The 127,652-nt window shown below is 41.4% G+C and overlaps 3 protein-coding genes and 1 long non-coding RNA gene across 10 annotated transcripts; 2 read left to right on the forward strand and 2 right to left on the reverse strand.

Moving 5' to 3' along the window:
* Window positions 1-34,121: 34,121 nt before the first annotated feature.
* Window positions 34,122-50,624, reverse strand: LOC134416779 (uncharacterized). The gene is made up of 3 exons (XR_010027388.1): window positions 50,343-50,624; window positions 35,078-35,218; window positions 34,122-34,806 (listed from the first exon to the last, which is right to left on the reverse strand). It is a non-coding gene; the product is annotated as an uncharacterized LOC134416779 (long non-coding RNA).
* Window positions 50,625-59,609: 8,985 nt separating this feature from the next.
* Window positions 59,610-103,109, reverse strand: BICRAL (BICRA like chromatin remodeling complex associated protein). 7 transcript variants are annotated; one of them, XM_063152107.1, is made up of 13 exons: window positions 93,380-93,568; window positions 85,831-85,926; window positions 78,254-78,302; window positions 75,396-75,444; window positions 75,246-75,314; window positions 69,525-71,228; window positions 67,665-67,764; window positions 66,316-66,413; window positions 64,440-64,501; window positions 64,185-64,330; window positions 63,938-64,032; window positions 62,639-62,741; window positions 59,610-61,843 (listed from the first exon to the last, which is right to left on the reverse strand). In XM_063152107.1, the coding sequence occupies exons 3-13, from the start codon at window positions 78,295-78,297 to the stop codon at window positions 61,041-61,043; spliced, it is 3,273 nt and encodes a 1,090-aa protein (XP_063008177.1). In that variant the 5' UTR covers window positions 78,298-78,302; window positions 85,831-85,926; window positions 93,380-93,568; the 3' UTR covers window positions 59,610-61,040. The 7 variants fall into 7 exon arrangements, with proteins under 7 accessions (XP_063008177.1, XP_063008178.1, XP_063008180.1 ...); XM_063152108.1 differs by lacking the exon at window positions 93,380-93,568 and adding an exon at window positions 92,163-92,783; XM_063152110.1 differs by lacking the exons at window positions 85,831-85,926; window positions 93,380-93,568 and adding an exon at window positions 103,063-103,109.
* A 131-nt stretch (window positions 103,110-103,240) lies between these two features.
* TBCC (tubulin folding cofactor C) lies at window positions 103,241-105,815 on the forward strand. The gene has a single exon (XM_063152113.1). It carries the CDS (start codon window positions 103,241-103,243, stop codon window positions 104,273-104,275), a length of 1,035 nt encoding a protein of 344 aa, XP_063008183.1. The 3' UTR covers window positions 104,276-105,815.
* Window positions 105,816-112,227: 6,412 nt separating this feature from the next.
* Window positions 112,228-121,673, forward strand: PRPH2 (peripherin 2). The gene is made up of 3 exons (XM_063153485.1): window positions 112,228-112,808; window positions 115,545-115,791; window positions 120,993-121,673. The coding sequence occupies exons 1-3, from the start codon at window positions 112,228-112,230 to the stop codon at window positions 121,227-121,229; spliced, it is 1,065 nt and encodes a 354-aa protein (XP_063009555.1). The 3' UTR covers window positions 121,230-121,673.
* Window positions 121,674-127,652: the final 5,979 nt, after the last annotated feature.

The following is a 127,652-nucleotide window of genomic DNA, read 5'->3' on the forward strand; positions in this document are numbered from 1 at the left end:
TCCCTCCCTTTTTGCTAGGCAGAATCTGGAAAAAAGAAATCAAGGCCAAACTCAACAAAACTACTGCTGCGTAAGAGCAGTCCTTTTTCACACACAGATGGTCGCTCCGAAGAATGAGCGCTTTATGAGACAGACATCGTGCTGCTCTTTGCAATCCTGTTCCCCTGGACCTCAGCAGTTTTTCATCACCAAAGTGGATAATAACTCTGTCAGACACCTCATACACACAGGTATTAATAAAAAAAAGAGAAAAAAAAGAAAATACTGCAGTGACTGATTTTACAAGAAACTGGGAATCTTAACGCGATGGCCAAAAATCGCGCACCATGATTACGCACAACCAATAGCTGTGTCAACAGGGGTTTATTGCAGGTTGCTAATCAGCATCCTGATTAATCAGCAGGGAATGCCCTTATGCATACAGCCATGGTTTTGCACTTTATGGACGGCATTTCTGTGGCCAAAGTCCATGTACCGTTGCACGGCCATAAACATGCAGACGTTGTGTGCTTGTAAACACCCAACATCCATAAGTTTCTCTGTGTTTGCATGTGGAAACCCCATTTTCATGGGTAACAGCAGCTTACAGCATCGCTGCTGGGTGCCCTACAAGGTGCCAGAAGGTAGTCATGCCTTAATTTCTCAAATTTGGCTTAATCTAAAAATGAGTTTAAACATATTATTTTAAAGGAAAATTTATTTTTCCCCAGACTAAGATTTGATGACAAACAAGGTAGATTCCCATCATTGTTACTCAGATTCCAGACCCTCAGCTTTTCTTGTGATAGATCCAGAGTGTCAAGACCACATCTGAAAGAAACAGACAGCATCAGCATTGGCTAGCTCAGAAAAACAGCTCCCTTTGTTTAAAACAGAAAAATATTTTCAGAATCTCTATATTTCATTACAACAAAAGAAGCAACACTAGAGAAAATCCCTGCAAGAAGCTTGAAGTAGGAACTCTGTTCTAACAGTTATCTTTCTTCCACAAATGGAAATTCATAACACTTTTGTAACCCAGCATTTTCAAATTCAAATAGAATGAAATTATGCATGAACTCTTGCCCTCTTGCTTCATTAGTCATCTCTTTCATTAGTCAAATGAGAAGGGGCAGCAGTTCATGCTTCTGCTCATGACAGAAGTTCTCACAACAACATATTTGAGAGCTATTCTGACATTAAAGTTAAAAAATGTGCTCTGCATTTTGTCTGATTCAATGAAGGCAGAGAAGAGAAATGCTTTAAGGTGGTTGCGTTCCCAAACAGGAGTTAATGTGTGACATCCTTGTGTCACCAGCAGACCACTGCTCAGGAAGCACTGAACAGTTATAGTGCACATGGAAGCACAAATCCCTGCTAAGGATCTGTGCTTTCCACAGGTTAACCAGCACCCAGTCTTCAAGCTCCCATCTCCATTTTTCCTTGAACACAGTGGTGGGAAATACCCTCTTTTCCTACTCTGACTACCCTATTTTTCCCATTCCTCCCTTCACCAGTCTCTGTTTCAGAACCATTTCTTTGCACTACTGAAGTTTCTGAGAAATAAACACCACGAACAACAACATGCTGATGATTTGTACTCTCCCCTGGGTGCAAAATTAATTCAGGATTTTGTTCAGGAGCTGCCAAAGATCAGCACATTACTTACCATTAGAGAGATGCACAGACAAAGCTACGAGTGAAGATTGCCAAGAAATGGGCTTTGCTCTGCCCACCTCAGTTTGCTGCTGTCAAGCCTTCAGATTTTTTTCCCAAACATAATGAAACAAATTAAGTCAGCCTTTTCAGTATCAATCTCATCCATCATAAATTAATTTTTAGGGGCATTTTCCCATGGATTCAATCCAAGTGACCTGGATTCCATGCTTCTCTTCTACACCAATCATAAAAATTAACAATAAGTGTTCAAAATGAGATCTCATACCTATGGAGCATAGAATAAGATTTAGAAAAGTAAGGTTAAAAGTGTTTAGAGACTTGGGGAAAAAGTTTAAACAGCAAGTCTTTCAAAGTAACAAAATTATTTGAAACAATTTTATATTAACACAGCACAAATAGATTAGCTATTAACTCTGAATGCACACAAATCACATATAGTCCTGTTTTCAATCAGTCTTTTCAAACATGTAGACACTATTTTTTAATTATTATTAATGACAAGTGCTCAGACTGCACCGCAACAGCAAAACTTTTATTAAAGAGGGTGAGAGGAAAGGAGAAACCATAAAGACAGGTTTTTCAGTGACACATATCTCATTCACTCCCAATACCTTCTCTGGCATGGATGGTGCTGACCTCTGTGAAATAGAAGATAGGATTGGTCTGGGGAGGAGGTTAACAGGCCAGTTCCTACAGTAAACAAACTTTTTAATTGAGGATCTTAAACAGGGCAAGAAAAAAATAAAAATCAAACAAACAAAAACCCAATAACAATTTTTCCTCTACAGGAAAACACATGGTGCAAAGGAAAATGTGCATTTCACTGTATTTTCTCACTTTCTTTCTCCACATGCCTCAGTCTGACAATCTGAGTTTCCCTTCCTAAGAGCATCAGCTGCAGTGATTATCACGACCGCAATTTGTTGATGGCTAAAGGGGAGGAAAGCCTAAAAACAGATAGGGTGATCCATCCTCAATCTACCACATTTATCAAGCCAACTTTAGAGAATTTTGTAATGCAAGATGAGCTCCAGAGTATTCAACAGGGACTTCTGTGTTTTCTTTGAGAATTTCACTTTTGCCGGGTTGGGTTTCAAAATGTTTCCATCTTAGCATGAAAACAGGGGAGGGATAAACCAGCCCTGCAGTGCCCTGGCAACCTTGTGCAAGTCAGAAATGTTCGTCTGTGAATGATCTGACAGGGGCTGAAACCCCAGGCTTGTAAAACCAACCAACAGACTTCAGTGCTCTCAGTGGAGGCAGGATTGATCCCTGGCAATCCAGGATTATCAGGGCTGTGTTTTTTCAAGCAGAACAGGGAATGTATTTCAGCTGGATTTTAACTCAAGAAAACTCTCTGATTGTAATGGCATTACTACCTTTCTAGCTTCCCCCTTGCTCCCTCCCTGCTTAGTTTCCCTGCCAGCAGCTCCCCACCTTGTCCTCCAACACACAAAGCTGTTTCTCCATCTCAGCCTCAGTCACATAAATTGCTCTGAAAGGCAGAATCCCCAGGCTCTCACGAAGCTCCTGCTGAAATTAATGAGACTTGGCACCAGATCATCTTATAGAGAATTATTTGCAAGAGCAACACCTTACTTACTATTGGAGACAACACAAAAATCACTTCTCCACTGACAGTTTTCATCCTCAGCTTTAACTTCTACCCAAGTCAGGAATATTTTTTGCTTTATATCTGACTTGACAGTTACTAATACTACTGTGAGAACACACCACCTGACTTTATATGATTTAGGAAGAGGAGAGAGAGCAAAGATAATAGTTTCATTATAAGTTTTAAGTCTCTGTAAATCTCTCTACATTGAACCATTCCTGATCTCCCAAGAGGGACTTTCCAAACACTGAAGCCATGCCTATTTGGCAAGAACTACAGACAGGGATTTCTTTTTTAGTCTCCTTCGTCTCTACAGAGGGCAAAAATCTTGGACAGAAAACTTTGGCCCAGAAGCCTTTTTCTTTACTTGCAGCAGTTAGAGGCACAGTGATGGTTTTAATAGAGTTCTGTAATGACTCTATTGCTACTTTTTATGACTATTTCTTGGAGCAATAAAGTGGCAGAGGCAATGATATTGAATGACTAACTTTTCTACAGTGAAGAAGAGAGCATAATTAGTTCATGAAGTCATTTTCATTCAAAGAGCAAATGCATTTCTAACTCCCTCAAAACACAGTAAAAATTCTTTTTCACCTGTGTGCTCCCCTAGCCAATATCAGAAGGTGAACTTATGTTGCCCAGGTACTTTAGGAGTAACTTGAAATGTCCCCTTGACTTCTATTTTGTGATATTCCTGCAACTGTTCCTCAGAGGGCCTGGGACAGAGCCTAGCAATGCTCCCTGGACTACCCCAGGATCTCATACCCTCCAGAGAACCACAGCATTAATGGGCAGCTCCACAGCTCTGCTTCTCCCACCTGGGCAAGTACAAGGCAGCTCCGTCCTGAACCACGTCCAGAGATAAATCAGGTCCCAGGTGGGATAAATTGCCCCCTCTCTCTTCACTGGCCTCGGAAAGGGTTAAGGCTCCTGACATAGGTGCTTTGCTTTGGTGACAAAAGCAGGAGAGGATGTTCTGCTCATGCAGTAGTTTTTCTAATGACATGGACTTTGCAACATAAAGGGAATACTTTTTCACCATGAATCCTTACAAAGATGCAGTCTGAGACTGAGAGACCCTCACAAGGGCTGCAGGGTGAAACTCAAGTTCCACTGAAGGAAACTGATAGTTTTTCCCAAAGATTTCAATGGCACTGGAATTTCTCCTACTTGTGTCCAGACAGCTAGGTTTATAAGCATGAGATCCCCCTATCTATTAAATAGAATATTTATTAACTTTACTTTTAGTGTATCTAAAATCACTATCTAAACCAATCACAGCTGAATGTGATGATTCTCATTAACCAAAACCAAATGAGTTTCCCCTACAGTTGAGCTCTTGCTGCAGCTGTAGCTGTGACGTGGTTCTGTGTTATGCTGTTCTTTAGTAAGGCATGTCAAAAACACAAACCAAAGGGGAAAATTATTTCATTTCCAAAATAAATAAATGCCTTTGACCAGTACTAATACATGAAAGGCAGGTATTAAAAGTTAAGGGACATGTGGGAAATTGGTTCCTCACAAAGCTTCAATTAGCTTTCAAATTATCTCTCACACAGTGTGTACAAATACTCCTAACCAAACTTCACTGAAAAATGGATTCTCAATACGTTTATTTACCTAATAGTTAACACAAGGATAACAACACACATGCAAATGTAAAATAAAAACATATGTGGGGATCTTTTGCCCCAAATAAGAATTTGAAACAGATGTGCTCTTTTAACTGTATTTCTTCACCCAAAGCTTTTCTCTTCACTGTTTGTATTTTAATGTATTTTTTTTTCAAAGGTACATAATAATTTATTCCCCCTTTTATCTGACAAGCATGGTTTTCAAATAACATATTCTATCTTTATTTCTTGCTGGCATAAGTCATCCATATCAATTGGTGTTTTGCACAAAGGGAGCTGACTGCAGTTCAACTGTAAGCTGGGATACTATTTTCATTAGAACTGCATTTAAAAATCAACATAACAATGTTGTAGGATGAAAACATTATGATATTCAACATTGTTTCTGCAAGTTTTTTATTCTTAAATCTTCCATTAAACTCATGTTTTTATTGGACACTTCCATTCCACTTCTCTCCGCCTGTTTTCAATAGCAGTGTGTAATGTTTAAAGGGATAAATTAGCTGCAGCAGCTTTTCAGTCCCAGAAACAGAAAATATTGGAAAATATATCTGATGTCTCTTTTCTCCTCAAAACTTTAATTGTAGCTTTTGCAGAAAAGCATTAAAAATTTAGTAAAGCAAAATTCCCTGGAGCAGGGAAACACAAGTCAGCTCTCTACCCAGTGGACCAAATCTGAATGAGCTCTGCAGGACTCAGATTTCAGGCTATGCTCACCTACACTGAAAGGTAGGAAATGCTGCTAAATTTCTGCTGGACCTAAATGGCAGGGTATGGGTAGCAAGGAAATGCAGGGACTGTGTTTGCAGGAGGTCCAGGGCCGGTGTCCACAAAGTCCTGCTTATTCCAGCATCACTGTTGAGCCCCTCAAAACTGAAGCTTATTAGAAGAGCACCACAATTGAACCAGTAATTAAAATTTTGTGTTAATTTGCACTAAATCAATACAACCAAAATTCCCCATGTCGAGGTGGTTTACCCATGAAAAACTCATTAACAAAATCTTTATCTGTCCTTTCCCAGTGTTTTCATTCAGTCCTTCCAGTGTGCTTGTTACATGACAGGACCATCAACTGCATGGCTGCTGGCATCTTTCACCACTGGACGCTGCCACATCCACCATGAGTCATCTAACCATGAGTGAACGGAAAGTGTCTTCATGTTCATGTGATACAGGGCTTCTTTTCTTTTCCTTTCTTTTTTACCATCCTTACTTAAAATTTTCCAGATATCAGAACTGGGAGTTGACTTCTTAGTATTCAACAGTACTGGTAGCTTCAAAAGATGATATCCAAAAGCATTTTAAAATATAGTATCAAAGAAGACATCACTGTGGTAACAGCTGAGCACAGCAGACATTTTCAGCACCCAGAAAATGTCAATGCTTCATATAATACAGACTTTATAAGCTAAAATATATTTTTAAATAATTCAATTCAGATTTCTCAAAAAAGTGATAATTTCATCAAATAAGGTAAGATTCTTCAAGGCAGTTGTCAAAAGACATATTTCTGGCCCAATTGCTCAAACCTCTGGCTTTTTCACGTATCTGATTCAAAATGTGCGGCTATAAATACTTTTATATCTTTTTAATGGTAAAGAATTAAAATATAAATGAAACAGGGTACTTTTTCTCCTTTTCATTACTGTGAAAAATGTTAGAACGTGGTGCTGTATTTTTTTGACCAAGCAAACACATTCTGCTTGATGCAGACACCTGACAAAATTTAAAGCTACCATTTAAAGTCTGGCAAAGCCAAAGTGCCTAAAACGGGGGTCTTATTTAACAGTGTCTTATAAAAATAGTTTTATGGAAGAGGAGAGAAGAGACAGGCAAATTCAGTAACTGAGGAACTTACAAGAACCATGATTACCAAAGAGTAAATTAGCATATTTTGGGAGCTTTGGCACACTTGCTCCCAAAATGCAGTTACACAACAATCAGACTGAAAGGGAAAAAAAGTATTGCCATCCTGCAGACCTGGCACATCTCACTGAAAGCTCACAAGAGAAAACCAAGCTGCAATAGCCCTACAGCAATCAAGAAAACCTACGAAGACTGAGACAGGGAGATGGCACTATAAAAATCATAATCAGACTCAGGAACCAGACTGAGTGAATTACATGTTGGCCTTTGAGAAGCAAATGAAAACAATCAGCAGAGAAATCCAAGCAGCATTTGTACGTTGACCATTGGAAATTAAGAGCAGCGTCAATTCTCCGAGTTTTCCTTTTTTTTCAAAGTGAACTCAAGCAAAGCTAGTAAAACTTAGCAATTGTTAACATACCACCATAACTACAGGTTAATAATGTCCCATAAACTTTAAGAATTTCAAATTCATTGCTACAGAGCCACTTATACATTCATTTTTGCAACAAACCCATTTTCACACTCAAAGACATCAGAAAAACAGATTAAAGTTTATTTTTCTTTTGATAAAGAAGTTAAGCAGATTTTGGCAGCTTGCCATCAATTTGACCCGATCTCCCAACTTCCCCCCTGCCCAAATACTATAAATTATTCTTACAGTGGTTGAGTGGGAAAAAACCTGAAAAACTTCAAACATTCAAGTCCTTTGGCTGAACCTCTCAGGGGCATATCCCATGGTGACAATCGTTGATAGTGCCAAGTGGCTCCTACAATCTACCAGCAGGAACCTGGCCTGGTGAGTTTTGTTTACCGGGATGTTGTGTTGTGTCTGTACAAGTCGGACTGTTCTGTTCCCTCCTATCTTGTAATGGTTTTGCCCTGGTTCTTCCTTCCCTCCTTTATGCTGCCAGTTATCCCAACTCCTCCCTGGTTGCCTTGGAGATAATTGTACCCTTTCTCAAATCCCTCCCCAGCGCCCTGTCCGTCACTCGGAGTTCCCACCCTTCTCTCTGGAACTCTCTAGAAACTTCTAACTAGAGCATCAAGTGATTGGCTCAGGGGCTGGGGCTCCACCGTCAAGTTGTCCCCATTGGTGTTCTCCCTAAGTCAATCATTTGTATCCCACTCCACTCTGAAACCCTATTCGTCCAAGGACTGACTCCTCCCTTGTTTCCCTTCTTATAAGCTGTTGTAACTTCCCCTTCTATTTCCTTGGCTGTGGGTTTCCTGTGGGTGTCAATGAACTGGCGTTCACTACAGCTGGAGAGCGCTCTCTTATTTCTGCTGACTGTAGCCGTAAGCCCAGCCACGTCCTACCACAAGGTAAAGCTGCTGTCATAGCACAGAGCGTTTGCCTTAGGTGCTGTCCTGAGCCATGGAGATTGGGATAGCACCCCCTGGACTGCTAGCAGTGCTGGAACACTGGCCAGAACGTCTGAGAAGGACCGTTCTTCCCCAGCTGGACCGCTTCACCAGGGAAAAGGGGTGGCGTTTGTGTTTGGGGGCCTGTGGCCCCAAGTGGCCAGCTGGCTGCTGAAATTCTGCATTGTACATGATGCCTCCCAGATCCAAGCCGGCGCCAGTACCAACTCAGGCTGGTTTGGCAGTGCCAAATGGCTCCTGTAATCTGCCATCAGGAACCTGGGTTGCTGACTTTTGTTTCCCAGGGTAAAGGGCCAGCATTTGTGTTTCTGTGTTTAGAGGGCTGTGGCCTGGAGTGGGCAGCACACTCCTGAAATTCCACATTGCGCAGGATGCCTCCCAGACCCAAGCTGGCACCAGCGCAAACTCAGGCTGCTTTCACAGTGCCAAGTGGGTCCTGCAGTCTGCCATGTCCTGTTGATATAATTGGGGAATGAGCTCATGAGACAAAACCAGTAAATGTGGCATCTGAGGGTGAGTATATCTGTGATTTCCTAAACATTTCTATCCCACTGGGAAACTTTCAGACAAGAAATCCCTAAAAAGCTTCCTATTGCCAAAGGTTCAAATACTATATTTAAAAGGGGCTTTCTCCAGGTTCCTAAAGGCAGCTGATCAAAGCCTGGCATTGTGCAGAGAGCACAATGCACTTCACTTGTGCCCAAAGGCAGTTGCTCCCCTGTGGCAGCAGTGTGGCTGAGTGCAGGCTGGTGCTTCCCGCTCCTCTTCCCTGAACAAGCAGCTCTCAGCTGCTCTCTGGCCAGGCTGCTTTTAGGGAAGCTTAGTGTTAAGAATGGGATTGCATTATAGCTATGTGGAATGAAGTGCCAAGGCTTTTTTGAGTGCTTGTCATGCTAAGTTGTAAATTAATTTCTAGCAGGCTCCAAAGGCAGAAGTTCTGACCCGTCAGTCCAGGGGCTGGGACTCCTGTTAGACATCCTCTGCCAAGCTCTGACATTGCATGCAAATATCTTGCTTGGAGAAAGAGGGGCTGTGCTCTAATGGCAGCTTTTGGCTGGGATCTGAAACCCAAATTTTCACAGATTTGAAGCAGCCACAGCTCCTGCTAGGATCAACAGGAGATGCAGGTGCCAGTATTGTGAATAGCAAGACTTAATCCAAGTTGGATACTCTTGGTTTCTACTTGCAGTTGAAAATGGTGCTTCTGTTGTCTCTCAGTGTCTCTTGATGGTGTGGGATGCTGTCAGGCTTGGCTGGCTGATATTTTCCAGCATTTTCAAGACCCTTCAGAAGTTTAAACAACTGTACATTACTATTGTTATTAACAATCATAAGGTATTTATTTTATTATGACTTGGGCAGTATTTCATTCAGAGAAGCTCAACTCATCTTCTAATATTTATGAGTTATGGTTTGGTTCCTTGCCAGTCAAGTTTCCAAAAACTAGTTGCTCTCAATCTTATTTTGTTCAGTGAGACAGTCTGAGCTTTTCTGGCTCTGGAAGCAGTGGATGTAAACATGTGACATTTCATCTCACAAATGGCATCATTTTTACAGTGCCAGGGTCTGGTTCATTTCTGTTTTTCAGGTTATGCTGCCATAACCCCATTTATTTGAACACAGCTGATCTGCACTAATGCAGCTGAAAGTCAAAGAAGCTGGCCAAAATGCCTGTAGGCCACTACAAATGATAAAAAGTAATACAGAAATGTGACTCAGCCTCTCAGATGGCAAAAACTCCTTTGCTGCATTAAAGCTATGTGACTGGGATACTGCGATCTGTCTTCATTTCTTGCATATTTTATTGTGTTTAAAATGATGATTAAGGGAGAGTTGGAGAGTAAGGTAGAAAATACAGAATGCTTGACTCGTTAAGAGACAGAAGATATTCCTTAAAATGTGCTGTGTAGCCCCAAACCCATTTCTTAACCATTTTACAGAAACACAAGCTGCAGTTTCTTTAAAATCCACTGTCAAGAGGACAAAGTGTTGCTTTCTTTTGCTTCCCCCCCACCCCATACTTTCACTCTCTGATTAGTCCTGTTATTTCTTTATGAACAAACCTGACTACATATCCATCCTCAACACTTTCAGGCCTCATCCACCAAACAAATGCTGTTTAGTTTATTCTGATTTCTTTTCCTGGTGAACTTCTTTGTTGTCTGTGTTGTTACAGACAGAATTCAATTCAAGTTTATTTCCTGATTTCTTTTCAAAATAGAATCAGGAAAATGAGTTATTACTTGTATCATTTCAGGCCCTAACAGCCCTTTCCTGGGCTCTTACTCAGTTGTTCCAGGAGCTGTATAAAACCAGAACAAAGGCAATGTGTGTGCTATTGCATGCTTTTAAACATATTCTTATAGAAAGGCAGAATTGCTCCTTAACTATGAGACAAATTCTGTTTTGCTGAACTCCATTAGCTGTATACCAGGATTGAAAAATCTGACCATTATAATTTAATCATAGATGCTCTTCATGCTGGCCTTGATAACTGCAGTGGGAAGGAATGAGAGCTTGCAAGAGGTTGTACTTCAGAGGATAACTTGATATTCAATTTTTCATGAAAAGGACACTTTTCATGTCTTAGTTATTTCCCTTGTAGCAAATCTGGGTTCATCAAAGCCTCATGTCCCACTTATGTAAGTTCATCATTCTCAGGAGACTGAAAGTCTGGGCATTGGGGTGTCCCAAGAAGATTTTGAAGGGGCTTAAACAGGATCCAGTTTAGTAAATATTATTTGTACTTTTGACACCTAACTTTCTAAGGCATAATTACTTTTTAAACTAGCCGCTCTTGCTTGTGTAGAACTTCCCAGTTATTTGGAAGCCTTTACTGCTAATAATTTTTTATGCCAATATATAAAAACAAATACTGGAAGACAGCAGAGCTCCTAGAGAGCCATCTTGCTTATATAGCTGTAGCTTCCCTGGGTATCTGCCACTGCCTCCCGGGAGCAGGATGCAATGAAACTGTAGACGCTCCTTTGAGGGATTCTCACTGAGCTGTTGACAAGTTCTTCATGGGCTGTGGACAATATACCACTATGCACTTGTGTCACACCACAGGGCCTCCCATTGACGCTTATCCTTCTCGTTTGGCCTCTGACCTCCACTGCTTGCCACTTAGGGAAGCAGCAGTTCAGAAAAGAAAGCAAAAGTCAGACCAAAGTAGCTTTCATCTACCTTGGACAGCCTCGCTTGTACTTCTCGCTGTTTTTCAAATTGCTCGGAATTAATGCAGGTCCTGTATTTTCCCCCCATTTTGAAATGAAGTCCATTTTTGAGTATAAATGAACAAAAAAGCATTTTCACTGCTTCCCACATGTGTGAATTTTCACCTTGACGTAATTTTTTTTTTAATTTTTTTTCATATCAGCAGTAATCCAGAACTACCCCCAGAGAGTTAAAAAATGTGCAAATGCAAATTCACAGGTTTAATCTCTCTGCAGTGTCTGACTTTCACATGTTAGTGATCTGTGCTTGGGCTTGCTGTACTGAAGGCCAAATGTAATATAAAAGTACAGTTTAGACAGTCCATGCAACAATGATTTTGAATGTGCTGTTCTCATTCATCTGGGCAGCTAAAACATTCCCTTACAATAGGTCACTATATGAATGCCAGTATTTAAGTTTGGACTGGAAGTAATTATATTACTCTGCATCCTGACTGTAGAGCTACGGCCCCCCAGCTCTTCACTTGGTGATGCCAAATAATGACTTCAGTAGCCTCCAAGTCCATTAATAGAATTACAGGAGTGCTGAAAAGCCTGTCTTTATCTGGGGTTCTGTGGTGTTGAGGTGTTGTACAAAATCAGAATGAAAAACCACCTTTTATGATGTGTGGGTTGGAAGACAACCCACGAAGCCTCGTCCATTCCTCTGCTCAATCCCCAGTAGCTGCTTTCCCCCTCCCACTGGTTCTGGAAGTGGTCATCAAATGAAAGGGTAGAGCTAGAGGGAGGGAAGAGGGTGATTTAATTAGAGATCTAAGGGGTCATTTTTTTCCCCAGCATGTAGTATTGTTGTAACTCAGCACTCATTGATGTGTGATGGTTACAGACAGCCAAGAAACTGGCCTACACACACTCTCCTAGACTTATGATGGCAGGCACAGAACTCTTTGATTTCAAGAATGAATAGTTTACCCTCTTTTTTTTACAGTTAAACTGATCTAGAGGAAAAATTCAATTAAAATAAAATTAGATGACACATACATGAAGGATAGCCTGGAAAACAAAGCAAATGTTAAAAATTGGCAGTGGTCACTTACAAAAAGGACAGAGCTTTGTTGAAAATATATCCAAGAGATTCAGGAGCATAGATTTTATCAAAAGTCAGCAGGATTTAAATTCTAAGCCACATACAGCATTTGTAGTATTTTCTCTGGTATTTATGCTTCAGTTTAACAAAGATAAAAATAATTTAAAATGTTTAGTTTTGAATTTTAAGATGCAGAACTTTAGGAAATGACTGATTTAAAGATGTTTACTTACCAAACCTTTGGTTTTGATTAGAGGTTTCACAGTTTTAGCTGGTGGTCTTCAGATGTTACTTGCAAAACTATGCTTTCATTCCTTCAAGAAAGAAAATAGTTTCTGACCCTTAATAGGCTGAAAGAGCTCATGTTTAGAAACTATCTTGTAAATGAAAGTGGAGGGATTAATCAATGATTAATGGATAATCAACAGTTATATGAATATATTTTAATACTTGCTTTTGGCAGGAGCAATACATTAAGTGAGAATCAAACCCAGAGTTTCTCAGTGATGATTAAGCATTGAGACACTAGTGGTGAAAGGAAGCTACTGGATATCCTAATGATGTAAGTCACTGCTGTAATCGAGTTACCTTCTTTTGCTGCTTCATTTCATGAGGCTAGGAACAGTGGAGTGCAGCTGAACGTTTTAATCCTTTTCCCCTGCCCCACAATGAATTAAGAAGATGGTCCCTGCTTAAAATAGATGGACAATTATCAGACCACTAAGGCAGCCAGTTGTAGCTTTATTCACACTGGTTCTCCCTGGATGCCAAGTGTTTGCAGGATCGAGGCCAGTATTTATAACTCCAATCTACTGCATAGCTCTTTTTCAGTTCTTGATTCTTAACAGGTGCTCTCCCCCTGCCCAGTCTCTGCTGACTGTGAAAGCAATTGAAGGTATTATGGTTAGACACTAAATATATCACAAAGATTAACTTGATAAATGATCAATTCTGGCCTCATGCTTGAAATTTAAGTCAATTGTCTGGATGAAATGTGTAAATCCCTGTATAACAGACATTTATCTCTCTCCAGACTTTTCAGTGCTCTGCACAAGATGAAAGCCAGTGAGTGGATAATTTTTTCTGGAGGTGATGCTGTATTTTTTCTTCCACTAGGAATAATTTCCTGGGATGTGGTGTCCAACTGTGTGTATGCATGATATAGTGAAGGGACACGGCTACTTTGGAGAGAGCTTCCAGTGGTGAAGCTCTGAATGGCCTGAGATCTGATAGAAATCCCAGATGAAATACAAAATGGGATCTTGCCTTCCAGGCATTGTCCCCAGTGTCCTTCTGGTCACACCCCTGTTCTTAGGGCTTGCCCCTAACAAGAGAAATGGGAGTATTTATTCTCCATAATAGCCTGCAGGCATTGTGCTGCAGTTGCTTTAGTGGGAATATTTTCTTTTTCTCTTACATCTTTCCCTTCCTTTCTCTCTTGATCCTGGCTTCTCCCCTTCTTTCACCTTTTCTGGATGGGCTGTACATTTTCAAAGTTTAACACTTTATTTTTTTCCTGTTATTCCCTAAGTGGCACGGCTGAAGTGTTACAGGCCAGTCATCAAAGTGCCTTTAAAAAGGGAATTGTCAGGGACTCACATATGTTTGAACTATATGTGTTTGCATAGTGATTTTCAGGGGTTATCAGAGGAAAATATGAGTTGCTTTGACAGTGGTCCCATCACAAGCTCTTATCTTCAGGAATTCAACCTCCTACTTTTACAGCCTATTCATAGTCCCTTTGGAAGTTTTAAGCACAGCATGTTAGGATGTTGGTTAACAGCAAATAAACCTGTGTGCTGACCTGCCCATGTGCTAATAATAAGTCATGAGTCTGTTTTTTAAGAAACTCTGTCACAAATGGTGGTTGAAAAAATAAATGAAAGGCCAGATTCCTACAGATAAGACCATCCAGATGGAACTGCTGGGGGATAGGTTAATGAGTTGGCTCTGTAGCCTTGACAGTCTTCTTTCAAAAAAAAAGGGGGCACGTGTTGTTCAGACAAGCCCATACCTCTGTTTTCCAAAAGTGAAATTTACCATGGAGTGAAGGGCCAGTGAAAGGTCTCTGCTTTGAGCTCACATGGGATTGGAAGAACAGATAAGGTTTGTGCTGGTGAACCTCAATTCTAGGGAGAAAACCGGCTCTTTTGGGCAGTTCCTGAAGAATAATTGAGCCTAGGCATGAACATTTTGTGAGGGCTTTTGATACACTCCTGGTCCTTCAGGGTTTACAGAGAGACCTGCATTTATGGGTCAGGGAGATTCGTGGTTATCTTGCTTATACCTTTAACTGAGTTCCACAGAGCCTGCATATGTGGGAAATATGCCATTATTTTTTGCAAGAATTGAATGGTTTTAATTTTTAACTTCATCTTTTCTTTTTGTTATATCACTAGAATAATTAGTTCCACTTTTCCATAATACTAATCAGTTCAGCATTTTCTGAAAGGACTTTTTGTATTGCAGAAATTAATTCCATTTACATGGAATGTTGGATTTGCCTAAAGTAAGAAATTACGGTTTTTGCCAATAGACATCCCAGACATTTGGTACATTTTTTGCGGTGTTGGAAGGTGGTTAGAGGATAACACTAAAAAACCCCAGTTATATGCAGCTATTATATCTTTTGCAACAACATTTCAGTTTTTGGTATGTGGTGGCTGTTGCTTTATTTTTGGACAAAACCAGCTTGGATAGCAACAGCTAAACTCCTTGGTCTGGGAGTTGCTTCCTCTTTTGGCTGATGGACAATTTACAGAGCTAGTTCCATGATTTCTAGTGTCTCAAGAGTGCTTTAGAGTTTCACAGCAGGAGATTTGTAAAAGGGAAAGGAATGGTGTACAGGGAATTAAAAGGTCTGTAAAACTAGAGGCTCACTCTCCTGTGAGGAGTGATCTTGTCTAAATCAATAAATGTCCATGGTCTGTGTTTTTCAGCTCTGATTGTTAGGATTGTGTGTTCAGTCAATGCATGCAGAACAGAGCCAATATTGACTTAATCATACCAAAAAATGTATTTACAGCTATTTGTCCAAATTCTGAATAACTGTTCCTTTTGTTCTCTGTCCTTTGCTATTCCCAAACCATAATGCAAACAGATTTTGGCTCTGAGTCCAGTGAAATATTTCTAAGCATGCTTAACTCCAGGCACATGACTACTCCAGCAAATATTTGGAAGACTTTCTGCAGGCTTAAAGGTAAGCACACACTTAAAGAGTTTGCTAACTGCAAGTTTTGTTTTCCCTGAGTATTTAGGAGAACAATATTTTTAATAAATATTGTGTCATGCACAATAAAAGAAGCTCCTGAATAAAGATCAGTATTACCTGTCATTCATTTTCCATTATTCTATAGTCAGCATTATCTGTGTTTCTGCTGAATTGTTAATCTGGAATAAAATACTGCAGTTAAGGGGCATCTGAAGAGTTGCACTCTGATACACAAGTGGTCAGAAACAATGGCTGAGCAAAAAATCTTAGGCATCCAAGATTTCTTTTGCAGAAATGCTATGTAAATATATGGGAAAAAGAAAGAAGGAAATATTGCTAATGAATGAGAAAGGAGGAATGAAGTGGCTCTCTGTATATATTTTTACTGCTAAAGGGTATCTTTTTACTGCAGCTGAACTGGTGCCTGCTAAGTCTTGCCCTGCAGACACCCCATGGTAGCTGAGCAGGCTCATCTCTCTCACACACAGCCCTGGCTGCCTTTGCCCACTCTGATCTCCTAGAAAAACTGCAGTTCTGCTAAGGGGGATAGCTAACATTTAATACTATAAAGTTATGCAACTACCAGAGTAGCAGTGTCAGTGAACGAAAAAACCTATTTGCGTTTATAATGATTATGGTTCTAATTCCAGGGTAGCCATTAGGGAAATGGAATTCAGAGGCATTAGGCAAAGATTCAGTCCCAGTTGAATTTTTAATTTTTAAAAGTTGGAACATGAAACTGAAAACCAACTGTCTGGTTATGAGGAGGACATGTTCTTTATGAGCTGTTCGCTTACATTTTCTGATGATTCATCTCCTGTGGAAATCCTTTGCCATGCCTTATAGACTAAAATATCATTCTGAAGATAGAGGCAGGATTCAAGCAGTACCATTCTCCCCAGATATCTTCTGATGAGGTGTCAGCTTCCTTTTGGCAGAGTCTGCAGGATAGATAAGGGACTGTGGCTGCAGGCACAAAGGGCTTTTATGACAGGGTGCGAAAGAGAAAGTTTCAGATTAGCAGGAATTTGTATCTTTATTGTGCTTTTAACTTCAGTTTCAAATCTTAAAACAGATTTTTGCTGCTACATGAACTCCGTGAACTGATGTCCTATTGCATTTTAATTTCATCACTCTGAGTCTCTGACTTCAAAGCCTGCTCCAAGTCTAGAGAAAAGTTTGCAATCTGCTTGATTTGGCCATACAAATGTGGATTTCTTGTATGTGGTTACAAAACAGGGGGAGCTCTTGAAATTCACCAGCCATGACGAAAAAAATTCTACTATGTGTTTGAGAAGATCCATTGTATTTGCACCTGGATGAAGAATAATCTTACCCAGATCTTTCCTGTTGAAGTGAGGATTAGTAATTTTTAAGGAAACAAATAGAAGAAGCCTCAGAGATAGACTAATTGAAAATAAAGTTAAGTATAACAGTAAAATAAATATAAAAACCCATGCAGGATGTGTTTCTTTTTTCTCTCTGCCTTTCTCTCATATTTTGTCTTATTTAGTGCTTTTACTCATACAAAAACTTTTTAGATTTGCAAATCTCACCCACATATTCATGTTTTGGAGCTTTAAAATTATGACCTGTCAGAGTTCACTCTAAGCCTGAGGGATAGATCACATTCCATAAAATTGTTAAGACTGTCCGTCAGATCAGATGGAAATCTAGTATCTCACCACTTAGGAGTCTCACTCAGCATTTTGTGTGGCTATCCTTTGAGATAAAAGTCAGTGGTGTGTGAATTCAATTATTTCACATACATAAAACTTTCCAAATCTCTCCTGAGTTCACATGTTTTAGATATACCCATATCTGTTATGTTACTTCAGGGAGTGTCAACTATACTTGGACTTTGTGGGAAATTAGATCAAAAAGAAATAATATTTGGTTCATTGGAAAAGGACAGTTAGAGGGAGTAGCTGGTGAAAATTGAGGAGGGTGGGTTTTAAATTCTCTAGGCTGTTGAAATAATCCACGTAGACCAAGAAAATGGTGTTATTTCTAGCATTGCACTGTACAGAAACTGCAGAGCAGAAATCGGCAAAGGATATTCAGACCTCAGGTTTTGGCCTGAACATTTCTCAGAAGGTGATAAGAAACTCAGGTCACATTCATCTTCACGAGAAACTGGATGTGTCCAAATGTAGCTCCTGATGCGTCAGATGTAGCACTTGATTCAGGTAATAAGCTAAGTGCAATTATTGTTCTTGTGGTGGCCCATCAGATCTATCAGTCCATTCTCATTTCCAGGGGTTCTCTGGCTAGTAACCATAATTTGACCTCTGGTGCTCTGGGAGAACTTTCACAACAAGGCAGGTAGTGGGCAATACTGAACGTTCCTGAACTCTGGTTCTGGATATTCATACCAGTCCGCAGACCCATCTCCATCAGAATCCACAAAGGTACATCAGTGATGTCATGCTAAAAGTTGCCACTTCTCTTTGTGGTCCAGGAGGACTGCTGGGTACTCAAGTGTTTTTGAAAGGAAGACATTTAAAAACATAAAAATAGATGCGGTACCTAACTTTAGGAGCTTATCTCAAAAGTCCTGGTGGTCCATATTTGGGCGAAGCAAGTATCAAGGTCTTTGCAGTTTTGGTGATGTGAAGGCTGCTGGATAGGCATGTGGCTCCTTTTCCCTTACTCAACAGCAATTTGTTTGTGTCTGCTCTATCTCACTACAGTCATCCAATGGCAGGTGAGTATATAAACAATCCTGGGTTGGTCTAAACCAACAACATCTATCAAGAGTCTGGCCCTGTCTGCTCACTGGCACTCTGAATTTCTCTAACTTTTCCTTTTCTGTGTACTACATGAAGTCTCTTCTCATATCTGTGGAAGCAGATTTATTTGGCAGTAAAAATGTCCATTTAAATTGAAAGTGCAGTTATTTACTTTCAAGAAGTGAATAGTCTTCAATAAATCAGTCTTTCTTTCTCTTTCCTATAATTATTTATTGTTTACATCCCTGTAACAGACATATCTCCTGTAAAGCTTTTCAGCTTTAATCCACCAAAGCAGGGAAAATGCGATGTTGAAATCCAACTGAGGCAAAGGAGCAGCCAGACCTCTGAATTTTATTTCCTACTGTTGGGTAAGGGGCTGCCCTATATGATGTCATCTATCAGAAAAAGCAGTTTTCACTTGCTTTTTTGAGGCAAGAATTATTGTCTGTTTTTCAAGGGGTTCTGAGGGCCTAGGAGAGAAGGACAAGGGTCCCTGAGAGGGATGCGTGGCTGCTGCCACTGAGACAGTGGCACATAGTAGGCAGTGTGCTGCAGTAAAAATGCTCTATAAACCTCCTAGATGGTAAGGAATATCTTGTGTAAAAACCCAAATGCCCAACTGTAACCCAGGTACCTTTGTGTTTTTAAAACATGAAGTGTTTTAAATCTTCTGGGAGGAAGATTTAGGTCCTTGGCCACTGCTGAATACCCTGTCCCTTGGAGTGCATCTGTGGGGATGATGAATCCCATGAACTCAGGGAGGATTTGTGGCCCTCAGGTAGAATGTAGATTACATTTATCTTGTGTGATTTCTTATTTGTACATTGGAGGTGGTAACTCTGTGCCAATATAGGCATTTATGATGTGATTAAGGTGCCTTCTCATTTAACCCTATTGGGTGACTTCATCCCTTCTGTAGATGTTTCACCTCTTTGTCTACACTTATTTACTGCTTCCTCTGCTGAAAGTCATTCAAGTACGCCACTGACTGAAAGCGCCTGACTAAACGTTTTCTAAAGAAAAGCAGGATAAATCTGTAACACTGGCTCGAAATGTACTTATCAGCGTGTGCTGTGGTACGGTAGGTACTCTGTGTCACATGTGGCAAGAATCCCTGCTCTGTCCCTGCAGCTCTTCCTTATGTTGAAATTGCTTTCAAATCCAATACTATTTCTGTCTTTGCTTTTGGCAGCAGGGTTGGCAAGTTTAAATTTTGAGAGTTGGGGAATGAGAGAGTCATGGAACTGATTCGTGAGGGGGTCAGAGAGGACAGGCTAGCTGGAAGCAGTCAGGACTGCTGGTGGGGCAGAGGAAGGTGAAATCCTACATGGAGCCCAGATGTCCCTGCCCACACTTTCATCTCCCCCACCCTATAAGCTTCGTGTCAAAGCCGACCTCTTCCTGCTGGAGGACGGCTGAGGCGATTCCTTTCAGGGGCTGTCAGCGCTCCTCCCGTGACTGCCCTGTGGAGATGCTGTTGAGTGACACGAAACACTTTTTCTCCTGACAGGATTAGCGAGCCATCTCTCCACACTGCCCAGCTCCCCCTCCGCCTCCACCAGCTCTCTCCATGTGGCCAAAGAGGTATGCTTGTGTCATGGATAACCAAATAGCATTGGGTCACTTCTCCCACATATGCTCCTGACAGAGGAACTTAGCGAAAACTTTCACCCTTCACACACAGCTCCATTTTTGGAACAAGAACAGGAACTGTTAGTCTATGTCTGTTTCTTTTATGCCTCTCGCTTTCTATCTTGTGGAAGCATAGGGATTGTCTAATGTTATGGCCCTTCCAGATGCACTCCTGCTCTGTCCAGTCGTCTTCTCAGGTGTTCTGTAGGAGTGAAAAGATGATCCTGGTGGTTAGCCCATCCCAGCGGAAATACCATGACTAATCTCTGCTAATTGAAAACTTTCCTCTTTCTGGGAAGATGTATGATGAAACTTTCCCAATGGAATTTGCAGAATGAGGATTTTTATTCTGGCTGTTCCTTTTGACACCCCAGGTAACAGTGCAAGACAGCCAGAGAGCTGTTTTTCAGGCACTCCAGTGCATGATGAGTCTCACCATTTGCTGGGGGGCAGGGGGAATCAAGACAGCAGTAGTAACTTGCCTCTCTCAAGCTGATGTTTGGTGGTTATCCCATCCTTTTGTTCATTGTCCCCTGACTGGTTTGTCTTTGTTGGGTGACTCAAGGAGATCTTTTTGATTCACTGCTTTCCCCTCATCAAAAAGCTCACTGTAGCTCTTTTGGAATGGCTGTGCTTTTGTTAACCCACATTAACTAAAGCATGCCAGCCAGGTCTTAATCTTGCCCTGAATTTATAAGTATACTTTACTAATTGCAAAAATATTGATACAAATATGTATGAAAAAATACTTTTTCTCCTCCAATTTCATAAATTAAAGAAAAAAAAGGAGCACAATTTTTCTTCATTCCATATGTAGTGTTGTTAGTATGTACTCAATTCATTCAGATTGCAGTAAGTGTGTGTATTGAAATCAGTGTTGGGTCTCCTTATGGGTTGAATCTGGTTCTGCACATTTACTGCATTATATTACTACGTTATAATATGCTGTCATGTTCAAATCTCTAAATTTATTAAGCAGAATGTAATGTGCCAGATCTTTACAAATTTCTCAGTGTTTTGATACTTGTTGTTGGCAGTATTATCATTAGCATAGCAAGCCAAATGACCCTTGCACTAGATTTTCCAAACAGATGTCGATGCAGGGAACTAATTTCAGTTTATCTCAAATTATTCTCCTTTCAGATGGTTATTCAATCCTTGAAGTATGGGACGATCTATATTCACATTATCCCAAGGGAAGCTCTTTGAAAGAACTGTGACCTCTTTGCACTTGAAGGTTAGAGGAAAGCATTTTCTTCCAGCTCTTTACAACTCTGCTTCTATATGTTGCCAACTCTACTAATCTTTTTGCCAAGGAAATCTTTTTGCCCTGTTGCTTTCTTTCTTATTCTACCCCTATTTTGCCTTGTTTAGGGTTATTTCTGGGGAAGAGGACTTTTTTTTCACTAAAGGAATCTTTCCTTGCAGCAGCCACTCAAGTATTATGGTCTTACCATGACTTGATCCTTTTGGAAACACTGAAATGTGAAAAGGGGCACTTGGATCCCATGGTGATGAGCAGGCATAAAAACACTTAGGTAGATCAAAAAGACTGAGTGGCTGAGTTTTGTGGCTTCTATTTGGATTTTTTATTTCGTTTAACCTGCAGTGTCAACAGAGCCAAAACTCTGAAAGGCATTCCAGACTGGAAGCGCCAGCAGGGAAATTATGTGAATCTGTTTTTGCACCATTCTTTAAAAGTGAGTCTTTTTATTGTCTCCAAGGCATTGGCTACAGGCAAATATAGCTGTGCTGTTATTAGCTGGTGCTGAGGATTCCTACTGAATAGTGTCGTTTCATGTAAAACTAGAAAATCCCAGAAAACTCTCATTTCAGACTCGAAGTTTTGGTTTTCCTATGGCAGGAATTTGTTGTGTCACAGGGACTTTTCATCAGACACTTGAAATCAATTTTGAAGCATGCTGAAAGGCCTTTGTGTTCTTCAGAGAATCGTGATTATTTTCCTGACACAAGCTTCCTATACTGTCTAACCAGCATCACTAAGAAAGATGGAACAAATGTCTGCTATGCAACAATAATGCCATAAAAAGGAATGAGAAAGGCAAAAGCATTATAAGCCTACAAAGAAAACCACATGTAGAATGACCTCTCTTGATCTTTTCTATCAAGGCACCAAGTATGGGTCTTAATGTCCAAATCTAGCTAAATTTAATCTATATGCTGTCTACAATAATCCCTCTAGGGAATGCAATGCCAAGCGAGCACACAGCGTTCTCACACTAAAATCTTCCATCGGCATTGCTGTGGGTTGTCAGGCAGTCTCTTTGCTGCTCTAGCCTAAAAAAAGAGGCCAAAGTTCAAGAGTTTTGTTAATTCCTTCAGGAAGAGAGGAAAGCAAAAACATGTATTTTCATTGATTGTCCATGTTTCATAGTTTGTCCAGACATCCAGCTCACTTGGTTGTCTCTTCCTTTTGCTCCTTCCCCTCTTTTCCCCTTCTAGAAATAAAGGGTTATAGAATTTTAATATCAGAAATGAAGATACTTAAATCATTTCATACTCAAGATTTTGCTTTAAACTTCTTGTCCTTCATTCATTTATCAGATAGTAATTTTTAGGCATAAGCCCTTTATTTGATTGTCGTTCTTTATCCACTGAAATTTTACTAATTTTCTTTTCCTAGTAGTCACTGAACAATGACTGTTTCAGGAATACTGACTGCTTTGCAGAGCCCTAGCTGTATGAGATAGCTCCTTCCCTCTCAGAAAATGCAACCTTACATAGCATGGAGCAATTAAACTGTTGGGAAATCTGAGAAACCCTGTGGTCACAGGAGATGCAATCCTACATTGACTGCAAAACTCCCTGCCAGATGAAATAAAAACAGCTATTAATTTCACTGTGTTATGAGCTAGGAGCGCATACAGGAGCCAAGCTCCAAAGCCATCCCTTTGTATGGGCTTTCTCTGAAATGTAAATGCAGTCATGCTGTCAAATAAAAACAGAGGCAATGATATTAATACTAGACAGTGCTGTCACACTTGCAAAATCTGGAAAAAATGCTTTGTCTGAGGCTAATATGTACCAGTTTGAGAACCCCACTGGAAACTCAGAGATCACATTCCCTGTGCTAATTCATAGCTCACCCTTACAAATGCACACAAGTTATGGCATCGAGGCCAAAGAGATGAAAGAAAGGCTGGACTGGAATATGGAGGAGAGCAATAGATTACCTTCGTTAACTTGGTAGTTCAGGAGTTCATGAGAAGTTTGTGACTGCTGTTCTTTGTTTTTCTTCTGCAGAGTAATTTCCCCTGTCCTCTTCCGCCTCTTTCATGTTATTTATTTGCTAGTAACATCGACCTTCTGCACTGAAGGACTCTCCTACGTGAAATGATTTTTCTTCAGCTTACATTTTGCAAATATATTTTCTCATTGTTTTTTATGGCTTGTGCATGAAACTGTATTTTACATTTTAAGTAAATTCTTTAAAAGTGCCTTACTTGAAAATGCACATTCCCTCATTTTCATTAAGATCTGAATTAGACTCTTAAGTCAGATTCAAAAATAAAGCTGAGCCTTATAAGTCACTTAGGTGCTCTTCAGACTTACTTTTAGGGTAAATCTTGCTAGTATTTTTTTCCCTGTGCATTGTTTACAATGATAATCTAATGTTTACCCAATGCTTGGCTGTGGAACAACAGAGAGTTGTGAGATGACCAAGCTCATTTCCTGAGCTGCATCTTTTTGTTTTCATAAGAGCTCTTGATTTAACATTTCATTTAAGAAGCCTTGTGAACTATCTCTTGATTAGATTCTGTGTATTTCCTGCCACTTGCATGAACTGAGAAATGTAGCCTTAAAGCCAGAGCCAAAATAAATATTTTTTTATAGAGTTATGTAACAACCAGCTTTCTGTTTCATGAAATTCAGATTTTCCTCCATTTTTGGGAGGGAAGTTCTGAAAAATCATTTCAGTAGGTTGCTTATCTAAGTGAAGAAGCCAGGGATTTAGCATTGTAGAAAAATACTGCAGAGACACTATCAGAAAATAAGTGGTTAACTTTTCTGGAGGAAGATTGGGATATCAATGTTCTTAGCAATATGTTAAAAAATGGCCTAGAAAAACCTGTGTACACTTCACTGAACTGTCTGTAGAGTGAGAGTCCCCTTTGTTCACTCTTACATATTCACAGATAGGTAAACAAGTGATAAAAACCTTCCTCTAATCTGCATTAAATTTTCCCTCCCTGAAAAATTTTGGGATTTATTGCTGATTTGTGGGTCTCAGTTTGTAGGCCCATAAACTGCTCTTAGGATTCATAGTGGAAATCTGGACAGACTTCAAATGAGTGAGGTTATTCTGCAAATGTCCTTGTATGAGACCAGCACTTAGTCCAGAGGAAGAGTGTCATGGTAGGCATTTCGAGAGAAGATGAAAAAGAAATTGTGCATCATGGTAACATCTAGACCAAGAGAAGAAAATGGAAATTTGTGCTATAGGCACAAATAGCATTGGGGAAGAGGCCAGGTGAGATAGTCAAAACTAAATTTGGTAGCCCCCAAACACCAATGCCAGCGCTTTTCCTTGGGAAACAAAACTCACCAGCATAGGTTCCTGATGGCAGATTGCAGGAGCCACTTGGCACTGTCAAACAAGCCTGACTTGGGACTGGTACCAGCTTGGGTCTGGGAGGCATCCTGCACAATGCGGAACTTCAGAAGGCAGAGGGCCGCTCCAACCCTCAGCCCCCTGAACGCCAACGCCAGCCCTTTTCCTTGGCAAACAAAGCTCACCAGCTCAGATTCCTGAGGGCAGATTGCAGGAGCCACTTGGAACTGCCAAACCAGCTCAAGGTTCGAGGTGTCCCAGCTTGGGTTTGGGAGGCATCCTGCGCAATGTGAAATTTCAGGAGCCAGCCGGCCACTCCAGGCCACAGGCCCCCGAACACCAACACCGGCCATTTTCCCTAGGAAACAGCACTCAGCACTGCAGGTTCCTGATGGCAGATTGCAGGAGCCATTTGGCACTGTCAAACCAGCCCAAGTTGGCACTGGTGCCAGCTAGGTCTGGGAGGCATCCTGCACAATGAGGAATTTCAGGAGCCAGCCTACCACTCCAGGCCACAGGTCCCCAAACACAAACACAGGCAATTTTCCCTGGCAAACAAAATTCACCAGCCCAGATTCCTGATGGCAGACTGCAGGAGCCACTTGGAACTGCCAAACCAACTCGAGTTTCAAGATGTCCCAGCTTGGGTCTGGAAGGCATCCTGCGCAATGCAGAATTTCAGCAGCCAGCCAGCCACTCTGGGCCAAAGTCCCTGAACACCAACACAGCCATTTTCCCTGGCAAACAACACTCACCAGCCCAGGAGTGGGGAAGCTGAAGACCTTAAGCAATCACTCTACTTCTCATCTCTTAAGGCTACGTGCTGTAAAACAGAAGGGTGTCCAAATTATCTAGACAGAGCTTTCAAATCCACTTTCAAAACTCACCGGTTCTGTTCCCTCCACCCCCTTTGAAGTCAAAATTGGCTTCCACTTGTGCAAGGAGAATCAGGCTGTTTGTCCTTCTTTACAAGGAGAGGATCAGCCCTAAATATGAGTAGTGTCCCCTGACGGCCACAACTCACCAGCAAGTGATCATTTCTTACAGGTTGTGGTTCTGAACAGAGCTGTACTCACTCCCTGGGATATTCAGTGTTAACGGAAGGAAGGAGAAGGAAATTGGAATCTTGCTTCTGCAAATCCCACAAAGTATTCTATAGGATTTTCAGAAATGGTAGAAAAAGTCACTCACAAACCTCATCAACTGTTAAAGAATCACAACACAAAAACAATAAACTCTTCAGAGTTCTTTGTGGAACATGGATGAGAAGAGTCTTTTGAACAAAAGCATAATAATTTGGCCTCTGAACATGGGATGTTGGCTGACTTCAGAGAAAAACCAGGCAACTTAAAGAGGCTGCTAAACTTCTTCTCCTCTGTCCAGCCAAGACTGTCCTGCAAAAAGCCAATCCTGCAATAACAACAGGCAACTTGACTTCATTGGATGATGAGCACTGTAAGGAGATGCAGAACAGAGAAAAAATAAGCAGAAAGAAACCAAAATTTACATGACTTCTATTCACAAACCCACCAATCCTTGGAAAAACAATAGTGTAGAATATGCACTGACCTTTAAGAATGAGAACTATGTTGAAAGGACTAAATATCACTGTAGAGTTAAAAGATAAACAGAATCCTTCCCTTCAACGGTACCAGTACTATGTGACTTTTAATAAATTACGTGAAAACAGATTTACAGGCTCATGCCCTAAGCTTATGCCTCCTTTGATTAGAAAACATGCAAACATAATGATCTAGAGAAGCAAATTAAATTCCCAGGACTGGATCATATTCAGAATAAAAACAAAGAGGTTCTTCAAAAGCTAATCTCTCAGAAGTCTCAGCACAACATGATACTCTCTCAAGGTGCAGATTTCTCTACCTTGCTGCTTAAGTATGCTTTACTATGCAGAGCACAACAATAAAGAGCTTTTTTTAAATTCAGTTAAAAGGTAACAAATTATCTTAAATGACAAAAGAAGAGAAACAAGACCCTAAACCTGAAATAAGAAGCTGTAGGAATCAGATTCTCACACAGAGATGTCACTTTGCTTATTGGCAATTAGACTTATTTATTTTACTAAAATCTATCATAGTGTTTTCTTTATCAGCTATGTCAGGCATTTCTGAACAAACATATTCAGATATCCAAAGCAACACCTGCAATGAAAGGAAGTGAACTTTCTCATTACACTGACCTGTAAACAAAGCCAAATGCCAAGGGTGTTCACCCTGGTGAAACTGGAGCTGGCAGTTGCCTTCCTACTAATTTCTCAAAATCCAAAATATGAACCTACAGGATGTATAGACCTCTCCCTCTTCAAAGCCTTCCCACTCACACTCTTTCCCAAAGACTTTGCCTGTAGAAAGGACCAGCACCACAAAATGGGAAGCACACCCTGTTGCAAGAGGGTGCCTGTGGAGGCTGATGTCTGGTCCAGTTAAAGTTGCCATCATGGAAACGCTGAACAGGAGCCCCACTGGCAACAAATTTGCTGACTGGTCTTCATTCAGGTTGGGACTTCAGGGCTTGTGTTGAAGACAGAGCTGTGGATGTCTTAGGTTCAAATAAACCAAAGGAGCTCCAGTTTCATATCCCTCTGTAGGGTAATTTGCGTGGCACAGCAAGTGAGCACAAGAACTGCTATGGAGCAGAGGAGATCTCTAGGATTATATGGTGCTGAGCTCCCCTCCTGAGTGTTGCCAGAAATCCAGACCCAACACCTCAGGGCAGCAAGGAGACCCCATTTTTCTGTAACTTTGGTTCATAATTTGTACTTCTGTATTGGCAGGATCAAGGACAGAGCCAAAAGCCCTGACTCCAAATCTTCAGCTTCACAATGATGCCTTTTCTTTCTACATTTATCTTCCTGATCATCAATCTGACAATGTAACACCACCCCAACCACTGTTCCCTAAGCACAGCTGGGGAAAAGATGGGGCACAGTATCCTTCAAACCTCTTCCATGGGGTCTAGCTTGACAAATGATGAGGACACAGACAGAGCACTGCCTGTGCACGGACCAGTCCTGCCCTGCTGGTCCATGCCGATGGGATGTCCTGCACACAGCTGATGTCAGAGCAGGCAGGCAGCTCCCTCAGCCAGAGCCTGCACACACAAGGCAGATACAGCAGTGAGGTACAGACTTCAATTGATAGCTCCTTCCCTCCTGCAGCGACCACCCCTTCAAAATCCCTGCAGAACTACAACTCCAGAGGGATGGGAGGAGTAAGATATTGCATATTTACTGTACCACTTCTGTGATCTTTGGTGCAAATTTTACCCACCTTTTGCCTCTCAGTTACCACCTGTCACAGTTAAGGACCAACCTTATGAATGCTGAGATTATTAAATGCCTTTCAGCCAAGTTCATCAAGCATTCATTGAGAAGAGGGACTGTCCTGGAAGCCTCTTTACTCAAGATCTAAACACACAGTTTATTGCCTTTCCCACGGTGTTTATTTGAATCATCTAATGTTGTCTCCAAAAGGCCACAACAGAAGATTTATAAAAGAAAATACTAAATACCTGGTTCCCAGACTAGCTTTTTCCTACAAGCTTTTCTGCAGAGCAAACCCAATTTTTGAATCAGCAAGGAAGATTTATACAAGCATATCTTGCCTTCTAGAGGCATCAGGTCAAGCACATGACTAATCTTACTCCAGCTGGTCACTTCAGACCAGTTACAAAAGCACCGACAAAGTTTACTTTAACAAGTAAGATCTTCTACAGATTAGAAGCACACATCTTTATCACAATCACATTCTCTTCTGTTGAACCTGAGGAAAACTTAAGGATATGTAAAATACCTGCAGGCTGATATCCCAATAGGTCACACAGCTCCTGGTTTTTCCATATTCAGATTGGTCTTCAGGCTGTAATCACTAATAATTAAGTGTTCATATTACAAAACCTGGATAATTGGTTAAAAGCATGAATCTAAAAATTGTTAAATTCTTTACTGTGTTCTGCTATTTGTATAGATATGGGGCTACATAGTGGACTCTTAGGTTTACTTTAATTTTTTTAAAGAAAGATAATTTTCTCACATCAAGTCCCTTATATGTGCCTGTCCCAAAACTTTCTCTGTCTGGGAAGACACTGAGGACTGTTCTTCAACTCACCTGCAAAAATTAAAACTGGGTTTTGGCATTTTTGTATTTAACTAGGGCATTCAGTGGTAATAGTCCTGCATTGTTCTGAGGAAAATCTCAAATAATCAAACATGACTGAAAAAAAGACTAACATTGCTTTTATTGCTTTAAAATCAAACATGCATACGCATGATGCAAAAACTATATTAAGTAATCCAGAGTAATCTGGATAATTATTTTAAATGCATACTCTAAACCCCCTAATGTGTCAGCCTACAAGTCCACTTCCTATGTTTTTCTATCTGCAAGATCTGCAAGTAATTTACTCTTGTTTTCACAAAGCACAAAGACATTCCATTTGTTTACACTGGAGACAAATTTTACTCAATTGACGCAATTCCATTGATTAAATAATGGCTTTCTTCCTCATTTCAGACAATTTTAGCCTTATATCACGACATAAAAGAGGTAAGTGATTGTCATCTGTGCTCATATTATGTGACGGGCAGACGATCAGGTATGAGGCTCACTGCCCAGTGACAGGACCCTTTCAAGGACTGATTTCACTCTGAATGCTCATACCCTGCTCTGAAAACGAGCAGATGGTTAAATAAGTCAACAAAGGGTCAACTATAGGCCAACTGCAGGTGATTTAACTGGTAGGTCAAGTGAAATAAAGTAGATATAATTTGTCCAACTTCTGCATTAAAAATACTGTTGAAGGCCAGCTTCTGTATATCTGCCATCTTTGTGACATCCCTTTTTTAACAAGATTATTGGATATTCAGATCCTCTTTACAGACAAAATTCTGCATAAGCCATATCAGCATGGAGTTTTGCCTCCGAATCAAATGCAGAATTAGCTGTTGCCTTTGAAAGATAAGGAAAATAAAATCCTTAGCAGTCCTGATGAATAGAGCAGTGTTGAAACACTTCTACAAAGAGAAATGTGAAAAATGGCCATGTTTTGTCCAAATGTGCATGCACGAAGCTCATCCCAAAAGCATTCCTGTACCTGTTCACAGGCTCTTCAAAACCTCAGCATATAACAGAGTCCAGTTTTCAAGCCTTAAGCTTGTGGGAGGAATTAGCCAGCACACCATAAGCCCAGGAAGGCTCTGTTCCTTGGGTCAGCACAGGATGCCCGGTGGAGTGGGAGGCACCACAGCCCTTGCCCAGGAGTGGAGCCGAGAAGGGCACAAGCACAGGGATGATGGCTGCTTGCGCTTCATCCCTTTTCAGCTACCCACCAGAAAAGGCTGTTTAAATCTTATTTCAGCGAAGTACCAGTGACATCTAGTGGGCAACTCTTCTGCAGGCGCACATCTAATGGGGCAAATCCGGTTACTTCTCCAATTTCTTTGAGGGAGGCTAAAGAGCAAGGCTCAGACTGAGAATGACAAATTTTAGAGGAAACTTCAAAGTTTTTCTACTCCATTTCGCTGCTCTAATGCAGAACCAACTACAGCATGAGATAGGGATAAGTCAAGGAGCTTTACACTGAAAGAGGGTAGGTTTAGATTAGAGATTAGGAAGAAGCTCATCATTATGAGGGTAGCAAGACACTGGAACAGGTTGCCCATCCCTGGACATGGTCAAGGGCAGGTTGGATGGGGCTTTGAGCAACCTGGTCTGGTGGAAGGTGTCCCTGCCCATAGCAGGTGGTTGCAACTAAATCTTTAAAGTCCCTTTCAACCCAGGCTATTCTGTGATTCTCTAATACTTGCTTTGGTCTGAACAAAAACTCACAAAAACAGGTCTTAAAACTTTTCTGTGATGTAGCCACAGCCACAATGACCACATTTCCTCCTGAGCACTCCAGCAACAAGCTGGGCAGCGAATCACTTTCTGCACTATGACACTCTTTCCCTCCCCTCTTGCCCTGCTCATGACAGACATGAAGAACGAGAAGAAATGCTTATAACACACATATTTACCTGGATGAGCAATTGCAGTGGCAGGATATAGAAATGCCCAGACAGGTTAGTCACGTGCCTAGCCAGTCAGCTCTGCAACACACACATCCCCACTTTCTCACAAATGCATCGTGGCTTGTCCAAACCTGGGTGAAATTTCACAGATGCAACAAACAAACCAACAAACAAACAAACAAACAAACAAGGGCATGCCTAATGACCCAATCAAATTGAAATTCTTCATTCCAAAAGGAAAAGCACAACCTCCCATTTCTTATTTTCAGCAATAGTTTCAAAACCAGCCTGCTCAAAGTGCTGTGCTCACACTGAAGATCTTGGGTCCACAAGCTAGAGTTTAGAACATGTGTAACAGCAGCAGGGATTTTAGAAGGGACAAAACCAGGCAGCTGTAGCTCTAAGTAGGACTTACCTGCATTTGCCTGTATATAATGTATCAGCAGCCAACCCTTTCCTAAATAACACTGCCCGAATGATATTTCATTTCTTAAAACATGGTACAGACTTGTGAGGTTTCAGCAGTAATTCCAAACACTAAAACCAGCTAAAAGCTATAAAAACAACAGTAATTTATTTTCTGAATAAGATTCTACATAAGCACTTTATAGACACTCCTGAAACTTGCTTGAACAACACAAAGATTTTTTCTTCCTAAGCCTGTATCCAGACCTTGCTGGTTTCAGCTGCTGTGTGTGCTTCACACCACGCAGCAACATCTGCTAGCAGTTAATTTGGAAAATGGGAGACTGTCACCACAAAATGTAGACCTTTTAAAATAAACACAAGAAAAATATTACCAAGCAAAAATAAAACTCCATAATAAATATAAGTGGGTGGTAGCTACACACTGGTAGAGAGGATTTTATAATAGATCAAACAAATCACCAGATTGAAACTGCCCTTCAAAGTGCCAGTTTCAAGAGACTAATGTTGTCAGGCTGAGATCTGGAATGCTCTCTCATCTTTCTTTGCCATTTCTCCCCCTGAGGAAAAAAAAGAAAAAGTACTAATCATCTATTTACTTTCAAGTTATGTTAATATTAAAAATAGAAACCTCCAAACCTAAATTTCCAAAGTACTCTGTCAGCAAGAAAAGCTTGGTCTTTCTTTTTTATGAGCTCTAACTTACAGAGGAGCAATGGAGTACACTCCCTCCCAGCATCAGATGAAATATGGCTTAAAAACAAAGTCAGCACTCAGTTACTAGACCTTGGTGAAAGTGTTGTTCTCAAATGGACAAAATTGTTTTTATCAAATAATGGGTGTTGGGAAAAAAGCAAAGTTTTTTCTTATGTCGCTAAATTCTTTAGTATTGACAAATTTATAATAATTCTACAATCTTCAAAAAGAAAAAATACTGTGAATATTTAATTTTAAAATGTAGGGGTGAAAAATTCAGTGGTCCAGGAGGTATCAACTGACAGAGGTCATTGTGTGAGCCTTTCTAAGAGGGGCTTAGTAGATTTTACAGTCAGGATCATATTGAAAGAAATGTCCTTCTCTCCTATGCCACTAACCCTCAGTCAGGAGCCACAAGCCCTCCTTTGTTTCCATTTAACTGGGCAGCCCATTGGCAAAAGGAAATTTTCAGCTGCAGCTATTGATGGAATCTCCTGTGCTGGTGTTTCTCCCAGCCTGGTGCCCTTAGGGAGCCTCCCCCAAGTTCTCACAAAGAGTGCAGCATCTTTTGTCACGGGGTGCATTGTCTCACACAGACAGGCTTGTGCTGGGCTCCAGCTCCTCAGAGCTTTCACCGATCACAGGGGAGTCCTACACTCAAATGCTTAGGGAGAAGGGCTTTGTGCAAAACTTCCCAGCAATCACACCAAAAGGTACAATCGTTAAAGTTGGAGCATTAACACTCTCAGCTGGGGCACTCAGAGTGTTTAGGTGTATAGGACAACTTGGATTTGGCCTGTAGGTTTGATAAAGCTGCAACTGAAGATCCTGGGTGGGGCAAAAAACAAACTTGTACTGTCAGTGGGGCAGAATACAATCTCTCTTGAAAATCAACACTGCTGGGGAGGGGGGGTGAAATTTAGACAAAGAGGCGAGCAAAACTCAAGGAGATCAACTACCTATTTCCCATACACAGATATTTACACCTCTGTTGCTTTTTTTCCTCACTCTGCCTTTTTTTCTGGAAAGAAAGGCAAAGAGTAAGTACAGAGAGAGCCACTTCCATGGCTCCCACGTGAATGCTGTTCTCAGCAATTCAGGTTTACCCTAGCAAAGGGCAACACTTCCAGGGGACTCCAGGCAGTTCAGACAGTGCCAGTTCCCTACACATGTCACCAGCTCTGGGAGTGTCGCCTGGAGGTGAGAGTCTAAACCAGATTTGTTTACATTGCTAATCTCTCACAAAACCAGCTGAAATTTTTGGAGACTCTTGACATCCCTGCTGCAATCTAAAATCCCATCTACCACTGGTTTGGCCCATTTTCACCCCTCACAGGGGCAGAGTAAAAATTAATTCATGGATACAAAAGTCTCAGGTAACTTCACAATCAGCACCATTAAAAGTCCACAAAAAAGAAAGTTTTATGAGTAAAAGATGCTTTGGAAACACATAGGACCTAAAAAAGCCAGCAAAAAACACAGGATAATGATTCTGAATAACTGTCCCTTCATGGAGTGCTGTCCATCCTGTCCCCTGTGCAAGGCTGAGCAGTTCCTAAGGTACAAGCTGTGTACAGGTACAAACTCTACTGTAGCGAAAAAAGGCATTTTGGACACTCTCAAAGGGAGAGTGCTGCACAGTGATTTTTCTGGCCCCTCAGGTCTGCCAGGAGCTACAGGAAATGGTATTCCCTACAGCAAAAAGCTGGCTTTTGTAGACAACTGGATGTGCTGCAACTGATAGTACTCAGGTCAGATGTCAGAGGAGTTGTGGTGCCAGAAGGGTGATATATGGCTGGCACAAAGGGGATGGGGCGTCACCATCACCTTCTATCTGAAGATATCAAAGACACAGTTGGACATGAACAGATAACATCCACTCAACACTTGGGGAAACAGGAATTCCAGTGCTTCCAAATATTTCTGTCCCCAAGGTAGTCCCAATGAGTTAACCCCTGTAAAACTTGTAAGTATGCAAGGATATATGGTTATCAAGATAGAAAGAGAAACAGGAAGAAAATATTTCAACAAGCAATTTCAGGTGTGCCAAGTGACTGATTGTGCTGTTTGATCTCAAGATGTGTATTAGCCTGTGGTTCCTCTTCCTTCAGGATGGATATATCCAGTGGACAAAGCCATATTTGCTATGGGGAGTGAAAGCTGTTATTGCCACCCTGAGGCTGTCTGTACTCCCCAGGCAGCCCTTGGCTAAGCAAGCCTGGTTAACCACATCAGGTCTAGGCTGCTTTTCCCCCTCTTCTGTTGCCATGAATCCAGCTACTCATTCTTCTCCACCCTTTTGCTCTCAGTGGGGTGAGGTCAGCACACAGCACTGGAAATGATTCCATGCAGGAATCAATCTCAGCTGTCAAACCAAACCAAACCTAACTAGAGCTTGTCTGTTGGACAGTCCTGTGTGTTTCACAGTGGTGATTGTGAAACTGGACCTGTTCACATGGGAAATATGCTGTGTGCTGGCCGTGACTTCACCCATAAGCCATAGGAATCACAGATTGGGAATAGCACATCATCTGACACTTTTACTGGAGGTTCTCACTACCCTTTTATTACTGCAATATAAAGATACAGTCTGGCATTTAACTTTAATGACCTAATTATAATTGTCTGAGGGGCTCAGCTCTTTCTCACATCCATACTAAGGACCAGGAATCTTCCCAGTATGGTACAAGAGAATCCCTGGTGGCTTATCTGCCTTAGAGGCTTTTACAGCTGAGATCTCCATATCCCTGTGTTGCAATCATTGTTTCCCCAGGAACTGCACTGCCCATTTCACAGTTGTAAGTTATGGTTCTTCAGAGCAGCCAGTTCTCCCAAGAAGCATTTACAGTTCTCCACTGACACAGCCTGGTTTGAAGCTGGCAGGCGACCATGAAGACCCACACAAGCCAGAGCAGCCTTTGCTCACACGCTGGATTTGCTGTTGGGATTCCAGAGCTGGATTTTACGTCTGTCACAGGGTGTCTGTCATCACTTCTCTTCAGAAGCCCAGCAGGGTATCCCAAACAATACCAGCTTTGCAACAGGGAAGAAGGTTCCTTTCTTCCCAAGGTTTTAGTGGTAAAATCTGAAACAACAGAGTGAAGCAGTGTGTGTCAGAGCCCAAACTGGAAAAATAAAACCAAACCAAGCAAAAAAAATAAAAAAGCTTTTCCGCCCACCCATCTTTCCTGTGAGCCCAAACTCTCCCTGACTCATGGCAAGCACCCTGGAAAATATAAGATTTTTCCAAATTAGAAGAACATATGTCCCAACCACAGTTCCTTTCCAGGGAAAATCATAGAAAGTCCTTCTGCATTTATAGTCTTCTCCAGTGGGAACCAGAAAGCATTGCTTACCCTTTCTCCTGAGATGCTCTGGGAAGAATGAACAAGGAATGGTGTCAAGGAGGACTTTGTGGTACTAAGGTCCAGACATCACCAGTACCAATAATTTATAAACAGATGCCTTGGAATTGGTTACACTCTGCTACCTTCTCTCTGCAAAAAGAAAAGAAAACAAAAGTTTTTCTTGGTTTCAGACTATGCTCTCAGCTCAGGACATGCACCACCACACTTTTGGTGACCTGTCCATCTGATGCTCTTGTCCCAGCTGTGTGCCCTCTGTTACAGCCATCCCAGCATCCCAAGAACCAGAGGGCCACAGGCACCCATATCCTCAGCACACAGCTCTGGGCACAGGACCAGCTGAACATCAGCTGAGCCTGCACATCAACCACTTCCTTCAACCTCCTTTCATCCATCAGATCCTACTGGTGGGATCTGTCCCAAGACAAAAATAAAGACAACAGTGCAGTTGTCAAAAGGCCACCACATGGGCCAGAGGACACAGGATCCACAAGCAGGTGTTTCCCCAGGCCACCAGTGCACACTCCAGCCAAGGACCACGCTGAGATCCCTTCTCTGAGAGCCACAGCACTCCTTCACCACCTCTGCTGCAACTCTGGGAGTAAGATACAGGTCACTCCTAAAAGCTGTTCTCCTTCTCTCAGAAACCTGACCCAGATGCAAGACCCTTCCCAAAGCTTTTTCAATCAGCTCCCCATGTAGGGTCCCTTTAAAGTCCCCTTTTACCATTCCTTAATCACACCAAATATGTGCTGCATTGTGCCTGGGAATTGTATTCTGATTTCTAATTTTTCTTTGCAGCGATTTGAGGCTGTCCTGACAAAGCTTTTTTTTTTTCCAGGGAGATTGAAGAACATCATATTCATCTGTGGGCTCCTAATCCCTTCAGAGTAAAGACTGCTTTAAAAAGTTCTTTTCAAATTACTTTCAGCTTCTTTGGTTAGATCTTACAGGAAAGAATCCACAGAAGATCTTATCTGTACCCTGACATGCAATGACCTCTTTGCTCCATTTCATCACTGGTTCTACAGTCATGTTATTAGGGATAATACTGGGAATTATAGGATTATCTCAGTCTTTCAGATACATTTTACATTGACTAATTTATTCTGTCTGTCCTTTCATGAATGTCTGATGTAATATCTGAGACAGAGGGTTCATAAGACTAAAGGTATTTGGCTTTCACCTTATCTCTGCTGTTTGTGGTCGTATGGAACCTCAGCCTGATCTGCAGCTGGTGCAGCCAGTGTGTGACCCCAGCCATGTGATGGTACATTAGAAGTGCAATTAAAGTATCTGGTTAGCATATCCATGGGTGGAAAGCTAATAACTGGTGCTCTGTGTGCACTGCTGTGAGTGTGAGCCATATCTGGCTGCCATGTGTGCCCAGAAGCCCTTCTTCCTCAGGGGATGCTGAAAAGCTCTGTCACCACAAGTCAGGCACACCCTTGATACTTTTCATAAGTCTCCAGAGGAAATTAGCGTTGGATCTTCCAGGTTATAGCATTTATATGATTAAAAACCCTACACCAACTGTATCATATGGAAAACAGAAAGGGATCACAACACAGATAGGTAACATAATCCACATGAAACTGAGAATTCAAGTACCAGCCTGATATTCAGCTCCTGACAGAACAAAGGATGAGACCAGAGCTGTTTCCTTCCTTAAAACACGCAATATCAGTGGGAGAAATACAAGCAACACCAAAATATGCTGCTTGATTGTGACAGAAGGTGAGCTGTAAAAAGGGAATAATCATTATTGAAAGTGACCTTTCAGTCTGTAGTTAAGTCCCCAGTAACTTCAGCATGCTTTGTGCTAGGACATATGTGACCAACCTGCAGGTATCAGATTTTCTGTATTCCACCAAGCTCTGAATGATTCAGTCCTGAAGAGTCCTTGCTAGTGTTTCCTGGCTTATGCACAGGACCAAAGGCACTCAGTTTATAAGGAGACTGGATGCTTAATAAATGCCTTGATGAGACACAGAGATAAAAAGCTCAGACTCGCTCCCATGGTGATACATCAATATAAAACTGGAATAATGCAGCAGTGAGTCAAACCAAGGACATACCTCTATCAACCAATTTGAGGGCTCATTTCCTGACACGCTGCATGTGAGATACGGGAGATCTTCAAAGCAAACCCTCCAGACAGCATTTTGGGTGAACTGTCCCTTCTCCCATTTAGTTACTCGTTTGCAGACCCTTTTTGCAGAATAAGGAAAGGCCATTTACACATATAGAGACAAGCTGTGTTTTATGGAACAGAGGAGGTGTGCTCACAGTGAAACACATCTTATGCCCAAAACACAGCACCAAATTTTTCAGTAATCATCTGTACTAGTAGCTTGTTAAGGCACCCTTTACATCTTAGCTCAAATCTTAAAAATATGTGAGTACAGCTGCACAGAACGTGACATGGTCCACACAAAAATTCCTCTTCATAATCCATAAGTACTCTTGGATCCTAATTTGCTGTTTTCACTATCTCTGGATTTGCCTCATCAGAAGAATTCTTCTTTTAACCTGGTTCCATATCAAAGCAAGGTCTGTCTTCATTAACACACAATTTATCACAGAGAGGATGAAGATTTACATCTTTTCTGCCTGAAACATGAAACAGTCTACCAATGCAGCTCAGCATGTCTGCAGCTGCAAAGTCACTGGAGATCACTGTCCACTGGCAGGAGATCTTGGTTACAGAGAGGGTCCCACACTTTGTCAAATTTATAAACCTTAAAAGTCTAATTTTTGCATGGCTGAGCTGCTTCACCCATACAAAACTAAGGCCTTGAACCGGGGCTCCATTAATTAATTGTAGTTCTTAGATACCACAGCAACAGCACCTGACTTGCTATGTCAAAGGCAGGTAACAAAATTTAATTCCCCATTCTTTTGAGTTTGGGCTGTTTGCTGTCACTCAGTGCATTCCAGCTTGAACCTTCTTCCACAGGCATGACACAAATAACCCAGCTTGGGTCAAAGGAGACCCAGACAAACAGCATTTGCCTTTCCCCAGATTGCTGTGCAGGCAGGTCCTCAGTGCCAAAGCACAAACCAGTTCCTTTTTCTTTCCCATTCCTGTTCCTTTCTCTGCTGAGCAAAGGAAAAGGTAGAACTAAAAAAAAAAACATATCAGATTTATGCCTGGCCTGATGCATGCTTTCCTAGCTTGTAAATGCATTACATGTGGCATCTAGGAATAAAGTGTTCAGCCTCAAAAAAGAAGGGGAAATACACAGGAATGAAACCTGATGTGGGAACAGTCACTGCTGCCCTGCCCTGCTTAGCAGGCTGAAAATGCCCTGCTTCAGCTGAGGCTATGTTTTCTCAACTTTCACTGCACTATGACCTCAGATGACCCAGCCTGCTGTGGATCTGGCCACTGTACATTTGATCCAGAACACTGAACAACTGGTGTCATTTTCAGTCAGTGCTAAATCCAATCTGACCTGGATTGAAAAGCCCTTACATCCCACCTCTAACACAGCACATGAACTTTAAGAAAAGCAGGCAAACAAATCAAGTTTCACAGAAATCCAAAAACCCAGACTTCAGGAAATCAACCTCAGTAAAACTCTCCATATTCTGCAGAACAGTATTTCTCTGTATTGCTCACTTTCAGACCATTCTGTGACAGTAAATAGATTTTGCCTTTCTTCAGTCTCTCTCTCTGTAAGACCAGACTGAAGCAACACAATATTGATTACCTCTTTCTGGCCTTCCATAAAGGTATATCTTGCATGAGTCTTGCAGGAAGCTAAAAAAAAATAGTTACAATTTTAAAACATTTTGCTTCAACATGCCAAACATTCCATTTCACATTTTTCCCGTAAAATCACAATTCTCAGCCACAGTCACTTCATCAGTATAGAAATAGCTGATTTTCCCACAGTCTCTCCAACAAGTCAGACAGCAAACCTGAACTAAGATGGTTCAATTTCATTGGAGTCAGCACCTACTGAGCAATGTGGTTTTGGTTTCTTTTAGGAATTCAAGACCTTTCCTCATAACAATGCCAGATGGCCTTGCAATCAAAACCTTTGCCTTCAGCCTGTCACCTCCAAGCTCACTGCTGATAGTCTATGGACTTGAATTTGAATACAAATACACAGAAGCTGTTTCAGATTTATTTTTTTGGAAAAAACCAAATTACCTCTGGAATGACAAATCTTCCAACTGCACTTATCTGTTCTCTGGCTTTCACATGCCTTTCCAAACACGATGTGAAAAAATGAGAAAGAGGGAAGGGAAGTGAAAGAAAAATTTCTTGACTACCACCACAAAAGGAATTGTTCCTTAATTACAACCAGGACACCCTTAAGCTGAGAAGTGAAGAGGAGGGCAATCCATATGACCTTTCCCCATCATTCCACTTTGAAATATGAGGTAGGCAGAACCAATTGATGTGAGCAGATTCAGCAAGGTAAATACCAGTGGCAACTTTTTATATTTAACAACATCAGGCCTTCTCCAGGACAAAGACTAAGAACGAGAACACCCGTTATGTACTCTTGCAAGATGTACTGTGTATTTAAAAAGAAAATATTTGCTTATCAGTTGTTGCTGTATAATGTCAAACATACGGAAGCTACATGATATTTTAACCTTACCCCCAAGCTACAAGGAAATTGAGTAGATAGTTGGTTTTCTAGTGTCTTTAAAGTAACTAAACATGAAAGGTCAGACTTAGGGAGAACAGTAGATAAGCTGCCCAACAAGGCCAGCAGAGCTGAGGAAACATGCTCATGTGCAATGGCTATCCCAATGTTTGTTTAGAAATATGTCATAAATGTGACATTTAGTGATGGTTTAGAGCACCCCACATGAATAAGTAGTGGAATTTACACAGGAAAAGAAAGGACAACAAAGACCTGATTCAGAGAGTGGGAAGATGGCTGTGTTAACACTCTTAGACCAATGTCAATTAACCTTATGATACACTACCATAGTCACTGGCCTTGTGATCATGCACCATAGGTAATCATATTTCCCACAGATGGCCTGCAGTGAGACGCTCAGACTCAGAGCAGTGTCTTGCACATAATTTTTGCCACAGTGTATTAGCCCTCTGTGATGACAAAATGATAAAATGCAAAAAATTACAAAAAATGTGCCGGGACCTGGCTGGGAATGACCCTGTCCCCAGTCATGCTCCAAAGTTCTGACGCTTTTCCATGTGCCATCTCAGTCAGACAGCATTCACAGGGACACAGGAATGGGATTCATGGGACAGAAACATCTTGTGCCTGCTTTGGCCATCGTCCTGAGCTAAAGCTTGGGCTACACTTCAAACAAACTGGTGAGTGGATGCTGTAAAATCACTGCCTTAAAGGAGGTGCAAGTGCCAATTTGAATGAACCCTGTTTCATCTGATATTCCCTCACTGCAGACCTGCAATATACTTTGCCCTAATTTTTATGAAATTTTGTTTAACTGAAGTTTTGAGTGTTCCCCCTGACTTCCATAAGTTTGGGGTTTATTGTGCACCAGTCAGTTCTCTCACATACAGCATACAGTGCCCAAAAATTTCAGGTTAATTAACTCACATCTGGTTTTCCACAAACAGAAACACTATGTTCTGCTGCCAACTGCTATTGCTAGCTAAAGTGCTTTGTGCTCTCTCGTTTGGGGATGAAACCAGTGCATCTTTGATTTTTAAATCTATATTCTGCACGTCTGATACCTTGTTAGAAAGCCAAGGGTTATTAATTTCAAAAACAGAAGGTAGAGTTTAATGAATAATGAATAGCAGCTGTTGGAAGCAAACCTTTGCAGCCCTGGGACCGTCTTTCCCTATGTTACAATTACACTTTGATTGACCTCAACAATAACTAACAAGCATGCCCAGCTGGATCATAAACCAAGTATATACTATGTCCAGATATGGTGTAAAATTTCACATCAATGAAACACTCACTGTCAGTCTAGCTTCGTCCCATCATATGTCAATCAGACTTACAAATAAACTTACTAGAGCTGGGACATGGCATTTTCCAAGGAAAAAAAAAAAAAAAAAGTTCTTTAACGGCAATGAATGAACAGTTTAGAAAAATCACAATTACATTGGGATGGCTCGACAGCTGAAGAAAAGCCTTTTTCCATGACAGACGTGTGGGGCTTGTTCACTGTGCAAATATTTAGGGCTTTAAGGAGAGGCAGGCTTCCAGGCTGCCTGAAAGAGCTATATCCCCATAGCTGGGAGGCTGAAAGCAGAAAAAGGTGAAGTTTGGGCTGATCAAGCAGCTGGAATATTTTCTCTATGAAGGAATGGACTGCACTGGGATCTGGTGCTTCCAGGGGTCTGTGGGTGGGAGGCCCATGGGGTTCACTGGGGATACAGCACCTCTCACCTGTGGATAACCACATAGTGCTACACCTAAATTTGGGGTCTGTCTAAACAAATGGGAATAGAAATCCAGGGACAAACTGCTTACACACAAAACCAGAAAAATCTGGCCTGTGCTGTTTGGTGGATGAATTACTCAGAGTTTTACATCCTGTCTTGTCAGATAGGAACTTTGGTCTATAGCCAAGCAATATCAGGGATGAGCCACTGGTGAATAAAACACTGCAGCCTCTGGATTTATATATACTCTCAGCTTTCTAACACTTTATCCTCCCTCTTCTGACAGTTCCTGGTGAAATGAAAAAGCAACAGATCTTTCTCTCATTAAGTAATTGGATTCTCCACTTAGAACAGTTATATATTATTATTTGTACTATTATTTATACAGCTAAACAAAAAAAAATTGTCATAATTTCCTTCCTGTCCATGAGCTACGTTATTACAGACACAAAAATCTTGTTACAGGCCCTTTCTCAGAGGGCACAGCACAGCTATGCAAAATCACTCAGATACCCAAATATCCCAGGTTTGGTTTCCCATTTTAATTCCCTTAATGCACTCTCTGAGACCGTGTCATGGCACCTCATACAATCTGCACTGAGGAAGAGTCAGCTAAGCTTGCACATGGTGTTTTCTGTGCTGCAGAGCTGAAACAACTGCACATCCTGCCTCTCTCCATCAGAAATCAAGGTCAAGCACATCCCACCTTTTGCAGCTTCCCCTCTTCTGCACCTGGTTTCACCAGCTCAGAGTAAAGCAGATCCCCTAACAAACACCAACACGGATTTTGCCTCTCCTTACACTGTTGTCTTGGCTTTGCATTCTCCAGCTGATATTTCTGCTCCATAATGGCTCATCACTGTTCTCAGCCTTAAAGAGAAGCCCTCTAATCAGGGTTTCCTCATCTCACCCATCTTGATATAGAATTTCTTTATAGATTCATATCTGACCTCAAATGTTTTGCTTAGGAGAATAAATCCTACCATAGCAGGGATAGGTTGCATACACCCACTGATTTTGATGGAACAGAAATGTAATTAATTGAAAGGCACCTGGCAACGCCTTGGTTCCAGCCATGGGGTTGCAGATATAGAGTGTAGCTCTGGTTTCATTTCAAAAAGCAATATACTGGGGTTTTTGGCAGAAGAAAGGGAAACAAGAAAAGAGAACAAAGTACTCACCAGCAGGTAAAATTACACACCACCACCAGGAGGAAGCAAATCCCCAGGACCTCACACCATCCCCTACCAGGTCATCAGGCACAACAGGCTGAGCTTGCGGCACACACTAAGTTTGGTCAGACCCCAGCCCAGGAGGGTGGATGTGGGACATGAATTCCAAAGCCCAGCTCGGGTGTCTCTGGCTGATTCCAGGTACGAGTGCTGTGCTGCAGGAAGGGAAGCAGCCTCCTGGGTAACCATTTGGGGCTTTATAGCGTCCAACTAACACCTTGAACTCTTCCCAGGAACTTATTAACAGCAAGCAAGGCTGGTCTCAGGTGTTCCTGGCATGGAGCTCCACACTGTGCACCAGCTCCAGTTTCCAGGATCTCAGCACACGGCTCCATATGGAGTGCAGGGCGATAACATAATCCAGCGTCAAGGTGTCAGAGGCATGGAGAGCTGGGACAAGGTTCTCCACTGGACATAAAAGACCCATTTTTCTTAATAGTAGCATAAGGGGAGTAAAGACATGCATATTTTGTCAAAGACTTTTCTCAGAGTGTTTTTATGCCCTGGACACCACTAATCTTGGAGCCCTTATAAAAGATTGATTATCGACTTGGTCTGTGCTTTGAGAATTTCCTGACCTCACCCTGGCAAAGTTAATGAAGTTACCTATGTGTGAAAGCAGCATGGGGGGCCACAGCAGCCCCAAAACTCCTCAGGTGTGAAGATTAACTAGGATATACTTGGGAAATTTTGGTGGATAAAATGTCTGTCTCTGTTCTCCAAGAGCTTGTTTCAGCCATGCCCCACAGAAGGTTTAGTCAGTTCATAGTTCATTTCTTCACATTCTCAGTTCAGGACTGAGCTATACCAAGCAGCTTTTTGGGTTTGTTTTTTTTTTTTTTTTTTAATCTATTTAAAGTCATGTATAGCTGAGCTGATTTTCTGCACATTCCTTATTTTGTCACTTGCTTTCTGACTGTAATTACACAAACAATTCAAAGTACTTTAGGACTGGAGGAAAATTTAAATACTTCCCTTGGTTCTAACAGACTTGCTGGACCAAAACCAGAAATAAACAAATACTGCTGAGTAGATTCCTACACACATAATGGCAATTTGGGTTTCAGATAGTCTAGCTACAAATATCCAGCACAAGACTGGGGACAAAAGCACAGATTTTTCTCTGTCACCAATTTAATAGCAATAACATGAAGCAGGGGTGCAAATTATTCTGGAGCAAATAAGTCAATTAAATAAAATTACTAGACACGCAAAGCAAAGAGCTATTTTAGTTTCTTGCCCAGTCTGAAGATCTATAACAATTTCCTCTATGATTGAACTGGCACAGCACCTTTTAGGCCCAGGCTCTGTGCAGAATTACCAAGGATGCATCAGGGTATTTGCAGTTAATTATCTTCCTCATAAGTGATGAGTCAACAACACAAGGCTCCTGGGCCGAGTAACAAAGCTGGCTGAAAAGTGGACATCAAAAGAGCACTTCAGTTAAAAAGCTTTCTAAGAGAAAGGGGTCATAGAAGCCATCTAAGGAGACACACTGACAGAAAGAATCTTTCCCACTCCCTAATCTTTCACTGACTCTTTCTCCACAATATCATGAACAGCAAGTATTAAAGAAAATTCAAAGATTATGATACCTTTAAATAAACAGCAAACCAACTTGTTGCTGAAGCAAAAGAATTTTAAAGTAACCATATCTTCAAAAATATATATTTAAAAGTCATTTACTCTACACTACTTGGCTAGAAGAGAACTTCAGGTCACTCTCCTCTTCTTGAAAGCAGAAAAATTAATTAAAGTTCTGAACTGTTCCCACAGAAATGGTTGTACTTAGAGCTAGACACACCAATGAAATTATCTGAATGCCAGAAAAATGCATTATTAGGGGGTTCTCCCATGATTTTTCCCTTGCCTGGAAAGCAATATGAGTTGGAGCCCATCTTCAAGACCTTGTTCTCTCTGAATTTTCAATCCGAAGAGAAATTCTGGACAAGGAGAACTGTGAAATGGGACTGTGCAAGGCACAAGAAAAAGCCAACATGTTAATTTAGAACTGGTAATTTCAAACAATATCAATCATATTCACAAGTTTCCAGAGTCTCAGCTCAGAGGCTTTGCAGGCCTGAGGATGGGGACAGAGAAACTGCCACAAAATAGCATCATTCAATGATATTTTAGCAAAGGTATCATGCTTCATGTGGTATGAACATTATTCCAGGCAGAAAATCTGCAGACAGACCATCCTTAAAAAGGTGAATGCTCAGATTCTACTAAAGTGAGCTCCAGCTCTATGAAAATTATAGTCAGAGTGCTGAAGAAATTTAAAAAGCTCGTCACTATCCACTCTCAAAATCTTTGCACAGAGGTCATAATTTATTTAGAACTTCACTCTGAGACAAATAATAACCTGGAAACCCTATGAATATAGAAAAGCAAAGATTTTCTCATGTTGCTGTTCATTACCAAGGCAGAATTCACTCAGATATTGGGAAACAAGAGGTGCCTACGAGTATCACAACCAAACCTTACGAAACACACACAGAATTTATAATAAATACATCTATGAATCTGAATGTCCTTATCTTAAGACTTTTTCCACTTGTATTGTCACAGGAAAGAACTTGTTCCGGAGTTTATTTTTACTTTGGGGTTTCCTAAACCATAGGACCCCTCATCTTTGTCAACAAATGTTGAGACAATGTAAATAAAAATCCTCTATCCTGTAAATTGTAATGTGTCTTGTATGCTGCACCAATTGTACTAGGACATACTCTACCTCCATCATAGGAAGAAAACATACAGCTATTTGGATTGGATTTGGCAGGACTGAAAATAAACCATAAAAACACTACAGAGACTAACCAGTCACACAGCCCTGGAATCCAGAAACACCGATCCAACCAGAAAAGTTTCCATTTAACAAAGAACTCCCTGTATCAAACCCTGTTGAGATGTACCTTACAGACACAGTCACAGTAAAAATGCACGTGGATGTTAATTTTGTAATTACAGCTCCACTTCAGACTGACCCTGATTTTAACTGGGACTGACAGAAGCCCAGAACAGGGAGGAGTAAGAAATACTGCTATGAAGTTGAAATCTTTCCTCCACTCCAACAGCAAATATTTTTATATTAGGTCACCACTTCAGACTGTTTGAGCACCAAATCAAAACAGGTTTTTCTTTTGCAGAGGTGTTAGATAACCTATCTTTAAAGTAGCAAAAGACAACATACAGAATTTGAGAAGGTGCTTTCAGTATTCATGGACTTCTCAAAAATACTACTATTTACTCCAGTCACAAGAAAAAAAAAATTTAAAAACTGTTGGAAACACAACATCATACTACTGAAATATCTTGAAAGTATTCTTTAAATTTAAAAAAATTCAGAACTCTTACCAACTATCTCCATGTTAAAAGAAATCAGAGGTCAGATGTGAATCTAAAGAATAGCAAGTTAATAGTGTCCTCCTCTGAGCTTCCAGGAGAAGAAAAACAGAAGGGGGTGTTAAATCTTTGAGTAAATCTCCAGTAAAGACAGCCAAAAATTATGCTGCCTTTAGCCACATGAAAGAGAATAGAAGGATTTCTCTTTTTAAATTACTCTTTATTGTCTGCTTCGTAAATCGTGATCACATGTGGTATTTATTACAATGAAATTTTCTTGTTGCTGTAGCCCTCTTGCTTGCATTTAGTGCTTTCTGTTTATTCTAAAAAGAAAAATGTCCAGCAATCCTTCAGTTCTGTGACTGAAATTTTGTGGTGGTGTACAAGCCAGAGGGTCACAGTGACAACCAAGGAGCCTGTGTAAAATATAACACACACGTTTTTAAGTTGAGATTCAAAGCAGTAGAAAAGAGTCTAGATCCCATTACCCCATCTCTCCACTTCATCCTCACACAGACCTCTTTTTATAGGTAGGATGGGAATTGAAGCCTAACAAGATTTTTCTGTGCCTGTGTAACTTCAGGGCTTGCACTCCTTATTCTAAAGCCCACCAGAACCATCCCATTAGGAACAATTATTTAAGACCTTCTACAACTGACTTTACAAACTTGCCAAACAGGCAAAGCCAATTCACAGATTGACACAAATTCACCTCCCCACGGAGGCCATGAATCACCACATATATTAAACTAAAGAAAGACACTGATATGACCACGGATAAACACATTCCTGGCATTTTTTTTTTCCAGTGGAAATTGACCCACGTTTGGTTTGAATTAAAGATTCATCGCGCTGAAACAAATAACTAAATGGAAAGATATGAGTCCCTTTGAAGAGCGTGCAAATCAAATTTAGGTGATAATTAGCAGCAGACAATTGAAACCTACTGTTTATTTGCACAGAACCTGATGTTACTGAAACACGGCTTGAATTCAGGCACACTGTGAACTGAGCGAGTGAGTTTTCAGGAATTAATTTAAGTTTTGTAGCTGAGGTAGAAACAACCATGCTCTGAACAAAGAGAGACAAAATGACATTTGCTCAGACCCTTCACTCCAGCTACCGTCCCTTCCTGTACAGTTACTGCTCTTCCAAGGTTTTATATGCTGGAATTTGTTTTTCCCCAGAATACTTCTCCTCCTCTTGGGAAAGCCATGCATGGGGATGCCATAATTGGGAAGAAGAATAAGCAGCTCATAGCTGAGTTATAATGAAGTATTACCTCCTATAATGTCTGCCCAACTTAGTCCCTGTTTGTTTAACTTAGTTTGCCAGGGAGCATAAATATACGTGTCATCAGCTGCATGTTTGGCAAACCAAGCAGTTTTTTCTCAGGATGTGCTTGGCCTCAGCCTAAGAGGAAGCACAGTTTTGCAGCACAGTGAAGAAGAGAAAAATGTCTCTCCAGCACAGAGCAGGCTAGAGTAGCAACTCCCATAAGATAGATTTGGCCAGAGCATTGAAGTGAAATTTTGGTGTATTTTTCACTTCACCACATGTTTTATAGATTGGTTTTTTTCCCAGTCGGCCTGAGCTACCACCAAATAGAAGGAGGACGATAAAGATTTTTAAAATATTGGAAATCATATAAATTTTATGATAAAGGAAAACAGTTATCAGATTAATGAATTCCACAGAAAAAACCCTGCAATTCTCAAGACAGAGATCTCCCTGTGTCAGGAACCTGGTCCCAGTTTGAGCTACTAAAGCCTTCATTCCAAAAGGAAGAGACATTGCACACTCATTTGTATCTGCTGGAGGTAAGACCTGTGACAGTAAAATTTGATTCCTGGAGATTGTTATTGCCTCCTTTTAGAGCAATTCTCCATGACAACAGGAGAAAGGGATGGAGGGATGGCCATGAGTGGGCAGGGAAGGGAGCTCCTCTCCCTGGCAGGCCCACCAGCAAGGGAGCAAGAGCAGCACCCCAGGCTGAGCAGGATGCTGGGCCATTTCAGGAAGCAGCAAGGGCCCCTCCTGGATTGTTGTTTCCAGCCCTGAGCATGGACCAGCAAGGGGCCATCCCTTACCAGGGAGAGCCCCTTGGGCTGGTCCTTGCTCCAGCCCAACCCAGTAAGGAAGCCACAGAGCTTTCTCTGCAGCTCCTGGCTGGGTTTTGCTCTGAATCTGCTGCTGCTAGAGAACTTAAGGCAGTCCCTCTCCTCATCACTCGGAGAGAAAACTTCAGCTTAAGAGTGAAGCTTTAAGGAGTCTGTTGTCCCACCCTGCTTCCCATAGAGGTATTGCCCAACTTGAGTCCTGTGTCAAAAATAAAACAGCAAAGCCAACATGCTTTCAAGGACTCAGGAGATAAGTTTTGCCTCTTTGGGGACAGATAGCTCTCATAATTTAGAACAGCTCCAGAGATCAGCTATCTCTGGCCAAGTTTACATCCTTCAGAATAAATGTGGGTTTTCTTCAAGTCAAGAAGGTGTTCCCATACACCTACCCCTCCACCCAGAGAAAGCATATAACCATTAAATTTCCACATTACCAAAGCAGAACAATTTCTATTGTAGCTAAGATTCTACTAATCATAAGTATGGTCACCTGAATTTTAAGCCTCTCAAGAGGAATTGGGGCCTGGTCATCTGACTGCTTTACCACACTTACAGCTTGCCACTAAATCTAATCCTCAGTAACAAAACACATTCTTTTAGCTGTCACAGAAGCTGGCAGAGTTTGATCCTATAAACCTTTTTCAGAAGTTTATGTTAACATTATTTAACTTGTCATAAAGTAACATATATGAAGGAAGAGAAGCAAACTTCACCTGAAGTACAGATCATATATCCAAATTTGTTAGAAATTTCCAAGTCCTGCCTGTGAGCTAGATGAGTTACTATCATAGGTGCATCAGTCAGAAGCAAGAAGAAATTATGGCTCTAACTGGCAAGGCTATGCAGGAAGAAGTCCTCATGTATTTTGGCCAAAAGAAAAAAAATAAATTCTGTATTTCCTTTAAGGAAGTGGCCCAAATAATACCAGTAAAGGAAAAAGAAAAGAAATTAAAAAAAAAGAAAAATCAAGCATCAATTCAACCAACCAACAATTTGCCCTTCCCTCTGGAAAAGAAAAGCTTTGGGACATAATGGAATACATTCCTTCTCACATTTAATAACATCTTCATGGATATTTCCCCTGATACAACATTATTTATGAAGTCCACACCTTCCTCACATCCCAGTTCTTTTTAACCTCACACTGCAGCTTTCAGATGCTTCATCGATGGCAACACAATTCTTGTGGGAACACAGAGGCAAGCAGGTGGTAGAAAATGTTTGGGCTAAAAGGAAGCAAAAGGAGCTTTTGTGCAAGCTCACAATAGCAATCTTCAACAGGCCTCTGCCAAGAAAAGGACAGGCTCGGGGGATCAGGTATGAAGGATGAAATGGCTCTTCAGCACCCCTTTCCAGCCTTCTTTCCAAGCAATTCACCATCTCAGTCTGCAGTTCTGCTCTTGTGATCACTAATGGCACATCACCTTGATAACACCTCTTTCCAGTGATTTTTTATCTGGATACAACTGAGTTAGGCCTGCAATGCTGAAACAACCTTAGCATGGCTGCAAACACATTTTAATGCCTTGAAAAGTAAGTCAAGTGATCTGCCATAAGATGATCAGGTAAAACACGGGCATTATTGTGTCATTCACATAAGAGTATTAACAGGTATTTTGTTTTCAACAGAAATGCACTGAATCAAATTTTAAAACTAGTATTTTCTATTTTGGGCTTGACATGCTTCATCACAGACAAAAATAAAAATCAGTTGGGTGAGGGCTTTAGACAGGGAAAGAAAATTACAAAATGAATGGAGTTTGATGTTTAGGAGCTGCAAAGACTGAAAACACAGGACCCTGGATAATTGTGCAAGATAAGTCTTTCTAAATCTCACCACAGTCAACAGAAAACCTGAAACACTGCTCACAAATCAGAGCCTTTAGCAGTAATCTAGTATAAGTTACAGCATATTTAATTACAGACACCAGCTGTTATTTTCTCTACTTGTATTTTATCCATAAAGAAGAGCAGTTTTTCAGTGAAGCAGCCCTGCAGCACTGAGCACACTGCAGCACAGCAAATCTCAGAGAAGCTGGTTTATCCACCAGCCCTGGCTGGCTGACCAAGAGCAGGCAGCACAGCAAATCTCAGAGAAGCTGGTTCATCCACGAGCCCTGGCTGAATGACCACGAACAGGTAGCACAGCAAATCTCAGAGAAGCTGTTTTATCCACCAAATCTCAGAGAAGCTGGGTTACCCACCAGCCCTGGCTGTGTGACCACGGACAGGCAGCACACAGCTGTGGCACCAGCTTCTCCCGTCACACTCGGCATGCTCCACGCTCGGACAGGGCTCTCAGGCACATCCTTGGGGATGCCCTGTGCAGGACCACGAGTTGGATTTCACCGATCTTGTGAGTCCCTTTCAACTCAGCACATTCCTGTGCAGCCCTTCAAGACCTCCTGGTGAATCACGACTCCGAAGTCCCCGTTATGGTTTTTAGAGGAGGAAGCGAGCATGGAACGCTTCCGAGCCCTTCCCTGCGTGCTCCCTCCTGGAGCGGAGCTGTGGTGCTGGGGAAGGAGCGCAGCCGGAGCCCTGCGCCGCCCCGCAGCCCCTAGCACAAGCCGCTTCCTCCACCTCGTGGAGAATCGTGAGAATGATCTGCAAACCACAGACTCCAAAAATTGATAAAATACACAGTATTAAAAAAAAAAAAAAAAATCTTTCCTGGGCCCAGAGTGTTCCAGAATTTTTGGAAATACCTTCCTGTTCCATCTGATCTCTCCTAAGTGCTTAAAATCTTCCCTTTCTCTTATTAGTGAAAAACATCATTAAATAAACAAGAGATTCAGAGAAGCAACTTAGAGATCACTACTGAGAAGGAATGGTAAGATCTTAAGCTACTTGGAAAGTTGTAACATTTATGAATTGCTCTATCATTAGAAAGTGGGGACAATCTCTTCAATCAGGGTGAGTTTCTTCATCTCACCGTGCTCCAAAGTTTGTACCAGTAAATATTATTGTTACTACACAAGACAACGACTCTGTTACTACTATTCTGGAACTGTTACATTCTTAATAAAAGTGGGTTTATTTAATTGGTGCTTATCTTTGTTTCATCAGCTGTCTTATTCTCCTTTATGTCAAGTTTACATGACAGTATCAGATTAATCTTCTCCTGATCAGCCCATTTGTCAGGTTCTACTTTACTTGATACCTTTAAAAACTGCTTTTGTGGATTTAAAATTTCCCTTATCTCAACTCTACTTTTGCTGGGTTTTTGTTTGTTTGTTTAGGTTGCTTTGGGGGCGGGGCTTAGGGGGGTAGATGGGGTTTTTGGGCTGGGCTTTTTTTTGTGTAAGAGTAATTAATACTTCATTCAAATACATTTTGATAGAATTTAAATATCACCAGTTTTCCTGTTATATCCTTGCTTTCATTTCCTCAAATTTTGTTCACTCTTTGCTCACTTACCTAACAAAGATGTTTTGATTGAAGTATCCACAATGACACCCACCCCAACACAAAGTACAGGACCACACATCTGAACTAACCCAATGTATTCACTGTGTGCTAATTGCATTGCAAGCAGCAGTGAAATTAGGTTTTAAAATCAACACTCCATTAAGACAGCTGGAAGAAATTCACACTTTGCAGTGCTATTGTGTCTGTCTGCCTTCAGAATCTATACATACTATTCTTCCTGAAAGGTAGTCAAAATATAGAATAAAAATGCTCTGCAGGGCAAATTTCATCTTTAACACAGATTTTAGTGTTTACCAGCCCTCCATTCCTTCTTCCTTCTCCTGAGGGGGAAAAAAGGAAGGTTGAGAAAACCTCAACAAAACAAATCAAACCCCACACTCCCAAAAGCTCTTTATCCAGAGATCCCAGTGATTTCAGCCTAAACCCACTCACCTGAGGGCAAAGGAGGTCAGAGCCCTGCGTTAGGCTCAGTGCTGCCAGGGCAGCTCTGACATCCACACCCTGCCAGTGCTGCATGTCCCTGGTTTGTGAGGGCTCTGTCCCAGAGAGTCCTTCCATTCCCACATGCAAGAGAGGAAACACAACCCCAAATACAAATTTTAGCAAGTACGGGTACCCAAAGCCTCTGCCCCTGTAAATGGCTGTTACCAATTACCAGGGCCAGCAACACTTTCACTGCCACCTTCACAGGCAGCAGCTCCCAGCTGGATTTACCCTTTTCCCTGCTGTGGCTGCTCCCTGCCCAGCCAGCTGCATGGCACATTGCCCCCTGGCTGCATCCACCACACCACAAAGGCACTAAATAAGTAATCGTGTTTTTATCACAAGGGACACATTCCAAAGGACAGAAGCAGCAGAGGCTCAAGTGTCTGCACAAGGACTGGCTAAGTTTGCCGTCTGTGCTCAGAGAGCAGCTGCCAGCTCTGCTGTCACCATGAGCTGAAGGGAGAGATTGAGACTGGAGGGGGGAGCTGGCAGCTACTGCAGCAGTGGGTAACAGACCAGGCAAAACAGATTGTGGATGAGGATGGACATAGAATATTTTTAACAGTGAAAAGAGACAAGACATGTTAAAATGAAGAGCATTCACTGCATGCAGTGAACATTTTCTGAATGACTGCCTGGAGTTAGAGCTACAGCATGTAGGAGACTCCCCAGCAGAGCATCAGTAGCTGCTGGTGTTTGGTGAATGTTCAGTCACAAGACAGCTCTGCTGAAGATGATGCCTACTTTTCTGACAGTTGTTATTTTCTGTAAAATACTAACCATTTGACTGGTAACAATCTTTGAACATCTTTCTCACAGTAAATTCTAAGTCATAAAAAGCAAAAATTAATGCATTTTTCAATACATACCATCATTTGTTTATTTGCACAGAACCAGAAGTTACTGAGCTACCTCTGGAATGGACAAATAGAGCTGCATATTCTGCTTTCCACTCTGCTTCTCATTTTTAAACCTCTTATAGAACATTGTCAAAGCTCCTGCAATCTTGTTAAGTAAATGAGGGGACAAAGGAAGCAAGTGAAAATACTATTTTTTCTGTTCTTAAAATCAATAGACTTTTAACAATTTACATCTGCTCCGTCTCCTCTTCCTCTCCATACATACAATACTGGATTTCAAGTACCATCACTTGTGTGATCCCATAAAGTTCAATTGAAAACTGTAGCCAGTACTGCACACTTAAATAACCTTTCTCCACAATGTTAACTGAATATTATTAGCATAGAGTTGTTAAGAATGAATAGGATGACTGGAGGTCAACTTGTCTAAGGCTCCTGCTCATGCAGGGTCACCTGGAGCATGTTTCCCAGCACAGTGTCCACATGACAGTACTGCAGGATTTCCACAGCACTGCCTGATCTCCTTAGTCAATCACTCCATCAGACATGTCTTAAATTGCCTCATTTCTTCCCTAGGTTTATAGTTTTCAGTAGGTGCTTTTGGTGAAGGGAGGAGGATTGTTTCAACGCCCTCAGAGATTGTTGGCTGCACCACTACAGACAGAGGAATAAATACAGTCTGTCTATAAAGATTAAAAGGATAATTACTGCAGCACAAAAAAAGTCTGTGTGAAAGACCAACTGGCTCGATGCTGTGTAAGAGAAATAATATCTGGGGGGAAAAGTCTTCACAATGAGTCTTGGTTACATCTGTGTAACATTAAAACTTCCTCTCATTACTCAGAGCCCACCAGAACCACCCCTTTTGGTGCAATTATTGAAGACCTTCTACAGCTGACCAAGCCCTTTACAAACTTGCCAAGCAAGCAAAGCCAATTCACAGATTGACACAAATTCACCTCCCCACTGAGGCTGTGAATCACCACATACATTAAACTAAAATTAAACTGATATGACTGTGGATAAATACATTCCTTGCAATTTTTTCTTCCAGTAGGAAATTGACCCACGTTTGGTTTGAGTTAAACTCACTCATTGCACTGAAACAAATAACTAAATGGAAAGATATGAGTCCCTTTGAAGAGAATGCAAATCAAATTTAGGTGATAATTAGCAGCAGATAATTGAAACCTACTGTTTATTTGCACAGAACCTGATGTTACTGAGCTACCTCTGGAATGGAGAAATAGAGCTGCATATTCCGCTTTCCACCCTGCTTCTCATTTCAAAGCTCCTGCAATCTTCTTAAGTAACTGAGGGGACAAAGGAGCAAGCGAAAATACTCTTTTTTCTGTTCTAAAAATCAACAGACCTGTAACAATTTACATCTGCTCCTTCTCCTCTTCCTCTCCATACACACAACACCACTGGATTTCAAGGTAAATCTTGCTTTTGGATTGCAGTACAAACAAACAGCTCTGTATTTGAGTATAAGGTTCTAAGGCTCCTGGTCACACCATTTGTGGCATGGTTTAATCCCGTCTTCAGTCTCATATTCTTTCAATGAATTCAGAGCCATAAAACTACCAACACCTTCAAGTCTGAAAAAGCATGGCAAATAAAAAAAAATTTAAATAAATCCAGTTTTCCCTGCCATCAATAATCTTGCCCTGGAATTTATTTCTACCACCCAGCCAGGTAAGGAAGAAAATACCTTCACTCTGACTGGGGTAAATGCTAAACACATCTGCATGCAAATAGCAGAGGGGGTCTCTTAGCTAGAGAGTTTACAAATTGAAGACATAAACCTTAATTCCTCCAAAAGTAACAGAAAATCTATGGAAAATGGGAGAGCATGTAAAAGATGACAATTTTTTGTAGGATCCTGCTTTATCAAAATTCCTCTGAAACAAACCATGCAGCCTCTGATGGAACACTGCTGAAGAAACAGGCCAAAGTGACTTAAGACTAGAACTATCCAGGAATGATTTTTTACTTAAATCATTATTAAATGTGATTAAAATGTGATTGCCAAAGGATAAAACAAAACAAAATCAGAGTGGGGTGGTATATCCCTTTAAGCTTTAACAAAATCATATGTGTTAATATTTCACTTTAAAAAAAGCAGTTCTCAACTTCCAGGGAAGTGAGACTTGACCCTCAGACTGGTTGTCACAGGACTAAAACTGCCCTTCTCAATATAGGAGAGTAACATAATGCATTGTCATAAAGAGAATTCTAATTACCACAGATATGTTGTATGTTGTTTTCACTAAAAACTCAAAATTAATCACATTTAACCTCAGAAAAAAACCCAGTATAGTAGCAAATAGATTCCATACCTTCCTTACCTCTTTAATAAAGACTTACATTGTCAATGACACTCATTCAGTAGCATGAAAATACCTCCCCCATTCCACAATACTTTGGAACTGACTCAGTTTTCAGTAATGTTCTTGCTCAAATTAACATCAAATCTTGCATATTAGATATGCTCTTTCACAAATGGCTTTCAAACTGTGTGTGAGCCAATCCTCGCAACTGTTAAGACACACAAATCCTCATCTGAGTAAAATATTCACTAAATCCATTCTTCACCCAGGTGCAAAGGCAAAAAGAACAGTGTGCTTAATATTATTATGTTATCTAATACATAAAGAGATACAGTACTGTAAAATTTCCTGTATCTACAATACATCCTGTGTTATTAAAATCAAGTTTAAGTAATTTAAATCTCAGATCCCCAAAACATTCACCCTGCACACACCTACTCACCTTCCTACTCATCTCTTCCAAACTCTGGAGCCTCATCTCCTTCAGTCTCACATGAATTTCCTTCTGGGGACACAAAGGTTTCCAAGTCCCTGTTCCTGAGCACTCAGTAGAGCACCTTCCACAGGCACAGCAGACACTCTTATTTGCCCCTGCTAACAGAGGCTTCCAAAATTCCTGATTCATTTTGCCATGAAAGCAACATGAAATTGTTCAACCTCAATAACATTAAATCCATGCATTTTTATGCTGTTGGCCATTTGTCAGCCCCAGATACACCCAGCAACACCTCGCTGTGACATGAGCTATAGCAGGTTTCCAGTGATGGTTACTCCACTCCCTTGGGCAGGCCATTCCAGTGATGGACAACCCTTTCAGTGAAGAAATTCCTGTTATATCCAGCCTGGCAGAGATTTGAGGCTTTGTTCTGTCACTAGCTGCCTGGGAGAAGAGGTCAATCTCCACCCTCCATATATATATACATATGTTTGTGTGTATATATATACACGTGTGTGTGTGTGTGTGTGAAATACAAAGAGCCTTAAAATTCTGATGCAGCTAGCTCCTTCATTTATAGAACACTTTTTCCCCACAAGGTAAGATATAAACTGTATAAAAAAATAAAATGGGGTTTATCCTCAGCACACAGCAGGGCAACTTTAAAGGTTTGTTCTTTACACCAAAAATATTGGTTCAGCTGGACACTGTGTCCTTTGCAGGTTGTCTCCCCTAGCACAGGAGGCTCCCTCAAGCTTACTTGTTGTTTACCATTGTAACTCATTATTATGCACACTTTTTTCCATGTCCAATATGATGACCAGTTGCAAGATTAGCAGTACTCACAAATGCCACCCCATAAATCACAAATAACTCAGTACACCCACCACTACTCATATGAAATCTGTGCATGCATTGCATCTGTGCACCAGAGCTGCCACGAGCAGATCTTCAACAGACCTTCTTTTCTCCAGTGATTTTCTTCAGCCAAAAGAGAGCTGACCTCTGGTCACAAAGACAATTTCTCCCATTTCTTGAAGCTGTCTTGACAAATGCATTGTTGTGAAACCTTCAAGGAAACGTGTGTATGATTGGAAAGGAAAAATTCAAAGGCTTATTAAAAAAAGAAGGGAGGAATTCCTCTAAGTTTTAAAATTGTTTACACTTACCTTTCCTTGTGCCAATCTGCTCCTGGCTTTTTTTTTTCTTCATTCAGGTCCTCAAAATGAACAGTGTTTTGACTTTCTTAAATCAGCTATGCATTAACACACACACAAAAATTTTCAGAAATTCTGCCCATAAGTTGGAATAAACATAACAAGCCCAGGTATAAAAATATTATTGAAAAGCAAAAAAAAAAATACACCATAAATTCTTATAAGAAAGATATTCTCAGGTGAAGACACCTGCACAGTAAATTTCACATAAAATGTTGAGGAATACAAAAGGTTTGCCTGGTGATTCCACAGGGAAATGACAAAAACAAAACAAAACAAAATAGAAAAAAAAAAAGAAAAAAACCAAGCCCAAGATGCTTAGCCATCCTAACTCAAAAAGATATTAAAATAGCATATAACTGGTTTTATTAATTTTGTTGCTGTCTGAATCCATGTGGGAAGCATTCAAAGGGCATATTTATTTTGTCTCACTGACAAAATAACAAATACTAACCATGAAGATCTCTACCTTTCAACAGTGCAGGCCCTACTCCAAGATGAGAGGCACTGCCCTTCACCAATGCTCCACTTCCACAGCCTCCAAAAACAAAGTGAGGAAGTTCCAGGCATAAGAGCTTTACTAGATCAGTCTCAGCATACTCTCTGAAAAATTCAATCACAGTAAGAAAAGGTTCATCACCCCTCTAATAAAAGTAGGAAGATTCCCTGTAGCACCTGCAATTGCAACACTGTCTCACAAAACACCCAAACACAGGCATCTATAACCAAATGCAGCTGACATGAGTCAAACCTGCAGTGTGGATGCAGTGACCACTTCATCCAAAAGCCTTCTCATCTTCCATCTCCCTGAGGGACCAGGAAGATGATGCCTCTACCTTGTGAAAATACACCAGAGAAGGAGAGCAAGCAAGAACCTTGCTGTGGCAAGACTCCTAATACCAGTAAGGCAGGACCATTTGCTCTCTTGTAATTTGGAGATTAACATTAGCAAATGTAGTTATAATGCCACATGAACCAAATCCTAGTAGTGTGTATGTTCAGAAAAATGCATAAGGAGCATGGAAAGTTGGCCTACTAAGTATATTTCAACAGAGCTGCATCATGAAAAGAAGAGGAGCAAGACTTAAAACTGACACCAATCATCTTTTGGAAATGTGAATATTCAACTTGGTTAAATCAAGACAATCACAGATAGACATTTTTTCCCAAATCTTTGGCTGTATTGCAATGGTTGTTTCAATTTGTAATCTCCAACTAAACATTTCCTATCCATGGATTAACAATATATTTACTGACTTGTGTCTTTTAACAGTATTTATCCAACATAACAAAATAAACTGCAATTTGTTATACTTTTTTTTTTTACAAAACATTTTATAAATATTTTTACAAAATGTATACAAAGCAATTTCAAGTGAGACATACTTTACAAATGAAGGTATTTAAGCAAATAAAGTCCATACCACGCTGACAATAAGTGACACATCCTCTTTAAGTGAAGTCAGTCTGTAAGGCCTCCCTACTCTAACAGATAAATTATACCAAAATCTTCAAAATGAACATAGTTTTCTTAATTGCCAGTTTAAAATTTGTTTTAATATTAGGCAGTATTAAATAACATTGAAATCACAATGCTGATCCAGCAAAATAATGAAAACATGTTTAAAGTCATGCATATTCACAATACTTTGCTGGACTTGAGCCCATATGATTAATAAACTTTTTTTAAGCACCACAAAAATACAATTATTTCATTTACTGCTTCACCACGTACCAGAATTCCTTTAGAATTTAATTCAAAGGAGTGAACAACAGAACATTAACAATCTAAGATCAATCTTACTAGGATTGTTGAAGGGGTTCCTCTCATCAGCAGTTCAGAGAAATGTGTCTGACCAAATCAATCACGATTACTTTTTGCAATTTGGCATATAAAACTTTTTTATATGCCATTGTCCCCCCTTCCCAATGAGACCCAATAGAAGACACACAACCAGTTATGTATTTGCTGCAGAGAGGCTGGAAACCCCATACCCATTTCGAGGTGGCACAACAAGCAAGGGGACTGATGCATGTGCAACTTCACTTTTTTTTTCCTCAAAAGAAAAATTTAACTAGTTAGCATACAGCTGTGTAACTTACTGCTCTCCTTCCTAAATAGTTCAGAATGATAAATTAATTACACTTTCAAAATGATAAAATATGCATCAGAATACACAGCCATGAGAATATTATTAAATCTAAAAAGGCAATAGGTGAAGACTATCTTGTCAGTTTTGCCAATAAGAAAACAACTAACTGCCTGAGAGTCTACTCTGTGGACAACCAACCAAAAATTTAAAACTGGCAATACTTATTAATATCACATACAACACTTGGGAATGTTGGGTTTTTACAAACACGTACTTTAAAATTGGCACATTTTTTTAAAATGGCAATTAGTAACATATAAAACCAGTACTTCCATTCGTGTTGAAGGGGAAATGAATTTTAAGGAAGTTTATCTCTCTCTCATTGCTTTCTAGATTTGGTTTCCTTTAGTGGTCAGACAGTGGACTGCAGCTCAGTACTGAGCTGACTGTAATGTTCTACTATCCCAAGGATCTAATTCTGCTTCCTTCCGTGCCGTTCAGATGGACTGAGTTACACACCAGCAAAACCTTTTGGTTTCTCTCCTGGCAATCTGACAGACAACCACAGCTTGTCACAATGAGCCTCTTACACCATGAAAATCAAAATCAGCAAGTGTGGAAAAGGGCTGGTCATGTTTCTGAGAAATGGTGGAGAAGTTCTGGGGGAGCACATGAGCATACCTTAGAAACCACAAAAGCTGTATCCTCCTGAGCAGACATATGTACTACACACACGTGACCAACGTCAGCGCGCTTATGTGCACAGAAGCACTCATGACCAAAGTAAACTAGAACAAAGCAGCATGGGCAGCAAAAAAAGTCATAGATTAAAATAAATAAATAAAATAATAAGATTCTATCTTAACAACATGACAGCAAGCCAAATGCAAACCATGCAATGGTTTCACTTGGCTTTACAATATGAATTAATAATTACACATTTTTTTGATATGTTTAAACAATGGGATTGCTGATCAACTTTGGTCTGTACATATCTTGATAATAATGACTGCTACGGTGGATGATTTAACATTCTCTGACAGCAAAAAGCAAAAAGAATCAAAAATAAACACTGGCCTTTAAATTTACTCAGAGTAAGGCTAACATCCTCTTAAAATATAAGCTACAAATACAGTTTTCAAATCAAAGTGCTTTTGACACTTGGTCTAAAAAAAAAAAACAAACCAACAAATAAAAAAAAACATTTATACCACTTCAGAAAGACTCAAGGCTGACTACATCCAATTATAAAATGCAAAATCTTTTCCTCAAGAGATAACATATATATGTATTATATATATAAATTCATGGCTCTATCATGGCCTCATCCTGTACACTTTGCTATTTACTGGCTTCCGTTCTACCTTCCTTAGTCGAGCATTTATTACTTCATATCATGCCACTGTGACTAAGATCATATAATATCATCCCACAGACTAAAGTTACCCACTACAAATATATCAAGTACTAGTTTCTGCTCAGAAAGCAATAGAAAAGCACTTAAAGTTTAAATTATGAAGCCTTGTAAACACACTGATGATTTCCTTCCAACTTAAGAATCCTAGAATACAGATTCATTAACAAAGCAAATAATCACTTCTGAATAGAGGTACAGTGGGTTTTCCAGAAAAATTAAAATTTTGATGATTTGTGAAGAGAAGGGTAGGGGAGAATTGTTGCTTCCATCACTCTTTAAAAACATTTTCTTAATAAATATATCCTTTCAAATGACTGTGATTGTCAGTATATTACCGTATTATGTAGGGCCTAACAACCTGCAACCCTGTTACGTTGCAGTACTGCTCAATAATCAAAAGCACTATCATAATAATACTTGAAACAGTAAGGCCCTAACAGACTGCATTCTAACAAGGATTAACTTTACTTGGATATCTCACTGTAACCACAATGAGTATTGCTCTCAAACACAGAACAGAATCTAGTTTAGAAAGGTTAACCTTAAATGCATGTCAGGCTGTACTTGTGGTGTCATTCACATTTGCTTCTGCTAAGAGAAACATAACTTGTCCATGGTACTGTAACTATTAACACTCTAAGATACTATTTACAGCTGCTTCTAAAATAGAGTCAGTTTCTACAACACTTTCACTGTGGTCTGGAATAAATTTTTCCAGGCAGTTCTCTTGTGAAGCGATAGGTGAAAAATTAGGGAACTCTAATTCAACGGAGCCACTACTTGCTGCCTCATTTTGTGGCTGCCTCCCAGCTTTTTTAAGTTCCAAGATGTTTTTAAATGTAGTTTCTAAACTCTTACTGAGCAGTAAGTCTTCCTGGGGTTCATCAGAGCTTTTCCTGTTAGCAGGATGCAAAACCTCATTCTTTGGAGAGCTCCTCAGAGTTTTGTCTTGAAGTGAATTATTACACGTTACCTTGGAGAAAGACTGAACTGCATTCCTTGATATTTTATTGTGTGTTCCATGACTGCCTCTTGACACTATTTTTGACAAGTCTTCAGAACTCGAAGAATTCTCAGTGGACTTGGCAAGATCTTTCCCACTCATCCTTTCTTCAGAAAGGGCCACATATTGGCTCTCAGAAGAACAATTAGCTTTTTCAAACTTTAAAGCTTTAGTGAGGCTCTCGGATTTTTTAGTAGAAGCTTTTCCTTCTTGTGGTGTCAGAATGTTGTTAGGCACTATAGGAAGTTTACTGTGATTTGTGGACTCTGCTGAGCTGGATTTTGGTCGGTCTCTGGCTTGGGTTTTGGTGGTTTGACTTCGAGAAGGTAATGTTTTGCTAGACTGATGGTCACTTTTGCTGGACTGAGCTTCTTCAGCTGCTTTCTCAAATTGTTTGGCAGAACAACAAAAATCGGCCTGATAACCATCTGAAAATTAAGTAGCAACATTTTACTAAAATCACCTACACATCCAAATAACTGACAACACAGTTTCTGTGTACTGAAATTCAAATAACATCCACAGCTTACAGATCTGGGTCTTTAAGAGATGTTCATATGCTTATGTGTTCTGCTGCATACAGGGCAGGAGATTAGCACTAAATTAATCAGCACACTGCTCACGCGTGTGCGCTGTAAAACCAGATTAAGGGCACTTCCCAGCATTCTAAATATGCAAATATGGTCTCTGAAGATTAATACTTTCTACAACACAACCTGTGAATATCTTTTAAAATATGCAGATCATGCAGAACCTTTAAACAAATCGTAACTGTAATCATACACAATTAACGTGCTTCCAGGTGCTATGTTTAACAACATCCCAGTTAAAAACAGTGCCATTTAAATGGTCATGGCACTCCAAGAGCAACACTTCATTAAGATGAACAAGAGTGTTCATGCTTCAAACAGTGCTGGTCTTTCTGGCTGCAAGTAAACTCAGATTCCTCCCTGCTAGGATGGAGGCACTATAGAAGTCATGACTGTTGTCAAAAGAAACTTGAACATTTTTCTGCCAAACAGATAACTTTTTTTTTCCCCCACAAATAACTGCTTCAACCCTACAATGTCTCTGGATTGTTCAGTTCTGGAGTTATAAAAGGTTATCTTGCAAATGCTAATTCAGTATTTCACTAACTGGAATCCACAGCAATCACTGCCTCACTGTGGCCACAACTATTTTTAAACACTCCACACTTTATTTTGAAGTTAAGCATTACTTACCAGGATCCACAAGTGCAAGACGCTTTTCCCGGGTCAGAGATGCTCTTTCCTCCTGGTTAAACATCCTATCAATCATAACCATTTCTGCAGAGGGATTTATCCGCTGGAGGAAAAGGGAAAACACAACCCATCTCTAGAGTGACTCATATGTTGGTATCAAATCAAAACCTTGACAGCTTAGTTAAATTTCAGAGAAAAGAAACTTCCTTTACTATGTATTTGCAAAGAACATTCACAATTCAACAATCCTGTCTCTGACCCAACCACTACTGAAACTCAGTCATGAAGTATTACTCACATTGTACTGCAAATTTTATTTGGGAAAGACTTTAAAAAAGAGAATTGCTATTCCAGTTGTATGAGTTGTACTTTTTAAGGACTGAGTATGCTTACTATTGTATACCACAATTTTTTTTAATTCATACAGTAGCCTTCTCTTTTAGGGGATCAACCAGCAAAAATCTTGAACTTGGACCATCCTGTCATCTTCCCTGCACTTCTCTCCTATCCTTGTAACTAGCTGGTCAGAGCTACATTTTACTGACAATGCCTTCAAGCCACTTTGATTCATCCATCACAGAAAATGGTCACTGCACTAGGCCATAACACAGACAACTAGTTTCAAACCTGAATGCTATGTGAAACAAACCTTTCAAAATTACTAAATGGGATTTGCCATACAACATACCAGATGCTAAAAGAACAAATCTCAACCTCCATCCTCTCTTTGCATCTGCAAATACTTGCAAATATTTAATGGCTAGGATCTATTACAATGCAACTGCTAGTTGTAGAATCATATTAATTCTAACAGTTGTATTATGTATCCCTGTCTCTAAATATCTAAATGCCTATTACACTCAAATTCAAAACTTTTCCAGGTATGAAAACTAGCATATCTGAGGTCACAATGGCATTTCCTGATCCTTGTAAAACACATTCTTTAACTTGGTCCGTTTTATTTTGCCTCATACCTGGGATTGTGAAAGCACTTTAATCAGAAGCACTTCTGATGAAGTTCCACCTAGCTTTTAAGGACAATGATTTCCTAAACTGTAATATGATTTGGCTCTAATTATAATATGGCTGGAGGCCTCGGAATGGACAACATCAACACTACTTCAGGTTCCATCATCCACAGAAATACACAGAAATCACCCTCCTGACTATCACAGCCTGTTCAGTGTAAGAGCAAAGCAGAAGCAGAGAACAGAAGTTCATGCACCTGTTCTGTAGACTTTGTTTCAACAGATTTAATCCCATCCCTTAAACAAAGTGCACCTGGGTTCTACACCTTACCATTGCATCTTCTATAAGCAAACATCTGTATTTGTTCAGCATAGCCTGTGTCCTCTTCAGAAGTTGTGTAGCAACAGATTCAAATTCACTGTCCACTAGAAAGACAAAGTACACTTTCAAACACTGTTCTTCAATAACCTGTACAAATTTTAAAATGATCCTTTTCTTATTGCTCGAATTTACATTAAGAATTCTCTCAATACAAACTGATTACAAACTTACTGCCAAATTTGAAAAAGAAAATTACCTTTTCTTAAATCTTCTTCTGTTGGCAGCGATCCCTGGCACACATGGTAAGAAAGGAGTCTCTGAACTGCATCATTTAATGATCTGAACCGACTTTTATCTGGTGTCACAGCATGTACCTGATCCTTCTGTAATTGCTGCAGAATACTACAAAAAAATTAATGGTATATACTTAACGTACTGTACAGAGTTTTTACACTGACCAAAGTAAAAATTAAGGTTTCTGCAACAAAATTAAAACGAAATAGTGACTTACAAAGCTCCTTTAGTTAACTGTTTAGCAGCAGGCCTTTTCTGTCCAACTAAATGACCATCGACCTACGTTCAAAATAAAAGACAAATTACAATACAGCCCCTCATTTGCAAAGCCTAAGTTTCAGGAGTTGTTTCTGTCAATTAGGTACATCACCAATACTAACTGTAACCACCACATAAGTATAAACACTTTCAACTATCTCCTGTTTTCACAGGGCACTGTGTACCCACAAAATAGGGAAGTGACATAAACCAAAGGTCTGAAATGCTGTTTGTAGACAAATTCCACTGTTTTGCATTATACATACTTCACTAAGAAAGAGAAGATCAAAGTTAGCAGGTACAAAGAAGGAAAGATACAACTAAAAACTTTTACAAATAAATCTGCTCAGACAAACCCTCTCTGCATTTCTCAGAAGATGTCATCTTGCCTGACATTAATGGATTAGAGTATCTATGAGGAAAGCAGGCTAAGGTTGGGCACTTCAATTCTCAAAAGCCACAGTGGATGGGGGGGATTGTAAAAGTCATTCTAGGAATTCTATTTCAGTGTCAATGCTACAGATATGCCCATCAGGTAGCAATCCAAGTCATTTTTTCCTTTGCTTAGACATTTAATGAAATCAAGATTTTCCTGGGAACACTCTCCTAAGACCAGAGGCTCTCTGAGGGGGTAAAGATTCATGGCAGAGACACTGGAAGAGTATTTGCCTCAAAAAGCCTCCAACTTCAGATCACAAAAAGTAGTCACCACCAAGCAGAATGAACATCTGACCAACTATTACACATCCAGGCTGACCTCCTAACTGAGCACTATTGTACCTTCTGTTCTACCTGTACATCAATAAGACATAGAAAAACATTCCTGTCCTACTGCATTGACAAAAACACTTACTAACAAAAATTTTAAGTCAGATCCTCTCCAAAACTCATTCTGGACAGTGTTTTTGTACATACTTGCATTATGTGGGAGAACTTTTGATGGTAAAAGAAGACTGCAGTAAGGAATAAAACAGACAAAGACCAGGTGGAACTATTGTGCTGCTTCTCACAAACCACTGTCTCCCAATCAGCCAGAGAACAGCTGAGTTTGTAAGAAATAATGAGAAGAGTAGGTCGAACTATTGGCCAACTCAATGAAGAATTGCTATGTCATACAAAATTATCTTCAGGGAACAGTACAGTCAGACTCCACTTAATGAACTAAATCTCAAAGCAGCATTCAGTGTATCAATTTGCAAAATAATCAACATTTACTATGCCAAGGTAGAATTTGTCAAGTTTGAGGGAGTTCATATACTCTACAAATAAACCTACAATGATTCTTGTTTGTTTACTCGTTACCTCCCCTCACCCCAGTGGAGAAGAGAATCAGGAAAAAGTAAACCTCATGGGTTGAAAAGAACAGTTTAAAAACAGAAACAAAATAAAACAATATAATAATGATAGTTATTACAAAGTTGTAATGAAAAAGAGCAAAAGGGGGAATTAAACCCAGGAGAAACAAGTGATGCCCAAAGCAATTGCTCAGCACCCTCTGAACAATGCCCACCCCATTCCTGAGCAGCCATCAGTGGCTCACAGGCAATTAGTTTGTACATTTCCACCCAGAACACCCTGGGATGTTCCAGAGAATGGGACACTCCTCTGGCAGTTTGGGCCAGCTGTCCTGTGTGCCCTGGCACAGCATGGGGCACTGGAAAGGCTGTGACTTGCAGAGTAAGCACTGCCCAATAACTAAAACACTGGTGTGTTACCAATGTTATCCACAGCCAAATCCAAAACTCAGCACTGTACCATCTACTAAGATGAAAATTAGCTCTATCCCAGAAAAAAACAGGATAGACAGGGAAACATATAAATAGAGGTGTTCTTACCTGTATACTCTGCTGAACTGATGATGATCCTATCACTTTTTCTTGTGGCTGTGCTGTTCCTAGAGATTGTTGTATGATTTTTCCTCCAGAGTCCTGTCCTATAAAAAAAGTTGAAAAGATTCTTGTCATCCTAAGCAAGAGGGGAATAATTTTGTATCCCTATCCTGATAATTTCACCTGAGTTTCTAGGAAAGCTGTATCTTATGCTTAAAAGCACTAGTGTAACTATCCTGTGGAGAAACCAGCTCATAAAAATTAAACAGGACTGATATTTTGCCTGAAAACAACAAAAATCCTCAGATATAAATCACACCATGGTACTGCAACATAAGAAGAAATTCAAGTGCTGTAAGTTTAGTGTCCCAACAATTTACCTAAAATCATACAGTAAATTTTAGCAAACTTTTCAATACCAATCCTCCCTCAAGTGATTACCCAAATTTTTCTAGAGCTCCTGGAAGTACTCTTCCAGGACAACAAGCACATTTCTTCCCCTAGATTTTTTTAGTTAGGCAGACTTCCTCCAATTGCCTTGCTTCATAATCCAAACAGCATCTTATCAGTCATGCTACCTTACAACCAAAACAAGTAAGAGTTTACTGGGTTTTATTTCCCCAAAGACACCCAGCATACTGTGCAGATTGTACAGAATTGCCTGGACAGCTTATACATAACAGTACACAAGGGGGGGGGGGGGGAAAAGCAAGGCAGAGTATAGGACCTTATTCAAAAGGTTACTTATGTACACAGAGAACAGGAAAGTTACTGCATTTTTCTGCTTGCTTTGATTGTACTGGTTTTGTTCTTTCAGTAGCATGATGCTGCTTGAAAAGCTGCTGTTTTGCCATGAACAATGCATGAACTATTCTAACTGAAAGGGACCCATTCAAGAATAGAGTGAGTGATGACAGCCTGCACATAACCTTGTAATACCTATCTCTGTAACTGAAGCAGCCACCACATTCAACATTCTAGAACTTTCATGGAATTTTAGCAGATGCCTATTTTGAAAATTGAATATTTCTATTTTCCTAAGCTGAAAAAAAAAAAAAAAAAAAAAAGAAAAATGAAACAAGGTGTAATTTTGGATTTTATAGAGGAGAGAAATAATTGCTAATTGCGGAGATTCAACTCTTCTCTCTACAAAATGAAGTGCCATGGTTGAGAAAAATTAAAGCACACATTCAATACTGAAAAATATAGCTTCAATTCTTCTAAAAATAAAATTCCAACAACCTTTAGAACTCTATGAGCATGAGGCACCTATGTAAGTCTGACACACTGAGGTAGAACGAGTCTCGGTTGCTGCAGAAAATTAAGAAAATTTTGTTAAAAAGACCTTAGTTGACCTGATAGTGTGTTGCTCAGAAGATTTGTTAGCTGAGGCTGCCTCAAATTGTCCTGTGTCTTCGATGCAGAAACTGGTGATGTCTGGTTCACAGCCTTTTTCTGTGGCACATACATAAAATAAAGAACAATTTTTTTAAAAATCACAGTGAAATATTTACTGAAAGCTTTAAGAAAAACAAGGAAAAGGCACCTAAATTTCATCTCCATGTATACTTTTTTAACTTCAAACTCATCAGTGGTGAAATTTCACAGATCTCAATCCCTCCAAATTCAAGAACTTTATAAAGTAAATCAGAGGGGAACAGAAATTACACTAACAGCACAAATACATACCAGTTGCATTCTACAAGATCACTCATTTCCCACTACAAGTGGCCCTCAGAAAACACAGCTTCTCACAGTTCCAAAACTGCAAGATGATGAAGTTGCTTCTCCAACAAAAAAAAAACTCACAGTGGAACAAACCCTCCACTGCTTAGCAAGTGAATGATACATGGTTTAGTATATAAAGTACAATGTTTAAAAGTACAAACAAACAAAAAAGATTCTGGTAAATAGTGCCATTTGTTCTCTAAAAGTTCCCAATTACAGCTCTGAATTCCAGCACAAGAACAAAATGATCTTTTATAGCAATAAGAAATAATCTGCTTCTATAACTGCTGAAACTCACTGACCCAGCACATGACCTGCAAATAGGAAGATGCAGACACATGAAGAGAAATCAGACAGGCCTCAAGTTACTCATCTGCAAACAAAATGTTACAACCTGAACCAGAATCTTGGCAAAGATTACCTATGTGTTTCTACATGTTCATAACTGATTTTTTAAATAATGCACATTATTTTCTAAGACATTGTTTCACTGCAGATTTGAGTTTGGTTAAAAAAAAAATCCATCAGGCCTTTGGAAAAAGAAAGATCTAAGTAAAAGAGAAAAGAGAAAGATCTAATCAGTGCAAATGCATTCTGAGAGACTGACCAGTATTTCAAAATTACCAATTAAAAAAAAAGTTTAAAAAGTGACAGAAATTGAATAGCTTGTTAATTGTGTGAAAAGTCACTGAGTTAAAATTAGCTCTGTAACTTTATGGATTTTTTTCTTTTAAACTTTTGACTGCTTATAAGTTTGCTTATGAAAACAGAAAAATCTGAGTTGAATATATACTGCAAGTGTATCTACTGGACAAAATAAACAACATCAAACCTTAAAAGTGAATTCTGAATTTTTTTTTAGGTACTAGCTTGACTTCTTAGAGGATTATTTTTAATGTTATACTTTTACAAACTGCTTTAAAAGGTATTTATTTTTAAGGATTCTAAGAAGCATTTCCTGTCTTTGCATCAAATTTGAAAGCTTCTAACTTCTGCAGAAACACATAACAAAAGCACCAATATGATAAATAACAAAAGAAAGCCCAAGAAGCCTTTTCATCTCTAATTTCATTAAGTCAGACTTTGAAAATGCATAGGTTTTAGGGAGGTCAAAAGATTTTTAAGTGCTAAGAATGAACCTGAGCCTTTACATCTAGCCTATGGTAAGGTTTACAGGAGAGCCTGCAATTGTATAAACTTACAATGCCCACTCCTTTAAACAGGAGCAGACATAAATTAATGCCAAGCACTTCTGAAAATAATACTATAAATCACCAACAAACTATTTGGGATTAATCAAAGTGGCAGAGTTGTTCACTGATTTAGAAAATACCATGTGAAATGACAAATCTGGGTTACAGTAACTTTTAGCAGCTCCACAGTATTTGTAACAATACAAACCAGCAAAATTACCATTCTGTGTATTAGCCAATTTTAGCACAGCTTAGAAGCCTTTCTTTGGCTACATTCTCAGGCAGCTTTCCTACCTGACCAAAGGCAAACTGTTGCTGTGTTACTCCCACAGACGTGTGACTGAAGGTGCTGACAGACTTGGAGGAGGATGCTGGAAGACGATGCGACGCGCTGACGGCAACCTGAGCTCTGTTCTGGCCCAGCTGATCCCCCGTGAAGTTCCCTCCCGACGCGACAGACTGAACGGATGCTCCCAGGCTGGGGAGCACGGAACCAGAAGAACTGGCAGCAGCAAATCGACCAGGAGCTGGCATACTTGAGGCTGTGGACTGCCCAGGTGACATGGTGGTGAAACTCGACCTGCCTTGGGAAACGTTCGCTTGGCTGGGTGACAAATGCAACACCGTTGGCGACGCCTGCTGCAGTGGCACCTGTCCACCAACAATTTGGGAAGTTCCATGATTTACTATAACTTGGTTTCCAGGAGCTGTGAATGTCTGGCCAGAAACAAGCTGAACAGCTGTGTTCTGATTATTCAGCATCTGTCCTGAATACGATTGGTTGGCTCTTAGCATGTTTGTAGAGTTCCTGTTGAGCATTACGTGCTCAGCAGACACTTGGCCGGGAACCAGCTGGGAAGGCTGAGTCTGAAGAAGTTGTCCATTTATGGCCTGGACATGATGAACTGAATTAGAATTAACAGACAAACTTGTAGGTATGAGAAACTGGTTTTGAGGTGCGTGAGGCTGTCCCATAGGAGAATGGATAACAATACTACCTCCAGCATTGCTAACTGTCTGAGGTGTAACTGATTTTCTTGTATTTTGTTGTTGATTAACAATATTAACAGACATATGAGGACCAACTACTGAACTTTGAGGTGAGTTTGCAGAAGCAAATGGAATCCCTTGCTGTACATGATGTTGCTGTATTCCCAAGTTATTCACATTGTAAGCAGTCTGCTGACCCATCTGAATAGGCTTTGGTTGGATATTAATAGGAACTTTGTTAGAGTTTGGTGCCAAACCCCTTTGAATGATGATATTATGGACAGGCAATGAAGTCTGAAAATTTGTGCTGTTAAATGGAACAGTTACAGGTTGTGCTACGGGACTTGAATTTGAGTTACTGAACAGCGAGTTCCCATTTGGAGTTTGTCTATGGACCAAGAGGCCACTGCTCATGTTTGCAGGTGTTTGCTGACCATTGCCTTTCAGTATTATCTGAGATCCATCGAGGTTATTGATGGTCATCATGGAAGGTTGATTACTAAATGAACCAATCAGCTGTATCTGCCCAGAACTACTAATCTGGCTGCTATTAGACAAATGCTGGCCAGGAACACTAATTCCGACGTGTTGCATAAAGCCATGTTGCACACCAACTGTATTGCTTGCAAAAGATGCTCCAACAGGTTGCTGTACCACTTGAGTAACTCCTATAGGTTGCAACGTCTGACCTGAGTAATTAGAAACATTAGAAGCCTGAGTAAAGGATGCTGATGAAGAAGGATGAAGCTGAGCTTGTGCAAACTGTTGGCTAGAACCTACACTGGCATCCAAATATGCCTCTTCCGCCAAAGTCTGTTCAGTAATATTGGCCTCCTGCAAGGACTTCTGAAGAATATCAAAAGGCTGATCCTCAGTAAGATCAGGTAAAGGAGAAGACACAAGTTCATCTTCAAGAAACTGAAGGCTACTGGACAGCTGCAGTCCATCACTAGGCCCCTCTCCAAGCTGACCACTTACACCTTTTACAGACGACTTAGGATCAGTGTTCTGAAATGCAAAACAAGAAGTAAATCACTTTCAGAAACTCCAGTATTTGCCTTGTTTCCTCATTAGTCATTTTTTCATGCAAGCAAACTTTTTACACAGAATTATACAGGATGATGTTGATCCCATACAGTGAGCCAGCACAAACAGGTCATGGATACCCCACTCACACCCTCAGACTGCTGGAGAGGCTTCTCTCCTTTCCCTTCTCAAATCTCGCAATACACAGCACTCAGCTCTGCAGCTACACTGTTTCAAGAGGACATGAAACGCTCTCTAAGTGCCATTTTCCCTTCCTCAAGCTGAGCACTCTACTGACAAAAGGATAAAAGAAACGAGGAGGGAAAACATCTCCACTCTAACTCGGTTTAGGGCAAGGCTTCAGTAGCAACAGTAGAAGCAGAGAAAAGGCAGAAGAAAGCTTTTCTTCCACCGACTTCTACCAAACAAGATTCGCCTCCAAAATCCTATCAGCATTTCTATAATCACTTGGTGCAAACCAGTGACCATTTCATAATGTTAAGGCATTATGTAAATTCCTTGTTTAAAAAAATTTTAGAAACAAGGGAGTAAAAAAAAAAGTGTCACAGACTGTGGTTTATGGTCATAAAAAGATTACTGAGAACTATAAACATTGGAACTACCACAAGTATTAAATGGCACCTTTAACAAAAAAATCAGTCAAATCCACGTCCATTAACACCGTGATAAGGAAAATCAAAACCTATTTACTCTGGCCTACTGTCAAGATTTTCCTAAAACAAAGTTCTGTTCAGAAACTCTAGATAACAAAAGCATCATGTTTCTGAAGATAGAATGACAAATTTAAATGCATAATAATATTCATGATAGTTTTAAGTTAGGCAAAGTACAACTTTCTAAATTGCATGATCACATCTCAGCTATTCAGAAGCAACAACCAGTTTCTTTGTAGGTCAGGATAAATGGAAACTGTGGGTGTGCAATTATCAGTTACACTCATACTCTGAGCCTTCACTCCTTGAAGGTCACAGACGCTTGTTTTCACCTCATGTAAACTGTGTGAAGATGCTGCAAGCCGTAATTATCACATGCAATGATGTCCCCACCCTAACTTCAGTTCCCCAAGCATACTTATTCAGAATTTTACCCCAATCTGTTTCTCAAAAAAAAAAAAAAAAACAGTGTATTTTCTGAAACTTCAGTCATGTTTTAAAATACTAAAATATTTTTCTTAAGATTAGATAAAATATTGTCAAGTTACAACTATTTAACTACAGCAAGCTTTAAACATTTATGTTAATAGAGGAATTAAACCACTGTTCAAATGTCTCAGTGTCTGAACCTCAGGAACACCTAAAGCTACAAATCATGTTCTCAACTGTACCTAGCTACCACTGGGCAGAGTAAAAAGGAATCACTAATTAGGCCATAATTAGGACTCTTACTGTCAGGTTCAGAGGGATTCCCTATTGCATCTCTAAGTTGTCCCCAAGTAAATGACCAAACTGAAATGTTTTACAACTGTGTAACCTAAACTGTCTAACCTAAACAGTCCCAGTAATGCTATTCCAGTTAGTACAAACAATACAACTATTACTACTACCAATAATAACACTAATAATATGATTAATAGCTTAAAACTCTCCCACTGGAACAGAGAATCCCAAGTTTCATTCCCTGCTCCCAGGACTATTTAACATTAGAAAATAATTTTATATGCAAAAACTGTAACCTTCCAAGTTAACATCTGAATCATTACTGTCCAGATTGAGAAGAGCCATGCAGAATGCCACACTAATTTCAAGAAGAAACCAAAGCCTCTGCAGCTTCATGAATGTGCTTCCCAAGAAGAAGAGTCTTATTCTCACTGGCTCCATGAATATTCTGCTCTCTTATGCTGTCCTATTTTACTGTAACAGGAGAATGGAAGCAGCCACCCAATACAAGCCAGGTAACAGGGCAACGGCAGGGGAAGCCTGGGGAAGCCTCTCATGACAACAGCCACAGGAAATCAACCTGGAATCAGCAGAGGTGGTACAGACTCAACTCAGGGAAGGTTGGGATGGGGCATGGGGGCCAGTGAAAGGGAGTGGGAAGAGTGCTTTCTTTTCCTTCAGTCAGCAGGAACTTCATCTTGCTTGTGTTAGGTGTTGGCTGAGCCTGCTTACCCACTGAGGCACTGAACCTCAACACTGAATTTGTAAACTCTGCCACTGAAAGGCTGAGACAGGCAGCAAGACAGTCAATCCTACTTCATGGCAGCAATTCTGAATATATACAAAGACAGAACTTTCAGTATCTGCAAAAACTTTAATGGCAAAAGCCTCAGAAGCATCTAACTTTTCAGGTGTCCCATTTTATAAGCATGGACTATGAAACCATCTGTTTATGGTAACACTTGGTCCTTCCCAATGAACTGTAAGAATCTGTATTTGTAATCAAGTCATTCTTCACCGACATCAGCACAGGGCTCTCACAGGAGGGAAGACAAGATGGCATTGGTGCTCCTTGTGAGATATAAAAGGATGAGGACAGAGCATGCTGTATGTCATCCAAGGAACATGTACTAGGAATCCCCACTCCTCTGATCACCTGCCTTCTAGATTACTTACCCCAAATTTCACACACCAGAAAGCTCTTAGCTTTCACCAAGTATTTTACTGCTTCCAACTGCTACTCCCACCTTGTCCAGAATCTCCCACTGCCCCTCAAAATTACTCAAGGAAACTCACTTTCTGAAAATACACCTGAAACACCTGACTCCTGCCCACCTAGTCATGCTCATCAGAAGGATGCCTACAAGGAACAACTAGGAAGTCTAGGCTATGACAAATGCATGTCATGTCACCCTTTTTCCCCCCAAACCAGTTTTTTTCTTAGGATAAGTAAGAAACCCCACCTCTGCCAGTGCTACATACAGACAGTCTGCTAATGGCCACAGCCTGGTACCAAGTGAAAGCCACTGATCCCCATCAGCTGAAAATTGGGCATGCCCTGTTCCTCTGGGTACCCTACTCCCTCACCATTATCTCAACCAGCTTGTCTTACACTACTGTGCCTACAGGAAAGTCACTACTTCTCCACACACAGATCAACAGTTTTCAGAATTTCTCCATGCCAATTATTTAAGTCTACAAGTGTATCCATGTATCTGTTATGAAAATGAGGTAAACAGATAAGGTAACAGTACCACAGAAAGAGGAATTACCAAGAAAATCCTATTCTGTGTATTCAAATAACTTAATTGTGGGATTAACAATTCAGTTGTTTTTAAAAACACACAAATGAAACCAAAGAAATGTGAATCTGAAGGGATCTCTTAAGTCCTCCAGTCCAATGTTCAATCAAAGCATGACTCCCACCCACACTAGAGCCTTGAATTTATCACCAAGGACTGGGATTCCACAACCTCATTGTGTGAAACGTGGTCCAGGGCTGCACAACATTCCCGGCAAGAAGGAACACTGAAGACCTCTTGCAACACCTAATGAATTTAAAGCAACTTCCTAACACTGAAGTTACAGGAAGGACACATCCAAAGTTACCTCCTGAGTCTAAAAAAAAAAAAAATACAAAAAGCAAAAAAAAAAAAACCAAAAACCAACTCACTCATTAATTTAAAGAAAACCTGTCAGCTCAGAATCTGCATAAACTAAGAAACAAAAGGGATTCTAACATACACAGAGAGCATATGAATGACTAACTTTCAAGGTCTATCTTTGAGCACTACTACTCCTACATTCACTAAAGCCACAAATGCAGTTTACTGAAGAATTACACCAGAGAGCATTTTCACTGCTCAGCAAGTTGCTTTACATATTTACAAAACACATCCAAACAGTGCAGTATTTTTCAATTAATTCCCCACTGAAATACTTAAAATATTAACAGCACAAGATAGGTTCTATGTCAGTATTCAGAGCTTTCACATGAAAAAGCTGAAACCCACATCTACTTCATTCAGTTTTATGAAGCCAAGCAAAGCCATACAAAGCATGCAATCTCAATACTAATGTCACTTATCTCCTGAGCACTTACATTGGAGTTGGCGAAAATTGAATTTGAGTTGGCTACAGAATATTCTGCATTAGTCAAGTCTTCATTGCTCTGGTAAAAGACAAAAATAATGTTTAGAACTGATACAGTCAATTAAGTTTATCTATGTCTAATACACAGCAATGTACTTACAGATTTACTACTAGGTCCATGTAGAAAATAATTCAGCGCTTGTGGGTCCCTGAAGGGGGGAAAAAAATAAAGACATTAACACTTTTTGAAAGTCCTTTTTACTAATGAGGCTAATTTAATTAAGCCACATCCTGTACTCATGTAAATCAGGGTTCTAGTAAAAACACATCTTTCATTGAATCCAATGCAAAGCTGAAAGTTTGTATCATCTGGGGCTCTGTGTTTCTGTATCAGCACAACCTCCAGATGCTGATCATTTATGCTGCCATTGTAACAAGGCATTTCAAGCAAATAAACTATGTTGATCACAAAATTTTAGCTGCACTCTACTAGATTTCCCTTTATGAGGGTGATACTCATATTCTCTTGAAAAACATGGTATTTTACGACAGCACACAGTACAAAAACTAAGGAATATACTACCACCAAATAATGTGAGAACTAAAACAGGTACCACCTCTTCTACAGCTAAACTGTAATGCCTTGTTTAGCTAGCATCTAGTAGGGTATTTACAAACCTGATTCTTTGATGGGTTTTCTGTCACCTTTGACACAAGTTAATAAAAATTTATGATTGCCAGAGTAACAGTCCCCTTATGAAGAAAAAGTGGCACCTTTTCCAAGTGAAACCAACCATAGAAATAGAAATAATTGACTAAATATTATGAATTTCAGTGTATTTAATTAACTTAGCACTACCACTAAACAAAACTCACATTAAAAATGTAGTTGGACAGAATGAGTGTCAGAAATTCAAACAAATACAAATACATTAATTTAGCTGTATGCATAGACCAAGTAAAAAGAATACAAGGCCGTGTTACATGGGATTATTATAATGCAATAATTATACAGCATTTCCCTTAGCATAAGGAGTAAATTGACATGGGTTTCTCTGATTTTTAAAACATGTTCATTGATTAACAAGTAATAATGAAACATTTTTTAGAAGCAGAAGATTATCATGTAAAAAAGCACTAACTAAAAATGTCTCCTTCTTGCTTGATGGTCCTAGAAAATAAAGATGCATAAAGTCAAAGATCTTTCAAGCTCACAACTACTCTCCTAGAAGGACAAACACACCTCTACTCCCTTTTTTTCTGAAAAAAAAACCTGTGTTCATGGGTTTACAAAAGACATGACAGTACTTGGCAGGAACTTTATTGTACTATTATGCTTACAATATTGAAGTGGTTACATATATTTTGAAACAAATGTCATTTTCATAGTAGATTTCACAGAATTTCAAAAATTAAGGAGCACAGAACTTATGATCTCATATAGGGTTGTATTATGCTCATGAGTTTTACCAGTAAAATAACCAGGCCATTAATACTAATCACCCTCACTGTCCTCCAATCGTGCAAAATGCAATTAAAAATTAAGAACACTTCATAACCTTAAATATTGTCTTTAGTAAGGAAGGAATTTTAAATGGCACTTAGCAAATCACAGATCAGATTAAAAAAAAAAAAAAAGTATTCTTCTAGATGCTTAAGACAATAATTGCTGCCAGGAGCAGCAAGAACACTGTAATTTTCACAAAAACACTCATCTGTATACAGAGCACTTCATTTTCTGGACCACCTGTGATCTTGTAGCAGGATCCTCATGATTCAAGCTCATGACAGAGCACTTAATTGTCCCATGATCATCTTTATGCTCATGTTCCAAGCAGGAAGTGTTTTCACATGGCCACAATCAGTAACCTCTCACAACAGTTACCCCCCAGAATGTAACTGAGCCTTCACTGGCACTGCTTCTGCTACTGCATCCAGAGCAACCCTCAAACTACAGCAGCCACTCTGAGGCTGTTTTGGTCTTTCTGAAGTTACAGCTCTCACTGGTTTCACTGCAAGTTTTCAGGTGTGTAAGAAAGGTAAAAAGCCTAATTATTTCCTACACTTAGTAAAAAATTCTCGTGTGAACTGGGAATGATTGTTTAGCAGGAGCTATGGGATTGATATTGGTCTAATGTCTAGCAGAGTTTGAACAAAGTATTGGGCATGAAAAGTTCAATTCTCTTCTTGTGTTTTATATGCATTTATAGCATATTATCTGTTCCTGAATACTGACACAAATGATAGCCAAAGGAAGGCAACTTGTCACATATACAATCCACACAAAACTTGTTCAAGCTTCAGCTATCCCAATTACTTTTGGAGATTGCCACATAGAACCATGTAATCTATAAATCTGTTATGGAAATAAGGGGAGGGGGCCACAAAAAACCCACCAACAACACGTATGTCCATTCAAAGTCCCTGATTCTATTAAAATCAACCATCTTTGACCAAAATGCTGGTAAATTCTTTGTTGTAAAGAGGAAACAGTACAGAGTGCTATTCTTTTTTCCTAACATTTAGATGCCAATGTGTATTGCTAGTAGAAATGAAATATTTAAGTATTCCAAATTCAGGAAAAAATAACTTTACTCTTCCCTTAAAATACAAGCCTAGTATTAAAAAATTATCTAGTCCCATGACTCAAAAAAATTAACATCTTTGGGGATTTGTTTAAAAAAAGTTACTTGCTATGAAGTTTGCAGTAGCAGTAACATGCATCAACACTGATCTGGTATTAGCACTACCTGAGAAGATAATCCATTCTCCAAGAACACACATTCCTTAGTCTCTCCTGAGAAGAATGTCAGCAAGTGGACTGTCAGCTAGCATCCACTGGTATTAAAGGCTTTGCACTCCACACATCTCCACGTGGAAGACATGAAGCATGTCGGCTCATTTCACTGCAAGTCACCTCATCTTTAGACAATACCAAGACAGAATCACCTTCTAGAAGATGATTTTGCAAAATTATGATTCCCAACTTTTCTGCAACAACTCTTGTGGAAAACTTACCCAATAAGATCAAGGAGACAGGATTCATCATCATCATCATCCATGACAACTAGAATAAAGGAGAAGGTGGATACTTGATATGTATCACACAAAAGTTTGTTTTCAACAACAAAACCAATTTGGAATATCTCAGTATTTTTATTAAACCATTTAAGAAGTTGACAGTTGTCTACTATTGAGAAAGTTTTTAAGTACTACCGATGTCTGCTGATTTATATCAAAATCAAATTCAGTTACATGCAAAGATTTACAAAATGCAATGTTTTACCATCCAGGGGGTTTTTAGAATTTGAAATCAGAGAAAGACAAATGATTAACCAAACTGATTAAAAATAACTTCTACAACTTAAAGAAGTAAAAATATCAACACTGAATGCAATCTAAGACTCCAATTAAAATGCTTCTATAGGAATTTATTCCCAGCTAATCCCAGAGAGGGAATAACTAAGCACTACAGAGCCTACAAAAACTGTTACAAATTAGTGGCTGTAGTCATTAATTTGAGCAGCCAAAAGGTAAACAAACTTAGGTCAATGTCACAAGGATGCTGCTACAGTCTAGAATCAAAACCATAGCCAAAACATGACTAAGCATTAAAACAAACACTGTTTTCTAACAGACCTTTCTTAGCAAAAGCTAAGCGTCAGTGTGGCCACTTCCAGTTTCTCCTCAGCAATATTCAGGAGAGCACTTAAACTCGAGTTTAACAGTACAGAGTTCTGACAGCCCCTTTAACAATGGGTAGGGAGGGAATTCATGTGCCCTGCCCAACCTGAGGGCAACTACCAAATGCAGAGCACTTTAAGCCTCACAGTGTCACAACCACCAACTCCTCACACACTGCCCACTCCATCAGGGACTGCTGCACCACAAAGTCTCACACTCACTCTCCCCTCCAACTGCTGCTCCTTCAAAGCTTCTGTTTGCATATTCTGGGCTCTCCTATTCATCCCAGACTATCACCCCCCTTGCCCATAACTGTGAGGATCCCATCTAATCCACCAGTTCAAATACCAACTGATGTTATTGTTACCAAAACTTCTTGGTACCCCAGCTTTCTTTAAGTTATCCAATCTCATATTTAGCATATTTTCTACTCACATCAAGTTGATCATGGCATTCCATGCTTGTTTCTTTCTCAAATTCCCTTAAAAGTTGTGCTGTCATACTTATCACTCAAATGTTATAACACAGTTTTGGCTTTAATTCGTTCTGCTCTCTTTCTTATTTCTTGACAAATAGAAACTTACTGTCCCTGACCAGATCCACATGAGTCATTCCTCATCCTGATCTCCATAATGATTAAACACTGAAGGGACTGAAGCACCTGCTATACAAGAGACTGAGAGCACCAGGACTGTTCTGCCTGAGGAACAAAAAACCATGGGGGAATCCTTATCTTGTACATAAATAGCTGGTGGGGGAGTGTTAAGAATATGGAGACAAATATTTCTCAGTGATACCCAGGCAATGAACAAGAGGCAAAGGGCACAAATCAAAACAAAATAAACCAAAAAGTCCATGTAGACAAAAGAAAAAACTTTTTTAAAACTCTGAGGGTAGCCAAATATTGGCACAAGTTTTTCAGCAAGGTAATGGAGTCTCCATCCTTGGAGATACCCAGGACACAGCTGGACCACAGCCTTGACCTGCGTGCTCTGACCCTGAGCAGCCTGCTCTGGTTGAGTCTGCTCTCAGCAGCACAGGGGATAACGTGATCTCCACATATTCATTCCCACCTTGGCTGTCCTGTGATTCTGTAACCTCTTTCCTGAAGGTTTTCTATACTCTACTGGTTCTGAAAATAGCTTATATTGTACACTAGCAGAGGTACTGTGTCCTCTATACTGCAGAGCCTTATCTGGATTTTGTCTCTCTCTGTGCTTTAGCTTACACTGATGGTGAAGCAGAAATGGAGTGCATGTCAGTGTGAGGATTATTCGGCATCATCTCTCAGGGAGGACAGAAAAACAAAGTATATTAAAGAGAACTACCTCAATGTTGACAAAAATCAGCATTCAAGAGGTGACTATGCACATTAAGAAAAGCAATTTCTCCCATGATTCAGCAACCCAGCTGCTTACTCTTGCATAGAGCCACCAGCTTGAGCACTGATATTGCAATTCAATGCTAAGCAAATGGCATGACATAGTATGATGTCAGGAACTTTAAATATAAATGTGTACTACTAAGAATAAATTAATAAGCAATTAGCATTCTGTTTTAACTGTAGTGATAGTACTACTTACAGAAAGCTGTTATTTCCTCTAACTGCTGAAAGCATACCCATGTCTCAAGAACAAGGTTCCAAAGTCTCCTAGCTAACCAAAAGCAAAACTTTATACAAAATTACCCTTGTTTTCACACTGCAAACCTACTTTTGTATATCCCAACCCATGTGTCTGTGGAAATACTGACAGCATTATTTAAACATCATAAAATGTCTTTCCTTTACATAACCAAATATTATCCATGATTTTATCATAATAAGGGTTCACTATTAGCTGAAGTGATACCACAGAGCTTTCTTCAATTAATACTCTGGAGGTATTAAAACAACTGACACAAATTAAGATAAACTTGTTAAATTCACTGAATTCTTCAAAATTTGCATAGAATGATCAGAAGGACAATAAAATGCATGTACACACTGGTGTCAGAAAATCCTAACAGCAATACATAATCTTCACTATTATACCCACTACTGAACATACACTTGGCTTTACTAGCTAAATGTGATACAAGAAAAATCTAGCCAACATACTGCAAACTCCTACAAGTTTATCCCAGATAAAGTTTTATTGTTCCACATGATGCCATATGGTGTGGGACATCCCTTTGGTCAGCTGGGGTCTGATCTGCTGACTATCTTCCTCCCAGCTTCTTTCACACCTCCAATCTCCTCACTGGTGGGGTGCTGTGAGAAGCTGAGAAGACCCTGACTTGGTGCAAACACTGCTCAGCAACAACTAAAACATCAGTGTGTTATCAACTTTATTCTCATCCTAAATCCAAAACACAGCTGCTAGAAAGAAAAGTAACTCTACCCCAGTCAAAACCAAGACAATATCCACCCCTTATTCTATTCCAATGTCATCATGTCCCGGTCCCACACTTTCCAATGCATCCCACAAAATCACAACCACCTTTCCTGCCTTTTGCCATATATGCAGGCATACAGGCCCATAATCTATGGGCCACCCCTCCAAGATGCCCACTGAGTTCATTTAGTCCAGGACTTTGGGCTCCATCTGTCTTATCATTCCTTCAAAGTGACAGAGATGGTAAATGCTGTTGGGATGATTACATGCTGAAATCTGGTTCATCACTGCTGTGCTTGTCTGGTTCCATCATTGCTGCTGCACTTTGCTCAGTTTCATCAGCACTCATTCTTCATGAATCTTACAGCAATACCATTGCCATGGCATAAAGCAACCAGTGATGAAATACAGCATTATACAGCACTTAACATCCTCATTGGTTGTTCTACCCCAAAATCAAATCCCCTTGAGTACACACCAGACTTCATCCCTCTGCATTACCCACTAAGTGCACCCAGGTCCTTGAGCAAATCCAATCCCATGGGTGGGTCTACCTTTACCTGAGACAGGAAAAACCCAGACTGCCTTGCACAACACCATTTTCTGTGTGCACTAAAGGAACTTTATCTACTTCTACAGGATGTTAAAGTTTTGATTAGGCAGGGCCAGCCCTTTTAGCAGATCCCCTATCCCAATGTCTGTATGTCCCAGTACCCCTTGCTCTCAGAGTGGCCTTGAACAGTCCATTGTGTTGTTGGATTTTCCCAGAGGCTGATTTATGATAGGGAAGAAGATATATCCAACTTTTATGCCTAGGAGTCCATGAGTTTGCTGTGAAAATGAGTCCTGTATGTCCTGTGGCTTCCATGTGCCAAATCCACAGTCCAATAAACCTGGTTAGTCAAACCTGGTAGTCCCCTTCCTTCACCCAGGTGGAGGCAGGGCCCCTCCAGTCCTGGTCACAGGATTTATTATTACAAACACAAATCAGCCCCCACACAGGCAGGGCAGCATGAGAAGCTGAAAAGGCCTTGGCTTAGTGCAAGCACTGCTTTGCAACAACTAAAACATCAGTGTGTTATTCTCAACCTAAAGCCAAAACACAGCACTGTTCCAGCCACTAGGAAGAAAATAACTTTGCTCCAGCCAAAACCAGGACACTGCAGGTTTAAATCTTTTTAACTAATGCCTATTTTCAACAAGGATTACCAAAAGATTAGTGCCCTGTTAATTGCAGGAGAGCAACAGAGGCAGCAGCAAACAATCAGACAGAGTACTTGCATGCCCAAAACCAAATTCACCCAAAAGTAGTCAGTCTACTTTGAAAAGTGGAATTTGAGCACCATGTGACCTTGACACAGATGATCATTTAAAAGTGTGTTAACAAAAGCAAGGCTGTCCTGAGGAATTTTCCTAAAACCTTTCCTATGGCACAAATGACAGAAAAGTTTGTCACTTTTCTTGCCAACTATCATTTCTAGTTTTGTGTCCTCCTCACTGTTTGTTAACATACAGTGGGCCACAGCGATGAGTGATGTATGAAGTGGGTACAAACCATATTAAGCCATGAGAATTTGAAAATAAAATCTGCTACAATGAGTGAAGTTAAAGAGTTATGAAGCCTGAACCAGTGGTCTTCAAAGCAGGATGTGTGCAAGAAAATCCAGTGGGGTGCAAGAAGAAATTATTAAAATTTCACTGGTATATGAAGTTGTAATATACAAAAATACACTTGTGTATGCAAATTAATATAAATATATTGGGGACACATGCTCAAAAATCTTGCCAACAGGAGTGTGCAATCACAAACATCTGGAGACCATTGGCCTAGACCCTTAAACATTGACTCACTTCTATATTTGAATCAGTCTCTGGAGACTTCAGCCAGTGGAGGCTCTCGGTGAGGCTTGGCTGGGCCACTGGGACCCATCAATGCATCCAGGGCCCTGCCAAGAGCCCACACTAGAGAAAGCTGTGAAAAATACACTTTGGGAAGAGTCACACAAACTGCTGGAGCACTGTTACAATGCAGCCTAGCAAATATCTAATTATCAATACTACAGTGTCCTAAAAAAAAGGCACAAAAAAAAATCTGCTTATAAGAAGTAGGCCAAATTCAGCCCTGCTGGTGCATCCAACTAATTTACAAAGGGCAATCCTCACTAATTAGTCACAACCCAGCACAGATATTCCCTGTAGCGTATTAGCACAGCCCCTACCATTTTATTTCATATTTCTACCACACTGGTGAATACAGGATCTATTTCAACTTGGATAACATGTACTTGTGCAAGAAGCCCTGCCTAGCCCTTCTGGGAAATAACCACAGTGCCCTTTATCACACGTTCCCGAACGGAACATAAGAGAAGTTGAAAGTAATAAAACTGACGAGGAAATCCCAGCTATGCAAGCCAATCCTCTGGGAGACTCTTATTACTTGGCCTTAAAGCCTCTGCCTTCATTTCAACACTCTGACCTACTACAGAGCAAAGAGCAATAGAAGATGAATAGAGCAGTCCTGCCCTCCTCTCATCCACCTTCCCCGGGTCAGCTCAAGGCTTTGAAGAGTCAGCTGGAACAAAAACTGATCTGATAAAATATATTGATCTGTTTCAACTTAGGATGAGCTCCTTGATTGGCTCTGGCTTGCCACAGGGCTACAGCAGCACTAGTGCCAGCACAGGAGAGGGAATGAGGTAGGTGGAGAGTTAAACACAGGGGAAGGCAGCAGTGCTTCAGTCAGCTTAAAGCACATGTGGGGCTGGAGCACACACTGAATGCACACATCACCACAGTGCAAGCAGTGGGCCAGGGGAGCGATTATTCCCTTTCCAGCAGCACTCTGAGCTCCCAGCTGAAATCTGCTGGGCTTTCACACACAGACACTGCTCTTAAGAATACAAAACAATGTGAAGGAGTCCGACAGAGTGCAAGTAAAATCATGTGCTCACATGAAGGAACTGCTTTTCTTAGGCCTGGACAACAGAAGGCAAACCCAGGTGCTACCTGCAGCCTGCTAAAAGGGAGACTAAGATGAGCCAAGCAGGTTGCCTCTCATCAGCACACAGCAAGGCACAAAGCAAGAGCCAAAACATGGAACACAAAAAATCCCAACCAGATGCAAGGAAAAACATTCACAAGCAAGAATGTTCAAGCAAGGGGTTGGAATCATCCTCTTTGGAAATTTTCAAAACACAAATGGCCCTGACCAACCTGCTCTAACTGTGAAGCTTGTTCTGCTTACAGCAGGGGGCAGGGCCAGGTAACCATCTTAAATTTTTAACCAACATGCTACACAATCCACAGTATCATGTAACACATGCAGGGCCTACAACCTGCAGTGCCATTAAAACCAGATTTGCCCAGAAGCAGTCCAACTATTCACACACTCTTCAGATACTATCCATATTCTAAGAGCTGCAAACACTGGATTTTAAATTTACTCAAGTTATATTCCAGCTTGCAACAATAGAATTATTCTTCTTTCTCAAAGTCACTTATAATTTCATACAGCCTTAACAGATTGTTTCAGATACAAAGCAATAAACCTATTCTCACTTCCTGTAAAAAGCCCAAGCTAATGGAAAGCTTAGAAGAGCAACATCTAGAACAATAATTTCCAGAAAGTGTGATATAATCCACATCAAACCTTGATAAGGCACAGATAAATAAATCTATCTGCAGAACTGTTGGAAAAATCTAGACTCAAGAGTTTTGTGCAAATACATGAGATCAATTCCTGATTGGCAGCATGACTCCTTGGAGTGAACAGTGACCTTTGGAAATCGATGCTTTAGAGCAAGGTAATGACTGCTGTAGCTAAACCTTTATAATGGGAGATAATCAAACTGCACACAGGAACATCCCCAGCACCTGAAGCAATTACTGCTGGAGTTATGACATACACCCACTGATCCTCACAACTTCAGTATGCCTTTGTACACATCCTGTCAGCAGGAATTCTGACAAGATCTCTCTTGTGCTTTATAATGAACCTGTCCTAAAAGATCTTTTAAATTGTTCTGTTGCTCTATATCATTCTCCATTCAGAATTTTAATGTACAATCCCAAGTATTGAATACCTGAAGAAATGCATTGCCACTGGAAAAACAATCAGCACAAGAACAAAACCAGAACAAATCAGTTACTGCAACAGTCACTGCAGAGAATGGTACTGCTGTGAATTGAGTGTGCTACATCAAATTCGTGGCGTTTTCATCCCTCACAACCTTTCTGAGCACGGAGTAAGATAACTCTATTTAACCCAATGCATCCCTTGCTAAATTACATAAAAGGATTGCAGCAGCATTAAGTGACTCCACACTGACTGCAGAGACCAAACACCCAGAAACTAAGTCCTTCCCTCACACAGATTTCCACCAAAACCCTCATTAATTTCCACAGTGCTAATATTTTGCTCTGTGTGCTTCTGAACTACGGGGAAAAACCCCGAGCTGTTTCATCATCCCCTGGGTAATGTATCATCCTAGTGTGCACTTCAGATTGCCAAGGTGCTGTTACCACTGCCTGCCTTACCCTGTCAGTTCTCCCTCAGGTTCCTATCCAACAGGCAGCCTCGGATTCAGTGAAGGAAACTCCTAGACAGGAACAACCAGACCTCATTTGCATTCTCTGCAACACAGAAGTGTAAGAAAAAAGTATAAACTCAAATCCTTATCATCATAACGTTTATTCTTAAATTTCATATCAATACTACTTTTGAGCAATCTAGTATCTTGCAAAGTGAATTTCAGATTCTTGTAAGTAACCAAAACTCCATCTTATAATCAACTTAAGAGCTGCTTACCATGTCAAGCCCTCCGTTTTCAAGAAATTGATTTTTACATGGACAGAATACAAAAATTGGTATTAAGAGGTATTTCCACTTCTCCCTCCCATTACTGTAAAAAATTATGTGCTGCAGAACAATGAAAAGTACTCAATGGAAAAGAAGTAAATATTGAAAAATTAATTGCAAATTAAAACCTCACTCGGAAGTCATAAGTATCCAAACATGGTCATTTCAAGACAACAGGACTAAGGAAAAATAATCCTTTTAAAATGCACTTTGTGAAACACAAAGATTTACTATTCACTCATAAACTAAGTATGCTGTACTTATATCCTACAATATGGAATTACTACTTACAAACATTTCTTTTCCAGAGTAATCAAAAGTTACTACACTGTTGCAAAATCTACCAGGAACTGTGCTCTAAAATACAGCTAAAAAACTAAGAAATTTGGAATTCTAATCCAGTAATACAGTGTATTATGCAAGCATTACCTTCTTAATATTAAAAAATAAGTTTTCATTCCAAGAATCTTAATCTGAATAGTACTTCTAAGATAAATTTGCAACGCTTGAAATTAGCTGTAGAACTGATTTAATCATCAGCATTTCAGACATCTGTATGCAACAAAGTATGAGAAGAAGTTGGTAATTTTAAATATTCAAAAGAATGATGAAAAACCTTTCTAAGAAAAACTACTCTAAAAAATAGAAACAATTCAGGAATCAGAAAAACAGCAACAAGAAAAGAAACACAAAAGTGCTTCCTCTCAGGAATTGCTAGGCACAACATTATGCCTCTTCATGGTTTTTAAGATCTGGCAGAGGTGCTTACACATCCAGCTCCACACACAGAAGGGTAAATAAAAACCACAGACAACCTACAATAGGCTGTTCATCCAACTCCTACATTCCCCTTTAGTACACCATTAAAAGATTTGAGTTTGCCAAATGTGGTAACTTAGCAAACTTCCAAGAACTACAGTGACATTTTAGTATGTTAGGGGAAAGAAAGGAAATGTGCCTTTCAATTAACAGTATGGATGATAGTAATGGCTAATCCAGCTACAGGCAACACTCCGGGTACACAAGTGAACACCCTGTGTGGCTGTCTCCAGTCATTTCCCTGAGATACCCATGTTCAGCACACCATTTCTGATTTATTCAATACAATTTTTTTTCTACTGCATCCACGGCTGCTCTTGGCAATATCAAAACCTTAACAAGACTTTTATCAGGAAATAAGATTTCTTTTTAAATCACATAGAGAAAATCCAGAGTAACCTCAGCCTGAAGGTCAGGCTGCTGCCTTATCCCTGGGATCTCCCAGGCTAAAGGCTGGGCTCAGACTTTCCTCCAGCAGTGACTATGCTCATCACTACCCTATGGCCTGTTGTGGGCTCTGTCCTCCAAGCTGCTCCACCACACACACGATTCCTCAGGAATCTCAATATTCATAAAACATTCTGAAAGGTCCCAGTTCTATCCTACAAGACACACAGGAGGCAGGATCTCAGCAGTTCCTTAGGAAGGAAACATTCACCTGCCCAGAAGATACGGGGTGCCCTTAAGCATTTCTACAAATTACTGTATGCTATAGTGCAGACTGCTAGCGTATGTTCTTTGTGCAAAACTATACTCCAAGAAATGTTCAGTCAGTCCCTCAGATGGTTTTTACCTTGTTTCTACTTGAGAATACTCAAGTTTCATACTTCTTATTGTGAGATATAGTTTTCAGAGATGTTGAAAAAATATTCTGCAGGCCCGTAACTTCTTTATGAATGAACATTTCTCAGTTCATTTATAAACCAATGCCCAATTAATATACCTTTTCATTGCCACTCTAGTCCATACTAGTTTAAAAACCAAACTTTGCACAAGCATGGTTCAGATGAGCTAGTTAGTGTCTGCTACCAACTGCCAATAATTAGCTGAACAGCCATTTACACTCCTTTCAGTTATTATGTTTGGGGAAACTACTGAGAAGTGAATAGGATTAATTGACAGATGTGTAACTACTTCAGCAGCGCAGTCCTTATCAACGCCCCAAATCCAAGCTGAAAATCCTCCACACTGTCCTTCTTGAAGCCAATGCCTCGCTGACTGCCAACTGCCAACAGAAATTTCACCACCTATTTCAGTGGGGCCAAGAGAACTTCTGTAGTTGACTTATCTCAATAAATTCAAGCTCCAACACCAGGTCTTGAAACTCCACGCTTGGATCAAGTTCACAGTAAAACAAGTTCCACCTGAGACAAGGCATAAGATCAGACCTTACAAAAATAATCAATCAGTCTCTTGCAATGAAGTTAAATCCTCCTCTCCAGACCTTCCCTTTCCATTTCACCACCCCTTCTCAATACCTTCAATGAGAGAAAGGTTACTGTGTTAGGTTTTTACACTGATTTTGCCTGCTTTCTTTCTATTTCTTTTGGTAAGGATTCCCTTAGCCCTAGAACATTTTTAAACTAGTGCAAGAAAATAAAAGAATAATAATAAAAAAGAAACTTGATAGTCTCTCTGTGCTAGTTAATGATGGTAATCTTTATTTTGTCTAAAGCCTCAAATAAAGCAAAAGATTACAGAGTAGTTGGGGTTTTTTTCCAACTATGAAATCAGGAACAAATTAACACTTGAAAAAAAAATACACATATTCATTTAACTATGTGATGACCTGAAAAAAACCTCAGTTCAGATTCGTGCTTATGCATTTATGGTGGTGTTAACAAGGGCCCTCCCAAAACTGCTCACTCTTTCACATTAAAACAGTGGCAGGTCACAATGAATGTTAGAACAGTTTATTATTGTCACTGCTTTTCCTCTACCATAAGAAAGGAAAACACACTTGTTTTTGTAGACAATCCCCATGTCTATATGGCAATAAAAAAAACCTTTCAAGTACAGATGCAGCTTATTCCAGCAGAAGCACTGCAAGGAATTCTGCCAACTCTCTGAACAGTGACTACATTATCAAAGAGGCTCTTATGCCTGCTCTGCAGCCAGTACTCAGCCAGCAATGGCACACTGACGCTGGCTGCTACACCTCCCCCAAAAAGCAGCAGCCATTAATTTACCACGAGCCTAATACAGCATGAGGAGGCACGATCATTGACCATTAGAGCCTCAGTGTGAAACCCGACTGCAGCTATACAGCTACAACTTCTCTGGAAACCATGTGAAGTGTACCAGCAAAACTCTGCAAAGGCAGCAGGCACCACACCCAGGTATCCTAGAGCTCTTCAGCTCCAGCCATGGGCTTCCCTCTGCTGGAAAACTCCATGCACACAGAAAGGGACCTTGGAGCAAACTGGATATGCAGCTCTTACTAGCACAGCTTTGGGCCTTTCCTCTCAGTAGAACTAAAATAAATACATCAACTGTACTGGGAAAGGACATGTGAGGGAGCTGAGGCAGGAAAGCTGCACATTCATAAAGTGATGTAAATACTTAGCTACAGTACAACCATCTCTGCAGCTGAGCCCACACATTTAGTCAGAGCATTCTCAACCCCAGGATACAGGTACTGCACACAAAGCAAGCACTCCAAGTATGCCCAAAACAAGCACACACCAGTGAGTAAGCCAAGGGGTATCAATGGAAGCACTACCAGGCTACTGTATCAACATGGTGAGCGAGCTCTGCATTCCTCCAGCAGTGTAAACAAGTGACACCCAAAGCAAAGTGCTGCTTGCAACAACAGCCACAAACTTTTAAGCTCGGAGAGACAAAAACACATCTAAAAAGAACAGATCTGGAATATTTAAGTAGTAACCAACCAAGATCTCAATGCAAGATGAGAATATGGTGTGCTTTAATGCAAGCAGGCAGCTGTGCAGATTATATATAGTCATTTGGCAAGTACTAGGCCCTGAGAGAATATAAAATGGTCATTTTTATCCTGTTTCTGCCATTTCTTCACTATTTTCACAAATTAATGAAGAAAATCAAACACAGTCTCCCAGACATTCAAGGCATAAGAGAGAAATTTTATTATTTATAGATATGCCACCATTAAAAAAATAATTCACCACCTTGATCCCAAGATTCCTGTTAATGAAGATAATCACTTCAAGAAGCAGTGAATTTAATGATATAAGAGTTCTGAAATATGTGAACAAATACTGTATTCTACATTCAAAATCTCTGTAAATAAGTTTCATAGCTGGTGTTTTATTCAAAGCTAAAATGCCAACAAGTCCCCAGGAAAGTCTTTTAAAAAGACAGTTTATATCCAGACAATTTTTTTGTATATTCCAAGCAGTAAGTGTATTTCACAGAAATGTTGTTTAAAACCCTTCAACAGGCAAAAAAAATTTAAACATTTAAATAATTAAAAACATCTTAAGATTATTTCTGAATTTTAAAAAATCTCCCACTTCTATCAGGAATGAGCAATGAGAACGGGGAAGCTGACCTCTGATGTGAGAAAAAACAGAAATCCAAGAATTACACAAGCATTCCACACTCCTTAGCGGGCACAGGATAAGCTGGCTTGGCAGCACACCTTCCTCTTCCCAGGTACAGGTGATGTTGGTATTAAGCTGAAGTCTCATGAGCTCTGAGCAATCATACAGAAATATTAAAAAAAAAGGTGATTTTGGAAAAAAAAGGTATTTGAAGTGCTCGTCCTAAAAACAGCACCAAAACAAAACTTTAAAAAATATATTAAGGTGGAGCTGTCAAATTAAGTAATTTGGAAAAAGGAGCTTCTCCTTAGACATAAAAGAGCAATAAAAACTTGAAAATATCCTAGTCCCCTCCCTACATCAAGATATTACGACAGTAACAGCAACAAAACAAGCAACCTACCCACCAAAAAAATTACCTATGCTTTTTTTTTTTTTTACAAGCACTACCGAAACCTCTTCAATGAAGAATACCTTGCCCTATGGACTACACCGGACCGTTTTTTAAAGGTGGATTTCCTTTTTAATGTTTTATTTTTCGGCCATCGTTCAGAAAAAAATGTTCTTTCAAATCTTTTATTAATTCCTATACGTTGAATGACAAGAAACGCGTATTTCAGAGGTAAAGAAAACAAGCTTGTAAGGACTCTTGGCGGGATCGAAGCTGCGCGGACGGGCCCGGGCGAGCCAAGGCTGTTAAACCGCTCCTTAAGACGGTGACCAAGGATTAGGAAAGGAGTGAGGGGGTGCGGGAGGGAAGCAAGGCTTTGAGGATTTCGGGGAGATCTCGGCTCCCAAAGCCCAAAGCAGAAACGCTTCCCAGACAAGACACAGAAATATGGCCCGAGCTGGGCGCGACGGCACCGCCCCACACGGCGCGGCGACAGCAGAAAGGACCTTAAAATGGCGCCCGTGGGGGAGGAGAGCGGGTGAAACTGCGCAACAAACGCTGGCAGGGAGCCAGGCAGCGCCATCTTCCCGCTCCCCCGCGCAGCCGGGGCTGCCTGCCCGCCGAGCCCGGGCACGGCCGGTGCCGCCGCTGGAGCCGCTCTCCTCTCTGCCCAGCAGTCCTCGGCCACCCCGCGCTGCCGAGCCCGGGGAAGGAGAGGAGCAGCGAGCACGGAATGGCGAAAGGGAGAGGCCTCCACATCTCATTCCTCCCCACAGTGATTAGCAACAGCTCTAAGGAAATACATGCGTGCCCTCTACGCGTCGTTCGATTTTGCCCGGCTTTTAACGTCTCTATACCTATTTTCTGCCATCATCTGTAACTGAATTTTGTAATAAATACCAAAAAACAAAATATAATTTACATACTTGAATACTGCCCATGACTCAATAAATGTGAACAGTGACCATTTTAGAAAACCCCCTTCACAACCTACTTCTCTCTCTAAGCCACAAGTAAAAAAATCTATTTACAAAATACTGCTTCTTTTGCGCAAAATAATCCCAGCAGCACAAAGGATCGGGTTTACATCCACTCTACAGCGAAGCCAAAGGGGGTCACTCCAGAAAGAGACGCTTTATTGTGTTTTAAAGAGGCGTTACAATTAAATATTTTCTGTCTCCGAAAGAAAAATAAAAAATTAAATAAATAAAATAAAAGGCACATCGAAAAACTCGATCCCGAAAAGGCGAAAAAAAAAATCGCATTAGCCCAAACCTACCGCCCGAGCATTTCGCGCACCCACAAAAAGCGGCACCGTTTCCATTCCTCGGTTAAACGCAGGAGGCACGGAGCGATTCGGAGGAAATTGCAAATAAAAAACCAAACAAATCAAATCAAATCTAGTGGCGACACCGAAAACGAGGAAATTAGTGAAAAATAAATCCCCAGCAGGTACAACTCTGAGACACAAGCTCAAAGAAAAGACAAGATTAGGGTGGTGGCGAGTGGAAGGGGGAAAGAAAAAAATCAAGCCATGAGCGAAAAAGGAAAAAAGAAAAGAAAAATCCTTCCCAGCTGCACAGCCAGGAGAGAGACGAAGTGTCTCCATTTTCCCGACGAGGAGGAAGAAAAGACTGTTTCACAGACCACAGAGCTTTAGAGAAAAGCAAAGAAACGAGGGGGGAAAAAAAAGAGGGAGGAGATTTGAAAAGATTATTTTTCTTTCTCCCTCACACACTCTCTCTATCCCCCTCTCTCCCTCTCACTCTCTCACACTCACACATACACACACACTCTCTCTCCCTCCTCTCCTCTTTCCATCCCTCTCTTGATGGCCATCAAGGGGGCGGAAAAAAAAAAAAAAAAGACAACAACAACAACTAATTTTAAACCGGCTCAATCAATGAGTCATTAAAAGAGATTTTTCTTCCCTCCTCTCCTGAATTTGCATGGCATCAGCAAGAAAAAAAAAAAAAAAAAAAAAAAAAAAAACCCACCCCAAACCTCTCCCCTCTCTGCAGCTATCAGCCTGGACCTGAAACCTTATCTCTCCCTTCAACCCCCCCCCCCCCCCGCGCCTTTATTTTAAGAAACAACTTTTTTTTAAGTGCCCTCAGCAGCCACCACCACCATCCTCGCGGAAAAAAAAATTAATATATATAGTTCATTTCCATGTGAATCCACATCTGCCCAAACAACAGCCACCCACAAAATATCCCTCTTCTTCCTCCTCGTCTCCCCTCTCGCTCGCTCTCTCTCTAGATATATATTTATATACATAGCCCCAGAGCCAATAGCTCTCTGGGCTGAAACCTAATATCCTGGTTTTGGCAACTCCTGGTTGTTAATTTGCTCCTCTTTCTTTTCTGTCTGTCTGGAGATAGATTTCCCCCCTCTCTTTTCCCTCCCCGAAGGAAGGGAGGAAGGAGGTTGTGTGTTTTTTTTTTCCTTGAAATTTTTATCACAAAATTATAATACACTCAAAGGGAAACTCACCGTCATGAAAAAGCAGTGCCTTGTCAACGGGGTTTCTTCGCCATCACATCAGGGGCTGGCAGTGTAGGAGAGAGAGAGGGAGAGCGAGAGAGCGAGGGAGGGAGGGGGGAGAGCGAGCGGGAGAGGGAGCGAGCGAGAGAGGGGGAAAGAGAAAGCGAGCGGGAGGAGAGCGCGGCTCCGCTCGGCTCCGCTCCGCGCCCGCACCGCCGCCGCCACCGGCACCGCACCGCCGGGCCCGGCACGGCACGGCCGCGCAGCTCCGCCGGGACACAACGCCGCAGACCGGCGCCCGGGCACACGCACCGCCGCCCTGGCATGATGAGTCCCCAGCCCCGGCGCGATCCTCGCTCCGCGTTTAAAGCCAGGCCCTTTAAAAACTTCGGCTCCTTTTTTTGGGGGGTTGTGTTTTTCAGAAACCCGTAGGTCTGGAGACCTAGCCTAGGCTGCTGGCTTTAGGTTAAAAGTTGGGGTTTGTTTGGGGTTACAGGGAAGTAAAACAAAGTTTTTATCCTATTAAAATTAACCTTGATGTAAACAATTTGGCTGATTTCCTTCATATTAAAGCTGTAAATCACTATAAGTTTGGTGGGTGGGAGGGGGTCCCCAGAAAAATAAATGCATGTGCAGGGGGCTCCCCGGAAAAATAAATGCAGGGTCACCTTGAAAAATATAATATTTGATCCCCTGGCAAGCTATACTATTTTAAGTATTTTTAGATATGTTCTTATCAGCCTTGCTGGAAACAAAATTCAAGAACTTCAACTACTTTAAAAAGTTTTGGGTAATCTAAAATTGTTAATTTGAAGTCAAAGGTTATAGCACTGAGAGTTCATTAATGCTATTCTACAGTTTACTTCAGCTAAAAGCATTAATAACTTTGTTCAAAGCTTTTTTGTTATAGAAAACTTCCAATTTCCACCATTCACTTCATTCACTGATTGAGAACAATTTAATTCTAAAAAATTAATTAATTTTGCAGATAATTCAGAGAAGCCTGGTTTATTAAAAAAACCATTTTGATTGAAAGCAGATTTTTAGCATGCAGATATATGCACGGTAATGCTTTTAAAAACAACAACAAAAAATATCTTTAAGACCCTTTTTCTGCTAGTTATGGTAATTCCCAAGGACTTTACTATTTTATTCCTAAGTAACTTTGTTAAAACTCCTTAGAGACAAGGATTTGAAGACTTTATTTAGTAGCATATCCTTCTTTGTTAGCTTCACACAGCTCAAAAAAACCCTCTCACAATGCTTTAGGTTTTTTAAGCAACTATATCAAAATGGTTAAGGGCAGTGTACTAAGTGAACCTTCTTAAAGAACTTGGCCAGACTGCTTATCTTAAAAAAAAATCTCAGCACCTCAGCATTGTTTTCCAATTAGAATCTGGTTATATTATTTTTTTAATTAATCAGCCAATTCCAAACTTTTGCCAAAGCCAAGACTCGCCTACAATCCTTGTTTACATGCACGCCCCCAGTAGAAAAGTGAGGTGAAGTTTCAGATCACTCCCAAAGTGGAAGGGTTGGGCCCAAGCAAAGAAACCTTAGCAGGAGTCCAGCAGATCCTTTGTGCAGCCCAGACCGAACCGGCCCGTGGCTGTGCCTTGGCCATCAGCCAGATTACCAACTGCACTTTCCTGACTGCAGCAAGGACCCCAACAGCCACAGCACGGACACAAACACCACGTCCAGAGAGCTCTGCAGGAGCTGTAAGCCCATACTCTGACACCAGCATTAGAAAATCCAAAAGGCCAACATTTCAAGGTTCCTAACTTCAGTAAATGCTTCAAGGCCAAACTGCCCTGAATTCAAACCTGCTCAGCTTCACTGGCTTTAGAGAATATTGCCCAAGTGAGAACTTGTATGGAGAAACACCACCAGCATTCTTATTTGGTTAACAGGAAGGAACTTTGTTTCAGAGGTTACAAGGCTGAGCATCTGATCAGTATGTTGTTATTATTATTACTCTCCCAGTCCTACAGAAACCACAAATAGGAAGCAGGCAATACGATACAAAGAAGGAACTGGAGAAAGGAAGGCAAGTGATTTTGAATGGATTCTGTTACCATAAGAAACACAAGGAATCCTACATAAGTTTTCTATGATGGTACCGTAACTTACTTTCCCTAAAGGATGTTTCAAGGCAGCATTGACAAGAGCATTACTAAGCAGGTACAGTACAAAAAGGGAAGGAGAACTAACATCATCTATACAATGAAGCACCCTGCAGTAACTAGATTTCTCCATATCTACACACATTTGCTATATTTGTTCACAGGTAGAAATGGTTACCAAAAAAAAAAAATCAAGGGTTGGATGTAACTTTATAGGTCATATTGAAGTACACACTTAATGTTACCTTCAATACTAAGAGGTCTGAATGCAGCCATCAGCTGTAATGTTACCACTTTCAGGTATACTACAGAATTTCTCAGACCATGTTTGTAAAGAACTACTGCTTTTTCCTGGCAGGTACTCATGCTGTTTTAAGAGCATCACGTGGTGTTTCAGAACTGGGTGTCACTGCCCCGAGAGGTTGCCCCTCTTCTCACTGCCTTACTGCCTGAATACAAAAGACCCTTGTATGTCAACATTCTTCTACCTCAAGGTCACCTGCTCAGAGCTGTCATCTTCAACCAGAGTCCTATGTACAATGCACAATCAGTTGCTGCCCTTCTTTAGCTTCCACCATCACATTAATACATTTTCTTTCCTGTAGCAGCTTTATAAGGAGCAAGGGGAAATAAGCACAAGAGAGGAAAGACCAGTGTCAAAAGGAAGAAGATAAATCTTTGGAAGACTGAGAGACGTTGGTGTAAAAACAGCGACTGGGAACGTCACGTGCACTCATCACACAACAAACTACTTGGCTGTATTTTGACACCAGCTGTCAAACTGTGACCATGCTGTTTAACAAATACCACTCTCATAGGTGTGCAAAGACACCAAATGACATTTGGAGTGATCCAATACATTGCCCTGAAATGACAGACTGTGAAGAACTGAAAACTATGCCTAGATATTGAGAGGGAGAAAATAAGGGGTTACAAAACATCCTTATTCTTTCTGTCTCCAGGTTTCTCCTACATCAAGTCACTTTGCTGATATTCAGACCATTTTTTCAGGTCTGCATCACATGCACTCCAATTCTTGTTCAATCATAAATTAGTACCCCAAAAGAAGGTAAGGCAGCAATAGATTCGTAATGAAGAATGTAAGGACTAAACTAGTGCATTAAAGGAATTAATTCCACAGGCATTCCAAGGTTTTTGCATTAATAGATGGTTGTAATCTCAACTCACTGCATCCCTTCAGAGATATATTGCAAGGAAAAGAATGCCATTTGCTTCACTGCAGCCTTGCTTCCTCAGCCTGAATCCTTCAGCTCTATTGATGACACTTCTTCCTCCCATGCTTTTTCTTTCCATTCATTAATGTGTTTCTTATGTCAGCTCATCACCAGTCACACCTTTTACTTATCTACACATGCTTAATTAATTATTTAAATTTTAAAAAATAGCTAAGCTTGAAGGCACAGAAACAAATAGGTCATCATTAAAGGGCACAGGCAATAGAGAGGTAGAGGTCACTTGACAAGTAGGGCACCCAAATACAGCGGCATGAAAACAGACAAGGACTTTAACTTGGAACATAAACCTAACATACCACACAAAAAATTCAGTTCAATATCCACCAAATTCTGAACAATTACCACCACTATTTTGATGACTCACCCATAAAAGTTACCTAAACATTACAATGTTCAGCTTGATACCATGCCTTCCTTATCCAAAACAGTACTTACAAAACCTGGGTCATAATTGCATGATGTAATTTGTAAAGCTGCATGACTCCAGTATCAGTCATCACACCAAAGGCAGAACTACTTAACCAAAGGTATCTTAAGGGGTGACTGGTCAGGACATAGGCAGTGAGAGGGGGTAATGAAGAGTGAACCTCAGAACAAGAGATTTCTACCAATACCAGAAGACAGACAGGTTTCTGTGACTGGAGAGTGTGTGAAGGCCAACAGGGCTGGTCTATGATGAATCTAAAAAGCAGATTTTGGAGAACAGTGCTTCTCTGAGATGGGGATCTGACACACAGCAACAATTAAGTAAAGCCAAAGAAAACATGGTGACTGGAGGTTCCATTTAAACAAATTGCAATTCAAAATTATTACTGGAACAGATCAAGAATTCCTATATCATTCTCTAGGTTATTTAAATATAGTCTCATATTCTTCAGCCTAAAGTACCCTAAAATGGAGAATTAAGTTTGAAAGATTAATAGCTCTCACTTCCAAGTTAGAATAATCTTAAGATATTCAGCCACTGAAATGTATCAGAAAAAAATAAAAATACCCTCACCTCTGGAGACAGAGCTTTATTACAGAAATAATGGAGAAGTAATCTTGCCCAACTAACACTGCCAAAACTGATGGAAGAATTTAAACTAAAAATGATAGCAGAAATTGGGACAACCTTCTATCACATTCGTAGTTAATGTGGCTAGCACAAATTAATGGAAAAAAATCAGCGAAGTAAGGATACAGAAATACAGATGAGTATATTAATGAATAGTTGGACACAAGGATTTGGGTGTTGGTTTGGTTTTTTTTTTAAACATAGTACCAATTAAAAACAGCAGCCTGTCAATGAAACTAACAAGAGAAGCATTCCTAATACAATTGTGGTATTGTGGATGTTGTTTAAAAAAAAATAAAACCAAACAAAAATGGGAGGAATTTAAGCAAAAAAAAGGAGGCCTAAAACATGAAATAGGGATACAGAAACACAATGGAATAGTAAATTATACCAAAGCTGTTTGTGTTCTTGAAAGAAACAAGGACCTGCTAAGCTACACTTGTATAAGGACAAGACAAAATGGACAAACAGAAGGGACATTATGAATAAAGCACCACCTAAGTCAGAACTTTTGAGACAGAATAGTTTTACTTGGACATTTTTGAGTTCCTGCTATGAAATCAACTGGATAAGATTTGGATATGAATGAAGATTGCTGTAAAAGAAATCTTTATATTATGACTAGAATGGGTATCAGTATGAATGGAATTTATTCTCAGATTTAGACTGGAGAACAAATGCTAATAATAGGAGGAGGAAGCCCTCATTCAAAATTATAGCTGACAGACTTTTTCCTAAGATGAATAAATGGCAAAAAGAATACAAGTATAGTTTTATCCACTAGGGAATATACTGCAGGAGAGCTAATAGGAAAACTTGGATATGACTTGGAGTTAATTCTATTTAAATCACTCAAAGATAAATGGAATATGTTTCCAAGTAAGATTCACAATTCTAAAATAGAAAACTTTGATATTCTATTGAACCTAGGTGGTCCATTGAACTGGCTAGTCCAATAACCACAGTTTTCTGAAATCCATTTTAAAAAATAACTGTAAAAGTATCTGAAATGTAAAGCAAGGCAATGAAAAAAAACTCTCAGAAACTCCATAACTAATAGAATAATTGCCTCAAAGGGAGAGTCCATAAAGCAGTAACTGTAGCTTACATACCCAGTCTCCAGAATTTACCTACAGTCAATTAGCAAGCTAGGATTCTATATAGCAGTCAGCAGCTAGACCTGGACCAAACCTAAGTCACTTCCTGCTCTTGAGGTCTTGTGTTTAGCATATTTGGGCCCTGCTTTGTTAATCTGAAAGTACCTTTTGTCATAAAGTGCTATGCTTTGAAGCTGTCCCTGGTTTTGAAGGATAACTCATTTTTGTTGAAATCTGTTTCTCCACCTTTGGCATTGGGAACACCATGTTCTCAGAAGGGACCAGCTCAGACTAGTTTCAAAACAAGTGCACCTTGACTGGTTGGAATATAATTAGTATCTTAAGCATTCCCAAGGATTACATTCAAAGCTTTGGCATTACTCACAGCAATTAAGTTGCACCAAGTAAGTCTCATAGTTTTAGCTTTAACACTCAATAAGTGATTTAAAAACACATGTATTTTACATTGTCCTGGCTTTCCATATGGCCAGATATATATAAAGCACATTTTAGTGCAAACAAAAGCTTTAAAAAAAAAAAAAAAATCAATCAGTATGCCAAACGTAACGTTCAAAGAATTTCTTTTTTCCAAATGAACCGAGATACAGTAACTCAACATTCACTTTTAATGAAGCCCCATTGCACCGTGACAAATGTGCAGCCTACGGTATCTTAAATGAATCATAATATGGCTTACATCTTTAATGCCTGATCACAGAGCCAGAGGAGTTCAAAGAGTCCTTACTAAAACCATCAGTGGAAACGCTGGTTGCACAGGGCACTGAAGTACCTACTTTGTAGCCAGAAGTAATTACGCTGCTCTGCTAATCTCTGCTGCAGAAACTCAATCTAGCAGACACAGATCACATCTAGCAGATAAGGGCTCCATGCAAGGCACAGAGGCTGCTGCTTTTCTTGAAAACACGCACAGCATTTTTGTGTGATGGTGCAACACACATGCATAACACCCTTTGGAATAAAAATTGTCAGTGTTGGGAATACATACTGATGAGAAGGAATAACTCTACTTCCTTCCCTCCTCTGCTTGAGAGACTGCAAATCTACACCTTGAGATCATGCCACATCTATGAGGTCCCTGACTTTTACAAGCACAGGAACCTCAGGTGTAAGAATCCATTATTATGAGGCTGAGCACACAGTTGCCTCTGTGGATCTCCCCTTTATTCCCCACTCTTCTTAAAATAATGAGGGAACGAGACAGGATCTTGAACCTTCAGCTGAACTACACAATACATCTCACTTAAAAGGCTATGAGGTAATGCTGTTGAGCTATAACAAATCAGTAGGAAATATTTCAGGCAGATAGCATTCATGACTGATAACCATGGGACACAGATTTAAACCTGGAAGCACACACAGAGCTCGTATTTCCAGACTTTCACAGCACTAGATCAAAGTAAACAAGTGCAACCTGCACCTCCACATAAAATAATGGAAACTGTAGAGTTCAAACAATGGCACAAGGCCTTACTGAAATGACTGCTATCTACCTTCAAACCAGAAAGGAACAAAAGCACAGGCAAGAGGGAAAAAATATAACACAGAGAATTATGTACCTTAGTTTTTCTCATATCCTCAAACAGCCAAACTACTTGTTACAGCTTACCCAAGTGACTCCAAGCCTGAGCTAGAAAGCTTACATTTTATTCAGGTGGTTACTGTCTGGCACACACAGCAGCCTCAAAACATAGAAGTTGCTGCCAGCAAAGTCAGGAGGAAAATTGTCAGACTTTGTATGACCACCAAAAAAAAAAAAAAAAAAAAAGGCACATGCCAATATAAATTATACAAAACCTCAAATTGTAAGTGTGGAAAGTAATTTTGGAACATCAGGATGAAACAGTTGGAAGATTTTTTCATTATGGTCATACATTTTACCTTCTTGTCTCTGGGTATACTTTTGCTTTTTGACCAAAATAACAATTGTGCACGTTAGCAAGGTGAAAAGTTTCCAGTCTCTCCCAGACACTCATATTCACAAGGGTATTTGGTCCTCATTAATTTAAACCTCCAATCACCTATAGAAAAAACAATTCAGAATACCTAGCATCCTAAGTGCCCAGTACAATAAGGAGTAATTACAGTACAGCATAAAATACCTAACATTTATTCTGTGCTGTGCACGCTAAGGTTTGCTTGCAATCATTCCAACATGAAGTTCTTTTACCCAGTGCAGTTAATCCACAGGCTCACATCTGCATTAACGAATATTTGTGCATATGAAAAACAGCAAAAACCTTTTTCTGTCAATACCCTCACATACAGGATAAGCACTTCCATCACTGTTACCACCTGTATTAGCTAGACTCAAGGGAGCATAAGGCAAACAGAGCCTCCTAGCTAAAATGAAACATTCACATTTTTCAACAACATGGAAATAAGGATTTTTTTTTTCTTATGGAAAATTAATTGCAGCATATTCCTGCCTAATGGAACATTGCTGGAATAACTACAGGAGTGGATTTACTATTTATTAGAAAAAAAATACCTAATGATACTACTAAATGTATCATTTAAACACATTGCTAGGAAAAAATATCAAGTGAGAATATTTCAAAACCCTTCCTTTTTCATGTCTGAGCACAGTGCTATTCTACAGCATAAGAGGTTTTACTTTTTAAGACTCAATCTAATTCTTCAAAACTAAAATTCTGAACACTGCAGTAGTGCAACAGACGTAATGCTGCATTAAGAGCTGTAATGCATCCAACACTTCACCTATCCCACTGCCCATCCAGCCTGCTCCAAAGTGCTACTGTTACGTAAGGATCCCGGACAATCCCCTCAGTTTATATGCTAACACTGTTAGGGAAAGAATATTCTCTATTTTAGTGTGAGTCTTTTGCAAGGACTAAAGGCATTTCACTGCCTTTCCTCGGTCATCCAAACTGGACTGACATTATTGCATGTAAGGTTCAGGTACTCCATACATTCTAACAACATTATATCATATCTAACACAGAAATTAAACCACATTCTCAGAAAACAACAGCTACTTTGAAGCTACAGGTACTTTTAAATGCTAACCTTAAGGGACATAACAATCTATACTTCCAAACAGGAACATAAGGTAAAAAACTCATGCTATTGCCAAACAGAAGACAGAAAAGTCAGATTATCTACTTTGGGTTTACCACCTTTTTGTTTCAATGGACAGTCTTAGGTCCTGTCAATTTGTTACAAGTGACTTCAGAATGACAAGGGGAAGAAGATCGTATTTGTAGAAATAGACAGGAGTTAGAGTTTTTTCCATATTACTAAAAGAGTGCTTAGTGTTAACTTTCTTTGCACAAATTAAAATCCAAATAATCGAAAAAAGCTCAAATGATACAGCAAAACAATGGTCACTTTTTTACTTTACAGACAGTGTACTTAATTTCTGGTTCCTGCTGCAAATTTACTTTAATACACATCTCCTAATTATAAAAGCCTTCCTTCCCATGTTTCCATATAGGCCTCTGTGGATTGCTCATACAGCCCTCCCTCAGGGGCACAGTAATCCACGGGCACTGCTCCCACTTGTCCCTCAAGAATCGAGCTCTCTTCTGGAACAAAACACTCCAGAAACCAAATTAGCAGCGAGGAAGAGCTCGATCCACCTGGCAGCACCTTTGCAGTTACCTGCAAGGCTCAGCAGCCTTTTCCTCGGCCACTTCACTGGGGAGAGGGAGGCAGCAGGGAAGGTTTACTAGAGCACGGAGCCTCCCGAAGGCGCCGGCCGTGTGAGGCAGCCGGGGGCCCCCACCCGGGCACGGGGCCGCGACCGCCCGGCGCCTCCGGAGAGCACGGGGCAGCGCGGGGCGCCTCGGGGCGGCCCCGAGCCCGCCCGGGAGGGCAGGTGGAGCTCTGGGCTGCGGCCCCTCCGCCTCCCGCCCGAGCCCGCACCGAGCCCAGCCGAGCCGCCCCTTCCCGAGCCCGCCCGGCCCCGCCGCTCGCGGGAGCCCCCGTGCCCAGGGCCGGCGGCGACGGGCGCGGCCCGGGAGGGGAGGTGTGGGTGTAAGCACAGCAGCGGGGAGACGCGGGCAGCTCCGCGCGGGCACAGCGGGGGAGCGGGGCGGGGGCTCATTTATATCCCGGGAGCTAATTTGGGAAGCGGGATAACCCGCCCCGCGCGGCACCTGCCGCCAGCACTCACCCCATCCCGCGGAGAGGCGGCGGCCCCTTTAAGACCGCGGGGGACCCCTCCCTCCGGCCCTCCCGCCCTCCCCCGCCGCGCGCCTCCCGGGCCGCCAATCGGCGGCGGCGACGCAGCCAGGGCTGCGGGCAGCCAATCCGCGCGCCGCTTGGTGACCGCAGGGGAGGCGAGCGGCAAGATGGCGGCGCCGGCAGAGGCAGCGGCCGTGGCGGCTCCCTCGCAGCCCGAGGTGGCCGCGGGCTCGGCCGCCTCCGCCGTGGTGCTGCCGGAGCGGCTGCAGCGGCGGGAAGCGGAGCGGCAGCAGGGCGTGGAGCGGCAGCGGCAGAAGAAGGAGGCGCAGGTAGTGAAGGAGGAGCAGAGCGAGTTCTTCCTGGCCGCCTTCGCCCGGGAGCGGGAGGCCGTGGAGGCGCTGCTGGCGGCGGGGACGCTGGAGGAGGCGGCCGCCCGCCTGCAGGCGCTGCAGAAGCTGCTGACGGGCAGCGTGCGGTTCCTGGCGCCCTACGAGGTGCGGCAGGGGCAGGAGACCGTGGCGCGGCTGCAGGGGGACTTGGCGGCGCGGCGGCAGCAGCTGCAGCCCAAGAAGAAATTCGCCTTCCGCGCCCTCAAGAAGGAAGCGGCCCCGGGCAGCGCCCCGCGCCCCGCCGAGCCCGCCCCGCCGGACCCCGCCGCGCCCGAGCTCGGCCCCGGCATCGCCGAGGGCGAGTCGGGCGGGCCGCCGCTGTGCGGGTTCAGCGGCGCCCAGGACGCGGAGCTGGAGCTCGGCCCCGCGGAGCTGCTGCAGCGGGACGTGCTGCTGGCGGAGCTGCGCGGCTGCCGGGTGCGGCTCCGCGGCAACCCCAACACGCTGCGGGTGCGCGACTGCAGCGGCTGCACCGTGCTCTGCGGGCCCGTGTCCACCTCCGTGCTGGTGGACGGCTGCAGCGACTGCCTGCTGGCGCTGGCCTGCCAGCAGCTCCGCACCCACCGCACCCGCGACTGCCGCGTCTACGTGCAGGTGACCAGCCGCGCCGTGATCGAGGCCTGCTCCGAGGTCTCCTTCGCCCCCTACTCTTGGAGCTACCCCGGGATCGAGCGAGATTTCGAGTCGTCTGGGCTGGACAGAAACAGTAACAACTGGAACCTGGTGGATGACTTTGACTGGCTGGCGACTGACAGGCCCTCGCCCAACTGGAGCCTGATCCCCGAGCGGGAGAGAATCACTAGCTGGGACTGACTGCGGAGATCCTCGTGTAAACGCACTGATCCACAAACTGTGGGACTTAATCCCCGATGTGCCATTACATTATCCCATTCTGTATTCAAATTTCGAATTACAATGTATGGCTGGGTTTCTTAGTTGAAGCATACCAGTCAAATAGAGTTTACTGTTCTTGCACAAGTTGCTGCTGTAATCTGTATGTATCACTGTGGGATTTGCCAATTTCTGAAGTACCTCATTGTGAGTTAAAACTTATTAAGGTGGGACAAAGGCCACTGATACACAAACCACAATGAGGCTCTGTTAGAGCTGTTGTGCTGCTTTCATTCACCTATGCAGACTCTGAAATAGCTGCAAGTAGTGCAAACTGTACTGGAATGAAAAGATCAAATACCAAATTTCCCATGTTGTGTGGCTCTCATGTTCTGATGGCAGCACAGTGTCTCTTGGGGGTGTGCAGGTCACTACTGCTGTGAGGTAATGGGGTGAAAAAGGTTCATTTAAAGGGAGAGTTTCTAACTGCACAGTGCAGCAGACTGAGAGGCATCCTAGGCTATGGTACAAAGATGAGCCAGTTTCTGTTGGACTGGTTTAAATCTCTTAGTTGGCTTTAGGCTTTTCTTTCAAGTGAGAGAAGTCTAAAGGATAAAGGTGTTCCAATAAATATCTAATGCTCTCCTAATATACTGATTACTCAAAATTCAGAAACCTATGGAGTCTGTATAAATACTAAAGGTTCACGATCTGTAAATGCCATGTGAAAGGATGCTGCTTCTGTAAGCAGCTGGAGGCATCCAGCAAGTGCTGATGAACATCACAGAAGCTGGGTTAACTGTTCCTCTGCAAGCTGAAGCTTCAGGGCAGAGATGTTCAGGGATGTCCCATTAATTTTCCAGACAACAGGCTTTGTGTGCTGTGATCCTGATTTGCAGCACTGTGCTGCTGCATGTGTGCAGTGCTGGCAGAGAGAGTCAGCAAAACAGAAAGAAGAGGTGCTATATTCCAATTCCAGATTTGCATGTTGCATAAAGTGCAGAATAATTTAAGTCTCTTCACTCCTGCTACATAGTAATAAAGTAGCAGCACTGGAATGCAGTGTCTTTACCGTGCCCTGTTAGTGGTGCTGAAGTGACCACTGTCCATATATAAAGTATACATAGCAGTTTTAGGTTTCTGAAACCCCTCCTTAACTTGTGACATTTTTCAATAAATAATTGTTTATCTTGCCTTAGCTTAAAGCTTTATTGTAAAACTTAAAATTCTTTATGCTGTGCAGCCATCATCTATGTGCCTCTGACAGACACTAAATCCTAGCTGAACTATCAAAAACTGCATCACTCACAGGAGAAGTACCTGAAACTTCACTTAGGTGCTTGTCTGGTCTTGAGCAGAAAATGTTTTTCTAGAAGTTGTTTTCAGCATATTTAATTTAAAGGGGGAGGGCAAAAGGGATTTTTTTTATATTCCTGACAATTTTCAGTTTTGTTTACTTCTGTTAATGTATATTTTTTGACTGAATTGGATTTTGCATTTCAAATATACTTGTTTTGAATTATTTTAGTTGTTCCTTTACTATTGAGCCTTCTTTGCACTGACAGCATCATAAAATGATTTAAAGATACACCCTCAGTCTTACTTTAATGTAATCATTTATATCCTTTGTTAGAGGGATGTGATCAGTTGTGGCTGTCAAGTTATTTTAACACATCCCTCTTGGTACAGAATCTGATTTTGTAGTTAATTGTTCTCCAGATCAATCCTGTTAGCATCCTCTAGCCTTGAGATTGCAAAATGTTCAGCCTGCAAGAATTACAGTAATGCCTTTGTTCTGCTTGCCCTGAGCTCTGAACATTGACACCTCCTTCCTGTGGTGATGGATCCTGGCAGTTCCAGACAGGGAAGGAGACCCCAGGCAGTACCAGGGGTGCACTGAGGCTTCCCAGCCTTCCTCCCATGGAAGTGCCATGTCCTGTTCCAGCTCCTGGCCCACGGCATGCAGTTCTGCCTGAATAAACAACAGGAGTCAAAACATGGAAGCTTGAACTTCGGTTTCTCTCTGAAATTACTTCCTTGGGGATGTTTTTCACAAACCAGTTATTGACATCCTAGCTCCTACTGTTTTCCTTCCTCCAAACACTTGACTTTGGTCAAACCACAGTTGGCAGGTAATAGTTTCCAGGAACTTGGTGCCAGACAATTACCCTAAAGATTTGGCATTACCTTTGTAATACAGAACACATAACTGGCTCTTGCTCAGGCATGGTGTGAAACGACATTCAATCTGACAGCAGTAAATCCAGAAAAATTTGGTCAGGCAATTACCTAAATGTGATTTATAGTTCTAAACATACAATCTCATATATACTTATATATATATATATATATACATATACACACACACACACAGAGTTGCACATGTTTCCAAACACTTTTTTTGAATTGTACTTCCCTGATATAGAATCATAACAGAAATTCAAGACTGTTTTGAAACAGCAGTCTGTTAATGCTGTATGAGAATTTATGCACTAGTAAAGGTTTACTAGCATGCTCATGGGCTATTCAGTATAGAAATTGCAACTTTTTTGGGTCTCTAAGGAAGAGAAGGCAAACTCCTAAGTATTTCTAATCAGCTGGCAATCACCCTGCATAATGTACAACTGAAGTGAACAAAGTCTCTTCAAGAACTCTAGCTCTGGTTTGCATCACAGTGCCACCCGTTCCACCAGGAGCTTCTTTAAAAATAATGTACTTTAAAGAAATTAATGATGCTAGACATCACAAGGGGCTGCAAAACAAACGCCTGCTGGAGGCATGGGATAACAGAACATCAGCACCACAAACCTTGTGCAAATTTGCCCTGAAGAGAAGCTACAGGCAGAAAGTTTATAAAAATGGTGGGGGGCACTGAGCTGCAGAACCATTTTCCATGAGGAGTCAGGAAAGCAGTCCTGTGTCAAACATTTTTGAAAGACAGCCTAATTGGACAGGCCTCCTCCAGCCTGCGGCCTCACCAAAATCTTTAAGGCCAGTGAAAGTTCCTTAGCCCACCACAGGGCTGTTACTCAGTGTTGTAAAGCTCCTGCGTGTGTCTGTGGGGGGAATAAAACAGTTCTATGCAAAGACACACAACGCTGAGCCCGCCGGAGAAAACTGAGGCTGTTTTCACTCAAAACAGCTTTGAGTGTTGCCATTGTTGAGGCTCTGAGGGGTGGCACAGACCAAAGCTTGCATCCAGAGAAGCAGCTGGAGCTTTGCTGCTGCTTCCATGGGGCCATCCCCTCACCCGAGGTCTGTCCTGAGAGGGATCAACCCCCCCTGGGTTCCCTTTGGATTCCAGGCTTTTCATCTGTCTGCCCCTGCTTCTCTGAGTATCAGAACAGAAATGGAGTTACTACATTCTCTCTTTAACCAGCTCTCTTTCATTTAAATAGATTCTGATGTGAGCTGTAGTAGAATTGTTTCGTGAAAAAAAACAGGTAAGAAATACATGCATAAGACAATTTCCCACACACTTCTATGCATTATATATTTGAAGGCTTGGAATTTTTTTTTTTTTTGAAGTTTCTTATTTAAGCAATAGCTGCATGTAGAAAGGTTCAAATCTCAGTGATTTTACCTGGAATTGCTTCAGGTTTTACTAAACAGCTAATTTCATCACATACAAGGAAAGACAGGAATAGCAAGAAGAAGAATCTATGCAACTTGGGGAAATTTCAGCATTTCTATTCACATCATGATCTGATTTATCTGACTGACTGGGGGACCCACCTGTTGTTCTGAGATGTTTTCCAGCAGTAATGACTATAATGAGCTTTTTGTAAGCTTCTTTTAATTCCCAGCATATTTCTTTCCTGTTTCTGCAAATACAAATTTTGATTTCTAACTCTTATTTTTTCAGCAGTGAATGCTACACCCCAGGCATGACAATAATACAAACAAATACTCCTAATAACCATCTTGGAGGTCAAAAAAAAGCTGTGTTTTCTGAGCACGTTACACACCACCATACGAATGATGGCTGAAATTCTGGGAATTACCCAGAGCAAAACCACACCAAAACCCCCACAGTGTGCCCCAGCAAAGTGCAGGAGCCACAGAGTACAGCAGGTCAAGTCACTCTTCCCAGGATTTGCAACAATCCCAGCAGTGAATTTAGAACTTGCCTCTGTTTCCAGCCGCAGAACCTGCAGTCACCTCACATGCCACAAAAATAGTAGCCTACCAAGTTTCCTGTGTAAGGAGGTAAAAAGAAAGTCATAAATCAGACTTTTCTCCCCCTGATAATCGTACAGTGAGGTACAGCATTTTTATCACATTGTTCCTCGAGAGTGTCCCTGTTCACACCACCGAGTTACAATTGAAAGCAAAACTATAGCTGAGGGTACATGAGCAAACCCCTCTACACAATAGCTTCCCATCAAAGGTAAAGTTAGACATCATTATTCCTGCAGTGAAATATAGCCACTCTTAGGGAAAGGAGAAAAAAAGCCTCAGAAAGGCACACATTTCATATCACAGAGCAGTGTGAAAGAAAGATTGGGCCAGGAAATTACTCTTTTTACTGAGGGCACTTCCACAGTTTAGGCATGTATGTATTTTATATCTTACACCCCTGAAGATGGAAAGACTAAGATTGGTCCAGGGCCGAGCACCAGACTGTTTAACAAACACCAGATTAAATTGTTTATGTTCCTCTCTCTTAATTGATAAATTTGTACCTTATATGTAGGTTAGCAGCTTTTTGAAAAGGTATCAATATTGTATTGGTCTACATACATACTATAATTTTTAACTAGATTTTGAATTTGAACAGATTCATGGTGAGATCAATAATAATTTGAATATTTTATTCTACCATTTTTTCTCCAATATTGGCATATGAATTATACAGTTGAATTTAATAGACAACCTCTGAGGAGACCATTAACTCAAACATTCTTGCAGCAATTAGCTTTTATCTGCTATGGATCAATTTCAACATACTCTATTTGAAGAGGTAGTAAGTGCCAAACTAAAGACAAATAGCAGCCAAGAAAAAGCTTTTTAAGAAAAGCAGATGCCAGGCAAAAAAAAACTTTCTTTTTTAAACTATCCCCACCCCAAAACGCTTCTCGATGATCTCCCATCACCTTCCTCTCCTCCAGGCTGCTCTGCCAGAGACAGCCCTTGGCTGCCCGGTTCGTGCCGATGCTTGCACAGGGGTTTGTCTGCTCCAGGCCTGGAACAATATGGAAGCATTCATTCCTGCTTAAAAAGTGTTACCCAATCCCCTTTAAAACCCCCAAGCAGGGCAAGTCAAGTTGATAGGTGGGGTAGTTTTTGCCACTCGAAGTCCCCAGCTGTTGAAAACTACTTAAATAAACAGCGCTTTTCCTGATCCACATTGTTCTGGTGGTGCTGATTGCTGTCCCTGATGATTTTAGAGGGACCACCCGAAGTCTCAAAGGTCTAATTAGTAGGTGAGTTTCCCTTCCTGAACATCAGGTCCAGGATTTTTACTGATCATCTCCCAGCTAACAATTTAGCAGTGATTTATGAGGACCTCTCCTGTTTCCTTTGGTTATAGGCAGAAAAGTCAATCTGGAGGGATCAGTGAGCCCTGAAGCATGTCCTGCATGTTCTACTTCACTACTTTGATTCCTGAATTACAGGAAACACCGTAGTGTATACACTTCCATGATTTTGCTGCATCAGATTTATCATGGGTATCTAAATGTTAAATTATTGAACTGACAGTTATTCAGATTCACCTGTGCTCCTGAATACAAAATTACCCATACCCAGAGCAGCACCAGGCTTTCATCTGCTGTGGGCAGGAAGTATTTCACTGTATATCCTCATGACCTGCAGACCTGGTGCAGAATTCTTTTCCACTTTAATTACAGTTTCACTGTCATCACTGACAAGAAAGGAAATGGTTTCAAGTTCCTTTATCTAGAATTAACTCCAGGCTGTCAGATAAATACATTTTCCAAACTCAAGTCTCTTAGCTGAGCCCTGAAAGAGTCAGTGAAAAACAACATGTGCTACAATGGTTGTGGGATATTTTGCCAGGAGAGATGCTATTTCAGAGCCATTTCTTCTTGCACAAAAACATGAATAGGCTCTCTCAAGAAACAGCACTTCCCATCCTCTTCACGGCAAGAGGAGAGAATAGTCCCTGATGGATAATCACCTTCCATCTCATCTTACACACTCACTCTTCGCCAGCGAGGGCAGCAGCAATGCAAACCACCAGGCTTGCTTTAGAAAAATCCCAGTGACCAGCTGCTCTCCAGCTCAGTGCAATAGCGCCAGGATGGGCTGGGAAAGGTCCACCACAAACACCTTCTATTAGGACAGGAAGAAGTTGTGAGTTGCCAGCCTTTGTCCTTCCTGAAGGAACCCTCAGCGTTCCAGGATCTCAAATGGCAACTGAGAAGCATCCACGGTACCACAGAGCTGCAGACCATCAAAACGTTATTTTTTTCAGTGCTTGGGCTTTTTAATTATTTGTGTTATTATTTCTCACACTTGGCGTCACCCTGGCACACTCCTTCCCCTCTGTGTCGCCGGGGGCTGGTGGCCATGCTGCTGGCAGCCACTAGAGGATGCCCCCAGGGATTCGGGTGGTGGCAGCAGCAGGTCTGCTTGGCCGGCAGGAGAGAATCCTCCCAGTCCTGCCCTCACACACCTGCAGGGATATTTTCCATTGCTGGGGGTAGCCTGAGGTTAATTTTGCATTGTGATGACAGGGGCGAGGCAGCGCAGGAGTTTCCCAGCAGCTCCAAACCCTTGTGTGGCGAGTGGGAGATGATGTTTCAAAGTGAGCAGAACTCCTGGAGCAGTGGGGCGGGTGGAAGAAGCCGGGCACCGCTGAGTGCCGCAAGGAGGAGGCGGCAGCCGCAGGAGGGCTCGGACCCTCTCTGTGCCCCCGCAGCACAGCCGGCTGCAGGTCCTTGTGCAGAGCCGGAGCACCCCGGGATGCCTCCCCTGCCCTCAGATACAGCATCCCCAGGGTCCCTTTCCAGCTGCTGAGGTGGATTCCTCCCTGATCTCCCTGACAGAAGCTCCCGGGTGGGTCTCCTTGGGCAGCCCTGCTCCCCTCCCCGGCCCGGTGATTATCCAGTAAGCTGCTCATGCCAGCTCACTTTTTATGAAAGCACCTCTAGATTTCAGCCCAGGGTTTATTTGTTGAGTTTCTCTGCGCTTTTCCTTTCTCCTGCTCTCCTGCCAAGACCCAGAGATGGTGCAAGCCTTGGAAGTAAATAGAAAATGCCAAGCTTAGTTTTTTAGGTCACCGTAAACTACACGCTTATCTCCTTTCAGAATACATAAGCCACAGGATGTCATCTCAAGCCAGCACAGAAGGATAAGGACTCAAACGTAGGTCTGGCTGTAGATATGCATATGTTGGGATCACAGTGAGGAAGTGTATGTTTGTATACAAGCAGCCTTTTTAAGTCCAGAGCCTTCTTCCTTTTTCCTCAGAGGTTCCATATTCTTCTGGCAACAAAGATCTTTTTATATCTCTGGGGTTTCATATTCCACCCAACAGCCTATCATAAGAGAGCACAAATCTACTAAATAGTAAAATGAGGGATTACTTCCACTCATCTGTTGACAGACATTTCTCCAAATTGGATCAAATGATTAAAGGTATTAGAATGACGTCTTGCAGATCCAGATCAAATCATTTGAAACCTTGAGAGTGTTTCTCCTTTGCTTGGAAGAAACCACCAGAAATAGTTGTAGGTGCTAATTGCCCATTATTCTCACTAATGTGAAATTGTTAATTGGGACCTTTAAATATTTTACTCACTTGAATCCTAACCAGAGGTCTTCAAGATGGAAGGACTGTGCAGCGGCTTGCTTCCCGACGTGCCCTTCGGGATCTCTTCCGACGCCTGAATGGTTCTTCCTCGAGTTGCTTACGCTGAGAAGAGGGGTCCAGGCTGTGAAGTCTTCCAACATCTCCCACTACAAAGATGGCACTGCTGAAAGTCAAATTCAATCAGAAGAAACGGGTAAAGCTAGCGCAGGGACTATGGCTCATGAACTGGTTTTCGGTGTTTGCTGGAATCCTTGTTTTTAGCATGGGATTGTTCCTCAAAATTGAGCTCCGGAAGCGAAGCGAGGTGATGGACAATTCTGAAAGCCACTTTGTGCCCAATTCTTTGATATTGATGGGTATATTATCCTGCGCCTTCAATGGTTTTGCTGGAAAAATTTGTTACGACTCTCTGGATCCCGCTAAATTTGCCAAGTGGAAGCCTTTGCTGAAACCTTACCTGGCTCTGTGCTGCGTCTTTAACATGCTCCTTTTCTTCGTGGCTCTGATTTGCTTTCTCATGCGGGGCTCCCTGGAGAGCACGCTGGCCCAGGGGCTGAAGAACGGCATGAAGTTCTACCGGGACACGGACACCCCCGGGAGGTGCTTCATGAAGAAGACCATCGACATGCTCCAGATCGAGTTCAAGTGCTGCGGCAACAACGGCTACAAAGATTGGTTCGAAATCCAGTGGATCAGCAACAGATATCTGGACTTCAGCTCCAAAGAAGTGAAAGAGTAAGTGACTCGGTGGGGTTTGTGTCACGTAGTGTCCATGTTGGTCAGTGCTGGCCTCGAGTGCCAACAGGCACTGGCTGGAAGGGGGTCTCTGTAAAATGGGGTCTTGTGCAATAAATCGTCCCAAATGACAGCTGGATTGCTTCCTCCCCTGACAAATTCCTCCGGAGTCGTCCATAACATAAAATAAAAAGCACCAAACTACAGTTGCCACTCTTACTCAGACAGGCTAAATAGTTTTTACTGTCTTCTACTGCTTTATAAACCCATTACCTTGAGCCAGACTCCCAAAATCAACAGGAAAGTAGCAGAACTTTACTGATCCTTAAGCAGACAATGTGATTGATTAATTTCCTAAAAAAAGAATTCCCTGGAGATATACTGTTGATACCACTTTTAAAACTCCGCTCAGATATTGGCAGCTAATCATGGATGGAAATAAATAGAGGCAAAAACACTTTGCCAATAACTCTTGTCTTTTAGATCCTTAAGATTTAGAATTTTATTTTTGTATTCACTCAATGGACTGCTTCAGTACTGTGATAATACCAAGCATCAATTGATGTTCTTAGCTTTACAAAGTGGCCCTTGTAGCCATATGTATTTTAAGTTCTGTCCTGTGCCTAATTTTTTGAAACCTCACATGAAAGTAGCACTAGTTTATTGTTTCTGTACAAACCAGATCAGGTTGTTGACCAGAAACACGTTAATGGCTTTGATGTCAGTGCCCAAAGAGGCAGTAATCCTAAAATCAGGTTAGGTGCAGTAAGCTCAAGCAGAAAATAAGCATGAGAACAAAATGAACTTTTGAAATTAAAAGGTAGCATTAGGCATAAATACCCACAACCTTTTAAAAAATTAAGCACCAGGGAAAGAAATGGTTATTCCGGGTTCTTTGGGAACATCATTCGTCAACATTTATGCTCTGTGGTTGCATAATGGGTCCTGTAAACTGGAAGCAATCTGCCTTTTAAATATACTGCCTGTATTAAAAATGTCTGAAGTAATTTTGAAAAAAAGCTTTGTGTATCTCTTGGGAACTCTTGGGATCCCTGCCCGACTGTGTAAATGGTATTTATCTCGTGTGTGTCTCTCTGTGTGTTCCTTTGACTTGTTGGGTGGTCTGGTTGTTTTTGCAGTTCTGAATGAGGACTTTTTTTAGTGAAAACTGTTACAGATTTAACCCGTTGTACTGCAGGGTGTTATAACAAATACATTCACTATTGGATAAGGGGATGTTCCCGTTGCAAAGGTATGCCCATGGGTATAAATAACTACTTGAAAAAACCTCGCCAGCATTATATGGAGATTTGAGAGCTGTAGCTTAATCCAGCAGCAGTGGAAGGGCAAGGCAAAGGGGGAAAACGGGGTTATACTGTCCTTAATAACTCATGCCTTGTTTGGGACTGAGACTCAAGGTAATTTCTTTGTACTACTGAGGTGGGAACTAGGGCATTAAAAATCTACAAATGGGTTTTAGTGAGTTCAAGGTTTGTACTGTGTGGTGGTGCACAATCTCTGCTCCCATTCCTGGTGGGATAGTCTGGCCCCTTTGAAGCCAATAGTAAAGTTCTCCGTAGTTCCAAGGAAGGTGGGAGTCTGTCCCTCACAGTGGGATTTTTATATTATTTGTAGAGCAAAGGCCTGATCCAATATCCAATCTCTCTGAAACTGGTGGAACATTTACACATGAATGGGAATTAGATCCAATCCAGAGCACACTTTACATTCAGAGAGAAAACCTCAGCTGCATTTGCTCTTTAGATATATTTAGGTCATGATTGCAAAGTGGAATTTCCCTTCACCAGGTTGTTGGAATCACTTCTCTCTCTATGACACAATTTAAAAATATCCATATAGAAAGCTACAAGGGACACTCAGATTTTTTTTCGCCTCTCTACACCATTGGGACTCTCCATTCTGTGATTTTCTAAGCAAAATGGCCTGTTTTAAAACTGCAGTGCTTTTATTATTTCTGCAGAGTCAGTGGAACTATTTGGCTTCCAAGTTATCTTGCAACTAAACATCTCCTTAGACACCAGGCTAAATGACTGTTAACAGAGAACAACCAGAGTGTCAGATGAACAATAGCTGGGGGAGCTCCTGCAAGGACTTTGGAAATTTTGAAATTTTGCAACATCCTGTTGCTGAAGCACATTTCATGTTTTCAATACTGGCTACCTTCCCACACCAAGAATAAATGCACAACCCCTCCTTGGAGATATTATCATCAAAAAGAAGCTATTACGTTTGCTGGATCAATAGATATAGTGGGTTCCAAGGCTGCTCTGGGTTCTTTTCCAAGCTCAGGTCAGCTCCAGCACCTCTCTTCCATCCTAACTATGCCGTGATTGCTCTTTTCTGACTGCCCTTCCTGAGTTCTCTCACCATTCACTTTTGTTAAAAATTAATTTCTTTGAAGAAGTGACCCAAGGGCATGCATTTCCACCAGGAGGAGTTAATTACAGGCTCAGTGTAGCCTTGACATAGAAAAGGAGCGAAAGGACAGAGAGAGAGAGAGGACACCCTGGACAAACACCGCTACGTGAACAGGGGAACACAGAGAAAAGGCATGGTGGAAAATCCTCCTTGCCTTTGCTTTCTGTCCTTGTGCAGATTTGCTCCTGGATATCTTTCTCTGTGTGTCTGTGTGTCTGTGTGTATGTCTGTGTGTATGTCTGTGTGTATGTCCGTGTCTGTGTGTGCACTCACGCTCCCTTCTGCCCTTGCCCGTAGCCGGATCAAAAGCAACGTGGACGGGCGGTACCTGGTGGATGGAGTCCCCTTCAGCTGCTGCAACCCCAGCTCCCCCAGGCCCTGCATCCAGTACCAGGTCACCAACAACTCTGCCCACTACAGCTACGACTACCAGACCGAGGAGCTGAACCTGTGGCGCCGCGGCTGCCGGGAAGCGCTGCTCAGCTACTACAGCAGCATGATGAGCTCCATGGGCGCCGTCATCCTCCTCGTCTGGCTCTTCGAGGTACCCCTTCCCCTCACACACACACTGCAGTCAAGTGCCAGCCCTGCAGGAGCAGGGGGGTTTTCTGAGTGAAAATCAAATCTGGTTAAAATAAATTTCCCCATTGTTTGGCCGAGAAAATATCTGATAGCTGAGTAAGGGCTGAAAGGTGCCAGGCTGGAAACAGAGGTGGAGAGGGTGTGGGATCACAGACGCCTCTTAGCAGGGGCCAGAGCCTTGAGTATCCTACAGCAAAAGGGGAAAAGGGAGTGGTCTTCTGTCCAAGGCAAGGTGCTGAGCAGGGAAGAGAGTGCAAGGGCTGTGCTGTCCAGATGCATTAATTTTAAAAGTGTCCCCATTTGTGGGGAACGAGGAATATAAAAAAGCAGCACATCAGAAAGAGGTGACAGTAATTAGAGGAACAGAAAATGCAGTTAAAGGGTTGACACCCTGAACAAAACAAGGCTTTAAGCCACACACAGTGGAAAGATTTCAAGGCAGCATGTGGATCTTCATCAGCTCCACCAAGGTATTTGATCAGAAAAAGTGGTTTAGGTGGAGCAAGTGGATTAAATTCATTTTATTCCGCTTCCTAAAACACGATGCAAATGCAAACAGGTGCCAGCACTGCCCAGGGCAGGTGTCTGTGGGCACCAAAGTGCAGCTTGGCTGATAAAATACTGTTCATCCAATGCAATGAATCCCCTGCCTCTGGGAGATGGCCAGTTCTCCAGCCAGGGTGTTTAATCAACACTAATGCTCGGGGAGCGTGGGCTGGCACTGGCACGAGGGCTGGAACGTGAGGTGCTGGATGTGGAGATCAGGCAGGAGCTGCTGGTAAAAGGAAGAGTGCAGCTCCCTGGGGTGCAGCAGATCTTTTCCTATCCTTGGAATGGCTGCTGCAAATGGCATTGCCTATTTTAAATGATTCAGCTGCCTTTTAAAAAATTTAGATACATGCAAATTAAAAAAAGATGAGTTACATTTTGATACAAGCACTGGCCTACAGCCTTCCAGGAATGAAGATGCTTTTTAGAAAATAAACACCTACCTAAATCTGTGAACTGAAAAAAATCATGAAGTTACTCCGTGTTGCGTTGTTTTAAAAATAACTGCTCCAAGCTGCAGAGAAATGTATTACCTCTTTGCACTGTTATTCTGCTAAGAAAAGAAAGAGAAGGTCTTTATTTTAGCCTAGATCCAAGTGCAGAGCTCTTGAAGAGAGGAGAATTTCAACTGCGTTCAAAAGTCTAAGAAATTCAAAAACCCAGGGGAAAAATGCACAAAAATACCAATGCCAGCTGCAGAAAATCATTACTAGGAACTTGTAACCTAGCTCTGCTAACTTGCAAGAGATTAATGACAGTGATATGTTAACATTAATAGCAGTGATAAAAATGCAGTATTTTATGCCTAACTCTTCAAAGTACACCTGGGTATTTTTTTCAGCCTGTGGCATAATGAGAAATAAGATCTTCTTTTCTTTTCCTTGTCTTTTTCAAAATTGAAAGTGAGACTTTTTTTCAGGCAATCAGAGGACTTTTAGAGCAAAACTTGAAAGAAACAATACAATCCTGGGTCACAATAACTTGCCCTCCTGAGTATTTATTACTTGCACGATATTCTACCATAAAGGGACCAGATTTGGGTTTGAAATTCCCTGTGAAGGGAGGAAGCAAAGCACGAAAATGACATTAATTTAGTCTGCCTTGAAATATAACAACTTCCTTTAAATTCCAGTCAGGATAGGAAACAATTTTATGCTGAGTAGGAGGGCAGCAGAGGTTCCAGCTCCTGGCCAAGGTAAGTGTGGGTCTGAGCAGGGTGAGCCCAGAGGCAGAGCTTGTGCTGGCTCTGTGCTCCTCATTTCCACTTCGACTGAATTCTGGGAAGGCACAGAAAAGTGGAAAAGCAAAATCCTGGGTTGCTTTGCACCTGCAGCCACCATGGACTCAAACCAGGGGCTTCTCCAACCAAGCCCTTCGGGGGGTCATGGACAACTCTTCCAGCTGGGTTGCTGGAATTGAGGTGTGGGAAGGGGGAGAGAACATGGAGGGGAAATACTAATGACAGCTGTTATTCTGAGCTGTAGGAAAAGGTAACATGCCAAACAGGGACCTCAGGGAGGGCCATTCTATTTCACCTCTCTATACTAGGCACAAGGAAGGATGAACCTGTATTTTGAAACATCCAAACTTCTGTTTGAAAAGAATGCTAATATCTAGAAGCTGCTCCTCCTAACAAAAGCTGTAGGCTTCCCATGTGTGACAACCAGTCATGAGGATGACAAAAAAAGATCACACCCTGCTCTGGCTAAGCCGCCTCAGGCTAAACCCTGGCAAGCAGATGGGCTTCGCTGCAGAAGGTCAACAAGAGCAAGCCTGGATGTCTTCTTGACCTGCCTCAGCCAGCAAAGGGGAGAATAGGGGCTCAAGGGTGCCCTGAATAAGGCATTTCAAAAGGAATAGAGAGCTGAGGCTGGTTCCTGAGATACTCCAGGTCTTCCACTTGTGCAAACATGTGGATATCAATGGGTCACAGCTGCCACAGCAGCCACGACCCTGGGATTCACCTCCCTTGTGCCACAGACCAGACCCAGGCTGAGCTCCAGGAGAGCACTGAGACATTCACAGGAGCATGTTGCAGGTCCTGTGTTGGAGAGCAACCTCTCTGATGCACTAACAGTAGGAGTGAACCCTGGAGATCTCCCAAACCAGCCCACAGCCAGCAGGGGCCCTCCAGAAGGACACAGTTTGCTCTGTTGGCCCAGCTGGAGAGGCTGAGCGTGCTGAGGTGCGGGGCATCCACCAGCCCAGCCCTGCAGCCCTGGAGAAACACTGTGGCCATGTTCTTTCTGGCACTTTAAAGCTGCTGTAAAGTGACAAGAGTTTCCATGACAGGGAAATCATCCCTCAGCAGGACTGGCCTTGCTCAGGGGCTCTGACCCCGCAGCCTTCTGTGCTGGGTTGTGGTTAAGCTCAAACCTACAACTCACAGGCTGGGTAAGGCTGGAGGTTTAGCTGTGGGAAGAAGGATCACATTCCTCAGCCTGCTGGCAATTATTCCTCTAATGCAGCCAAGGATCCCATTTTCCCACTCTGCCACAAGGACAGCTTGGCTCAGGGACAGCTTGGTGTCACCCAGAGCCCCAGGGCCCTTTGCTGCCAAGCTGCTGTCAGCCAGTCACCCCCAGCACATACTGGTGCCTGGGGTTATGCCTTCCCTGGTGCAAGACTTCAGATAAACTGGGGGTCCCAGACTCTCTGTGATCAAATAGGAGAGAGACTGATTTACCTGTCTCAAACTTCCTGGGCTCTCTTCTCATCTGGCAGAGAAGGCAGGCTCAGATCAGTGGGGGTAACAAGGAGACAGACATTTTGCATTGCTTTTAAGGAATCTCAGCTTCAGGGACTCAAAACCTTGCTTAGAAAGTTTTTTTTTCTCTCAGTCTTAAAGTGAGAGAAAATACCACAAAACCTCTTCCAAGGACAGGTCAGATGCTCAGTGCTGGACAAGCACCTTCATTTTTAAAAGCACGATAATATTTAGTGACTTAGAGCCATCCAGGAAGCCAGTCCACCTACCAGGCTGTCAAATAGTGGCACTTGGCAAGTCAATCACAAAACAAAGCTCCTGCTGACATGCAGCAAGGCAACACAAGTAAAGAGCAATGTGGAGGCCATTTCCCGCACCCAGCTCTGTTAACCTGCACTTGCAACAGCCTTTGATTTCAAAGATATCAGCCCCATGAGTGAGAGCAGCAAAACTGAGACTCAGAGTGGAAGGAAGATGTCAAAGGCTTTAAATCCCAAGACTAACATGATGAGATTTGTCACTTGTCGTGACTTTTATAGAATACTGCTTTAACTGATTTAAGTCATCATATTATTGGCTAGATGAGACTATTTCAGACTCAGAGCCACTAGAAACTTCCTTAGTGACCAAAGTGTGGCTAGTCATGCATTCCTGTGTTAAGCAGTATCAACATTTGCCCTTGGATATGGAAGCATTGGATGAAACTTGTTTGTGTGACCAATGCTTTTCCCTTTCTGATCTTGAGTGAAGGCAGAGAAATGCGAACATCTGCAAAGGCTGAGAGTAGACAAATGTAGCTTTAGTCTTCCAAGAATTTGGAGACACTGACCATATACAAATAGGGTGACCACAGCAGACAAGCTGATGGATGGTCCATGGAAGCACATGCCTGGGCAGTGCCTCAAGCCCAAAATGTGAATTCTGCCTCTGGCCTTGCCATGTGGCTGCATCCCTAACTCAAATCTGCCAGCCTCTTCAGCCATCAGGGCTGAGGAGGACCAAAGGAGCTCCTTGGGAAACTGGATAGTGTGACAGAGGCATTGTACTTCCCTCAGAGAACAAATCCTGTGAGGTCCTGACAGCAGTAGGTGTTCTCCAACTGAGCTTTACCCAGCACGTGAAGGACCAAACCCATCTTACTGCTGTCCCATCCCAACCACCAGCCCTACCATGTCAGCAGGCTGCCTCTTCTGGGAGCTGCTCTTCTGTCCTTCTCTACTTCTCTCATCAATCACTTTCTTCACATGCACCACAGGGGAGAAGTCAGATTGTTGTGAACGGTGTTAGAAGGCAGGAGACAGGCTGAAACCACACTTTCTCTCTGGAGGCAGGTGCAGGGTGTTGCTAGTGTCAGCAGGGTTACACAGTGCAGTAGAAAAAGTCTCAGTCAGGGTTGCTGGGACTAGGTAATATTTAATCAGAAATATAAAATTTCTTTTAGGTGGAACCAGGGAGGGATCACTCACTCCCTTGGTTTCCTTATTTGCACATATACCTATATTAAAACAAAATCAGAATCTGAACCAGACAAACTAATGGCTCAAATCCTAACTCTGCTCCGTTCTGCAGAGACACTGATTCATTAATATCTCCTTGATCAGCTTAATATACTCACCAAGCATATTAAGGTCAATGCAAAGCCAAAATGTTTAGCTAAAACTAAGCAGGTGGTGGCCAAGGACAGTGCTGCACATCCAAACTGCCTTGTGGACACCCCGTGCACAGCAGCCAGGGATGCATTAAAGCCTCCTGGGAAGGCACCAACACTGATGGGGCTTGTGGAGAGGCCCCTTGGGCACATGGCCCCTGGGAGCAGCATTCCAGGGTGCCCAGGCAGGCACAGGGAGGGTGGGATGGAGTGTCCAGGTCTGGCTGACGCTCTCTGCCTCTCCCGTTGCCCGGCACAGATGTCAGTGATGGTTGGCCTGCGCCTGCTGCACACCTCCCTGGAAAGCATTGCCAATCCTGAAGACCCTGAATGCGAGAGTGAAGGGTGGATCCTGGAGAACAGCCTGAAGGACACTTTCAAATCTGCGTTGGAGAACTTGAAAAAGCTGGGTAAGTTCAACCAGGTGGAAGCAGGAGCCGAAGGGGCCGAAGGAGAGGAAGGCGGGAAGACGCCAGCCATCACAACAGTCAGCTGAGCTGCTCGCTGAGGTGGACTTTTTCTCAGAGAAAAATAACAAAAACTGAGAATTGTGAATATATCTACATTTGAAAAGCTATGTATCAACCACCAGAATACACATTTCTACGCACGTTCGCTTTTGTACACGGGAGCATACAACATAGTGCACCTTGAGATAAAACACTTATCCACAATGTGAGTCCACCATATCCAGATCCTTTTGGGAATATGACCCCAACTAGGACTTGTAATATTCACATGTTCCCTTATCAGAGACAGTTAGTTTAAGAAAAAAAAAAAAAAGAAAAAAAAAAAGATTGCTGGCATCACATGGCAATCCATTCCATCTTATTTTGAAATTAAAAGTGGAATTGGAAAATTTAATTATTTTTTTTTTTGCTCAAGTTGTTTCATCAGCATACTTTCTGTACTTCAGCTTTTAAGGACAAACAGATTGGGTTTCTGGAGAGTAACAGGATAGAATTCAGAGAGAGAAGGATTTCCAGAATTGTATATAACTTAGTATACAGGTATTTTGACAAACCTCTCATATGTGATTTTTGTTAATGTGCTAAGCAATGGTATTTTCTGCTGTATTTTTAAGACGTACATAGAACAAGATGCAAAATTATGCTGAAAGTTTGTGTTCTAAGCGAAAATTGTAATTTAATGAAGCAGCCAAGCATCATAAAAACAACATTCAAGTAAGACTGAGGGGGGTTATTTCTCAGGGGTTTTTGCAGGCTGTATATCTTGAATGTATGTGTTGTAGACTTATGCTTCACCTTGTATTTAAATTCTTTGCAGAAGCTTAGAAGATTCATCTTTTAGTGGGTGGAATCCAGGCTATGAGCATGTGCCAGTTATGGTTACTCTGGACATTTTACAGAGTATGTCATCTCATAACTTGCTCCAGAATATTCAAGCCCAACTATTTTTAAGGCAAGAAAAAGACAAACCCAAATCCAGACCCAAATCCAGGCCAGTTAGAACTCACACTTTAAATGTTTTCCAGGGCCCTAGAAAGTGGACACCATTCATCCACAAGTACATCAAGCCTCACCCTTTCAGACCAGGGAAAACTGAGTTTAAATCAATCCCCAATGTGAAAATTTTACTTTATCGGTGATGGAGTACTTTAAATCAAAGGGAAGGCACATTTTGCATATGCTGCATCTCTCCAAACATAATGTCATAGCTGGAGGATCCTGTTCTCAAGTTGGAATAAAACATGGAAAGAGTTTGCTGTGGCATACAGCCTCTAATAAGGGAACAGAGCATCATCTTGAGTTTATTTTGCCAGATAATTGCAGCTAAAGGGAAGGAAACCCTAGAGAACAAGCCCCAGCCCCCTGCACCAAGGATTGCAGCCCCTTCAGTCCCTCCCTGCAAGCCAGGCACCACACTTTGACCCTGGCTGTGCAAACCCTCTGCTTCTCAGGGTGTACCAGGGAGAGGTTCCTCGGTGGGTCCCTTCTCCCTGGCTGGTGGCCAGCCCTCAAAGGGAGCAGTGTCTGCAGCTGTGTCACCACTGCACAGCCCCCTGGCTTTCATTCTTAATCACTTGTGCACTTGCCCCAGCAGCACTCAGCTCCTCCAGCTCCTGCCCCAATTCCCTCTAGGATGGACAGATAGTTCAAGGCAGGACAAGTGGGATGTGTCCGTGCATCACGCCATAGTTTCCATCTCAGTGCCCAGGCTGTTTCAGGCCACCTCTACACAAGGCTTGATTTGACAGGTGTCTGTGGTGCCCTTTCACCTTCTCAAAGCTGGTCAAAGCTTTCAACTTTAGTTATGGTCATGAATTTAGTTACAATAATGAATTAAAAAGTCACTCTCCTGTGCGTAAGACTAGGACAAGGGCACTGAGAAAAGGCCAACTTGCTACTCACCACAGCCTATCGTCTCTTGCTCTGCTGAGGGACAGAACTGCACCAGCCAGAGCGGCTCCTCCCTGCTCAGCAGGACATCACTGGGGCCAGCTGCCCTCTCAGCTGGCCATTAGAGAAGAGCAGCATTGTGCATGGCACACAGTGTGGCCACATGTACCAGAGAAGAGCTTTTCAGAGGAGTCACATGTGGATAGGAGCTGCGATACAAGGATTAATTACAGTCTCTCCTTGGGAGGCTTCAGCGAGCTGTGATCTATACCAGTTATTTGACTAGACTGACTTTTCAAAGAGATCTAGATTTATTGCTGCCCTAGAAATCTGGCTTAGGTCACTATTTTAGACAGGACTCTCCAATTATTCGTGGTCTCTGTTTTTTATCAGATTATTGCTAAAGCAACATAACAAATTTTCAAGCCATTCTTTCAATGCCACACTGGAGAAGCCAGTTCCCAGAGCAATGGTATCAGGCAGGTAAAGAGACCATCTGAGACAGGTTTATGAAGAACAGTACTGGAACCAGGGAACAAAGAGTACATGGGCTAATGCTGTCTAAAATAAAGCCTCCTGGTTGATGAAGATCTTTGTGACATCTTATGATTACCACAAGATTGTAATATGACTGCTTTGTACAATATTACATGTAATATATCACTTGTCCAATCTTACACATACTTTCTTGTGATACTGCAAATGCTGTTCTAGATAAAGATATTTATGCTGACTGCAAATGTAAATTTAGGTATTAAAATGTTATTGCAAGTAAAGATCTCTTTAAAGAAAATGTTTAAATATATATGATTTAATACAGATTTCTTTAATTTGCATTACTGTTGACTTTTTCCTTCTGATTTCATTTTTTGGATCTGTTTTACATGTTCCTATATGTGGGAAGGTTTTCCCCACCTCTATATAATGCTCTGAGAGAAAGCAAACCTTCCTCTTTTCACAGCTAAGCTCAGGATGCGCAGGCAGACCCCTAAATCACCGGTCTCCTACTAGAAACAAAATTTGCTGTGCTATTTTAATAGCATCCTCTTGTAGTAGACAGGAATTAGAACATCTTCACAGCCCTGAACACAGACCTGAACCACAGTTCTGGTCATGCTGAACCAGTGAAACCACTGGCATCCCCAGGGTCTTTGACAATCAGCTGGGTTTATAACCCCTTTTTCTCCCCCTGTTTAAATCTAACATGCAATGGACATTCAAAAGAACATTGTTCTTATTTTAAGTCTAAAGCTCACAAAGTCAAATCTCCCTGCAGCAATCCGACAACTTCCAGAGCCGTGCCCTGATTTTCAAACTAATAAACTTCAGAAGGATGTGAACTTAATTCATGCAAACCAGGCCACTTCTTTTTAGGTACCTCCATATGGATTAGCAGCTTAAATCCAAGTACCCAGACCTCAGAGTCAGTCCAAGGCCTTGAAGCGTCAACTCTGAACAAATATCACTTTTAAGAGAATGACAAAATGTACATTATTTTACCAATGACATTTATTTGAAGGGACACAGAACATTGACTAAAGTGCTTTAAAGGAGGAAATATAAACAGCTTCCTTAAAGCTATTAGTTCCTAAGTAGCCTTAATACAATTGATAAGATTAACCTCCATGCATTACATGGGCTTGGGCATTTGGTAATAGCACACAAACACAAGTGTGCAGCTTAGCAAAGAGCATGGGAATGCTATATTGGGCTCACAGGCACCACGGGCCTCCTGGCTGATGGGCTGGGAAGATTTTCAAGGCTGATATAAAGAAAACAAAGCAAAACAGTTCCTGATTTACACCCAACTTGCTTGTTTCATGAAAGGAGCCAACGCTGTTCTTAGCATAATCAATGGAAAAAGGGGACGGATCACAAATGCTTATTTAAAAAAAAAAAAAAAAAAAGAAAGAGCATTATTAGAGATTAGTTAATTAAGAGATAAGGCCAGAAAAATAGAATGGAGCCATGTGATAACAGCCCCCTGTGGGGAAGGCATAGGCTTAGGCAAATTTATTTCTGGCAACAGCAATGCAGCTATCTCAAATCTGAAGTCATGCCTATGTGGACCCTTTTCTGATTTATATCAGACCTATAGTGTTCAGTGACTGACTGAAACACTGAAGTAGTAAAACACCTCTCTCAAAGCACATGCATTTGCTGCTCCCATGTCATTTCACAGGTATTTCTGAATCCAAAGCACAGTTGTGAGGTGGGACAGCTGGAGGAAACCCTGGTCTGGAGCTCAGCTTTGCAGACTCTCCATCACAGTCTCTGCAGCACCCTGCCCTGGGGGATACCCCTTTTTACAGTTCCTCCCTAACACTTGGGAGGGTTCGACAGAGGAAGGCTGAGCAGGATTCCCACCTCCTACCCTCCCATCCCATCAGCTCCCCACGAAGCACATGCAAACAACTACTCCTGCCAGATTGTTTCTGCCCATAAACCACGAGGAAGTACATGTCCAGTTCATTCTCACAGGTCTCCAGAGCAAAGGGTGGTGCAGGAATCAGAGAAACCAGTCCAACAGTGAAACCAGGACCAAAGGGCAGGTCTGCAGCCTGCCACCAGACTGATGCACACTTCCTGCACCAGGCAGCCAAGCACCACATCCTCAGGCAAAACAGGGTCAAGGACTGCAAAGCAGAAGCGAGGAGACTTGGGCATGTGGAACTTGGAAAGGCACAACTGCAGCTGGATGGTGATGAAAGAAAGAGAGCAAAGCACTAAATCTCAGGCACACGATTCCCCACACTGACTCCCTTGGTAATAGGGTGAAAATGTTTAGTTCTTGAAAAAAAACCCCCACAGAAGTCACTTGAAGTCTGTGATGATGCAGAATTTAACAGCAGCACCAAAGGCATGCTGTCCTTCCCAGCTGGAGATGCACAGAGCCGTCGCTCCAGCCAGGCAGCACTGTCAGGATACTCAGGCTGGCAGGAGACTCTGGCTGTGTTCATCAGTTCCAGGGCACACACAGTCCCCAAACACAAAGTTTTCCTCTTACAAATCACCTCCTGCCTTCCCAGCCACCCAAATAACCTGTCCAGAGGTGGCACAGCTCTGCCTTAGACAGATGGGTGTGAGTTTTCCCATTTACACACATATGTTTTCTCCAGCACAAATAATAAGCTAAGGTTAAAAATTACAAAAACACAGTGGGGACATATCAACAAGGACAAGGTGAATTCACAACTTTGTATGAATGAATCTTTCATTAATGACATAAATTAATCAAGAGCATAAGTAAAATTGATTCCGTAGTGTTGCTGTTGGCATATTTTAAGTAAATTCTGACAGCATTTCTTGTTTTCACCCCAGAATGTTAAATGTAATTAGGAATTAAAATTCAAATTTATTCTCTACTTCTCTAAGTTGCTTTTTTAAAATTATTTTAGAATATTTTAGATTATTTTTGAGATTAGGTAATATTAGAAATGGATCAAATACATTTCAGGAAACATTTTATTCAGGGAAAAACTTGCAGTGGTATGTTTATAGATTTCAAACAATTACTACCGCACCATATCCCTGACTCCAGTGGAGAAAACAACTTTCTGTCCCCTCCCTCCCTCTTTGCAAGGTAGCACTCGAGCAGGAGTGCTGCTTACACAGGTAGATATTCCCAGTGCCACACACCCTCCTCAAACACCTCTCAGCCAAGTCCAGGTCTCTGCCACTGGTGAAGGCTTACAAGTAGATCCCAAATCACTGAGAGCAGGATTCAACCCCTTCCTTGCCTCACCACAACCACTGCTGCTGCAGCCCTGGAAGCCACGTGCACCTCAGCAGCCATGCCTGGAGCAGGGTGAGCACCCTGAGCTCTGGCTGTGCTCCAGGGCAGTGAAGCACCCACATGTGGTCTTGGGTTTGCTGTCCTAAATGGATGTGACACCTTTCTATGCCTGGACACCAGCTCTTCCACATCTGCCCAATGATTTGAAATGCTGCCCACACAGAAATGTTTGTCTCACACATGTTGGCATTAGAAGCAGTTACCCCCAGCCTCCCAGTTAAACACTGTACTACTGCATGCTCCAAGGGACACACATGTTGCTAGTGTAGAGCATTTACCACTCCATTAAAAAAAAAACAACTCAAAATTCCTTGTTTTCAGCTCCATCCTGTTCAAGCTGACAGACTGGATCTTAAAGACTGCATTACAAAGTAGTACACAGAAAAAAATCCCACAAAGTTCTTTGTTCAGAGTTCATGCCATGCTCCAAGCTTTTAGCTATTAGAGCACTTTATGAATTACCAAAACCTGACCTGGAAGGAATTATTACACACAGAATGAGATGCCTGACTAGCTCAACAGCATTAAGTAGATGCTTAGCAATTACTGCAGATTTTTTTTCTTCTTCAAGTGTATTTGGTGCTAAATTGCACGTTAATTCCAAGATTCTGATACAATCACTGCAAAAATACTCCAAGGCTTCTTGGAGCTTGACGGGGAGCAAAGAGCACCATCCTAATGCAGGCATCTGTAGTTAGAGGACACCAGTGAATTACATCAGTGAACACATTGCTGATCCCCTCGCCCTCGTTATTTTTACATA

This window comes from Melospiza melodia, chromosome 3 (genome assembly GCF_035770615.1).
Source record: "Melospiza melodia melodia isolate bMelMel2 chromosome 3, bMelMel2.pri, whole genome shotgun sequence".
Lineage (NCBI taxonomy): Eukaryota > Metazoa > Chordata > Aves > Passeriformes > Passerellidae > Melospiza > Melospiza melodia.

Bases quoted from the DNA above. Each gene is read 5' to 3' on its own strand.
- PRPH2 (XM_063153485.1), top strand. From the start codon at position 112,228: ATGGCACTGCTGAAAGTCAAATTCAATCAGAAGAAACGGGTAAAGCTA. The intron at 112,809-115,544 runs GTAAGTGACTCG...CCTTGCCCGTAG, and splicing joins AGCTCCAAAGAAGTGAAAGA to CCGGATCAAAAGCAACGTGG. The intron at 115,792-120,992 runs GTACCCCTTCCC...TGCCCGGCACAG, and splicing joins TCCTCGTCTGGCTCTTCGAG to ATGTCAGTGATGGTTGGCCT.
- BICRAL (XM_063152110.1), bottom strand. From the start codon at position 78,297: ATGGATGATGATGATGATGAATCCTGTCTCCTTGATCTTATTGG. The intron at 64,502-66,315 runs GTAAGAACACCT...TTTTGAACGTAG, and splicing joins CAGTTCAGCAGAGTATACAG to GTCGATGGTCATTTAGTTGG. The intron at 64,033-64,184 runs GTAATTTTCTTT...TTGTCTTTCTAG, and splicing joins AGAAGAAGATTTAAGAAAAG to TGGACAGTGAATTTGAATCT.
- TBCC (XM_063152113.1), top strand. From the start codon at position 103,241: ATGGCGGCGCCGGCAGAGGCAGCGGCCGTGGCGGCTCCCTCGCAGCCC.